Consider the following 120,114-nt stretch of genomic DNA (forward strand, 5'->3'; position numbering starts at 1 on the left):
ACATGGTGAAACCTCATCTCTACTAAAAATACAAAAAAAAATTAGCCGGGCATGGTGGCAGGTGCCTGTAGTTCCAGCTACTCGGGAGACTGAGGCAGGAGAATGGCGTAAACCCAGGAGGCGGAGGTTGCAGTGAGCCAAGATCACGCCACTGCACTCCAGCCTGGGTGACAGAGCGAGACTCCACGTCAAAAAAAAAAAAAAAAAAGAGATTCTGCCACATGCAACAACATGAACAACATGGATGAACCCTAAGGACATTATGCTAAGTGAAATAAGCCAGTCATAGAAGGCCTGCATGATTCCACTTACATGAGATATCTAAAATAGTCAAACTAATAGAAGTGGAGAGTAGAATGGTGGTTACCATTCTTGGGGCTGGGGGAAGAAGTGGGAGGATGTTGATGAAGGGGTACAAAGTTTCCATTAGATAAGATGAAGAATTACTAGAGATCTGCTACACAACATTGGACTAATAGTTAACTGAGTTGTACACTTAAAAAAATTGTTAAAATAGACATCATGTGAAGTGTTCTTGGCCTGTAAAATTTGAACATAATCAAAATAAAGGGCCATAAAATGCACAATGGAAGGACAAATCTGTAAGAAAAACTACAAACAAAAATGAAATGAAGACGAAAGTAAAACTGGAAGAGGTGGCACACTAAGAAGTAACTAAAGAATGTCAGTAGCCAAAGAAACCATAAGCAAGAACCTGAGTCTTTGGTGCAAGAGAAGAAGCCAACTCTAAACAGCTTTGATTATAAACCCTCTACCCTCTTTTAGCTCAATTCATAGGAATATTTTTAAACTACTTTAAAGGCATGTTTTATAATAAGGGAAGAATATGACTTCATCTCATTTTAAAAGAGGAGATTTAGGCTATTATAAATATTTTTAAGAAGCAAGATAATTCACTTCATAATTTTTGTCATCAAAAATTATGAAAAGTAGAATTAAGGAAGACTTAATTTCTGTCTGTGTGAACATTTTATAATACTTTGAGAGGCATTTTTAAATTCTACCATGTGATCAAACTACAAATAAAAATTTGGAGTAATAATCATGTACATAAAATATCTTAGACATGTTGGTTTTTTGATATAATTATTTCAGAGTAAATAATAGTGTACCCTGGTCTTGGAGACACCCATTAGAATTAATATATGCTCTGATAATGTAACTGGAAATTTTTGTTGTGTAATTTTGTAAAATAAATCTGTGTAATCTCTTAAAATGAAGTGCCTCAGAGTTTTAAAGTAGTTTTTAAAGTAGTTGAATCTAGTGTATTTGATATCTTTATATTGGTTACATTTTTATCACACAGATTTGGAACTTGAAAATCACTGGAATAGCTGTTTTAAAAATGATCACAACTTGATGGCTTAGTTTTTCAATATTGTATTAAGATTCATGTTTAATTTCCTGCTTTGCATAATGCTTACAAGATTAAAAATCTTGATATTATGTCTAATTTACTTTAAACATGTCAATACCACACAGTGGGATACTATGTATGTGCTGGAAGTTAAGCTTCAAATCTAGGTTGAGAATCTGCAGTACACTGATTGAGAATCTGTGCTGCATGGGTTGCCCTAATTGAGAATCCATCCTGCACAGCTTTTAGCTAACATTCTAATCAGATTATTACATCAGTTATTCACAAGTTAACTCCTGAGGCAATACTAATCATGATGAATGCTAGAAATAATTTTTTATAAAAATGTTGTTGCCTTTTATTTAGGAGCTCTGACACCTTAGGATGTACTTTCTTCAGAGTGTGGAGGAGGTCCCACTGAAGAAATTCATCAGTAAACCTCCATGTGGGACAAAGCGTATCTGAATGTGGCACGACATTGACATTGGAGCAATTATTCAGGAGACAAACCCTACCAAGGGCTCAGCCTACCCTGCCCTATGTGCCTTCAAAAGGGGCACAGAAAAAAAGAGACCTTCTTGAAAGCTCCACAGGTTGAGTTCTTGAGTCACAGAAAGTCTCAGCATCTCAGGAGGTTTGTGTTCAGCTCCTCTGCAGTCTCAAGCACTGTGTCACTCACAGCACAGAAGTACTCAGCCGTGTCGCTTATATGGGCTGAGGGTTTCCTCAAATGGAAGGAAGTTTCACTCTTCTTAAATTCAGCCTTAAAACCGTTGATGCCTTTAACCAGGGTGGGTCCTGATAAATACTTCAGGAGAAGCTGGAGTCCTTGGTTGGGGTATTGCACATACCAGAAGAGATACACTGAAACAGACGATGATGAGTAGTTGCACCTCAGCAGCACAGGGGCTTCTTCAAAGACAGGGACTTGGCTGTCAAGCTGGGTCACAGACTGGGCTCTGATTCCTCCTGCAACATCAATGCTGTGTGAGTAAAAAATGTGTCTCAATTTACGTTCAATTACAACACAGTCACTTTTGTGGAAGGAAAAAGAATGGAATGTTACTCACCCAGGGTAAAAATCACCTCGAGCACTGGGACGAGCAGCAGGAGCATGGCTGAGCAGTGGCAACGCTGCAGGACCTTGAGCAGGTCGGACAGAAGCCAAGGGCGCTGAGCCTCAGGACCTAGGAGCAGTGGGGAGGTTGGACTGGACAAGTCCCTGGCTTTGAAAAGTGTCAGAAACAGAAAGAGGACTTCCCTTAAGGAGTCTGGATGTGTTCTGACCTCTTGCTCTTGTCACAGCTCCCTGTCTACACAGACATCAGTGAGCTACATCAGCCAGCTGCAGGAAGGAGGCTCAGTTGATGAGGATGGTCTGTGATGAAAACAGGTGCCTTCGTTGCGCAACATCGCCCTCTGGAGGCCACAGGCGGAACCACGGATCCAAGGGAGCAAGCTGTTTCCTTCTCATTTCAGACATGATATCAAAACTGCAAGTGTTTCTTTCTTCCTAAATCTGTGATGATGTCACCTTCTGTATAGTACATGCTGTTACTCTCAAAATACATGAGAAATTGCAGCCATAAAGCAAATCTCAATAAATTCAAAAATAACAAAACCTTGGACCACAGTGTAATAAAAACAGAAATCATTACCAAGAAGATCTCTCAAAACCACACAATTATGCGCAAGTTAAACAACTTGCTCCTGAATGACTTTTGGGTAAACAACAAAGCAGAGCAGAAATTAAGGAAAACAGACAGACAAAATTCCAGAATCTTCGGTTTGCATCTAAAGCTGTTAATAGGAAAGCTTAGAGTGCTAAATACCTACATCAAGAAATTAGAAAGATCCCAAGTGAACATTGCAGCATCACAAGTAGAGGGACTAGAAAAAGAAGAACAACCAAAGCTCAAAGCTAGCAGAAGAAAATAAATAAACAAAATCAGAAAGGAACTGAACAAAATTGAGACTTGAAAACCCATACAAAGGATCAATAAAACCAAAAGTTGTTTTTCTGGAAGAATAAACAAGATTGATACACCACTAAGTAAGTTAATGAAGAAAATGAAAGAGAAGATCCAAATAAGCACAATCAGAAATTACAAAGGAGACGTTACGATTGATCCTATAGAAATACAAAAGACCCTAAGAGAATAGTAGGAACACCAGCATTCATAAAAATTAGAAAACCTGGAGAAAATTAATAAATTCCTGGAAACAAATAACCTCTAAATATTCAACCAAGAAGAAATTGAAAACCTGAACAGACTAATAATGAGTTCTGGAAATGAGTCAGTAATAATAATTTTTTAAAACCTGCCAACCAAATACAACCCCTGGACCGGATGGATTCACACCAGAATTCAGCCAGTTGTACAAAGAAGAACTGGTACCAATCCTACTGAAGCTATTCCCAAAACATTGAGGAGGAGGGTTCCTTCCTAACTGATTCTATGAAGTCAACATCATTCTGATACCAAAATCCAGCAGAAACACAATGAAAAAAGAAAGCATCAGTCAATATCCATGACAAACTTAAATGTAAAAATCCTCCACAAAAATACTAGCAAACTGAATCGAGCAGTACATCAAAAAGTTAATTCAAGGCCAAGTAGTCTTCATTCCTGGGATGCAAGTTTGGTTCAACATAGACAAATCAATAAATGTGATTCACTACAGAAACAGAATTAAAAGCAAAATCATGTGATCATGTCAATAGATGCAGATTCAGCTTTCAATAAAGTCCAATATCGCTTTATGATAAAAATCCTCAACAAACTAAGCATTGAAGGAATATACCACAAAATAATAAGAGCCACCTATGACAAACAGCCAACATCATACTCAATGGGAAAAAGCTGGAACCATCCTCCTTGGGAACTGGAACAAGAAAAGAATGCCTACTCTCAGTACTCCTATTCAGTGTAGTATTGGAAGTCCTAGCCAGAACACTCAAGAAAGAGAAAAAAATAAAATATACCCAAATAGAGAAAGAAGCAGTCAAATTATCTGTCTTTGCTGACAGTATGATTTGATATCTAGAAAAACCCTAAAGGTTCTGCCAAAAGGCTCCTAGACTTGATAAAAGATTTCAGTCAAGTTTCAGGATGTAAAACCAATTTGCAAAAATCAGTAGCATTTCTATACACCAATAATGTTCAAGCTGACAGCCAACTAAAGAACAAAATTACATGTGCAATAAACACAAAAAGAATAGATACTTAGGAATACAGCTAACCAAGGATGTGAAAGATCTCTACAAAGAGAACTATAAAACACTACTGAGAGAAATTAGAGACGGCACCAAAAAAAATGGAAAAACATTGCATACCCTGGATTAGGAGAATCAATATCATTAAAATGTCCATACTGCTCAAAGCAATTTACATATTCAATGATATTCCTATCAAACTACTAATGCCATTTTTCACAGAATCAGGAAAAAACTATTCTAAAATTCATATGGAACCAGAAAGAGCCTAAATAGTGAAAGCAATCTAAGCACCAAGCACAAAGCCAGAGGCATCACACTACCCAATTTCAAATTACACTACAAGGCTACAGTAACCAAAACAGCATAGTACAAAAATGGACACATAAACCATGGAACAGAATAGCAAACTCTGAAATAAAGTAACACACCTACAACCATCTGATCTTTGACAAAGTCAATAAAAATAAGAAATTGCCAAAAACCCTCTAGTCAATAAATGATGCCGGGGATAACTGGCTAGCCACATGCAGAAGAATGAAGCTAGACCACAACCAGTCACTATACACAAAAATTAATTTTAGATGGATTAAAGACTTAACTGAAATACCCAAAACTATAAAAATCTTAGGAAAAAAACAGATAAATACCCTTTTGCCATCAGCATTGGCAAAGAATTTATGGTTAAGTCCTGGAAAGCAATTGCAACCAAAACAACACTTGAAAAGTGTGACCTACGTAGAGTTTGTGCACAGGAAAATAAACTATCAATATAGTAAACAGGCAACCTACAGAATGGAAGAAATTATTTGCAAGCTATGTATCTGACAAAAGTCTTATATCCAGAATCCATAAGTAACAGGCTGGATGCAGTGGCTCATACCTGTAATCCCCACACTTTGTGTGGCTGAAGCTGGAAGATTGCTTGAAGCCAGGGGTTCAAGACCAGCCTGGGCAACACAGCAAGAATCTGACTCCAAAAAATAGAGAGAGAAAGAAGGAAAGAAAGGAGGAAGGAAGGAAAGAAGGAGGGAGGGAAGGAAGGAAGGAAGGAAGGAAGGAAGGAAGGAAGGAAGGAAGGCAGGAAGGAAGGAAGGAAGGAAGGAAGGAAGGAGAAAGAAATAAAGGAAGAAAGAAAGAAAAAAGAAAGAAAGGAAGGAAGGAAAGAAAGAAAGAAAGAGAAAGAAAGAAAGAAAAGAGGGAAGAAGGGAGGGAAGGAAGGAAGAAGGAAGGAAAGAAAAGAAGGAAAAGAAAAAATCAGCTGGGCATAGTGGCATGTGCCTGTAGTCCCAGCTACTCAGTAGGCTAAAGCAGGAGGATCCCTTGAGCCCAGGAGTTTGAGGATAGAGTGAGCTAGGATCATGCTACTGGACTCCAGTCTGGGCAACAGAGGGAGACCCTGTCTTTCCAAAAAATAAAGAAAGAAAAGTAACTTCAACAAATCAACAAGCAAAAAACAACCCCATTAAAATGTAGGCAAAGAACATGAACAGAGACTTCTTAAAAAAAGACATACATACAGCCAACAAACATGAAAAAATGCTCATCATCACTTAACATCAGAGAAATGTAAATCAAAACCATAATAAGATACCATCTCACACCAATCAAAATGGCTTTTGTTAAAAAGCCAAAGAATGATAGATATTGGCTAGGCTGTGGAGAAAAGGGAACACTTACATACTGTTGGTGGAAATATAAATTAGTCCAGCCACTGTGGAGATTAGTTTTGAGATTTCTCAAAGAACTTAAAACAGAGCTAACATTCAACCCAGCAATCTCATTACTGGGTATATACCCAAAGGCAAAAAAAATTTTCTACCAAAAAGACACATTTACCCATATATTCATCACAGCATTATTCACAATAGCAAAGAAATTGAATCAAATCAGGTGCCAATCAGTGGTGGATTGGATGAAGAAAATGCGGCACATATACACCATGGACTTCTATGCAACCATAGAAAAATGAAATCCTGTCCTTTGCAGCAGCAAGTATGCAGCTAGACGCCATTATCTGAAAGGAATTAATGCAGAAGCAGAAAATGAAATACTGCATGTTCTCACTTATAGGTGGGAGCTAAACACTAGCTACACATGAACATAAAGATAGTAACAATAGACACTGGGTACTACTAGAGTGGGGAGAGAGGGAGGGGGAAAAGGACTGAAAAACTATGAGGGGGGAAAAGGACTGAAAAACTATTAGGTATTATGCTCACAACCTGAGTGAAAAGGCATTCCTAGTCCAAACCTCAGCATCATGCAGTATGCCTTTGTTACAAACCTGCACATGTACTCCTGATTCTAAAATAAAAGTTGAAAGAAATAAAATTTAAAAATTAGAAAATAAAAATGTTTTTCTCCTCAAAAAATACACAAGAAATTGGTGTTATGTAAAAATAGAAGAGTAATTTACTTCACTGAGAAGTTAGTCACAGAAGACAATATTTTAGACTTTGGAATGCCATTAAGATGCTCTATGTTATTTTTTAGAGCCACTCATCAAGGAGAGGGGAGAAGATCAGTTGCCTCAAGCTTAGCTAGGCTTCATGTGGCCCTGTGCTAGTGGATTCACATGAGCATTAGAGTGGATGAAAGAGACTTCTCGTTTATTAGGTGCTAAAGGAAAAAAAAATGACTACAGACTCATACTTAAGATCAGCCTGGATCACGTGTCATTAGCTAATCAATCAATGCAAACTAATAGGCAATAATTTTCTTCGTGAAGCAGAAAGTGTGAAAAAGATTTCTTGGTTTCAAATCAAGTTTGACGTTTGTAAGGCTAGGAGAAAAAAACTTACAGAAAAGTCCCATTTGAATTATCAACGCTCAGAATAGACTGATACATTATGCCAAATTATGGTATCTCACCTTAAAAAGAACATTAACAGAAGCCCATTTATGGAGAAATTTGAGCAGAATAATGAAGGTAATAGAATATAACATATAAATAAGTAATTCTGGGAAGAATTAAAGAGATCAAAAGAAAAGTAAGCCTACATGAACTTAGTAAACCTGGGAGGAGTGCAGCCAGCAGAGAAGAAATGAGAAGACCTTGTGGGAGGTATAGAAGACTTAGGATAGGTTGACAATGACACTCAACAGAGCTAAGCAAGCAGCAGTCCCCGTGGGTGGGAGATAGAGTGTATTGAACCAGAGCGGTCAACTCTATGGCCTAAGACGATGAGATTCTTGAATGATAAGCCTTTCTCACCCAACTTATTTTAGCATAGAGATCATTGGATCCTAAAATTGAAAAAATCAAATAAAGAGAAAAATCTCAGGTGAAATAAGAATCTGGCCAACAAGAATTCTTTTCAAAGGTCAAAACAAACTCCCTCCTTTCTGTGTACTCTGTTTCACTCGTGCCAGCCTGAAATCAGTTCTCCCTTGCACTTCTGATCTATTCCTTGATTCTGCCTGTAGATTTTCTTTTCAAATGTAAGACAACAAAATATATTTCATTTGAAATATAAACTTTACTAGGGTAGGCTATTGCTATTATAAATAGTGCTTCAATAAACACACGTGTGCATGTGTCTTCATAGTAGAATGATTTATAATCCTTTGAGTATATACCCAGTAATGGGATCGCTAGATCAAATGGTATTTCTGGTTCTAGATCTCAAGGATCAAGGAATCACCACACTGTCTTCCACAACGGTTGAACTAATTTACACTCCCACCAACAGTATAAAAGTGTTCTTATTTCTCTGCATCCTCACTGGCATCTGTTGTTTCCTGACTTTTTAAAATCGCCATTCTAACTGGTGTAAGATGGTATCTCATTGTGGTTTTGATTTGCATTTCTCTAATGACCAGTGATGATGAGCTTTTTCCATATGTTTTTGGTCGCATAAGTGTCTTCTTTTGAGAAGTGTCCATATCCTTATCCCACTTTTTGATGGGGTTGTTTGTTTCTTTGTTTGTTTTTTCTTGTAAATTTGTTTAAGTTCCTTGTAGATTCTGGATATTAAACCTTTGACAGATGGATAGATTGCAGAAATTTTCTCCCATTCTGTAGGTTGCCTATTCATTCTGATGATAGTTTCTTTTGCTGTGCAGAAGCTCTTTAGTTTTATTAGATCCCATTTGTCAATTTTGCCTTTTGTTGCAATTGCTTTTAGTGTTTTAGTCATGAAGACTTTGCCAATGCCTATGTCCTGAATGGTATTGCCTAAGTATTCTGCTAGAGGTTTTATGGTTTTGGGTTTTACATTTTAGTCTTTAATCCATCTTGAGTTAATTTTATATAAGGTATAAGGAAGGGTTCCAGTTTCTGTTTTCTGCATATGGCTAGCTAGTTTTCCCAGCATGATTTATTAAGTAAGGAATTATTGCCCCTTTTCCTATTGCTTGCTTTTGTCAGCTTTGTCAAAAACCAGATGGTTGTAGATGTGTGGTGTTATTTCGGAGGTTTCTATTCTGTTCTATTGGTCTATATATCTGTTTTGGTACCAGTACCATGCTGTTTTGGTTACTGTAGGCTTGTAGTATAGTTTGAAGTCAGGTAGCATGATGCCTCCAGCTTCGTTCTTTTTGCTTAGGATTGTCTTGGTTATATGGACTCTTTTTTTGGTTCCGTATGAAATTTAAAGTAGTTTTTTCTAATTCAGCGAAGAAAGTCACTGGTAACTTGATAGGAATAGCATTGAATCTATAAATTACTTTGGGCACTATGGCCATTTTCATGATATTGATTCTTCCTGTGCATGGAAGCATGGAATTATTTTCTTTTTTTTATTGTGCCCTCTCTTATTTCCTTGAGCAGTAGTTTGTAGTTCTCCTTGAAGAGATCCTTCACATCCCTCGTAAGTTGTATTCCTATATATTTTATTTCCTTTCTAGCAATGGTGACTGGGAGTTCACTCATGCTTTGGCTCTCTGCTTCTCTATTGTTAGTGTATAGGAATGCTTGTGATTTTTGCACATTGATTTTGTATCCTGAGACTTTGCTGAAGTTGCTTATCAGCTTAAGGAGTTCTGGGACTGAGACTATGGGGTTTTCTAAATATACAATTATGTCATCTGTAAACAGAGACAATTTGACTTCCTCTCTTCCTATTTGAATATTCTCTATTTCTTTCTCTTGCCTGATTGCCCTGGCTAGAACTTCCAGTACTATATTGAATAGGAGTGGTAAGAGAGGGCATCCTTTTCTTGTGCCAGTTTTCGAAGGGAAAGCTTCCAGGTTTCACCCATTCAGTATGATATTGGCTATGGGTTTGGCATAAATAGTTCCTATTATTTTGAGATATGTTCCATTAATACCTAGTTTATTGAGAGTTTTTAGCATAAGGGGATGTTGAATTTTATCAAAGGCCTTTTCTGCATCTATTGAAATAATCGTGTGGTTTTTGTCATTGGTTCTGTTTATGTGATGGATTGTGTTTATTGATTTGTATTTGTTGAACCAGCCTTGCATCCCAGGGATAAAGCCAACTTGGTAGTAGTGGATAAGCTTTTTGATGTGCTACTGGATTCAGTTTGCCAATATTTTACTGAGGATTTTTGCATGGATGTTCATCAGGGATATTGGCCTGAAATTTTCTTTTTGTTGTTGTTGTTGTTGTGTCTCTGTCAGGTTTTCATATCAGAATGATGCTGGTCTCATAAAATGAGTTAGGGAGTATTCCCTCTTTTTCTATTGTTTGGAATAGTTTCAGAAGGAATGGTACCAGCTTTGTACCTCTGGTAGAATTTGGCTGTGAATCCATCTGGTCCTGGGCTTTTTTGGTTGATAGGCTATTAATTACTGCCTCAATTTCAGAACGTGTTATTGGTCTACTTCTTCCTGGTTTAGTCTTCGGAGGGTATATGCGTCCAGGAATTTATTCATTTCTTCTAGATTTTCTAGTTTGTGTGTAGAAGTGTTCATAGTACTCTCTGATGGTAGTTTGTATTTCTGTGGGCTCAGGGGTGATATCCCCTTTATAATTTTGTATTATGTCTATTTGATTCTTCTGTCTTCTTTATTAGTCTGACTAGTGATCCATCTATTTTGTTGATCTTTACAAAGAAAACAGCTCCTGGATTCATTGATTTTTTGAAGGGTTTTTTGTCTCTATCTCATTCAGTTCTGCTCTGATCTTAGTTATTTCTTGTCCTCTGCTAGCTTTTGAATTTTGTTTGCTCTTGCTTCTCTAGTTATTTTAATTGCCTTGTTAGAGTGTTGATTTTAGATCTTTCCCACTTTCTGATGTGGGCATTTACTGCTATAAATTTCCCTCTCACCCCTGTTTTAGCTGTGTCCCAGAGATTCTGGTATGTTGTGTCCTTGTTCTCATTGGTTTCAAAGAACTTATTTATTTTTGCCTTAATTTTGTTATTTACCCAGTAGTCATTCAGGAGCAGGTTGTTCAATTTCCATGTAGTTGTGTGGTTTTGAGTGTGTTTCTTAATCCTGAGTGCTAATTTGATTGCACTGTGGCCTGAAAGACTGTTTGCTATGATTTCTGTTCTTTTGCATTTGCTGAGGAGTGGTTTATTTCCAATTATGTGGTTTATTTTAGAATACATGCTATGTGGTGCTGAGAAGAATGTATATTCTGTTGATGTGGGGCAGAGAGTTCTGTAAATGTCTGTTAGGTCCACTTGGTCCAGAGCTAAGTTCAAGTCCTTAATATGTTTGTTAATTTTCTGTCTCCTTGGTCTGTCTAATATTGACAGTGGGGAGTTAAAGTCTGCCACTATTATTGTATGGGAGTCTAAGTTTCTTCATAGGTCTCTAAGAACTTGCTTTATGAATCTGGGTGCTCCTGTATTGGCTGCATATATGTTTAGGATAGTTAGCTCTTCTTGTTGTATTGATCCCTTTACCATTATGTAATGTCCTTCTTTGTCTTTTTTTGTTCTCTGTTGGTTTAAAGTCTGTTTTATCAGAAACTAGGATTGCAACCACTGCTTTTTTTTTTTTTTTTAATCTTTCCATTTACTTGGTAAATATTCCTTCATCCCTTTATTTTGAGCCTATGTGTGTCTTTGCACGTGAGATGGGTCTGCTGAATACAGCACACTGATGGGTCTTGACTCTATCCAATTTGCCAGTCTGTGACTCTTACTTGGGGCATTTAGTCTATTTACATTTAAGGTTAATATTGTTATGTGTGAATCTGATCCTGTCATCATGATGTTAAGTGGTTATTTTGCACATTAGTTGATGCAGTTTCTTCATAGTGTCATTGGTCTTTATATTTTGGTGTGTTTTTGCAGTGGTTGGTACCAGTTTTTCCTTTCCATATTTAGTGCTTCCTTCAGGAGCTCTTGTAAGGCAGGCCTGGTGGTGACAAAATCCCTCAGCATTTACTTCTGTGTAAAGGATTTTATTTCTCCTTCACTTATGAAGCTTAGTTTGGCTGGATATGAAATTCTGTGTCAAAAATTCTTTTCTTTATGAATGTTGGCCCTTGCTATCTTCTGGCTTGTAGGATTTCCACGCAGAGATTCACTGTTAGTCTGATGGGCTTCCCTTTGTAGGTAACCTGACCTTTCTGTCTCACTGCCCTTGACATTTTTTCCGTCATTTCAATCTTGGAGAATCTGACAATTATGTGTCTTGGGGTTGCTCTTCTCGAGGAGTATCTTAATGGTGTTCTCTGTATTTCCTAAATTTGAATATTGGCCTGTCTTGCTAGGTTGGGGACGTTCTCCTGAATAATATTCTAAAGTGTGTTTTCCATCTTGGTTCCATTTTCCCTGTCATGTTCAGGTACACCAATCAAACGTAGATTTAATCTTTTCACATAGTCCCATATATCTTGGAGACATTGTTCATTTCTTTTCATTTTTTTTTCTCTAATCTTGTCTTCACATCTTATATCAGTAAGTTGATCTTCAATCTCTGATATCATTTATTCTGATCAAAGTCTATTATTTCTTAAATGCTGCCCACATACCAGGCAAGTTCCATGTTCACAATGAACACTGCTGGTCCCCAAGCTAGACCTTCTTTCCCAGGACAGTGTAGCCATCCCCAGCTACTGTGAATGTTGGCTACTCTTGGCTCACAGTTGCCTCTTTCCCTAGAAAATCGACCTTAGGCAATGAGAGTTACCATTGTCCAGTAGAATACAACTCTACCCCAAGAAACACCACAACCAATGACAACTTTAGTCTTACCCACAATAGGTCTAAGCAGTCTGGTCCCCTTGCCTCAGGGAGGGAGGGATCAACCCTGTGATACAGTTCAAGCTTCAGAGGTCCCCATGAGGTCAGGCTTGATCAAGACCTCTGCTGGACCATATCCATGCTTAGCCTTTGCCCCATCTCAACCTGGTTTCCCAAATAAATTATAGAGAGAGAATTCCAAATGCAGTCTCTGCTTTTAAGGAACTCATCCCACGACAATATTTTATCTCACTGAATCCTAAAACCAATCCTGAAATATATGTAATAGTATAACTTAATATGAAAAAGGCCATAAGTAACATAATCGATGTTCAAACCAGTACCACAGCCTGAGTTCTTTCCAGAATACCATGATGCCAGAAGGCAAATCATAAAAATGGGACAAAAATTTAAGTTCCTTGATTTCAGCACAACTGTTTGCTCTTCCTCATTGCTTTTTAAATCTTTCTTCCATGACTGGGAAATATTTGTTCAGAGTCTTCACTTCTGCAGGGTAAGAAGTTGTAGCAAATTCTGACTTGGCTTCATCATTTTCATCAGTGACTGTCAATAAAATGGACAGAAATCTTTATTCTTCATTTCCAAGCTTTTCCCACCTTCTGGGCCACATAAATAATGTCATGCCTCTCAGACCACAACTTCATTTTTACAGTAAATGTGATTCTCAAATGTTTTGCCTGTAATTCAAGGTAATATCGACTAAAAGGCCTTATTTGATCAGGTTACAAATACTTTCCCCGTACTTGACATACACTGCAGGGCAAATCTGTGGTGCCTCGTAATCAGGGGATGGAGATATTCATATGATGTTTAGTGTTTCCAAATCTCCAGACAAACATTTCCTGAAGCATTCTCAATTCCACATGGTCTTTTGTATCTTATTCATACAGGTCTTTACTCATCATAACAAAGGCCCTTGGTGTCTGGATCTCTTTTAGGTACTTAGAGACCCTTCTCAAAAAAATGTTAAGTCCTTCTGTGCTGTCATGCCCTGCTGGGGAGATAAGGCACTCTATAACTGAAGCCAGTGCTCCCTCCCATCTCCAGGCCACACTCAAGTACATAGGAATCAATAAACTGTCCCATCAGGCTCAAGCTGGGAGTTTTGAATTTGATTAAAACTTTACCCCAAAATGACAACATAGACCCTCTCTAATCTTTAGTCTGTGCAACTAATTAGACTTTTTTAAACCAGTTCTCACCATCTGACTCTAGATCTTCTAGCTATCCATCAGATGTACCCTTACATAACTCAAGAGTGATGTTGCTGTTGAGGCTGGAGATGGAGTTAGGGTTCTATAACTAAAAAAATTTATGACTTATGGGATTTTCAAAGTAGTCTGCTTATGATTTTTCTTCTCTTTGCACTTCTACTTTGCTGTTTCATTCCGAAAGCAATGTCTGCCAAACGCCTTTGGGAAAGAGCATTTGTCTTAGGAACCATGAGAGCATATCTGTTATTGTATGGAAATATCTTCTTGTCCTTGATAAAAAGAATCATAAAACCAATCTCATAAAGTAAAGATGTGGCATAAAAGTACACTGGGCATAGATTAAATAAATGTACCTTTTTGTGTAGCAATAATAATTTAATAAAAAGAAAAAAGGGAGGAAGTAAATTTTTAGAAATGATATATATGTTTATGGCATGATTATATTGTCTGTATAAAGTGAGTATGTGCACGTTTTTGTATGTCAATAATACCTCAATTAAAATATTTTGGATTTCTTTTGTTGTTGTTTGTGTTTTGTTTTTGTTTGGTTTTTTGAGACAGGGTCTCACTGCATTGTCCAGGCTGGAGTGCAGTTCTGTGATCACAGCTCACTGCAGCCTCCACCTCTCTGACTAAAGAAATCCTCCCACCTCTTCCCTCCCAAGTTGCTGGGACTACAGGCACATGTCACCACTCTTAGGGATTTTTTTTTTTTTAGACAAGGTCTCCCTATGTTGCCCAGGCTAGTCTCAAACTCTTGGGCTTAAGTGATCCTCTTTCCTATGCCTCCAAAAGTGTTGGGATTACAGACATGAGCCACCAAGCCCAGCCAAAAAAAATATTTAAAAACTAAAGTGGAAAGAGAAGACTAGAAAATATTTCAAATAGACCAAATGGTGTCTTTTATTTTCCTTTGGGGTCTCAATTATTTTCGGAATTATGAAAATATTTCCCAAATTAATCAAACCTTCAATACTATTGCTCTTGGTTTTCATTTGCATCCAGAGAGCAAACAGAACTTCATTGCCTTGCAATCTAAGCTCTACATCAGGCATTCCTGGGGTCCAGCAGGTTTGGGTACAGACTGCAGGTGTCTGGGGAGCACTGTGCGCTCATTGCACAGAAGTAGGTGGCTGAATCACTGGGCTGTGAGTCTCTGATGAACAAGGAAATATACTTGCTGGATTTATCGACCTGTGCTGTAAACCTTCCCTCTTCTTTGTTACCACTGGAGTATGTATAAATCAGCAACTGAGGGCCTTTTCTGGAATACTGTCTGTACCACATGAAGTATTGAAAAGCACTGTTGCTGTAAGTGCAGTTGAGAGAGGCAGTGGCTCCCTCTGGAACACTGAGGGGTCCAGGATTCTGCTCCACCTCCTTCTGTTGGCTCCAAACCCCTGTGAAAAAAGACAGTGGTCAGACAGAGAAGACAGATTGGGTAGTGGACACTTAGTCCCCAGAATTTAAATCATCTTTTCATGGACCCCCCCCACTCTCCATAGTCTCCCTTTGTTAGAGGAAAAAACCACTCATGTTTCTACCCACAGGCCTGGAATACACAATAATTGCAAACAATATACATTATGTTCCTATAGAGATGCCCAAAACTCACAGCTTAACTGAAGCCACAGGATCACCAGTAAAACTCTCAAGGATTTCATCATTCTTTTCTGCCCTGGTTCACCGAGGATTCAACCCTTAAACAACACACACACACACACACACACACACACACACACACACACAAGAAGTAATTCAAATGTTTCTCATTTTTCTGCTGTAGGAATCATAAAAGAAATCTGTCCTACCAATTAGAGAAAAGATGTTCTTTTTAACACCTCCGCTCCATCAGTAAGCTCCTCCCTCATCTCTCCCTCTGTCTCGCTCCTATTCGTGTGTGTGTGCACTTGCAAGTGCACGTGCATCCCCCTCCCCTCCCCCCACCCACAGAAGCACATGAGAGCTTTCCTCAAGGTCCCTGAGAAGACACTGCCATCTTGAGGACTCACAAAAGCGATCAAAGATGTATTCCAACTACAGACCTGTGTTATATGAACTGTTAAAAGTGAAAATAAGACACTTTCATTAAATTCAAAATATACAAGGAACTCAAACAACTCAACAGCAAAAAATAAAAAGTCAAACAATCCCGTTTAAAAATGGGCAGTGGATCTAAACTGACATTTCTCAAAAGAAGACAAATGGCCAGTAGGTATTTAAAACATGCTCAACATCACTAATCATTATGGAAATGCGAATCAAAACCACAATGAGATATTATCCTATCCTAGTTAGAATCACTATTATTAAAAATACAGAAAATGATATATGTGATCAGGATGCATAGAAAAGGGATCTCTCAAACATTGTTGGTAGGCATGTAAATTAGTACAGCCACTCTGGAAAACAGTAGGGAAATTTCTCAAAAATCTAGTAATAAAACTACCATACAATCCAGCAATCCAACTATTGAGTATTTATCCAAAGGAAAGGAAATAAGTGTATTGAAGGCATATCTGCCTCCCCATGTTTATTGCAGCACTATTCACAACAGCAAAGATATTAAATCAACAAAGTATCTATCTACCGGTGAACGGATGAAGAAAATGTTGTATAGTTACACGGTGGAATACTATTCACGTATAAAAATGAGTGCAATCATGTCCTTTGCAGCAACATGGATGGAACTGGAAGTCATTATGTTAAATGAAATAAGCCAGGCACAGAAAGATAAATATTGCATGAATTCACTCAGAAGTGGGAGCTTAAAAAAAGAGTTGATCTCAGGAGATAGAGACTAGAATGTTGGCTATCAGAGACTGGGAAGGATGTGAATGTGGTTGAGGGGAATAAAAAGAGGTTGGTTAATGGGTAGAAACAGAAGGAATACGTTCTAATATTCAATAGCAGAGTAGAGTGACTAAAGTTAACAGCAACACATTGTACTTTCAAAATAGCTAGAAATGAGGACTTGAAATATTCTCAATACACAGAAATAATAAATGATGCTCTTGGTAATAGATATCCTAAACACCCTGACTTGATTATTGTATATTCTATGCACATAACAAAATATCACATGAACCACATAAATACGTACAAATATTATGTATCAATTAAAAATAAAAAGTTTTAATAAAGCTTTTAAGCTATATTAAGAGTCAAAGTCAACGTATGTGTGAGAGAAGCAGAGGGATGTATATGTGTGTATGAGTGTCCATCAAATGGCAATTCTTATCTAAGTAAGACCACTTATATCTAATAGCCACTTTCCTGAACTAAAAAATCAGACATAACAGATTCTATTATAGAAATCTGAGTGAGATTCTTGCAATTCAAGGAGAATTTCACACCGTATAGCTCTTCTTAATGTCAGGCCACATATTCCTATACTACTTTGTTATATACAAGTTTTAAAGAAATTTCTTGTAACTCAAAATAAGTCTTCCAAGATGAAATGGCCTAAAATCTAGCTGAACAAACATGGTTACAGCCCACAGCCTAAGCAATATTTTTTTAGCAAGGCCAGGAACTGGAGGAGCTTGAACTTTGTCATTCCATTTTGTACCAATGATGCATCTGTGCCTAAACAGCACTTGCTTGGGTTGGTGCAATTGAGATGAATCTGCCTTTAGTACCTAAAAACTGTCAATAAACCCAATGTGCCTGTTCATTTGTCCTGTCCCTCTTATTGCCTTTCTTGTATAAAGCTGATATCTAGGAATCAATCTCTAATAGGTTTTGTTCATCCTGACATAGCCAACAAACCAAATCTATCAAGGAGCTATCTATGCAAGAAACTCAATTGAGTCTATAAATAAACACGGACAGACAACTACTGTTCTCTTCTGTTCCACAATGTGCTTTGTGTCCTTTAAGAGGCCAAAAATGAAGCAGGCTCTTTTCCACTCACGAGCCACGTAATCGGTATTCACCAAAGATGGCTGAGGCTAACCTTTCCCATTCCCACCAACAACTGCCTAGGAAATAGAATGAGGGAGAAGATGCTAATATTGAAATTTGTTTCTCCAAGGGTACATTGCACTTGACAGAAACCGTGACCATTTCTTGGTAAATACAAAAACCAGAGGAAAAGTGAAAGCAATACAAGCTGGCAGCCACTAGTCTTGGATAATGTTCTAAAACAAATATAACGTCTGAAGCAAAGTCTGTAAGAAGCACCCTTCTTTGTAAGATTTGTAACAAAACATGATACAAATGGGTCAACAGATCTAATGCTGTGGTGGACCCAAGAGCCATATCAGTACTAGCAAAATGACAGACTTTATGCAGCATCAAACCTGTCCTAAGGACCCTTGTTTGCCTAATTATGTCTAAAGAATATATAAAACTCTTTCATATCCCCAAAGGACAGTGTTATGATAATCAACAAATAAGAAAAACCACTGACCTCTCCCCCATTGATTTTACACCGTCTTCACCTTCCACAACAGTAAATTTTCTAGATATGCCTTGTGAACCTCAGAGTATTGCAAAACAAGACTTCATTTAAAAGCAATTTATCTTAAAATAAATGCTTCTGAAATGGTACTAATTTTGCATCTATTTTTAAACATTTTAGCTTATATTTTAGGTACAAGGGGTACATGTGCAGGTTTGTTACATGTGTATATTACACTCAGATGGTGAGCATAGTACTCGATAGGTACTATTTAATACACCCCCCAGTCCCTGCTCCCTTTGGTAATCCACAGTTGTTGCCATGTTTACGTAGGTTCGTGTTTGGCTCCCACTTATAAGTAAGAACATGTGATATTTGGTTTAACATTTCTGCATTAGTTCACTTAGGATAATGGCCTCCAGATCCATTCATGTTGCTGCAAAGAACATTATTTCATTCCTTTTTAAGGCAACATAGTATTCCATGATATATATGTACCACATTTTCTTTATCCAATCCACCATCGATGGGCACAGCATTTTATTTCACATGCTGGCTATTGTGCATAGCATGGCAATAATAATAAGAAGCCATGTGTCTTTTTGGTACAACAGCCTATTTTCCTTTGCATATATATCCAACAATGAGATTGCTGGGTAAAATGATCGCTCCATTTTATGTTCTTTGGGATATTTGCAAACTGCTATCCACAGGGACTGAACTAATTTACATTCCCATCAACAGCATATAAGTGTTCCCTTTTCTCTGCAGCCTCATCAGTATCTGTTGTTTTATATTTTAATAATAGCCATTCTGACTGGTGTGAGATGATATCTCATTGTGGTTTTGATGGATATTTCTCTGATGATTAGTGATGATGAGCACATAGCAAGAGAAACTCTTAGACCCTGGCCAGTGGGAACAGGTGAGGGTCTAATACTCTCTTTGTATGCTAAAAGAAGTATAGAAAAACAATCATTGTCTTCTGAAACCAAGCAGCAACTCTCTGACATGCTATTCATTTGTTATCTCTTTCCACATTCCATGAACACAGGAAAACTCCTGTGAATATGGCTCCCAGACTATTCTGTTGTATCAGTGGCAGCTTTCCAATATAGATTCCCCATCTTCACAAGTATACTCACACAAGAATCAACACAACCTTGTCTCAAACTGACAGATACAAATGTATACGCTTCCCCTGATATCTTGACAGTTGGGTTATGTCATGAATGGCTACAGACATTGGAAATATTGCAAATACTCACTGACACTGCTCATGTAGTTTAACCAAAGTGATGCCATGCTTATCCAAATCAAGTTTAATAATAAATCCCAAATTTTATTAACCTGTGCATTTAGGGTTATGCCTGGGGAAAAGGGGCCATATAACTTCTCTGTATTGGGAATGGTAGGGTTTTTTTCTTTGTGGCAATTCAAACAGAGATCAAAATTTCAGTCTAAAGTTTCATGTATGAGTTATAACAGATAAAATACTACATGCTAGCTGTCTGTACTTTGGAACTTACTCACATTTGGCTGTATCAAGCACAATTAACGTTAATACTACAGGTAGGTCTCATTCTGCTTCTTAGAGTTCTGCTGATAGTAGCCTTAATTAAGTGCTATTTGAGACAAATGTAATGTGTTTCGTCATGACATTTCTCAGTTACATAAATCAGAATGACTGACAAAGTGGCATACTCATAAAATAAATTTCAAGCAACTAACCCAGTGTAGGACCATGGAGTGGATATTATTGAAAGACAGTCCACCATGAGTCTCTTGTACTCTTCATGACCTGATGAATGTGCCAACAGTGTAAAAACATGAGCATTCTAACTGGGTCACTTCTCAGGGTTATGCCAGCAAGCAACCTTGGGAGATGAGGTAATGTTTCCCTCCGAGACAAAGAGCAAGCTGGCTAAGTGCTTGTTATAAAAGCAATGAACTTCCTAAACTCAGAGTTCCTCAGCTGTGACACAATACCACTTGATGCATAGCATCCCTTACTACATATTACATCATCTTTTGAGGACTTAAAGGAAGGAGAAACTGATGGAAATACATCAATGTTCATGCTGTTTGTTGTGCCATAAATAATAAAAATCCTTTGTCTCTTACTAAGGAGCCCTGTGTTTTTATTGACAGACTCAATGAAATAAGCTTATTAACTTGTAAGAAGGGACAAAATCCAAGACCTAACAACTCCTCACTAAAGGAGTTATAAAGATTTGTAAAATAAAGACTTAAATTACATGTGAGAAAGGTAAGTTTCTCCAAACTGGTATGAAACAGGCCTTTTATGGAGGATATAATACACATAGTTGACAAAGGTAAGTTTCTCCAATCTGGTATGAAGTAGGCATTTTTTGAAAGATATAATATACATAGCCCTATATGGTAATTAACCATCACTTCCAATAAAATGCTTGAGCAATTTTCTAATATCCTTTAATGAAATAAAGATTCCTTCTGGGAAATTAGTGTTACAAACTCAAATGACCATTAATCTTGTGAGAAGCTTAATAGCCACTACACAGGCAGTCAAAAGCAGGGTAATTATGTAACTGTCATTTGAATGTAATAATGATCTTTAGCCAGATTTTTAAAAATCTGGCTTCCCGTAACAATATACCAAGGCTACTTATTTGAATTTGTTTCTTGAGAAGCTTTTTCTCTTGCAGTAATTTGAAATAAAACTTTGATATGTGTTCATAATTATTAGGTTTGAGAAGTTACTTTTATACTTGCCAAACATCTTTTAGGTATGTCTTTTTTCTTTTAGATATTTCGCCATGGGTTAGTAGTCTTAAGAGTTGACTCAGTCCTTCACATCACATCTGATAAGGTGAGGTCAATTAAGCGAGGAAAGGCTAAGGCCCTGAGTGAATCTATTTGATAGAAGCCACTAAGTACAAAAAGACTGGGTTCTGAGTCTTGGGGTGAGGGCCAGAGAAAACTGAGCTGCTCCACATAATGAAGTAGAGACAATATACATAAAGGTCAAAGTTGCTAGAGTGGGAATGAAAGAGGAAGGGAAAAGGGAGAAAGAGAGGAGGGCCAAACAAATTTCATTCTTTCATTCATTCAGTAGATTTTTTGACTGACTACTATGGACTAGTCATTATTCTAGGCACTAAGAATAAAGCCAGGAAGAGAAACTCCAAGATGATCGATTAGACGCAGCCAGAGCTTCTCCGACCAAAAAATCAGACTGTCAGGAAGAATGGCATTCTCTGAGCGTATCTTCAGAAAGAATGCATTGAGAATGGGTGGAGAGAAGACTCAGACCCTGGACCAAAGTAAGAGGAACCTGGGAACCCTGCACAGGGTTGCCAAGCACTGGGACTCATTCATGATGCCCAATGTCTCCCGAGGAAAGGCTGAATTAGATAGGTGAGCATTTATTAACTCCTCCCATGGACCTCTCGAATCCTGACTGCAGGAGACCCCATGAAGCCCATGAAATTTGCGTTGGCAGGGAGAGCTACTTGGAATGCCAGAAGTGACAGGACTCTAGCCTGTGTGAAGCCCAGAGTGTTTAGCATGGGAATAGCAGCAGTGAGCACAGCGAGGGACACCCATTCCCCAAGGTGCACCATGCTCCTCTAGATGGCTCTGGCCTTTGTTGACTGTTAGACCTGGACAGAGTAGAGTTGTCTTGCCCATGGGTCAGGACTAGTCTGATCTGAGCACCCTCTTGTCTGCCAACCTCTCCTGGGGTCCTTACCTGACCATGCCTGCTTGCAGCTCTGCCTTGGGTGTCAAACCAGGGCACTTCCTGGCTACTGGTGCCATAGCTACTTCACCAGCAAACTCTGCCTAACCATCAAAGAGCTTATGCAGACAGGCCACTCCTGACACACATCCTTCCACACCCTCACCCCATTGCCACTGGCACATGTGTACATGAGTGCTAATACTGCTGCCATGAGTTCAGTGAAGTGCTTTTGCCGGCACCCCCAAGTGGAGTGTTGATGTCAGCAAACCAGTAATACCTCAGGCCCTCTGGCTCAGCAGCTACTTAACCTAAAGGGGCCAGAGAACAAAGCAGTGGGCCTGGTCCCAGCCCCATAGGATTAGAGCATGCAGCCCAGGAATGCTCATCTGAATCCGGGACTCCTGAAATCATCCAGAAATGAAGTCAGTTGACTGAACCCAACTTATTCCACAGTCAAATCCCTCAAGGGCATAAAGTAATATAAAAGTTAAAAAACCCATTCAAAGGACAGAAGCTTCAAATATTAAAGCTATTTCAGCCTACACAGATGATAAATAACCAACACAACAACTTTGACACTTCAAGAAGCTAGAGTGTCTTCTTACTTCCAAACAACCACACTAGCTCCCAGGCAATGATTATTAACCAGGCTGAAATAGCTGAAATGACACACAGAGAAGTCACAATTTGGATGTAAGAACATCGAGATTCACAAGAAAATTGAAACCCAATCCAAAGAATCTAAACAATCTAAAGAAATAAAATGATATGAGAGCTGAAAAGCAAAATAGCCATTTTAAGAAAGAACCAAACTGTTCTGATAGAGTGGGAAAGAAAAACTATTAAAGGCCACTAGAGAGCCCCCACTAAGGAAATCCCATCAATCTCTCAATGAACTTTTCAGTAGAAACCCCATAAACCAGAGGAGATTAGGGGCTTACATTCAGCATCCTTAAAGAAAATAAATTCCAAACAAGAATTTCATAGCCAACCACACTAAGCTTCATCAGCAAAGGAAATATAAAATTCTTTTCAGACAAGCAAATGCTAAAGAAATTTGTAACCTCCAGACCTGCCTTATAGGAGGTCCCTAAAGGAGCACTTAAACATGGAAATAAAAGACTGCTACAAGTCACCGCAAAAACACAATTAGGACAGACCATTGACACTATGAAACAGCTCCACCATCTATTTTCTTCCTTCCTTCCTTCCTTCCTTCCTTCCTTCCTTCCTTCCTTCCTTTCTCTTTCTTTCTTTCTTTCTTTCTTTCTTTCTTTCTTTCTTTCTTTCTTTCTTCCTTCCTTCCTTCCTTCCTTCCTTCCTTCCTTCCTTCCTGAGTCAGGGTCTCATTCTATCACCCAGGCTGGAGTGCAATGGTACAATCATGGCTCACGGCAGCATTGACCAGTCACGCTCAATCAACCCTCCTGCCTCAGCCTGCTGGGACTACAAACACACATCATCACACTTAGCTAATTTTTGTATTTTTATACAGGGACTGGATTTTGCCATGTTACCCAGGTTGGTCTCATACTACTGGGCTCAAGCAATTTGCCCACCTTGTCCTGCCAAAGCGTTGGAATTACAGGCATCAGCCACCACACTGGCACAATTGTGCAATCAGGTCTACATAATGACCAGCTAACAACACGAAGACAGGATCAAATCCACACGTATCAATATTAAACTTAAACATGAACAGAGTAAATGCCTCACTTAAAAGGCAGTGGGTGGCAATTTGGATAAAGAGGCAAGACAACTGTATGCTGTCTTCAAGAGACCCATTTCACAAGCAGGGACACACATAGGCTCAAAGTAAAGAGACAGTGAAAGATCTACAAAGTAAATAGAAAACCAAAAAGAGCAGACGTTGCTTTTTCTAATTTCAGTTAGAACAGACTTTCTAAAAACAATAATGAAAAAGCCCAAAGAAGGGCATTAAATAATGAATAATGATAAGTGTTCAATTTAACAAGAAGACCTAACTATCCTAAATAAGTATGCACCCAAAACTGGAGCAGCCAGATTAATAAAGCAAATTCTTACAGACCTATGAAGAGACCTAGATAACCATGCAATAATACTGGTAGACTTCAACTCCCCACTGACAGTATTTGACAGATTATTGAAGTACAAACATAAGAAAGATATTTGGGATGTAAACTCGACAGATGACAAAATGGACCTAACAGACATCTACAGGATACTCCACCCAACAACCTCAGAATACACACTCTTCTTACCTGCACATGCTTGACTATAAAATCAACCACATGCTTGACTATAAAGCAATTCTCAAAAAATTCAAAAAAACTCCAAATTACACCAACCACACTCTTGGACTATAGTGCAATAAAAATAGAAATCAATAACAAGAAGATCTCTCGAGACCATACAATTATATGGAAATTAAACAACCTGCCCCTGAATGACTTTTGAGTAAACAATGAAACTAAGGAAAAAACAAGAGATTCATTGGAACTAATGAAAACAAAGATACAATATATCAGAATCACTGAGACACAGCTAAAATAGTGTTGAAAAGAAAGCTCATAGTGCTCAACATCCACATCAAAAAGTTAGAAAGATCCCAAATTACCAACCTAACATCACACCTAGAGTAACTAAAAAAACCCAAGAGCAAACCCACCCCAAAGCTAGCAGAAGAAGAGAAATGACAAAACTCAGAGCTGAACTGAATGAAATGGAGATGAAAAAACCATACAAAAGATGAATAAAACCAAATGGCTTTTTTGAGAGAATAAAAATGATTGATAGACTGCTAGCTAGACTAATAAAGAAAAAAACAGAGAAGAGCCAAATAAATACAATCAGAAATGACAGTGGCAGTACAAAAAACCCTCAGAGACTATTATGAGCACCTCTGTGCAGACAAACCAGAAAACCTAGAAGAAATGGATAAATTCCTGGAAAAATACAATCTCCCAAGATTCAATCAGGAAGAAATAAATTTTCTGAATTGACCAATAAGGAGTTCTGAAATTGAATTAGTAATAAAAACCTACAACGAGAAAAAGCCCTGGACTAGAAAGATTCATAGCCAAAATCTACCAGACATATAAAGAAGAGCTGGTACTTTTTGAAACTATTCCAGAATATTGAAGAATAGGAGCTCCTCCCTACCTCATTCTATGAGACCAGCATTATTCTGATACCAAAGCCTAGAAGAAACACAACCAAGAAAGAAAACTTCAGGCCACTATCCTTGATAAATATACATGCAAAAATCCTAAACAAAATACTACCAAACCAAATCTCGCAGCTAATCCAGCAGAATCAAGTAGTCTTTATTTCTGAAATACAAGGTTGCATATACAAATCAATAAATGTGATTCATCACATAAACAGAACTAAAAAAACTACATACCTCAATAGACATAAAAATATTTAATCATTTTATTTGATTTATGAAAATCATTTAATGAAATTTAAAATCTCTTCAGGTTGAAACTCCTCAACAAAGTAGGCACTGAAGAAACATACCTCAAAATAATAAGAGCCATCTATGACAAATCCACAGCCAATATAATAGTGAACAAGCAAAAGCTGGAAGCATTCCTTTTGAGAACCAAAACATGACAAAGATGCTCACTCTCACCACTCCTATTCAACATAGTACTGGATGTCCTAGCCAGAACATTCAGTCAAGAGAAAGAAATAAATGGCATCCAAACAGGAAGTGAGGAAGTCAAACTCTCTTTCCTTACAGACTATATGACATTTTACCTAGAAAACCCCATGGCTTCTGCTAAAAGGTTCCTAGATTTAATAAACAACTTCACCAAAGTTTTAGGATATAAAATCAATGTACAAGAATAAGTAGCATTTCTATAAACTGAAAACATCCAAGCTGAGAGCAAAATCAAGAACACAATCCCATTCACTATAGCCACACAGAAAAAGTTATCTAGGAATGCAGCGAACCAGGGGTGTGAAAGATACCTAAAATAAGAATTACAAAACACAGCTGAAAGAAATCATAGACCACACAAACAAATAAAAACACATTTCAGGCTCACAGATTGGAAGAATCTATGTCATCAAAATGTCCACACTGCCCAAAGCAATCTACAGATTCAGCACTACTCCTTTCAAATTATCAGTGTCATTTTTCACAGAATGAGTAGAAACCATTCTAAAATTCATATGGAACCAAAAAAGGAGCCTGAATAGCCAAAGCAATACTTAGCAAAAGAAAGAACAAAACTGGAGGCATCATATTATCTAACCTTAAATTGTAGTACAAGGCTAAGTAACCAAAACTTAGCCTTAGTAATAATAGAAAACTGGACACATAAACAAATGGAGCGGAATAGAGAACCAATAAACAAAGCCACACACCTAGGATCACCTGATCTTTGACACAGCCAACAAAAACGACCAATGGGGAAAGGACTCCCTATTCAATAAATGGTACTGGAGTAACTGTCTAGCCATGTGCAGAAGATTGAAACTGGATCTCTTTGTTTTACCATATACAAAAATAAACTCATGATGGACTAAAGATTTAAATGTAAAACTTAAAACTAAAAAAACCCTAGAAGAAAACTTATGAAATTCTATTCTGGACATAGGCCTGGCAAAGATTTCATGACCAAGACTCCAAAAGCAATTGCAAAAAAAAACCCAAACATTGACAAATGGGACCTAATTATGCCATGGGATAATTAAGGAATCAGACCAAGAGGTTGAGGAGGAATTATCAAATTATTTAGATGCACCGACCAAGTTGGATTAACATCCAAAGGTCTGAGCTCTGAACAAAGAGTTGAGCTACCTTTTAAGCATTTCGTGGGGTTGGGGGAGATCTGTGCAGGGAGAAGCATATTACAGAAGTGAAAAACGAAGACAGTTATTCAATTAAGACATGCATATTTCTTACTTTTCAAGGAACAACATGTTTTACAACTTGAGATTATCTGTCTAGTGACCTTGCAGCTGTACAGTTAGAGAAACAGAGTTTTCACAATGCCTAGGAAAGGGAGAGATAAGGCTCACTAGCCACAGAGAGAGAAACAGGGAGTTAATTTTAAAGGACTCCAGCCCTTTCTCTTCCTCAGAGGGAATTGGGTTTTCTTACATATAACTGAGTTTTTGCTTACACAGTCTTTAATTTCTTTTAATTCCTGTTCCAATTACACTAAAGAACTTTTACACAGCAAAGGAAACTATCAACAGAGTAAACAGGCAACCTACAGAATGTGAGAAAATATTTGCAAACTATGTATCAGACAAAGGTATAATATCCAGAATCTATAAGAAACTTAAGCAAATTAACAAGTAAAAAACAAACAACATGGACAGACAAAATGGGAAAACAACACGAACAGATACTTCTCAAAAGAAGACATCAATGCAACCATCACACATATAAAAAATGCTCAAAATCATTAATCATTAGAGAAATGCAAATCAAAACCACAATGAGATACCATCTCATACCAATCAAAAAGGCTACTACTAAAAAGTAAAAAAATAACAGATGCTGGCAAAGTTGCGGAGAAAAGGGAATGCTTTTACACCACTGGTGGCAATGTAACTTAGTTCAGCCACTGTGGAAAGCCATTTGGAGATTTATCAAATAACATAAAACAAATACTATCAGACCCATCAATCCTATTACTGGGCATATACTCAAAGAAATAGAAATCACTCTACCGTAAAGACACTCGCACACACATGTTCATTGCAGCACTATTCACAATAGCAAAGATATGGAAACAATCCAGATGCATATCAATGGTGTACTGGAAAAAGAAAATGTGGTACATATATACCATGGAATACTATGCAGTCATAAAAATGAATGAAATCATGTCCTATGCACCAACATTGATACAGTTAAAGGCCATTATCCTAAGCAAATTAATACAGGACAGAAAATCAAACACTACATGTTCTCACTTATAAGTGGGAGCTAAACATTGATTATACATGAAGACAAAGAAGAAAATAACAGACACTGGGGCCTACTTGAAGGTGGAGAGTAAGAAGAGGGTGAAGATCCAAACACTACCTACCAAGTACTATGCTCATTACCTGGGTGATGGAATAATCTTTACACCAAGTTCCCGTGACATGCAATTTACCCATATAACAAACCTGTACATGTACCCTCAGAACCTAAAATAAAAGTTGGAAAAAAAAAAAAAGGAAAAGCAAACATAAAGAATCAAGCCATGAACTAAACCAACAATACCCCTGACATCATAAAGATTGTATTCTAGTAGAAATTATGGGCAATGAACATATTGGCAAATAAACCAAGAATGTAACTGCATGTTGTGATAATTAACATAAGAGAAATAACTAGAGTGTTCTGATAGAGTTAGGGGGAGGATTAGGGATGGCTACATTAGTCAGGAAGAGCAGCGAAGGTCAGTAGGTTTTTTTCTACAGTAGTAACACTTGAGCTGAGACCTGAAGGATGACTCTTGTTGAGTCAGGCTCAACAAGATTTAGGGGAAGAACATTTCAAATGGACGAAAGAGAGCCTACGTGTGGGAAAGGACATGGCAAGTCCAGAAAATTAAAAGAGAATCAGAAGTTTTGCTGCACAGAGAGCCAGGAAAAGGGACAAGGGAGGTTCGAATTATATAGATCCTTTTCTATCACAGCCTGAAAGCCACCACACTATTCCAGTGTGTGGAATAGAAAGCCACTGAAGCATGTTTGACAGATGGAGAATGCTCTTTACTTATACTTTAAAAAATCATTCTGACAACTCATCAGATGGGTGCTTCTTAAACTTTGATGTGATAGAATGGCCTGGAAATCTTTCTTTTGAAAGGGAGTCTCGCTGTGTCGCCCAGGCTGGAGTGCAATGGCCCGATCTCAGCTCACTGCAAGCTCTGCCTCCCGGGTTTACGTCATTCTCCAGCCTCAGCCTCCCGAGTAGCTGGGACTACAGGCACCCGCCACCTCGCCCGGCTAGTTTTTTGTATTTTTTAGTAGAGACGGGGTTTCACCGTGTTAGCCAGGATGGTCTCGATCTCCTGACCTCGTGATCCACCCGTCTTGGCCTCCCAAAGTGCTGGCTTGAGCCACCGCGCCCGGCCTTGCCTGGAAATCTTGATAAAATTCAGATTCAAATTCAATCAGCCTAGGGTGGAGCCTGAGAATCAGCATAAGTTCAGACAATGGTGGTTCACACTTCGATGCTGGTTCACACTTCGAGAGCAAGATCATAGAGAATTGATTGCCTTGAGAAAAGAGAGACCAGTTAGAAGGTAGCTTGGATCAGAACAGTATTTTTCACACTTTCGAAAAATACATGTTACTGCATAAAAGGATACTTATTCTGTGTGGTGGAATCTGATGTTTTCTCATCTCATTTTATTTATTTATTTTAATAATAAAAGGTATAAAATCACAAATTAAAAGAAAAGAATAATTAAAAAGTGAATATTTTACTTAACAAAATGGAAGCTAATTATATTGGAAAATTAGCATCATCATGTGCTACTGCTGAAATTACAGTTTGGTGAGAAACAGCTTCATGGAAATTAGGGATTCAGTATCATGTGTTTTTCTTTATTCAAGCAACTCCACTTCCATTAAAGCTACAACTGTAATGATGTTAATAAAAATATTGTCTATAATACCGTATAAGTGGAAACAATACCAAAAAAAGATTTTTTATAAAAGCATATTTATATAATGGAAACTAGGCAATAATTTAAAATTATTTCAAAATATATACTTCCTGAGTTGAAAATACCTAAATATAAAGTTGAAAGAAAAGTGTGTTAATAAATACTTGATATATTATAAACCACATTTATACAAAAATATAGCCTTATATGTGCACCAAACATTTTTTTACATGCAAATAGCTATCATTTCTAGGTTATGAAATTATATGAGTGTTCTATCTTTTCTACGTGTTTATATCTCCTAATTTATTCTAATGAACATATAATTAAGTAATAAAAGTATAATTTAGTTTAAAATTACAACATACCACTCCTTTTTTCAAACACTGAAACCTACTTTACACACTTCATGGAAAAAGCAAGTGACAAGGGGCCAGAATGTCTGCGTTCCACTCCTAGCTTCCATTTTGCTATAATTCACGCTTTGAGTAAGTAATGCTGTCCCTGTTGATTGTACCTTTTTCATCTATTAAATGAGGATCAGCATCTTCTAAATTGTGGTTAACATAGGAGGTCATGTTAGGCAGTACACAGATGGTCTTTTTAATTGTTATACATGTAATGTTATTTTAATTTGTATCAAGAACAAATATAGCCTGCATATCAGATGTATAGTTTATATACGAATATGGTTTCACTGATAGTATTCATTAAAATAAGAACAATGGAGGGCGGAGCAAGATGGCCGAATAGGAACAGCTCCAGTCTCCAACTCCCAGCGCCAGCGACACAGAAGACCGGTGATTTCTGCATTTTCAACTGAGGTACTGGGTTCATCTCACTGGGGAGTGCCGGACGATCGGTGCTGGTCAGCTGCTGCAGCCCGACCAGCGAGGGCTGAAGCAGGGCGAGGCATCGCCTCACCTGGGAAGCGCAAGGGGGAAGGGAATCCCTTTTCCTAGCCAGGGGAACTGAGACACACAACACCTGGAAAATCGGGTAACTCCCACCCCAATATTGCGCTTTAAGCAAACAGGCACACCAGGAGATCATATCCCACACCTGGCCGGGAGGGTCCCACGCCCACGGAGCCTCCCTCATTGCTAGCACAGCAGTCTGTGATCTACCGGCAAGGCAGCAGCGAGGCTGGGGGAGGGGCGCCCGCCATTGCTGAGGCTTAAGTAGATAAACAAAGCTGCTGGGAAGCTCCAACTGGGTGGAGCTCACAGCAGCTCAAGGAAACCTGCCTGTCTCTGTAGACTCCACCTCTGGGGACAGGGCACAGCTACACAACAACAACAACAACAACAACAAAGCAGCAGAAACCTCTGCAGACGCAAACGACTCTGTCTGACAGCTTTGAAGAGAGCAGTGGATCTCCCAACACGGAGGCTGAGATCTGAGAACGGACAGACTGCCTGCTCAAGTGGGTCCCTGACCCCTGAGTAGCCTAACTGGGAGACATCCCCCACTAGGGGCAGTCTGACACCCCACACCTCACAGGGTGGAGTATACCCCTGAGAGGAAGCTTCCAAAGCAAGAATCAGACAGGTACACTCGCTGTTCAGAAATATTCTATCTTCTGCAGCCTCTGCTGCTGATACCCAGACAAACAGGGTCTGGAGTGGACCTCAAGCAATCTCCAACAGACCTACAGCTGAGGGTCCTGACTGTTAGAAGGAAAACTATCAAACAGGAAGGACACCTACACCAAAACCCCATCAGTACATCACCATCATCAAAGACCAGAGGCAGATAAAACCACAAAGATGGGGAAAAAGCAGGGCAGAAAAGCTGGAAATTCAAAAAATAAGAGCACATCTCCCCCGGCAAAGGAGCGCAGCTCATCGCCAGCAACGGATCAAAGCTGGACGGAGAATGACTTTGACGAGATGAGAGAAGAAGGCTTCAGTCCATCAAATTTCTCAGAGCTAAAGGAGGAATTACGTACCCAGCGCAAAGAAACTAAAAATCTTGAAAAAAAAGTGGAAGAATTGACGGCTAGACTAATTAATGCAGAGAAGGTCATAAACGAAATGAAAGAGATGAAAAGCATGACACGAGAAATACGTGACAAATGCACAAGCTTCAGTAACCGACTCGATCAACTGGAAGAAAGAGTATCAGCGATTGAGGATCAAATGAATGAAATGAAGCGAGAAGAGAAACCAAAAGAAAAAAGAAGAAAAAGAAATGAACAAAGCCTGCAAGAAGTATGGGATTATGTAAAAAGACCAAATCCACGTCTGATTGGGGTGCCTGAAAGTGAGGGGGAAAATGGAACCAAGTTGGAAAACACTCTTCAGGATATCATCCAGGAGAACTTCCCCAACCTAGTAGGGCAGGCCAACATTCAAATCCAGGAAATACAGAGAACGCCACAAAGATACTCCTCGAGAAGAGCAACTCCAAGACACATAATTGCCAGATTCACCAAAGTTGAAATGAAGGAAAAAATCTTAAGGGCAGCCAGAGAGAAAGGTCGGGTTACCCACAAAGGGAAGCCCATCAGACTCACAGCAGATCTCTCGGCAGAAACTCTCCAAGCCAGAAGAGAGTGGGGGCCAATATTCAACATTCTTAAAGAAAAGAATTTTCAACCCAGAATTTCATATCCAGCCAAACTAAGTTTCATAAGTGAAGGAGAAATAAAATCCTTTACAGATAAGCAAATGCTTAGAGATTTTGTCACCACTAGGCCTGCCTTACAAGAGACCCTGAAGGAAGTACTAAACATGGAAAGGAACAACCGGTACCAGCCATTGCAAAAACATGCCAAAATGTAAAGACCATCGAGGCTAGGAAGAAACTGCATCAACTAACGAGCAAAATAACCAGTTAATATCATAATGGCAGGATCAAGTTCACACATAACAATCTTAACCTTAAATGTAAATGGACTAAATGCTCCAATGAAAAGACACAGACTGGCAAACTGGATAAAGAGTCAAGACCCATCAGTCTGCTGTATTCAGGAGACCCATCTCACACGCAGAGACATACATAGGCTCAAAATAAAGGGATGGAGGAAGATTTACCAAGCAAATGGAGAACAAAAAAAAGCAGGGGTTGCAATCCTAGTCTCTGATAAAACAGACTTTAAACCATCAAACATCAAAAGAGACAAAGAAGGCCATTACATAATGGTCAAGGGATCAATTCAACAGGAAGAGCTAACTATCCTAAATATATATGCACCCAATACAGGAGCACCCAGATTCATAAAGCAAGTCCTTAGAGACTTACAAAGAGACTTAGACTCCCATACAATAATAATGCGAGACTTCAACACTCCACTGTCAACATTAGACAGATCAACAAGACAGAAAGTTAACAAGGATATCCAGGAATTGAACTCATGTCTGCAGCAAGCAGACCTAATAGACATCTATAGAACTCTCCACCCCAAATCAACAGAATATACATTCTTCTCAGCACCACATCGTACTTACTCCAAAATTGACCATATAATTGGAAGTAAAGCACTCCTCAGCAAATGTACAAGAACAGAAATTATAACAAACTGTCTCTCAGACCACAGTGCAATCAAACTAGAACTCAGGACTAAGAAACTCAATCAAAACCGCTCAACTACATGGAAACTGAACAACCTGCTCCTGAATGACTACTGGGTACATAACGAAATGAAGGCAGAAATAAAGATGTTCTTTGAAACCAATGAGAACAAAGATACAACATACCAGAATCTCTGGGACACATTTAAAGCAGTGTGCAGAGGGAAATTTATAGCACTAAATGCCCACAAGAGAAAGCAGGAAAGATCAAAAATTGACACTCTAACATCGCAATTAAAAGAACTAGAGAAGCAAGAGCAAACACATTCCAAAGCTAGCAGAAGGCAAGAAATAACTAAGATCAGAGCAGAACTGAAGGAGATAGAGACACAAAAAACCCTCCAAAAAATCAATGAATCCAGGAGTTGGTTTTTTGAAAAGATCAACAAAATTGACAGACCACTAGCAAGACTAATAAAGAAGAAAAGAGAGAAGAATCAAATCGACGCAATTAAAAATGATAAAGGGGATATCACCACCGACCCCACAGAAATACAAACTACCATCAGAGAATACTATAAACACCTCTACGCAAATAAACTGGAAAACCTAGAAGAAATGGATAATTTCCTGGACACTTACACTCTTCCAAGACTAAACCAGGAAGAAGTTGAATCCCTGAATAGACCAATAGTAGGCTCTGAAATTGAGGCAATAATTAATAGCCTACCAACCAAAAAAAGTCCAGGACCAGATGGATTCACAGCTGAATTCTACCAGAGGTATAAGGAGGAGTTGGTACCATTCCTTCTGAAACTATTCCAATCAATAGAAAAAGAGGGAATCCTCCCTAACTCATTTTATGAGGCCAACATCATCCTGATACCAAAGCCTGGCAGAGACACAACAAAAAAAGAGAATTTTAGACCAATATCCCTGATGAACATCGATGCAAAAATCCTCAATAAAATACTGGCAAACCGGATTCAACAACACATCAAAAAGCTTATCCACCATGATCAAGTGGGCTTCATCCCTGGGATGCAAGGCTGGTTCAACATTCGCAAATCAATAAACATAATCCAGCATATAAACAGAACCAAAGACAAGAACCACATGATTATCTCAATAGATGCAGAAAAGGCTTTTGACAAAATTCAACAGCCCTTCATGCTAAAAACACTCAATAAATTCGGTATTGATGGAACGTACCTCAAAATAATAAGAGCTATTTATGACAAACCCACAGCCAATATCATACTGAATGGGCAAAAACTGGAAAAATTCCCTTTGAAAACTGGCACAAGACAGGGATGCCCTCTCTCACCACTCCTATTCAACATAATGTTGGAAGTTCTGGCTAGGGCAATTAGGCAAGAGAAAGAAATCAGGGGTATTCAGTTAGGAAAAGAAGAAGTCAAATTGTCCCTGTTTGCAGATGACATGATTGTATATTTAGAAAACCCCATTGTCTCAGCCCAAAATCTCCTTAAGCTGATAAGCAACTTCAGCAAAGTCTCAGGATACAAAATTAATGTGCAAAAATCACAAGCATTCTTATACACCAATAACAGACAAACACAGAGCCAAATCATGAATGAACTTCCATTCACAATTGCTTCAAAGAGAATAAAATACCTAGGAATCCAACTGACAAGGGATGTAAAGGACCTCTTCAAGGAGAACTACAAACCACTGCTCAGTGAAATAAAAGAGGACACAAACAAATGGAAGAACATACCATGCTCATGGATAGGAAGAATCAATATCGTGAAAATGGCCATACTGCCCAAGGTAATTTATAGATTCAATGCCATCCCCATCAAGCTACCAATGAGTTTCTTCACAGAATTGGAAAACACTGCTTTAAAGTTCATATGGAACCAAAAAAGAGCCCGCATCTCCAAGACAATCCTAAGTCAAAAGAACAAAGCTGGAGGCATCACGCTACCTGACTTCAAACTATACTACAAGGCTACAGTAACCAAAACAGCATGGTACTGGTACCAAAACAGAGATATAGACCAATGGAACAGAACAGAGTCCTCAGAAATAATACCACACATCTACAGCCATCTGATCTTTGACAAACCTGAGAGAAACAAGAAATGGGGAAAGGATTCCCTATTTAATAAATGGTGCTGGGAAAATTGGCTAGCCATAAGTAGAAAGCTGAAACTGGATCCTTTCCTTACTCCTTATACGAAAATTAATTCAAGATGGATTAGAGACTTAAATGTTAGACCTAATACCATAAAAATCCTAGAGGAAAACCTAGGTAGTACCATTCAGGACATAGGCATGGGCAAAGACTTCATGTCTAAAACACCAAAAGCAACGGCAGCAAAAGCTAAAATTGACAAATGGGATCTAATTAAACTAAAGAGCTTCTGCACAGCAAAAGAAACTACCATCAGAGTGAACAGGCAACCTACAGAATGGGAGAAAATTTTTGCAATCTACTCATCTGACAAAGGGCTAATATCCAGAACCTACAAAGAACTCCAACAAATTTACAAGAAAAAAACAAACAACCCCATCAAAAAGTGGGCAAAGGATATGAACAGACATTTCTCAAAAGAGGACATTCATACAGCCAACAGACATATGAAAAAATGCTCATCATCACTGGCCATCAGAGAAATGCAAATCAAGACCACAATGAGATACCATCTCACACCAGTTAGAATGGCGATCATTAAAAAGTCAGGAAACAACAGGTGCTGCAGAGGATGTGGAGAAATAGGAACACTTTTACACTGTTGGTGGGATTGTAAACTAGTTCAACCATTATGGAAAACAGTATGGCGATTCCTCAAGGATCTAGAACTAGATGTACCATATGACCCAGCCATCCCATTACTGGGGATATACCCAAAGGATTATAAATTATGCTGCTATAAAGACACATGCACACGTATGTTTATTGCAGCACTATTCACAATAGCAAAGACTTGGAATCAACCCAAATGTCCATCAGTGACAGATTGGATTAAGAAAATGTGGCACATATACACCATGGAATACTATGCAGCCATAAAAAAGGATGAGTTTGCGTCCTTTGTAGGGACATGGATGCAGCTGGAAACCATCATTCTTAGCAAACTATCACAAGAACAGAAAACCAAACACCGCATGTTCTCACTCATAGGTGGGAACTGAACAATGAGATCACTTGGACTCAGGAAGGGGAACATCACACACCGGGGCCTATCATGGGGAGGGGGGAGGGGGGAGGGATTGCATTGGGAGTTATACCTGATGTAAATGACGAGTTGATGGGTGCAGCAGACTAACATGGCACAAGTATACATATGTAACAAACCTGCATGTTATGCACATGTACCCTACAACTTAAAGTATAATAATAATAAATAAATTTAAAAAATAAAATAAAATAAAATAAAATAAAATAAGAACAATGTTTTACAGAGTTTTGAAGTCTACTCAACATTAAAGTTCATTTAATATTAAATTAAGTAAAGAATAGTATAGATGATACAAATACAAGAAACATCATGAATTTACAAGCAAATGGGTAAAATACTGTTGGTGAGAGTACAGCATGGAGAAAACTTGCCTCTTGGCCTCAGAGCCTGTGCCATAGAGGTCTGCCCCTTTAGAGTAAAGGACAGAGCAGTGGAAGGGATCTGTGGGCAAACAGGCCCAGAACCAGCACAGCACAATCTACATTGAAGAATGAAATTTCAATAATAACAAAATGAAATTTAATTTAATATAAATTCAGCTTCATCAAATAAGAAAGATTCTGCATTATCCTTCACTTCTGTTTGGAGACAGAGGTTATAAAGAATTTCCCTCTACATATAAAGATGATACCTCACTCCCACCTGCAAGGCAAGACCTGTGTCCAGGGTCCCAGCTGCAGGTTGTAGTACACGTTGCAGGTGCTTGGGGACCCTGTGCTGCAAAGCACAGAAGTAGGTGCCTGAATCTCCATCATGAGAGACCAGCATATTCAAAACACTATAAAACTTCTCTTTTCCAAGCGCTTCTTTAAAATGTTTGTCTCCCTGCTCCATATGGCTTCATTGAATTAAGGTCAAAGACACAAGTCCTTTTCCAGACCCTGCCAGAACCAGTAGAAGTTAGAGAACATTCTCTCCTCATAAGTACAATTAAGAATGGTGTGCATTCCCTCCTGGATACTCAGGAATGAAGGACTCTGCTCCAAAATATGGAGGCTGTTTGCCCCTATTTAAACAGAGAAGCACAGACAGAGGGCATTCATTCATGGCTAACTACTTTTGGAAGCTATACTCTCTTTTCAAGTCCCCATAGGTGAGCATAGAGGCCCTAACCACCCTTCTGTAATTTCCAGACTTTTAAAGAAGATACTACAAACTGCTCTTTTCAATGATATTTCCAGAGCCCCAAAATTCACAGCACAGCTGCCAAGAGAAAATCAAGAACAAAACTCCCAAGGGCTTCTCCACTTTATCCATGAGACTTACTGCGGGCTCTGGTTGGGGTCTGGGAGCCCTCAAACACTACCAAGCCAATACCTTGTTTCTCTGAGTGAATATTCGTAGTTCTGTTATTACAGGAAGCTGAGAGTCCCCCCAGCCAACCAGAAACAAGATCCATTCCCCCATGCACAGATCACACGGCTCCTCCTGATCTCTGCAGAGGTAACATGGAAAAGGACCTTGGTAGGACCAGGTGCTGATTTGTTGGAGAATGACACTTGTTTATCTGCTAGATTGTTGTCCTTCCTTTTTTTCTTCTGTAATACTTCCTGAGCATCTGCCATGTATATACAAGTTATAAATTGAATACCCAAAAAGCATTCCTCCCCAAGGAAAGCCTAGAAAGGTTATTTTCTCTCCTTTCCAATGCAGAAAGCTGTTAAATGATCCCCCAAATACAGATCTAATTGTTGGCACCATAGCTCAATGTAATAGTATTATATCTGAGACCCGCTCCATAAGGCTCATGCGAATTCATCTTAGAATTTACAATTTACACTAAGTTACATCAGGAGCAAAAATGTTTCATTCTGTGCATCATACCTGTGAACTAAAGAAACCAAACAAGAAAGCCATTACAGTCAGTTCAAATAATTGAATGGAATAAGGTCAATGTGAAATAAAGGGTGACTCAGCCTTAACCATAGTAAAATAACATAATCAATAGCAGGAGAGTGGAAAGCTAAACTTTAATCTATACTTAAATTTTCTAGTTATTTTATCTTATGTTCTGTTTTATCCACATTTCATCTGCATTCCAGAATAACTATCATCAGTTGAAAAATTATTTTTGGTTAAATTCAATCATGTAGTTAAATTCATTTAATTTAATTCAATCTTTACAGTGGTGTGGTAAGTTGTATGTTATTAAAATTGACGATGTGTAGATGCTTTAAATTAAGTAATGTGTCCATGGCCACATAATTTAGTAAGTGACAGATACAGCAGTTAAATACCTAGACTTTGGCCAGGTGTGGTAGTGTGGGCTTATAGTCCCAGCTACTCGGTTGGTTGAGACAGGTGGATCACTTGAGCCCAGGAGTTTGTGACCAGCCTGGGCAACATAGTGATACCTGTTTCCAAAAACAAAACAAAACAAAAACAAACTTTACCTTTTAATCATCACATAAAACAGGCCAATTGTTATAGGAAGCAAGAGAAAGATCTATGTTAAAACAAAAACTTCATAGGCTATTTCTCTAAGAGAAAGTTGAACACTGTAGACAAAGCCAGATGCAAGCCCCATGAGCGAAGCTCTTTTGGTCTCTGAATTTGTCTATTTTGTTTATTAATCTATTCATCAAACCTACAAAAACACCGGTTGCTTATTTAAGAAATAATTATATAATCAACAAATTTAATGTGTGTCTGCCTTTTAAAGCTTAATTAAATTTTCTATTTCCCCATGATGTCTCCCCTTGTCTTTTCTGTAACACAGTGATCTCCTCCTGAAAATACCTTTAAAACTTAATTGTCTACATACTTATAATTTTAACTATTGATTAAGTTTTTATGTATTTTATCTTGTCCCTCACTTAATTTATAAGCTTTTTTCTGATAAGTTCATTCCAGGTAAAAGCAATATTTTATACTGCTATCAGTAGACGAATGTCCTGATACAGCACATTGTACATATAAGGGCTTCATTATTATTTTAGGTCAACATGTATTCTTCTTTTCTTGCTTATTTACTAAATGATTAACCACCAAAATGGTAATTTTTCTCTCCCTGAACGCAAGTGACTTCTTAGTTTCTCAGTATTATAGAAGATTTTATAGTAGCTTTTATAATCAGCTAACAATTACTGAGCACTTATCATGGACCATAATTTCAAATATATATATTCATTTAATCCCTGCTGCAAATGGTAGTTCGAAAGTTAAGCAACTTAGCCAAGGTTGTACAGTTGTAAGCATCCAAGATCAGATTCAAACCCAGGCAAACGGGCTTCTAAATTCTTACTCTTAACTGCTCACTTCACTACCTCTCCTTTTTGTTCCCTAATCAACAAATCACATGGTAAATGGTGGCATTCACAATGTGTGAATTGAAATGCTTCACTTGTTTACCGGTTTCTGAAAAGATGAACTATTTCTCATGGATTCAGCTGAGAAGGACTCAGTCCCATGACATTATCTGATTTCAAAGACATGAAAGTGACTGAGCTGAGAGAACACAGGCAGGCCACACTTTGTCCTTGCTAACCTCTTTTAAAAAGGAAAGGATGAAATGTGGAGGGGAGGATACGAAAAAGCTACTGCTAAAAATTTTATTCAGCTTTGATCATTTGATGCTGTGACTTCTACTCTCATATGAAACATAAATTATTCACTTATATGCTAGAACAAATACCATCTGTTTTTATCATAATAGTTTTCTTCTGTGACTAATTACTAGGAAACTGAAGGATTTTTTGTGGTAATTGAGAAATGTTCTAATAATTTATATGAGTTTAGAGCAGAAGTGTTGTGCCTAGATGGAAAAAGAAATGCTTTGGTAAAGGCTAAATTTTCAAGACTTTGATATTACTAAGGGAAAACTAAGACAGAGTATCATTTTCAGCACACTTACAAGAGAAGAATAAAATTTTATCTGTTTCATTTACCTTTTATTTTCATAGACTATTTTTACCATGTTTTGCTGAGTTCAGACAGAGCAACCATGAGGCTCTCAGAGCCTTTACTTGCCCCCTCATTGGAATCCAATAAGCATAAAAAATCCAGAGTTCTCAGTGACCCCTTTTCATCAAGCAGTAGCAGAATTCTTGTCACAGATGCAGGAGAGAGATCATGGTCTACACAAGCTCACTTCTTCTCTGCAAAAGCAGGAATCAAATCCCTGGTCTCCAGCATCTGTTGCATATTCCTTACAATGACAGGCACCGAGTTTGGATTACTGATGGGGAACCTTCTTACACCTGCTGTCATGTTCTCACAAGCTGATAAATGTAAGAATAAGCAGAAGCTAATTAGGTTTTCAGATTTGCAAGTGGGTTCTCTGGTTATGGAACAGTCTCCACTAGTGTGCAAAAGGACGAACGGGAATTGCACTTTTAGCTAAATATCTCATAAAAGCACTTCCTTATTTTTCTATAGTTGAACTGAGACTTACTCAAGGTTTCTTTTTATTTATATATTTATATTTTGAAAGAATTCATATTTATACAAGTCTGCCATAGAAGAAACCTGAACTTTTAATTTATCTTTAAAGAACTTTTAACATTTCTTGTAAGGCAGGGCTACTTGGCAACACATATCCCCAGTTTTGTCTGAAAATGTCTTTATTTCTCTTGCACTTTTGAGAGATAATTTCTCTGGGTACAGAATTCTAGGTTGGTGGTTTTTTCTGTTAACACTTTAAATATTTCACTATACTCTCTCCTCCTTGCATGATTTCTGAAGAGAAGTTGGATGTAATTCTTATGTTTGTTCCTGTACAGGTAAGGCATTTCCCCCACTCCACCCCTTGCCAGCTTCTTTCAAGATATTTTCTCTATCTATGGTTTTCTAGTTTGAAAATGATATGCTTAGGGTTTGGGGGAGTTTTGGCATTTATGCTACCAAGTGTTCTCTGTACTTCTTAGATCTGTGGTTTGGTATCTGGCATTATTTTGGGAGAAATTCTCCATCATTATTTTAAATATTTTTTCTGTTAATTTCCCTCTCTTCTCCATGTGACATTCCCATTACATGTATAGTACACTTTTATAGCTGTTCCACAGGTTTTGAATATTTTTAGATATTCTTTTCTGGGTTTTTTTAGTGTTTGTTTTCTCTGCTTTTCCAGTTTTGGATGTTTCTACTGATATATATTTAAGTTAAGAAATTCTTTCCTCAGCTACGTCCAGTCTACTAACAAGTCAGCCAACGACATTCTTCATTTCTGTTGCAGTATTTTGATCTCTAGCATTTTTTTTCTTGGTTCTTTCTTACGATGTCTGTCTCTCTGTTACATTGCCCATCTGTTCTGGCATGCTCTCTACTTCATTATTAGAGCTGTTGGCATATTTGTTTCAAATTCCTGGGTCTGATAATTCCAACAACCCTGATGTGTTTTTCTGATGATTTTTCTGTCTCTTCAAATTGTATTTTCCCTTTTAATATGCCCTGTAATCTTGACAGTGAGACATGACATACTTGGTAAAAGGAACTGCTGTAAATAGGCTGTTAGTGCTATGGTGGTAAGGTGTGAGGGGAGAGGAAGGGTTCTATAGGCCCACAATTTGTTCTCAGTCTTTTAGTGAGCCTGTGTCTATGGGCTATAAACTTCTCAACTTTTCAAGTCTCTAGAAAAATCATGATTTTATCAATAAATGCATAAAAAGCATTTAACAAATTTCAGCACCCATTCATGATAAAAACTTTTGGTGAACTGGAAATAGAGTGGAATTCTTTCAACTTCGTAAATAATATGTTCAAAAATCTACAGCTAACATCATAATGATGAAAAACTGATGCTTTCCTACTAACATCAGGAACAAGGCAAAGATGGGCCTCTCTCCACTCCTTTTCAGCATCATACTGCCAGTCCTAGCTAATGCAATAAGACAAGTTAAAAAAAAAAAAAAAAAAAAAGGTATACAGATTGGGGAAAAAAGAAGCATAACTTTGTTCCCAGATGACATGTTCATGAGTAGGAAGACTCAATATCGTCAAAATGTTCATTCCTCACAATTTAATCTGTAGGTTCAATGCAATCACAATGAAAATCCCAGCAATTTTTTGTGAATATTGATAAACTCATTCTAAAGGTTATATGGAGTGGCAAAGGACCCAGAATTATGGAAAAAAAAGGTTTTATAGGAGAATAAAGTCAGATGAATGACAATACCTGATTTTCAGACTTACTGTGAAGCTACAATAATCAAGACACCATGACACTGGCAAAAGAATAAATAAATAGATCAGTAGAACAAAATAGAGAACCCAGAAATAGACCCACATAAAAGTAGTCAACTAATCTTTGACAAAGGAGCACAAGCAATACAATGGAGTAAAGACAGTTTTGTCAATAAATGGTGCCGGAATAACTGGACATTCACAGGCAAAAAAAGAAAAAGGAAACAAAATTAATCTAGACTCTAGACACAGACCTTATACTATTCACAAAAATTAACTCAAAAAGCAACCATAGATGTAAGTGTAAAATGCAAAACAAAACTCCAAGAAGGCAATGTAGGATAAAATCTAGATGACCTTGGGTTTGGCAATGATTTATACAAAGACAGGTATGTTCTCTGGAAAAAAATTATTGATAAGCTGCACTTCACTAAAATTTAACAGTTACGCTCTTATGAAATGCAATGTCAAGAAAATGGGAGACAAAACACAGACTGGGCGAAAATATTTGCAAAACACATATTTGATCAAGAACTGTTATGCAAAACATCTTAAAATTCAACAATAAGAAAACAGTCTGACCAAGAAAAATGGATAAAAGACTTTAACACATATTTCAGCAAAGAAAATACGTAAATGGCAAATAAGCATATGAAAATTTGTTCTTTATCATATGGCATCAGGGAAATGAAAATTAAAACAACAATGAGATACCACGATACACCTATTTGAATGGCCAACATCCAGACCTCTGACAAAACAAATGCTAACAAGGATATAAACAAAAAAGAACTCTCATTCATTGTTGGTGGGAATGCAAAATGGTACAGCCACTTTGAGCATAGTTTGGTAACTTTAAAAAATATATATTCTTTCCATATGATCCAGCAGTTTTCCTCACTGGTATTTATCCAAGTAGTGGAAAACACATGTCTACACCAAAACCTCCAAAGGGATACTTATGACAGCTTTATTCATAATTACCAAAACTTTGAAGCAACCAAAATGCCCTTCAGAAGATGAATGGATAAATAAACTATGGTGTATCCAGAAAAGAGAATATTATTCAATACTAAAAAAATAAGCTGTCAAGACATAAAAGAAACAGAGAAACCTTAAATGCATGTTACTAAGTGAAAGAAGTCAGTGTGAAAAGTCTACATACTTTATGATGCCAAGTATATGACATTCTGGAAAAGGCAAAATCATGGAAACACTAAAAGATCAGAGGTGGCCAGGGGTTACATAGGGAAATGAATGAATACCAGAGCACAAAGGACTTTTAGGACAGCGAAATTACTCTGTCTGATACTACAATGATAGATGTATGGCATTACACATTTGTCCAAATCTATATATTATGCTACACTAAGCATGAACCCTAATGTAAACTATGAACTTTGAGTGACTATGATGTGTCAGTGTAAGTGCATCAGTTGTAACAAATGCACCACTGTGGTGGTGGATGTTGATAATGGGAGAGGACATATACCCGGGAAGGGATAGAGGGCATGTGGTAAATCTCTGTACCCTTCTCTAGATCTTGCTGTAAACTAAAACTGCTCTTAAAAAATAAATAATTTTTCAAAGGGTGAGGGTTTGCCAATATATAATAGTTGGAACAATGGTAGATGTGGGAAATAATGACAATAAATGGTAAAAAAAAAAAAAGGGGGGGTCAATATGAATATGAATGGCAATATATCAAAAAATGTAAATAGCTTTTAAATATATTAAATGAAGCTCCATCTCATTCATAAGTAAATGAAATATTCTTTAAATGAAATTCTAACTGATTAGTCAATGTCAAAAAGTTTAGTAATACGTAAGGTTTAAGGAAAATAGGTATTCTGCCAAATCACCACTACGGATAGTATAAATTAGTGAAACTTATCTAGAAGACAATTGGGTTGAAACACATAGACTACTACGAGAACATTTCATAAACAATATTTTATATTTCTTATATTAAATAATTGACTATGATATTTTAACATTGTAATTTTATTCTGCTTTCTTGTGTTATTATGTTCTGCACTTCAATTAATGAAATATTAAATTCCAATTTTCTTCTGGGTTTGGGAAGTGATCATCGCTTGTTAAACAGATAGTGGTGGAGAGCATAGGTGGTCTATTAATTATACATTTTCTCACTTTCTTCTCCTCTTTTCATACCCACTTTTCAAATACCCTCAAAGTAGAAACACATACACAAAGCATTGTCTTCACCAATTATTCAAAGGTCATTGGTACTTTTGATTTCTAAACCTTTTAACCAAGGCTTAACACACACTGGGTATTCCTTGTAGTCTTCTTTCACTAGGCCCATGATTCTTCTTTATCTGGTCTTCTATGCAAGTTTTCACTTCTCCATACGCTCTTGCCTTCTAAAATTTTATTGATATCACTGTCTGCTGTCACCTCCTTTTCTATTCTTTTTGTAGTCTTATGCCCTTTTCAATTTCTTTACTGTGTCTTTAATAGGATTTCACAGGGATACAAATATAAATCTGTATGCTTAATCTTCCATCGGCACTGCAAAACTAACTCACTTAAGGACTCGTTGTTAGAAAGCCTATTGATCAATGTAACAAGTAAAGAATACTTATGATTTACAAATGAGTCATTTCTTCAATAATGCTTTTGATCCTTCCCTTTCTTTTTGGAACATGAGACTTTGTCTACCATCTGGTTTACCAGAAAAGAAACCTTCCTCTTTCTGACAATTGTTGCTTTCCTCTCTGCATTGTTTTGTTACATGTGGCATTCTGTCCCTCCTCCTTTCTTCTCTTCCCTTCTTTCTCTATTAGGAATCCTGCATAGACATTTGAACTGAACTGAGGAGCTGTAGCTCTCCCATCATCTGTCCTGCTGTACTCTGTTAGGGAGACATTATAGAGATGCCACCTTCTCTGGCACATTTGGCTGTGTAAAAATGTAATAGAACACATCTACCTCCAATATCTGCCAGAGTGACCTGGAACAAGAGGTGGAGGTTGAACTTTGTCTGCAAGGATGAGCACAGGGACCACTTCATTGTTTCTGTGGTTTAACCTTGAAATTACTTTGGCACTGGATGAGGAACTACTTGGTGTCAATGTCTGTTTCTAATTTCACTAACCAAAAGCTGGGTTTGGGGATGTCCATTTCTTGTTTTTCTCCTCTAGCCATGCGTATGATTACTGCATTAATCAGAGAAACTGAGGCACAAACAACCACAGACTGTGCTGGAACCAGAGTGGATCACAGTGGCTGACACTCAGCACCCGGGCCCCTCGTGCTGCTCAGAGTTTGTGCTCAGCTCCCCTTGCAGTCCCTGTCACTGTGTCACTCAGAGCACAGAAGTACACAGCTGAATCTGACTCTTGAACTGAGTCTTTCTTCAAGTGGAAAGAAGTGGTTTCTTTACGGTATGTGGCTTCAAAACCTTTGTTGCTTCCCTTCTCATCAGTCTTCGTGGCTTTCAGGAGGAGCTGTGGACCTTCTCCAGGATATTGGACATACCAGAAAAGGGAAGGATATCCTGTGGCTGTGTACGTGCAGTTTATAGTCAGGAAGGCCCTTTCTGAGAGAGTCACTGGCCCTTCCATCTGGGTCACTGAATCTCCACGCGTTCTTCCTAGGGAAAAAAAAAGAGAGAGAGACATAGAGAGATATGTTTAGTCTTGAGCATAATGCTCTTAGGTCAAATTGTGGTTAAAGATTTTTTTTGGCTTGATAGAAGACAGTCCAAATTTTAAAAGGCATCTTACTTACCAAGCAGTAAGAGTATCACAGATACTAAGCCTGGAGAACAGTTCATCTTTAGTGTGTTACCCAAATAATGATCTTGATCCTTAACATGAAGAAATCACAGTGAAACCTACAGCAACGGCAGGAAATGAGCTTGTGTTAGGCAGCCACTCCCTCTGGTGGACAGGCGCTGAACTGGGATGAATGTTTTCCTGGACTCCTTCCAAAAGTCCGAAATAGGTCCTCAACCCTGACCTCATTTATAAGGCCCATGCCAGTCTCAGGTGGTCCTTGTAAATATGAAGGGCAGATGTTATCATCTCTATGGTCTATTTTATCAATTTTGTTCTTTGGACACTATCTGACATAAAAGATCTTTAGTAGAGCATCCTAGGGTATTTCTGTAGGTGAGATTTCCATTTTCTTGGATATTTTAATACAGGCCAATACTTTCATGTATCCATTGCAGGCCAGTGGTATAACTCAATGGGATGTCAGACAAGGGTTTTGAGTTGAAATCAGACAGAGTGTTAAGAAGTCTTGCTGTTACTGAGTCTACGTTTTTCAGCGCTGTATCCTAACATGTAGAGCAGTGACTGACATTTACTGATAAGATATGACCTCAGATTAATAGCTTATTCCCTCACAATTTCAATGACTCCAAGATAAATTGCTTGCTTATAACAGGCAGGCAACAAGTGTTAACACTATACTCATGGAGATCTGGCCTCAAGGACGCTTTCTACTGTGGTCATATGCAACATTTTGTTGCCAAAGTTTAATCAAATAATTTCCTCTGGTGATGTACGGAACCCACGTGTAGATTTGCATCAATAGACTGAAGCATGAGTTAGAACTTTCCTCTTCTCTTGCTTTACAAATTGATAAAGACACATCAGCTAATAATCGAGGTTCTAAAATCTGGTTGTGTGAGAAATGAATTAACTTGTGAGTCATTTAAAATTACAGATGTTGGAACAAAACCACTAACTTTAGGAATCACAATTTCCAAGATTTCAAACCACAATTTCCAAGATTCAAAGGGTTTCATTTTTTAAAAACTTCCCTGGTGGTTTCGTTGTTGCCTGCCTGATAGTTGTTTACAAGATTTTGTTTGTGAACACTGTCCTATACCAAGATGGCTATCAACTATCAGAGATAACACTCTGAGGTCGTCACAAAAGAAGTCCCCATGATTACACAGATTGTTAAAGCTGGTCTTTTCCTATGAAGTATCTGCAGCAAAAACAAACACTTCATTATGCTTCCTTCCTATGAGTTTTCATTTTATAACGTAACAAAAGAAAACAAAAACCTTTTCTGGTAAGATGGCAGATTAACGCAGCTGAAATATGCCTCTTACATGAGAGAAACTAAAATATCAAGAAAGATTTGTTCAAGTGCAATGGATTACTCAGTTTGTGTTTTGTCTCCCATTTTCTTGACATCGCATTTCATAAGAGTGTAACTTTTAAATTTTAGTGAAGTGCAGCTTATCAGTAATAAAAAAGGTACCAATTAAAAAGCCCCATACCTGATGGATTCACAGCCAAATTCTACCAGACGTACAAAGAACTGATGCCAATCATGCTGAAACTTTTCCAAAAAATCAAGGAGAAATTCTTCCCTAAATGGTTCTACAAATTCAGTATTATCCTGATACCAAAATCTGGTAAAGACACAATGATAAAAGAAAACCAAAGGTCAAATCGCTGATGCACATAGACACAAAAATTATCAACAAGAACTAGCATCCTGAATCCAGCAGCACATCAAAAAGCTCATCTTCATTCCTGGGATCAAGTAGGCTTCATTCCTGGGATCCAAGGTTGTTTCAACATACACAAATCAATAAATGTGATTCACCACACAAGCAGAATTAAAACCAAAACTCATGTGATCATCTTAATAGATACAGAAAAAGCGTTCTATAAAATCCAATAATTCTTCATGATAAAAACCCTCAACAAACTAAGTATTGAAGGAATATACCTCAAAATAATAAGAGTGACCTATGACAAACCCATAGCCAACATCATGCTTAATGGGCAAAAGCTGGAAGCATTCACGTTGAGAACGGGAACAAGACAAGAATGCCTACTCTCAGTAATCCCATTCAACATAGTACTAGAAGTCCTACCCAGAGCAAGCAGGCAAAAGAAAGAAGTGAAAGGCCTCCAAATAGGAAAAGAAGTTACATTATCTCTTTTCACTAACAATATAATTCTATACCTAGAAAACACCGAAGACTCCACCAAAAGTCTCCAGAACTAATAAATGACTTCAGGGAAGTTTCAAGATACAAAGTCAACATTAAAAAACTGGGAGCATTTCTATAAACCAATAGTGATCATACTGAGAGCTACTTCAAGAATGCAATCCAATTTACAATAGCCACATGCCCCAAAATACCTCAGAATACAGCTAACCAATGAGGTGAAAGATTTATACAAGAAGAACTATAAAACGCAGCTGAAAGAAATCATAGAGCACACAAACAAATGGATAAACATTCCGTGCTTATGGATTGAAAGAATCAATGTCATCAAAATGTCCAAATTGCCCAAAGCAATCTACAAATTCAACACTATTCCTATCAAATTGTCAATGTCATTTTTCACAGAATTAGCAGAAACATTCTAAAATTCATCTGGAACAAAAAAAGAGCCTGAATAGCCAAAGCAATCCTTAACAAAAAGAAATAACAAAACTAGAGACATCACAGTACCCAACTTCAAATTGTAGTACAAGGCTAGGTAACTAAAACTTGGCCTTAGTAATGGTACAGAAACGAACACAAAGACCCATGGAACAGAATAGAGAACCGAGAAATAAAGCCATACACCTATGATCATCTGATCTTTGACAAAGCCAACAGAAATAGGCAATGGCGAAAGGACTTATTCAACAAATGGTGCTGGGATAACTGCCTAGACATATGCAGATGAATAAAACTGGACCTCTATCTGTCACCACATACAAAAATTAATTCAAGAGAGATTGAAGGCTTAAATGTAACACCTCATAGAAATCCTAGAAGAAAACCTAAGAAACACATTTCTGGATATCAGCCTAGGCAAACAATTTTTGGCTAAATTCTCAAAAGCAATTGCAACAAAAACAAAAATTGGCAAGCGGGACTTATTTAATCTAAAAGTCTTCCGCACAGCAAAAGAAACTATCAACATAGTTAGAAGACAACTTATAAAATGGGAGAAATTATTTGCAAACTATATATCCTACAGAGGACTAGTATCCAGAATCTATAGTGAACTTTAACAAATCAACAGGAAATGAACAAATAACTCCATTAAACAGTGGGCAAAGAATTTGAACAGACACCTCTCAGCAGAAGACATACAAGTGGCCGACAAACATGTTAAAAATTCTTTCATATCACTAATCATCAAAAAAATGCAAATCGAAATCACAATGTGATACCATCTCATACCAGTCAGAATAGCTATTATTAAAATTCAAAAAATAACAGGTGCTGGCGAGTTTGCAGGAAAAATGGAATACTTATACACTGTTGGTGAGAATGCAAATTAGTTGAGCCCCTGTGGAAAGCAGTGTGGAGATTTCTCAGAAAACAAATAAAAACATTTATGGTTCAAGTCAGCGATCCCATACCTGGCTATATATCCAAAGGAATATAAATCATTCTACCAAAAAGACACATGCACTCATACGTTTATCACAGCACTATTTACAATAGCAAAGACATGGAAACAACCTAGGTGCCCATCAATTGTGGATAGACTATGGAAAATGTGGTACATATACACCATGGGATACTATGCAGCCATAAAATGAATGAAATTATATCCTTTGCAGAAACGTGTATGCAGCTAGAGGTCATTATCTTAAGCAAATTAGTGCAGAAACAAAAAACAAAATATCATATGTTCTCATTATAAGTGGAAGCCAGACTGTGGGTACACACAGACATAAACATGGGAATAACAGACATTGTGGACTCCAAAAGGAGGGAGAGAAGGAGAGGGAAGGGCTGAAAAACGTCCTATTGGGTACTATGTTCACTATCTAGGTGACTTCCTGTTGTGTACTATGTTCACTATCTGGGTGACCGACTAGAAGCCCAAACCCAGCATTACTCAATATACCCTTGTTACAAACCTCCACCTGTAAATCTAAAAATAAAATGAAAAAGGAAAGAAAAAACCTTCAGAAGTGTTAACAGAATAAAATTTAGGAGAAGGACCTAACTTTCTGCAAGGACCTGTAAACATTTATACGTAGACACATAGCTAAGAACAGACACTTAGTTCATTCTGTTTCCTGGAGTTCTCTCTCCCCAGATTCAGATAAAGAATGCATCCAGAGTCAGCATATGAATAGTTTCTCAGATACAGACTTGAATAAGAAATTCAGGCCCAGATATTGTTTGGGTTTGCAAATCTCTTCTCCTTCTTCTTCTCCTCCAGCTTCCCAATCACTTTGTCAGAAACAAGCCTAGAACTATGTTGAAAATGAATTCTGAAAAATCAGCTACAAATTTCTATTCTGATATACAAAGGGGAATGCAAAATAAGCTGGAATGATGCTGGGTTGAAAATAAACAGTAGAGCACATGGGTGAAAACTGTTATCTAGACTTAAGAAAAATAGTTTAAACCCAGTGAGAACAGTTTGCATTTTGGACCATATCAGAAGACTTCTGTGATGTTGAAGACATGTACTTTTAAATTTGGATTTTTTAATGGTTTTATTGATGTATAATTTACATAAAAATTAACTGCACCAAAGTAAAGTGAACATTTTTATAAGATTTGACATACATATGGACTTATGATGCTATTATCACAATCAACATGATGAATATTTACATCACCCCAAAAGTTTCTCATGTTTCTTTGTACTTTTTCTCTTAACCTTCCTATCTCCCATGCCCATTTCCAAGCAATTCTCTGTCACTATATATTAGTTTGTGTATTTTATAATTTATAAAAATTAAATTATATGCACTTTTTTTGGTTTATCTTCTTTCACTTAGCATAATTATTTTGAGATTCTTCCATGGTGTCATTTGAATCAATGGTTTATTTCTTTTTATTGCTGAGTAGTACTATTACATTATATAGATATAAAACAATGTGTTTGTTATTTATCTGTTGATGTACATTTCAGTTAGGCCCAGTTTGAGGCTGTTACAAATAAAGTTGTTACAAATATGTGTATTCAAAATTTTGTATAGGCATATTCTGTCTTTTCTCCAAATAACTTGGAGTAGAATGGCTGCATCAGATATCAGGTGTATATTTGACTTATTTAAAACCTGCCTGATTATTTTCCAAAGTAATTATATTACTTTGTATTTCCACCAGTAGTACCTGAGAGTTCCAGTTGCTCCACATCCTTGTCAACCCCACTGTAATAGGTATGTAGTAGTACTTAACTGTGACTTTAATTTGCATATCCCTAATGACTAATGATGCTAAGCATGTTTTCATATGCCTATTTGCCGTTCATGTAGTTTCTTTGCTGAAGTGTTTGTTCAAGTCTTTTGCCCATTTTATTCACTTTTCTATTTTTTTGTTGTTGTTGTTAATGGATTCTGTGGGCTCTTTGCATAACTCAAATAAATGACTTTATCAGATACCCAATTTGCAAGTATTTTTCCAGTCTATAGCTCATCTATTAATTCTATTGACAGAGTTGTTTCCAGAGGCAGTTTTAAATTTTTATGAAAACCAATTTATCAGTTTATCAACTTTTTGTTTTTTATGGGTCATGTTTTGCTATCATATCTAAGAAATGTTTGCATAGGCCAAGGTCACAAAAATTTCCTCCTATTTTCTTCTAGAAGTGTTATGATTTGGGGTTTTACATGTATGTTTATGATCACTTTAAGTAACTTTTTGTATATGGTATGAGAGTGTCAAAGTTTATTATTTTGCATACAGATATTCAATTATTTAAGCACTATTTGTTGAAAAGACTATCCTTTCCAAATTGAATTGCCTTTGTACCTTTGTCAAAAAGTAGTTGTTCATGTATATATGGGTCTATTCCTGGGCTCTATTCTCTTCTATTAATCTGTTAGTCTATCTGTACACAAATGCCACATTGTCTTGATTACTGTGGAAAACGGCTTGCAGTAAGATAGTATTATCCCTCCAAATTTTTTCTTTTCCAATGTTGTTTTGGCTATTCTAGGTGCCTTATATTTCTGAATAAATTTTATAATGAGGTTGCTAATTTTAAACAAAAAAATGACAAACTTTTATTGTGGTTATATTGAATCTATAGAATAATTGAAACAGAACTGACATTTTAACAATATTGAGTCTATCAATCTATGAACATAGTTTATCTCTCCATTCTTTAGGTCTTAATTTCTCTCCTGAGGTTTTGTGGATTTAAGTTACCAGGTCTTCTAAACTTTATAAGATTAATCTGTAAGCATTTAATATTTTTGATGCTATTGTAAATGGTATTGTGTTTTTAATTTTAATTTCTGATTGTCCCATGTGAAAATATATAAATACAATTAATTTTTGCAAATTGATCATTTATCCTGCAACCTTTAAAATCTTACTTATTTGTTCTGGTAGATTTTCTGTAGATTCTCTGGATTTTCTACTTAGACAATTATGTTATCTGCAAATAAAGCTTGATTTATTTCTTCCTTGCCAAACTGTATGCCTGTTGTTTCCGTCTCTTGCCTTATTGCACTGGATAGACATTCTAGTACAATATTAAAGAAAAACAGTGAGAGCAATAACTTTTCTCTTATGTCTGATCTTAGGGAGAAAGAAGCCTTTAGTTTTTCACCAAGTATGACACTTGACATAGGTTTTTGTAAGGTTCCTTTATAAAGTTGAGAAAGTTCCTTTTAATTTCGCATTTAGAGAGAGTTTTTAATCAGGAGTGGATGCTGGATTTTGTCACATGCCTTTTCTGGGTCTATTGAGAATATCCTCATTATTAGATCATCTGCTACTTGTTAATCTTCTTTGATACATTATTGATGAATTCTCACAACAAATACTAAAGAAGCTATCACTATCACATTTTACAAAAAATGAAGCACAGCACACAAGGATTCAGCAAGTACATGGCAAAGTTAATAGTTTTGAACATAAACCTCATTAATAGCAAAACATGTGTTCCCTATTTTTTCCAGTATAAATTGCTTTCAGAGAAATTTGAGAGGGAAGGTAGAAGACACCAAATGACTTTTTCCCAAGCCCTTGAAATATTTTAAGACAGCAAGTTAATAGGTGCTCCATTTATCCAAATGAATTTTTTTTAATAACTAAATAATTTCAGGTCTGATTATTTGACTAAAAGAGGAAAGAAAACATATTTTAGGCCGGGAGCGGTGGCTCAAGCCTGTAATCCCAGCACTTTGGGAGGCCGAGACGGGCGTATCACGAGGTCAGGAGATCGAGACCATCCTGGCTAAGACAGTGAAACCCCGTCTCTACTAAAAAAAACTAGCCGGGCGAGGTGGCAGGCGCCTGTAGTCCCAGCTACTCGGGAGGCTGAGGCAGGAAAATGGCGTGAGCCCGGGAGACGGAACTTGCAGTGAGCCGAGATCCGGTCACTGCACTCCAGCCTGGGCAACAGAGCGAGACTCCGTTCCAAAAAAAAAAAAAGAAAAGAAAATATATTTTAAAGGATGAACAAACTGCAGTTTAGGAGCTGACCACCAGGTAGTGGCATAAGCATTCTTTTCAGACCAATTATTAAACACCTGATGAGCAACGCATGGTAGCAAGGCTGAAAAGGTTTCTAAACTTCTGTGAACCACCAGAGTACTGGAACTTTATTCATGGCCGGTGATCACTCTCTTTCTCTTCCTGGAAACTTGCTTGTGATAAAGGAGTCTAAAGCATAGTTGTTCAAATTAACCAGTATGAAAATTTCTCACATACAGGATCATAGCTTAATTCTTTCTAATGACTAACATTATTAAAAGCATGGGTTAGTCTGTGCACAGTCAGTCATCATTATGAAGCATTATTTCACAAGATTATGCAAGGTTTAAGGACATAAATGAGAATAATTTTCAAGAATATTCCAAAAATCTGAACTCTATACAATCCATCAACTTGAACAATACTTACTGGTCCAGCAATTTCTAGAATAAAACTTGGTACAGTTCACAATAAAAGAAAAATACAAAAACAATAATATGGAAGTCAAAACTTTGTCATAAATATGGTTGAATAAATTCATCATTTTCCCCTTGTCTTCATAGAAATAATCTAAATGCAAGCAGAAATTTAAGAACAATAACACTATATCTATAATTAGGGTCAAATTAAGAGAGAGAACCCAAATATTTTTAAAAGCCAACAAAATTAAATGAGCCTGCACAAATGCACATATACATACAGGTACAGTGAATCATCCTAGATCCAAATGAAACAATCCACTAAACCAGGTATTAGAACATCTTTGGCCTTCTTAAAGTTTGTTAAGATCAAGCATTATATTAACAGATTTTCAAGTATTAAATAACCTTTACATTCCCAAAATAAATTCAACTTAATTATGTTGTATTTTTTGTGCATGTATTTGTCCCTTCTCACTTTCTTTTTCTGGATCATGTTAGTATTCTAATTGTTTTCAAAATATCATGTTGTGGTTTTATCATTGATTTTATTATTTTCCTTTGAGCCATTAATTTCTTGCTTTTATTTTTAATTCCTTCAATCTACTCTCAACCATTTTGTTTTACTGTTTATTTTATAACTCCTGGAGTTGTATATTGAATTGGCTTACTTTTATTTTTCATTGTTTACTGAAAATTCATCAATTGGAGTCAAATGACTTAAGTTTAAGCGTTGAATCTTTACTTACTAGATCTATGGACTGAGGTAAAACTTTCTGCTTCTGTATCTCTCTACTATGGAGAGTGCACATTATTTTCTCCTGGTTTAGTATTTTCAATTACTAACTAAACATTGCTTTAAAAACATGTATCCAACTACAAATTCTTCATCTCGTTCATCACATCATCATGTGTTAGAATATTTATTCTTAGAAGGACATCATTCTTTGACTTCTCAACATTTAAACTAAATTTTGAAGGGCCTGATGTATTAAAGATTAAAATGATTATGTTATGAAGTTCATACTTCTATGTATGCTTGAAGTTTTGCAGCCTACATGAGTTATCCTGAGAGACACGAGACTAATGTCCCATTCTCCACTTTACTGTCACAATATCTGAAATTCCACCATTAAAGATGCTTGTAGTTCGAACTAACAAATGAATTTAGCAAACTTGAAGGATACAGAACAGCACACAAAACTCAATTGCATTTCTATACACTAACAATGAACACTTTCGAAATTAAGAAAATAATTCCATTTGCAATAGCATCAAAAAGAATAAAATATTTAGGAATAAACTTCAATAACGATGCTAAGACTTGTACAATGAAAACTAAAATGCTCCTGAAATAAATTAAATAAGGCACACATAAGTTGAAAGACATTTCATATTTATGGATTGGAGAATTTAATATCATTAAAATGTTGATGCTACCCAAAGCAATCTACAGATTCAATTCAGTCCCTATCAAAAGCCCAATAGTGTTTTGCAGTAATAGAAAAATCCATTCAAAAGTTCATATGACATCTTGAGAAACCCCAAATAGCGAAAATAATCTTGAAAAAGAAGAACAAGTTTGGAAGGTCTCACACTTCCTGATTTCAAAGCTGACTACAATGCTACAGTAATATAGCAAAAGCTGTGTGGTGCTTGCATAATGACAGTCATATAGACCAATGAAATACAACTGACAGCCCAAAATTAACCTTTGCATTTATGACCAAATTATTTTAGAAAAGGGTCCTAAGACTGTTGAAGGATGAAAGGAAAGCCTTTTCAACAGTGTTGGGAAAAACTGGATATCCACATGCAAAAGAGTGAAACTACATCTTATCTTACAGGGAAAAGCTTCATGATTTAGATTTGGCAATAATTTCTTTTTCTTTTTTTCTTTTATTTTTTTTCAGCCTTCAGAAAGCATGAAGTTGGCAATAATTTATTGGCTCTGATACCAAAAGTGTAGGATGCAAAAGAAAACTTAGATAAATTTGACTACATCAAAATTAAAAACTACTGTGCATCAAAGTGCACAGTTAATGGAGTGACAGAGTGAATAAACAACCATGGAATGGAAAAAAAAAATATCAGATCATATATCTGACAAAAGGTCAATATCCAGAATACATAAAGAACTCTTACAAATCAGTAGAAAAAAAGACAACCCAGGCCAGGCACGGTGGCTTACACCTGTAATCCCAGGAATTTGGAGGCTGAGGTAGGTGAATTGCTTTTTCTCAGGAGTTCGAAACCAGCCTGGGCAACATGGCAAAACACTCTCTCGAAAGAAAGAAAGAGAGAAAGAAAGAGGAAAGGAAGAAAGGAAAGAAAGAGAGAGAGAGAGAAAGAAAAGAAAGAAAGAAAAAAAGAAGAAAGAAAGAAAGCCCAATTAAAAATGGATAAAGGAGTTATACAGGAATTTTTCCAAGGAAGATATACAATTGACCAATAAGCACAGGAAAAGATACTCATCATCACGAATTATTAGGGAAATGCAAATAAAAACCATAATGACATACTACTTCATGCCCATTAGTATGGCTACTATTAATATCAAAAATAATGATAACAAAAGAAGTGTTGATGAAATGTGGAGAAATCAAAACACGTTTGTCTTGGTAAAAACGTAAAATGGTACAGCAGCCACTGTGGAAACCAGTTTGGCAGTTCTTTAAAAAATTAAAAATAGAATTATTATGTGATTCAGCAATTGCACTTCTCGGTATATCCCCTCCAAAATTGGAAGAAATGGGGGATATACCCCAAATATTGAGATATTTGCATACTCATGTTGACAGCAGCTTATTCATAATAGCCAAAAGATAGAAACAGCTCAAATTTCCATTGACAGATAAATAGATTAACAAAATAGGGTATGTACACACAATTGAATAATATGCAGCCTTACAAAGGAAGGAAATTCTGAAAACCTGCTTCATGCTATCACATGAATAAACTTTGAGGACATTATGCTAAATGAAATAAGTCAGTTACAAAAAAACATTGTATGATTCCAGTTATACAAAGTACCTAGAGTAGTCAAACTTATAAAGACAGAAAGTAGGGATGGTTCCTAGGGATTAGGTGGAGAAGAGAATAGAGAGCTATTGTTTAGTAGGCACAGAGTTTCAGGTTTCCAAGATGAGAAGAGTTCTCAAGATGGATGGTAGTGATGGTTGCACAACAAAGGAATGTCCTTAACACTACTGAAGTGTCCGTTTATAAATGGTTAACAAGGCAAAATTTATGTTATATATATTTTTCCACAATTAAAAATAATTTAAAATTTTTTAAACATGTTTCTCTTTAAGATTTATACTATACACATCTACTTTTCAAACGCAAATGTAAGAGGATGTTGCAATACGAGATCACTTACCAACCAACCATTACCATTCAAAACTTAGGGAAGGAGAAAATGGTGTTGGAGGTAGAAGGAGAAGATTGAAAAGAACGAGGATTTTGCATGGTGGAACAAGTCTGCGGGTGTGCAAAGTGATCCACACGATGGCATAAATGCTTTTGAAAGAGTAGTAAAATGAAGGACAAAAGCAGAGAAAAGAGAGACTTCAAATTCTGTCTCTCTACAATGTCCCTCTAAGAGCCAGTAATTTATTAATCATTTTATGGATAAATCTGGTATGGGGCAGGTAAACCCTACAGTATAGAAATTGAGCTATTATATGCTAGAGATCACAATAAGATTGTTATATGGACTGAGTTCTCTGCACAAAGTTTGTCACTCTGTAGGTGCTGAATGATCTTTTAAAAATAAATGGATATATAAGTGAATAAATAAGTTTTTAAAAATCAAGCTGTATTATTTTGTTAATACACTGCCTTCCAGGTTTTAATTACTTAATTTAAATATTTGCATCTCTATTCAAGAGTAAATTTTTTGTCATTAAAAAAACTGAATACATTTATTAAACTAAGGTAGAGTGATCATTTCCATATTATGTTTTACCTGTGGTTACAAAGGTTTTCCCAGAAGTAGGTGCCAAGAAATACAATGATAATGACTGAAGAGTTAGTGAAAGACAATATTTCTCAACTAAAAAACTGATCTTTGGTGCATTCCAAAGTTCTCTTTTAGTAGAGTCTTGTTTCTAAGATTCCAATTTTAGATGTCATTTCTATTGAATTTGAACTAATTACTGATTAGGCTGAAAGTGTGTGACTTCTTTATTGGTTCTCTCTAACTACCTAAAAGGTAAACTGCTATTTGTAAACTCGAACTTGGAGTGAGATGTGAGTGTGTGTGTGTGTGTGTGTGTGTATGCCTGCAATATCCTTCACATCATCCCTTAGATATTATGTTAGTTAGAGTGAACATATCTTGCCTGTCTAGACTGTGTGTTGTAACAAGGGTGAGGATTATGAAACTCTTTCATAAAATGTCTATGAAAGACTCCATCTAATAGATGTGAAAGTAGCTGTAAAACTACATTTGGTTTATTTTAATTTGTTCTCTACTATTTATTTGGTAGAAATATCTAGAGGTTCTATTATAGTAAATGGTTCAAGAAATCCACTCACCTTGCTCATTCTATATTGAAAACAGTAGCAGCTACATTAGAGGCAGCAGCATAAGCTACACAAGCTCATGGTACTCGAAGAGACATATTCAACTAAATAAGATTCCAGATCTCAGAAATAAAATGAGGTACTTTAAAAATTTTTAATTTCAAATTTAAATTTAAATTTGAAATTTAAAATTTAAATTAAAATTTTAAAATTATAAATTTTAAAAGTAGAATTTTAAAATTAATACTATGTATCCAACTGCTATTTTATATCAAATTATATGAATATGAATATATGGATATTCATTCTAACTGATTTAATAAGATGTATAAATGCTTATTACAATGTGTTTTATATTGGCATGGGACACTTGCAAATATATATTCAGTTTCTTCAGTGAATTTTTAAATATGTTCTTTTAAGTTCTTGGATATATGTTCAGAATATGCAGCTTTGTTACATAGGTAAACGTGTACCATGGTGATTTGCTGCACCTATCAACCCATTATCTAGGTATTAAGCCTCGCATGCATTAGCTCTTTATCCTGACGCTTTCCCTCTCCCTGCCTCCCCAACAGGCCCCACTGTGTGTTGTTCCCCTTCTTGCGTCCATGTGTTCTCACTGTTCGGTTCCCACTTATAAGTGAGAACTTGTGGTGTTTGATTTTCTGTTCCTGTGTTAGTTGGCTGAGGATAAGGGCTTTTACCCCCATCCATGTCCCTGCAAAGGACATGATCGCATTTATTTTTATTGCTGCATAGTATCCAAGGTGTATATGAACCACATTTTCTTCATCCAGTCTATCATTGATGGGCATTTGGGTTGATGGTACTTCTATGCTATTGTGAATAGTGCTCCAATTAGCATATATGTACAGGTATCTTTATAATAGAATGATTTCTATTCCTTTGGGTGTATACCTGGTAATGAGATTGCTGGGTCAAATGGTATTTCTGGCTGTAGGTCTTTGAGGAATCACCACATTGTCTTCCACAATGGTTAAACTAATTTGCGTTCCAACCAAGAGTGCAAAAGCATTTCTATTTCTCCACACCCTTGCCAGCATCTGTTGTTTCTTGACTTTTACATAGGAGAGTAGGCTGGGTGTGGTAGTGGCTCACGCCTGTAATCCCAGCACTTTGGGAGGCCGAGATGGGCAGATCACGAGGTCAGGAGTTCGAAACCAGCCTGAACAACAGGTTGAAACCTCATCTCTACTAAAAATACAAAAATTAACTGGGTATGGTGGTGGCGTGCGCATGTAATCCCAGCTACTCAGGAGGCTGAGGCAGGAGAATCGCTTGAACCTGGGAGGCAGAGGTTGCAGTAAGCCGAGATTGTACCACTGCACTCCAGTCTGAGCAACAGAGCGAGACTCCATCTTAAAAAAAAAAAAAAATCGGGGAGTAAATATTTTTATCGTCCTATTTTTTTAGGTGTTGGGTTAAGATTAGGCTAGGTTCATAAAATAAAATTTAATGGTTCAAGCAGTATGAATATATTGCAAATTATCTACACTTTAAAGTTAGAAACTCTTAGCTATATAACCAAGATGATTTTTAAATAGCATTTCTTTGTACTGGGAATATCAGTAAAAATGAATATATAAAAGATAATTTCATTTAAAATGCATATATATAGATGAATGTGTGGGAACAGTTTTATACAAATCCATATGAAGATAAAATTAAGAAACTTCACAATGTAATAGAGAACATAAAAGATCCTATACAAATGAAAAAATATCATTTTTCTGAATAAAAACATACAAAAGCAAGTTGATATTTGTTAACATATTCATTAAATGCCATTTCAACTTTCTGGCTTTTAGACATTTTTGTTTTGTCAGTTTAACAGAAGGGTATTGAACATAAGGAAAATGTGACAGAACTTTTAACATACTGAAAAGTAAATGTGCAAGAATTATTTTTTAAAACCTTGAAAAAGATTTTTGGTGAAAAGTGATTTACCCTAAGAGATAATAAAATTTACTGTGAAATGACATTTTGAGATTGTCATAGAATGAAACAAATAGATCAGTAGAACTAAATAAACCGTGTGGAAACATAGTGAAAGGGAAATTTCTTATATTTCAAAAATGGTGATTCATTTTAGAAGAAAAGATGTCTTATTTATATACAAATGAAAAGGTTTGTGCCTCTTTGAGGAAGATTCACCACATGTCCCTCTGGAAGTCACTAATAAATTATCACTTCATGGATAAGAATGTTGAGAGGCAGGTAAATCTGTAGTATGGAAACTGATTTCTTCCACATTCGAGGTGTTAATAAGATGAAATGAGCTCTTAGCACAAAGTTTGTCACATAGTAGATATCTTTAGAAAATAAATGTGAGTACCATTTACTCACAGCAAACAAACCTAAATCAAACTAATCCACTAAACAATATAAACAACATAACATATTTAGAAGGGAAATATAAAAGGTTTCAATGCCTTTCTTATTTAAAACAATGCCAATAACACAATAAATACAAGGAGATTTCTAAAGGTTCATGTAAAGTAAAATTAAAATATAAAAATTAAGCAATGGTAACAAAAGCCAAAATTGACAAGTGGGATCTAATTAAACTAAAGATCTTCTGCACAGCAAAAGAAACTACCATCAGAGTGAATAGGCAACCTACAGAGTGCGAGAAAATTTTTGCAATCTACTCATCTGACAAACGGCTAATATCCAGAACCTATGAAGAACTCAAACAAATTTACAAGAGAAAAATAACCCCATCAAAAAGTGGGCAAAGGATATGAACAGACATTTCTCAAAAGAAGACATACATACAGCCAACAGACACATGAAAAAATGCTTATCATCACTGGCCATCAGAGAAATGCAAATCAAAGCCACAATGAGATATCATCTCACACCAGTTAGAATGGCAATCATTAAAAAGTCAGGAAGCAACAGGTGCTGGAGAGGATGTGGAGAAATAGGAACACTTTTACACTGTTGGTGGGATTGTAAACTAGTTCAACCATTGTGGAAAACAGTATGGCGATTCCTCAAGGATCTAGAACTAGAAATACCATTTGACCCAGCCATCCCCTTACTGGATATATACCCAAAGGATTATAAATCATGCTGCTATAAAGACACACGCACACATATGTTTATTGCGGCACTATTCACAATAGCAAAGACTTGGAATCAACCCAAATGTCCATCAGTGACAGACTGGATTAAGAAAGCATGGCACATATACACCATGGAATACTACGCAGCCATAAAAAAGGATGAATTCGTGTCCTTAGTAGGGACATGGATGCAGCTGGAAACCATCATTCTCAGCAAACTATCACAAGAACAGAAAACCAAACACCACATGTTCTCACTCATAGGAGGGAATTGAACAATGAGATCACTTGGACATGGGAAGGGGAACATCACACACCGGGGCCTATTATGGAGAGAGGGGAGGGGGGAGGGATGGCATTGGGAGTCATACCTGATGTAAATGATGAGTTGATGGGTGCTGACGAGTTGATGGGTGCAGCACACCAACATGGCACATGTATACATATGTAACAAACCTGCACGTTGTGCACATGTACCCTAGAACTTAAAGTATAGTAAAAAATAAAAATAAAAAAAGAACTGACCTTCCAACATAAAAAAATAAATAAATAAAATATAAAAATTTAAAAAGCCTTTATTCCTGAAATAAGCTCCATCGAGCTCAAAACACTTTTGTAAGCAACGATACTAGCCATTTAGTTCATTGCTGCATAACTGAGGGTCCCGGGAATTTAATCATGTCAATGAGTTCTTTTTTACATTACTAACTAAAGAAAATGGGTGCCTTTTAAAGATTTTTTTAAGATTAAGAAACAAAAAGAGGTTCAAGGAGCCAAATCAAGGCTATGTAGATGCCTAATGATTTTCCATCAATACTCTTACAAAATTGCCCTTGTTTGATGAGAGGAATGAGCAGGATCATTGTCATGGTGAAGAATAAATCTCTGGTGGAGCTTTCCTAGGCACTTATCTCCTAAAGCTTTGGCTACATATCTCAAAACATGCCTATGATAAGCAAATGGTTTTGCTCTTTGGCCCTTGAGAAAGCCAACAAGCAAAATTCCTTGAGCATCCCAAAAAACTGTTGCCATAATTTTTGCACTTTACTGGTCCACCTTTGCTTTGACTGGACCACTTCCACCTCTTGGTAGCCATTGTTTTGATTGTGCATTGCCTTCAGAATTATACTGGTAAAGCCATGCTTTATCTCTTGTTACAGTTCTTCAAAGAAACGCATCAGGAGCTTGATCCCACTTACTTAAAATTTCTGTTGAAAGCTCTGATCTTGTCTGCAACTGATCTAGGTGCAATGGTTTTGGCACCCATCGAATGGAAAGTTTGCTCAACTTTAATTTTCAGTCATAATTGTGTAAGCTGAGCCAATTGAGGTGTCTGTGGTGTTGGTTATTGTTTCTACCGTTAATCGTCAGTCCATTTAAATCAGGGCACAAATAAGATTAACATTTTCCAAACCAATTGGTGTGGATGGTCTGCCACTGCAGGCTTTACCTTCAACATTGTCTCATCCCTTCTTAAAATGAGTTATCCACTTACAAACTGCTGATTTATTTGGAGCATTGACCTCATAAACTTTCATAGAGAACTGATGATTTCACAATTCTACTACCCAACCTTCACCATAAATGTGAAACTTTTTTTTTGCTTCACTTTAGCAGAATCTGTTGCTCAAATAGGGGTTCTTTTCAGATTGTTGTCTTATTTTTCTTAGTGCCTCAAAGTAGATCCTGTCTACATATAACAATTTAAGTGTAAGTTCATTTTGGTGCAAAAAAAAATTGAAATCCAAAAATAGTTTTTATAATACACATTTTTCATGAACTTTTTGCAGATCCCCAGTATTTACTGAACAAATTGTTGTGAAAATTCACAGAGACTTTTAATGATTTTTCAGTCATATATTTTTGAATCCAGTTCAATTTAGTGGCCAAATGGCAAATTGTTTATTGTGGCTGTTTTTTATCTTCAACTTTCAGTCACAAATTTGATATGTCTAACTTTAAACCAAAGATTCAGAGATAAGAAAGTTTTTAATTAATGATAATTTTGATCATGGTCTGTGAACTTAAAAAGGTGTTTTCTTAGAGTGAGTGTATTTCCTACAACACTGCCTCTGTGCTGCCACAGCTGTAGCCACTTCCTGTCTGTGATGTTGATTTCCCGCCTTGGTTCTCCAGCAGATGGAGGTCTCAAGCAGGTCCTCGGGGCTTTTGTACACCTCCCTCCGACGGTTCTCTCACTGTGCCTTCTCATTGCACAGAAATACGTTGCTGAGTCCCCCACTTGTGAAGCAGAGATGACAAGGTTGACGGATTTTCTTGCCTTCTGGAAGTTCAATGAGTAGTGACCTTCTGTTGCATTTTGCTTGTCATAAGACATCTGAAGAATAAGAAAAATCATCTCTCCACTGCTAGGTTGCTTGTACCAGAATAGACCGTAATTTTGATCACTGGTGTCATATGTGCAGTCCAGAGTCACAGCCTCCTTTTCCTGCACGAACATTGCTGGTTGGGTTTGAGTTATCTTCTGGGCAATGCCAGATCCTGAAGGAAAAAAAAGAGAATTTGAAGGTTTAAGGATAAAGTGGGTTGGAACAAAGAAGTGCGATTTTTGTACCCCATTACCCCTCCTTCCCAACGTTTCCATAAAGATACTTCCAAGGTCCTTAGTTGAAACAGAAAGTCCATTTCCACTAGGCCATCCCTACCTAGCCAGAGTGAAGCTGTGACCACCTTCAGCAGGCTAGAAAGTAACATGTTTGATTCTTTTTCTAGACAAAAAAAAAAATCTTCTTCTTTATTTTCAGGACTCTGCACTGTGAGGTGAACCTGGCATGGTGGGAGAAGAATTACTGGGCCATGTGCTGCTGCTACTGCTGCCCTAGAACAGGAAACAGAGGTTTCCTGGTAGAGCAAACTAGTGTGTGTTATCTCGCACTTCTCTATGAGAACCTCACCCAATGCAAACTTTCTTTTGGATCAACCAACTCTTAATTTGTTAACAAATCTGAAAATAAACATGGTCACATTGAGAGGAAAAATGATCATTCGACCAACTACTGTATTTTGTCATTGCACCTGTGATGGAACTGGGAGATTGACACGTATTTATGCCTGTAATGAATTATAGAGCCAATGTAAGATACCGTAATCCTCTAGCCTCACATCTATGTATGTTGTTGTTTCTCCTAAAGTACAAATACATCACATTGTGATAAGAAGGTTTGGACAAATCTCTGCAGATCTTTTGCATTATCTATTGATATAACAATATTCCTCCTCAATTCCAATGCCTATCCAGTTGCCGATCTTGGCGCCAAACTCAGAAAAACAATCTCTCTTTGATGAAGAGTTTAGAATTAACCCCTCAGATATCAAGTTGTATTTTAAAGGTCCCGTTCTCTTTTCTATTCAGTTTCAACAGCCAGCTCTGTTCATACGGATCATATTAGATATCAGAGTTTGATTATAAGGTTATTAAGCCTTTGAATTTATATTTTTTCCATGACTTCAATTCAGACCCCAAATAAGCCCCAGCAAGCCACTCCGTTTTGTACGCCCAGCTCTGAAGAGAATGTATTCTAGGCAATCCCATATACAGGACAACTGATTATAGGATCACTGATTGCAACAAACTTTTCTTTCTGTGTGAATATTAAAGGCCATGCCCTAGTGATACCACTCAACAACATTGCAAACAACAAAGGTCATTGCCTTGCTACTGTAATTTATTTCTTAATATAGTAGCCATAGCTTATGGTACTTGTCTTAAAATAGCTTATCTTAGCCTTGTCAAAACTGATTGAAGTATCTTCAGATCTTTCACAGGAATCACCATTAAATCTTATGATACCACATACAGTACAAGTTATCTGTTTTGTAAAAGCATCCATTATTTTTTCTTCCAGTTGGTGGACTAATTATGAAATATTACAAATTTATCTTCATAGTGTTCAACTCCATTATACTTCTCAATCAATAAATCTTTTAATTGCATTTTTGTTATTTAAGAAGTGTCCATACCCAAACAGATATTTTGAACAGTCTTATATCAACTTCTGATTAACTAATTGAACAATTAATTAAACACTTAGTTAATTGTTTTAATGTCTTATACTCAAAGTTGAAAGGGAATAACATGAAACTTATTATGTAATAACTACCCAAGACTCTATTATAAAATTCAATCTCTTAGAAGAAGTAAAATTAATGCAAGTAGCTGAACTTGTGACTCTCATTTTTGCATGTCAAATTATGATAAATATAAACAGTGATAGTCAATGTTTTAACGTAGTTCACAACTTCCAAATATAATGGAGCTGATGAGGTTTCTTGACCTTCTTTACTTCTTCTTAACTTTCTCGTATATTTCATGTATCTTTATAAAAATGGACACCAAATACTTAAATTATTTGATGCCTTGATGCTATTCAAATAAATTTCCTAATGAAGACAAAGTCCCATGTATGAAAGGCACTTTAGAAGCTAGAAAAAAAGTACATGAGCAGAGGATCATGCTAAACATGGTCTTCTGACTAAAGTCCTTATGCAAGCACCTCTTATGGAACTTAGTGGCACATCCATGGAAAATGTCAATAACTCCATCTTAGATAAATTATTGATTTGTTTGATCAGTGATGATAAGATATATCAAGGCCAGAAAGGCTGTTTGGTGGAACCAAATGATTGTCAATGAACACTTGTTAATACCCCTCAGGGACCACTCATCACAGTAGGGACATGTTGACTGCAATATTAAACATCTGTGGGGAGACTTTTCTAGAATAGTAGGGAATGTAGACAGTTCATGTCCTTTTTGGAACCTCAAAAATTCCACGAAAACTGTAAAAATTGAATATGAACTGGAATACTGTCCTAAGGGAACAGTTGAGTATGTTTTAGACAGTTCTACTACCTAAGGGGTTGTGAGTATGCACTAGTAAGAGTTGTTTTATTTTCTACATGAGTTGAAGCACTCACCTGTCATAAAGACACAGCACCTGCAATAGCTAAATCAATTGATTTCCATGTCTTATCTGTGCCAATTCAAATTATCTATATGTAGAGGAACATATTTTTCTAGGACAGTTATGTAAGGTTTTGCTCTCACTCAGGAACTTTGCTTTTCTTATCACCTCCTGGTCCTCTGAACATGTTGAAACAACATAGGACTATTAAGAATAAAATTAATTACCCTATCAGACGTCTGTGAACTCCCATGGCCTAAAGCATTGTTACTTTTAGCTCTAACAGCCTTGCATTATTCCGCCTCCCAAAGTCATGTGTCATCTCACTATGAACTGGTCACTAGTAGGCCCATATTACTCAGAATGTTCTGAACCACACATATTCCATTCTTACACACTTAACTATTAATAGACAAATAAACCCATTATATTCAGTCCTTTAACCAACAGGTACAGGTTCTTTCCTGGCCTTTCATTTAATCAGCTTTTACTTTACTTAAGTATTCAAAAAATTTTTCAAAGAAATATTGCCTTTGAACTTGTGGAAATGTGTTCTTGACAACACAAGAAGAGAAGCCAACGTGACTATAGCAACAGGGATTGCAGTGATGGCACCACAAGCCAAGAAATGCTGACAGAGCTAGAAGAGGTAAGGAACAGATTCGTCTCTGCAGCCTCTGGAGGGGGCCCTACTGATGCCTTGATTTCAGCCCAGTGAAACTGATTGAAAAAAATAGGTATCCATTGTTTTAAGATAGCAAGTTTGTACAGAGGCAACAAAAAATACATCAAACTTGGTGTATTTGTTCAATGTGTTTTATTTAGCTCCATTGATCTGTTTCATTCTATGCCAACCTCAGAAGGTAATTTTATAGTAAATTTTATTACCTACTAGTGTCTCTCCTCATCAGTACCATTTTCCATTTAAAGTTTAATGCTTAAATGTGTCTGAATCTAAGCTGTGTACTGACTTTGCACACTCTAGCTAGAGAATTTTTCTTCTTACATTGGAAAAATTGACAACTAAGATACAGTAAATAAACCAATTGTAATTACACTCTTTTAAGCAATAAATAAATAGACTATAAGCCATGATGCCCACTCACTCCATTTCAGTCTGGGAGGAAATGGACTGATCAAGAGTCAGCTTTCTTCTCTGGAGAGAAGCTAGTGGTATAGACAGGAAAATAACAAAAGTCAGTTGAGTTGTTGGGCTACAATACTGACCTTGCTTGTTCAGTTGTTTTTAACCCTAATTTAATCTAATGACTTTTCCTATAAGACCAACCTAATAACTAACAGCCATAATTCAGCCAGAAGGGATCATTCTCACCCTACCAATTGCCAGTTATATCCATCCTTAGGAATAATATGAGGAATAATATGAGGAATAATATTAGCCTACTCTTGACCACAGGTGGGAGAATTAGGGAATTAATTATTTGTGCAACTTCTTTATTTTCATTATTTTTATCGACATACTAAAAGATAAGACTTTTGAAAAGGAAACTGTGCTAGTATTGTTTAAAGCAGTCAAAACACGAAAATGAGGTGGGGTATTTGGAACAAGCTACTACAAATTAACTATGCAAATGCCTCCTGCAATTTACTAATAAGAATTGAATAAAGTAGCTGAAAAACATTTATTAAAAACATTCCTACATACCTCAGAAAGAAAAAGGTAGCAATAAAAATTAAATGTCTAGAAAAAATTTAATTATCTTAAAACAACGAAGTTTTATGGAGAAGAATGACATAGATAGATGGAAAGAAATATTAAGCTCTCAAATATTCAAGTAAACTAAATATATATTTTATGAGTTTAATTATTCACAAATAAAATTATACATTTAATTCAACCACAAAGCCTAAATTAAAATTTTGAATATACAAGTTTAATCCATTTTTTTCTCTCTTTAACAAACATCTACTGATTATGAATAATGTGAAAAAGCTTACACTAGGTTCTGCAGAAATAGCAGTGATTAAAAAACATAACTCATCTTAATTCTGTGAGAGGGTAAATAAGAAGAGATACCAATAAGATTTTGAAGAAGAATATACTGATGAGTCTAATCTGAAGTTCACATTTTAAAGTCACTTCCTGTTTTAATTTCCCTCACACACACAGGGTATATATCCAAACTTGACTCTAAAGGAAAACGCATCACATTTTCCCTACAAGAAACAGCAGGTAGAAAGGGCTGTCAAATTTTACCACAGATACAGAGAGTGAGAAAATGAAAATAATTGTGACTTATGAAAATTTCTCACGGAGCTATTAAAAAGCATGTGTTTGAGGAGAGGACTTGACGAAGTGAGAAAACCTCAATGTGAGACATAAGAAAAGGTGAAAAAATCATGATCCTAATTATAATAGGACTCTATGAAGAAACAAAGCTACATATTAGGCTGGTGCAAAAGTAATGGCTGTTTTTGCCATTAAAAACCATGGCAAAAACAGCCATTACTTTTGCACCAATCTAATATTAGCAAAAAACTATCTGGATACAGAATTATCAATTTTGTGTTTTTTTGTATTTTACACATTATCTGGTGTTGGCATGCAATGTTTTACAATAAGAAAAAGATAACAAAAGCAATTTTGAAAACTAAGTTATAATTTATCCATAATAGGGATTACAATATTGATACTAAGGGGTTATATATAGGAGAGGAGTCTGAATAGCAAATGTAAAGCCATATTTAAAGACTAGATTACAAAATCAAACATCACTAAATCTCTGTAAGGATCCCTTGAGCAGGGCTTCCTGATTGCTGAACACATGGTGGGTGGCATAGCCAGAGAAGGCATGGAAGCTCAGTGCCATTTTTCCCATACCTTGCCCTATGCATTTCTTTAGCTGACTCTTTACTATGTACATGTATATCAAAACTTCATGTTGCTAACTTAAATGTGTACCATACTTTTTTTGAAAAACGGAATCCATTAAGCATCAACTGTCCAACAAAATGCTCTAAACCTTTCTGGGTCTCCTTCAATCTAACCTTCTTATTATATGGTTTTAATATCTATATGTTAGTTTCCACTTGTGAACAAACAAAATGTTAAGTGTTATAATTAAAATTTATTCTAAAGGAAAGGAGATGCTGCTTCACCTCCCATCTCAGGTTTGGGTGATGGTTACAGGTGCCTGGGAAGCAATGTGTATTCTCTGCACAGAAGTAGACAGCTGAGTCTCCAGGTTCAGTAGCTGCAATTTGCAGAGAGAGATGTTTCATTGTCTTATTCAATAAAACGGTGAGTCTTTGGCCTTGCCTCTTAGCCATATTTGAACGGATGTCTATAATGGATTGAGGACCTTTTCCAGATTCTTGCTTGTACCAAAGGAAGTAGTCTGAGGCACTGTCTGAATAAGTACAGTTGATAACAGAGTTGTCACCCTCCTGAACACTCACGGTAGGAAGATGCAGCCCCACACTCTCTCCTCTGCTCACCCCTGTGCAGAAAGAAAAAGAAAAAGAAGAAGGTTTATCAAGTTATTATTCTCCAGAATTTTCTTTTTCTACAGTAACTAGAGGAAACCTAAATAAAGCAACTCTTCCCCTGGACATCTCAAAAACATCACCTAATATACTGTGTTACCCAAAACTCTAAACTCACAGTCCAGCTGCAGCCACAAATACATAAATGAAGCTCGAATGCATGCCATCATTGTTCTTCCCAAATAGGATCAGTCATAAACCTACAATCTCCAGCCATAAGAGCTACTTCTATCATCGGGTTTTCCTTGCTTTCCTCTAAAAATCATAGCGGTTTCTCACATTGTCTACTCAGCCAATAGAAAAAGGCTCTGCTTCTACCATAAACCTGTTTATTCAGTATCCACTAAAACGAACCCTCCATGTGTTCCGCATCAGCAGAGAAGCACTGCCATCTTGTGGTCACATTCGTAGCTACTAAACTTGCTGTTTGAATGTTTTTCTATAACCCTGTGAGGAACTCAGATAAACAAAAGGAGCAATAGGTCAAACAAATAAAGTCCTCACACTGAGATTAAGTTCACAGTAAGAATGTAGACATCAAGATTGATATTATGCAAACTAATGAGTCATTGTTAAAAAGTTGGAAAGAGGTAGATGTTGCAGGTGTTTATACAATGATGCACCAAGTTTACATGTTTGAAATCAGGAAAGCACCATGATTCACTCTCCTGGACAAAGAAAAGTAATACATTCCCTTGCAGTCAAATCTATCATCAGGATTTGTTTGTTATGGAGAAAAACTCTTTCTTAAAGGAATATGTAAGCCAAAGATAAGAGTAAGAGAGAGGACCGCTCAATATTTCAAGTGCATATTATCTCAGGTTCTGCTTCTCCAAGACTGGTCTTCCCCATGACCTTCTATTCCCAGAGACTTAACAGTACCAACAGTCAAAATGTGGAATCTTTCTTTGGTAAGGATGGCCTTAATAAAAGGTAAAGAATTAAAGTACAATGATAAAGGAGAAGGGGGACAAGTTCCATTAGTTATTAATACTCCAACAATAGGAACAATTTGACCCATAGATTGGGCTGGTTTGCAAGGAGAAATCTGGCATGTTTTAATAAGTCTTTTCCTATTGCTATGTGGCTTGTATTCTGCAAAGCACAGAAAGAACAAGGAGAAATTCTCGGAAAACATCAGGCTGCAGGCTCCAAAAATGAAGCCACATGTAAATTCCTTATTGAGTATTGAGGTGCTTTTATTTTCTGATATCAAAATGAATGATATCAATATGGCATGTCCTTAAATACAATGACTGACTCATATCTTCAGTGGAACTTGTCTCTAAAATATGAGCCAAATCATCTGGCATGGACTGCTCTTGCCTTAGCCATTGCTAGCTCTGATTCCATATCTGCCATTTTCTCCCAAACTCCACTACAACATTCTTGCCTAAGATATTGATGAAGTCCTTCAGTCTTGTACGTTTCTGGGTTTATCTCTCCTTGCCCAAAAAACATTTCTCATCTACTTTAATTTTTGATACGCTCTGATTACTTCTGTAAAAATAAATCTATGGAAGCCAAAATATTGCCTGTGTCCACTAGGAGGGATAGTGCAAAACTAAATAAGTGACCATGGGGAAAGTTTCCTCAGAAACCAATACTATCTCCTTTCCAGAAGGAAAGCACCTTTCCTGTGACTTGTACTCACTAGGGCCCTGGAATTATAGAGACTCAATATAATTTCTTATTCACATCTTGCACCCTTAAGTATGTAAGGACAGTTATGATGAAAAATATCAACTAAAAGATACAAATATAGATATGTATACATAAAATGTGTGGTTTTACATATGTAAAACTTCTCTGTTCTAAGGATTTTCCCTTTTCTCATTCATTCCTTATACAATATAATTCTCAAATCCTTTATTGGATGAATTTCTCTCCTTTTGCTAATGGAAAATTTAGGTCAATATTTGGCCTTTTGAGTATAGCATTAAGAACTGAATATAATAGTCTAAATATGACCACTCATATGGATTCGGCATATTAACTATGCCTTAGGTATAGCCATCCCCTGGACAAAATTCCCAACCCTATGATTATTTCACTGAATATTACCTAACTCATTGTCAATGTGTTGGCCCAGAAAAGATTTTCTAACACCTTCATGAACTGTCAGCTACATGAGGACATGTTATCCTTAGCTTCTCTATTCTAATTATTATTTTTTGACAATGTAGAGTAATGCTCCCTATGTCCACATCCTTCCTTTGAGAAATATCCACCCAGCATAATGAATATATCTTACTATTTTTAGGAAAGTCCTTAGAAACGCCTCTGGGGGTTGAGGGTGGCACCATCATGTTTGGCTCACTCCTACAGCAGCCAGTGAGTCATGGATTGATTTCCTCGTAGAATAACAGTGGCTCAGCCTGAGTATCTTTCTTGCCCAAAGTGGTAAATGTTTACACAAACTGGAACTCTCCGCTCTCATGGTCAAAGTGATTGAACCAAGGCTTTCTGGGAACCAAAATGCACAGGTCAGCCTGGTAGGGCTGCCGTTAGATAGTTTCTCTTTGTTCAACAATATGTGCCTGCAGGAATAGGCAAGAGTAAGAATGCTAAGGAGGAAGTGAGGAAATCCAGTTTCTTTCTACTCCTAGATCATTTACTATCTATTGGTTTCATACTGGCATTTTGGATATAGTTTTCGTGTTTGTAAAATGAAGTTGAACTAAAAGGTTTCTAAGTGCTTTTATAAGTCTAAAATTCTTTTTTACTATTTAGCAGAGCAAATATTTACTGAGGACTGATTGTGTACAATGTAGAGCACGGGAGTAGTCAGAAATTATCCTGCATCAAGGAACTCCAAGACCATCGTCACGCCCACATGCAATCTAGTGGGTCTGAGGTTACCCTAACCAATCCTTGGGCTCCGTCAGAAGCAGAGACAGGGTCTTCTGTGATCTCAGCACTTTGGGAGACCTAGACAGGAGGATCACTGGAGCCCAGGAGTTCAGGGCTAAAGCAAACTATAATTTTGTCACTGCACTTGAGTTTGGGCAATGGAGCAAGACTCCTTCTGTTAAAAAATAAATATTTTTTTAAAAAGTAACAAAGTGGCTTCCTGATATGTATATGATTCACTATGTTTGTTTGTGCATTCTATCATTGTATCTTCAATTATAAGAAAAATTAATTTGAAAATTAGCCTCTAAGTCGATAACTGGATCATTCAAAACTTCGCAGGAAAATAATATTCCTTTCCATCAAGCTGCTAGCCTTGCATTTAATTTCTGTTTTGAAACCTGCAGCTATTCAAATTGTAATGTATTAATTTTCAAAACTAGAGTTTCTAAACTTTTGTTTGTTTGTTTGTTTGTTTTGAGACGGAGTCTTGTTGTCCCCCAGGCTGGAGTGCAGTGGCCAGATCTCGGCTCACTGCAAGCCCTGCCTCCCGGGTTCACGCCATTCTCCTGCCTCAGCCTCCTGAGTAGCTGGGACTACAGGCACTCGCCACCATGCCCGGCTAATTTTTTATAATTTTCGTAGAGACGGAGTTTCACCGTGTTAGCCAGGATGGTCTCGATCTCCTGACCTCGTGATCTGCTCGCCTCGGCCTCCCAAAGTTCTGGGATTACAGGTGTGAGCCACCGCGCCTGGCTGAGTTTCTAAACTTTTTGAAGGATTCAGATAACTCTTCAACATGCCTTATTGCAATGTTCATGATCAGTCTTTTATTTAAAAGTTTTTAAGTTTAAAAACATAAGTTTTAAAAATTCATCTGAACAGGAAACCACCCGCAGTGGCCCAGTGAGACTGCACAGCAATCTCTCACGAGAGGAAGAGGCACTATTTCTAATGTATGAAGATATAGGGTTTTTTTAAAGCACTTTATGTAAGAGTAGTTTACAGATAATATGTGAGGAAGGGAGATGGTACCTCTCAGAAGAATCTGTGTCTCAGCTGGGTTAAGTAGAGCTTTAAAGAGTCATGGGAAGAGAAACCCCATTTCCCAAATTACACAGTTTGACAGAAAATTAGAGAATTCAAATATATGAAAATTCTGATAAATGAAAACTATTTGATAACATGCATTGCGAATTTAGAAATAAATAGTTTCTTGAAATTAGGAGATTAGAAAATGTTTCCAACTAGAGGTTGGTTGGTTGGAGGAAAAATAGGATGTGTGTATGATATCCACTCTGATTTAATTTCTACCTCTCCCCTTCCTCTGTCCAGACCTTTCCCCACACACCCTGCAGGCTCTCACAACTGCTCTGACCAGGCCACACATTGCTGGTCAAATTAAATATTGTCCTCTCCCTATTCTCTTTCTGTTCTTGATCCTTATTTTATTCCTATTTTCTTCTCTTCTGTTTATTCTTCTTCCTTCTAGTCTCAGAGAAGATATAAGAAAAGATCAGATATCAGGGGTATTTAGAATAATTTCCAGGTCAATGAATTTCATGAATTTTAATCATAAGAATTTAGAAACTGAAAACATGTAATGGAGATTTTTTCTAATGAGCGTCCATGCTCCCAATGCCCATTAAAACTCCAATTCCCTTACCTCTGCTTACAGAAGCATCTTCACAACGGATTCATAGACCTATGAACTCCAGCTTTCTGAGGTTTTACGTAGAATGTCAGAGCTGAAAACCTAAGATGAACTTTACACACACATCACCCACCACCCCGCACCAGCTCCCTGTTATCTGTGATTTGACTGACTCGCATGTCCTCTTGTACCCTGTTCCGTCCTCTGAGAACATCAGAAAAAGTCTGTATTTCTGGAACTCCTCGAGTGCCCCCTAGTGGACTGAAACTATCAACAACGACCACTTTGCACCAACGTAGCTCCTTAGTAGTCACACAACACAGCCCCATTCACTTCACGTTTCCTATGAAGGAAACGGAGGTGGTCAGAAAACAATGTAACTGCCTAGATTGAATGGGGGTTAACAGTGAACCAATTACCACTTTTAAAATGCCATTTCATGGAAATTTATGTCTTAAAATAATTTGGCAATTCCCATCTTGTGCAATTTATTTGAATTCTCTGATTTTGTTTTAGAAAATCCAAAAAGATTTTTTGAAGTATTACCATAAGTGATTAATTTATTAGGTTTTAAGAGCATATAAAAAGTGATGAGACATTAGTTTATAATCTACTGAAGAGTACAAAACTACACATGTCTATAATAAAATCAGTAAAATCTATAATAAAATCACACTGCGATCCTAAGCGGAGTGTGAACTAAAAGCTAATGATCCCAGAGGTGGGGGAAATACTTAGGAAGGTTGGACAAGACCTTATAAAGAGGGTGGTCATTTTCCCCTTTCTCTCCTTTTTCATGAGGATAATAGAATAGGATATGGATAAATCTTTATGATGGCTTTTATGACTTTTTATTGGTTTAATATTAGAAAGAATTGATGAACATTTGAAATTATTAAAAGTGATACAACATACTAGGTAGACAAAAATCTACTTTTACTACCACTCCCAATTCTGATTCTTTCATCACTCATTACCCTAATTCTCCCTTCATCTTATCAATTTAGAGTTGATACTTCCAAATGTTTTACTATAGCATTATATACATGTACTAAATACAAAAAAAAAACTGAAAATAAATAGTATTTTGGTTATTATTTTTAAATTTAATACAAAATGATACACCTCATGCATACCTTTTTGTAACTCACATTATAAATTCAATAATGTATCTTGTAGAGCTTATTATATTAACACATATGGGAACTTCTGCTACATTGCATCCTATTAGAGATATACTTCAGTTTATATAGTCCTCTCCTATTGATGAAGACTTAAGATGATATGTGATATAGTTTGGATCTGTGTCCCCGCCCAAATCTCATGTTGAAATGTAATCCTCAAAGTCACAGGTGAGCGATGACTACCTGGGCTCATGGTGTTGGGATAAAATAATTTGCCATGACTGTTGTAGATAAAGAAAGGCAGATCTATTAAAGAAAGTGTGAAAGTAGTTGCCAGGGAGCAATCAGCAGAAGAGGAGCTGACGGTAAGGAAACAAAGGCTTGCTGGAGATTTTACAGGATGTTTTTGGGTTGCAGAGTGCTACATGCAGTACTGATAATGCCAAGGTAGCATTATCTAACTAAGGTAGCAAGGAACTAACTTGCATTCTTCTGTCAACTGAGGTTTTGGATGATAGATAGAGGTGTTTGATGATAAGCAGGAAGTCTGTGAGTTATGTATGTTATTTGCTCAGGAGAGCTATAGGTTCCAAGCCATAAAGAAATACCTATAACTTATCTGCTTCCTCTTTCTGTTTATATGTCCTGGACCATGAAAAAAAGGCAGACCTATACCTTATTTGCTTTATCCCTTTGCTTTCCCCTGGTCCTGCCAGCCTGACTCCTTTTCCCTAATCAGGATTCCACACCCAATGCTGGAGGTCAGGCGTGGTAGGAGGTGACTGGGTCATGGGGGTGGATTTCCCCCTTGCTACTGTCCAGAGTGCTCCTGAGATCTGTTTGTTTAAAAGTGTGTAGCACCTTCCTTTCTCTCTGGGTTCTGCTTTTGCCATGTAAGATGGCCTCTCCCTCTTTACCTTCCACCTTGAGTAAAAGCTCCCCGAGACCTCCCCAGAAGCAGATGCCACTGTGCTTCCTGTACAGTCTATGGAACAGTGAGCTACTTAAATCTCTTTTCTTTATAAATTATCATGTCTCAGCATTTTTTATAACAGTGTGAGAACAGACTAATACAACAGTTTTTTTTAACTATGAAATACAATGCTGCAATAAATTTTTTGAGCATTCTACTTTATTCACATGTTCCCATGTTTCTCCAGGAGCAAAGACTATGAGCCAGTGAAGGCATCTATGTGGCCAATGGTGAAAAACACTCCAGGCAGAGGGAAGATCAGGGACAACGGCTCTGAGGAGGAAGGGAGCAAATTCATGTTGCAATTATTGTGTCGGATGGTTTTCTTTTCTATTACTTTTCTTAATGTACATTGGAGCTATAGTTTATTGTTCATTTCATAATATCTTGCTGAAATTATTGTCCTGATGTATATAGCTATGTGTAGTTTCTTCCAATCAGCCACCAAGGTAATTCTAAAAATCATAAGTCAGCAGGAGGTAAAGGAGAAGGACTGGGACATACAAGGAAAAAATGTTACAGAACAACACTGAGGGAAAAAAAAAGAATACCATTGGGCATAAAAATTAGATTTATGTATGCATACACATATATACATACATTTATATGCATATTTCTATACATACATTTGTATAACAGGGGTACTTATCATAACAGAAATATACATTACATTTTCAAAGCAGTTTGAAGAAACATCAAACTATCAATGCAAGAGAAGACAGGCTAAAAAGAAACAAGAAAAAAATCAAGAAAACACTACGTAAAACAAATAAATTTAAAATGGATCCAAGCATGTCAGCAATCAAAACATATATTTTTAAAAAAGATTCTCTGATTGAATCAAAATTTAAAATATTGATACATACTACTTGAAAAAAAACAGAAAACAATCCTCAAGAAAGCTGAGCATATATGATGGGATTCTTCCTGCTGCTCCTGTGTTTAAGGACTGTAGCCACCTTCCTCATCTGCTTAACCCACTGCATTTGTCCTAAACAACTTCAAAAGAATTTCAATTCTTTTTCTTTTATAATGTCAGTTCTGCTGATGAGGTGGTAAAGGAGGAGTGCAAGAGAAAAATAGCAAGTTAGCTAAATTGGCTTCTGCACAGGTAGACTCTAATATTAGAGAAACAATAAGACAGAGGTAAAAAAAAAAATAACATTCAGACAGAAAACAGAATGGGGAAAGAAAGGAAAACTGTCAGAGATAAAATACCAAGCAGAAATTAAGATTTATCTTCAGGAAAGAACAAATCTAAACGTGAGAGAATTCTGCACCCCAAAGGAACAAAGGTAAAAGAAGCCACCTCTGAAAAAGAGCTTTCAATTTTTATCACTGGTTTTTTGCAGTTTAGAATATTTTATAAGCTATCTGTATTTGTAATTGCACATTTCTCATTCCTCTAGAAAGAAACTCAATACAGGAAAATCTCATCATCAAAATTATACATGATCATTGTGTGCAGGAGAAATTAGTAAAGCAGTGCATAAAGATTTCAACTGTTTTGTTTGCGAATGTAATATTTACTTGGAGAGTTGTTATGGACTGAGTTCTATCTGACTCAAAATTTACATATTGAAGCCCTTACCCCCAGCACCTCAGAATGTAACGGTGCTTGAAAATAGAGTCTTTAAAGAAATAATTAAGGTAAAATGATGTCACATAGGTGGACTCTAATTCAGTATGACTGCTGTTCTTATAAGAAAAGGAAATTTGGACACAGACATGCGTACCCTCAAGGGCAAGACCCTGTAAGGACACAGTGAAAAGGCAACATGATCTGCAAACTTCAGAAGACATTGACCCTGCTGACAACTTGATCTTGAGCTTCTAGCCTGTGGAACTCTGAGATAATAAATTATGTTGTTTAGGTCACCTAGTCTGTGGTATTTTGTTATGCCAGCCTTAGAATATTAATATAAAGGTCAATTTTATTGTCCTATTATATAAGACATATCACAAAAACAATTTGACTGTTGAGCAAGGATTATAATTACATGACTTACAGATCTTTAGGACCTGCAGGAACAATGACCTAAATTTTGTTCATAATATCTGACTATCAGTTACCAAGTAAGAATAAAAATATCACAGTGTTAGGATGTATAATTTACATTAAATCTTTTCGACAAAAGCCAGAGGATATTGGGTATGTACTAGTTAAGTCTCAACTCTAAGGAGAGTCAATTGACTTAGTCAAGAAAGCAAACTTCAGGGTGGTCAGCCACTGTTGTTATTAATACATAAGGCCACAACAGAGGAAACTACAGTTCAGCTACCCACAGTTTGAATAATACCCAAAGCTTTGCTAAATAGCATAGGCAATATCAGATGTTGACTTTTTCTTTGCAAAACTAATGACATATTAGGTAGCATAATAAATGATAGAAAATGGTTTTTAAACAAAGGTATTTAAGATACATGTTTCAACTAAAGTATTTTAGAGGCACACCCTACCCTTGAAATACAGGATATAAACATCTAGAACAACTGTACCTTGCACTCTTAAGAATGATACCAAAGATTTAATCCCTAAAAGATTCTATGTCCAGTCAGTGGTGTGCACAGCTGAATGGATAAACAAATTGTGCTTTATCCATATAATAAGATACTACTCAGCAATAGCAATAATGAAAGACTGATACACATGAGAACATGGGGGAATCTAAAAAACGCGATGAATGAAAGAAACCAGGCACAAAAGAGTATGTATGATTCCATTGATTTGAAGTCTATAATGGGTAAAGTAAATCTAAGGTGATAGAAATAAGAACATCTATTGTCTCCAGAAGGTGAGTTGACTAGAAAGGCACACATAAAACTTTCTAGGGTGACAGAAATATTCTGTCTACAGATGGTTTTGCAATTATCATTGTCTTCTCCCTCCATCTGAAGGAAATAGAAAATCAAAAAATAATGATGTATTAAGAGAGTTACATGCAAGAAAAATGACTTAGAATTATAATCTCCAGACACATCCTCATAGGTGAATGAATGCCTGTTTGTGTGGTATGCTAAAACCTTTTAAAATTGATTTCAATTTGCGCCAATGGTATAATAATATTCTGTGTATAATGTGCACAAAATGTTAATAGTAAAATTAATTTTATTAATATAGTAACAATATTTCCAAATTCTTAATAAAATTATTGTAAAGTTTTCTCATAATTATATAACAATAATGTAAATAAAACAATAAGTAAGTAAAACAATAAATTAATAGAGAAATAAAACAAGAAAACTACTTTGATATCTCAGGCAGGAGTGGGAGGGGAGATGGAGGATGCTTTCCACTTACTTGAAGTCCTTGGTGCATGTCTCAGTCTAGTACAATCAGGAAAGAGAAACCATATAATTTCAACAGAAAAATTTTAAGGATTAATAAACAGAGTGTTAGAGTAACAAGAGAATGAATAATATGAAGAACAGAAAACTCTGCTATTCCTATTCCTGTAGGAATAGCAGACATAAGGTGCAGCCTCTACTCCTAGGGCAGGGTAGGATAACCAGGGAAGAGGCCTCTAGCCCCACCCTCAGGGCTGAGACCCAGATGTTATTGAAAAGACACAGCTGTGGCTCACTGGATGAAAGGGAAGTCGCTGTGGTGCTGTACCAGCAGAACTTGCTAGAAATCCACCCTCTAGAACATGGCAGAAAATCATCCTCTAGGACACTGGGGAAAGCTGTTCACGGGGAGGTGTCTCACTGCAGGCTCTCTTCCACAGAATCATCCCAAAACAGGGGGGTTCTGAAGGAAACTCCTGGGCACTGTGCACTGCAGGAAACTGGTGCAAGTGCTCTGCATGAACTGGACACTGGAGAAGACTCCCATGGTGCAGGATCCTGATGAGTGAGCACACGGAGAGCAGAAAGCAAAACCTTTTCTTCCTGACTCTCTACTACAAAGCTTAACGTTGTGTCAACTGGCAAAGGAAAATGGTCGAAGGTTCCAGATCCACCTCCACAGAAGAAGCAAGGGTGAATTTAGAGCTGTGAGTCAATAAATTGATTCCTTCAACTACTTCAAGCTTCTCTATGCAACACACACATTCTTCTACATACATTTGAAACATGTACAACAACAAAATAATTCTATACTTCTATCTCCTTCGAGATATAGAAATCCGTCTTGCAACTGAAGAACTTTTCATTCTTTCTCCAAAATGAAGAGATGCACAACCCCAAAAGTCATTGACTTTATCACTGATTACATTAATAGTTCTTCAAATTCAGGGACAGTCCTTCCTAAATTTTTTTTAAAAGCAGGATCTTGTTCTGTCATCCAGGCTAGAGAACGGTGTCATGATCACAGCTCAGTGTAACTTTGAACTCCTGGGCCCATGCAATCCTCCTGAGTAGCTAGGACTACAGGTGGGCACCACCATGCCTGGCTAATTTTTTTAATTGTTTGTAGAGATGTTGTCTTGCTGTGTTGCCCAGGCTGGTCTTGAAATCCTTGCCTCAAGTGAGCCTCCTGCCTAAGCCTCCCACAGTGCTGAAACTACAGGTGTGAGCCACTTCACTCAGCCTGAAAATTCTGTTACCTTTACACTAAATTATAAAGTTTATTTCCAACAGCTTGTACACAAGATAAAAACACAATGTAGGAAGAGAAGAAAATGTTTAGCATATGTGCTGTTGTCTCCCAATCAGGGCTCTAGCTTGGTCTTCAGTAAAATGTTCTGCCTTTCAATTAGGGTACCTGCTTCTGGGTGATGGAATATGTAGTAAGATCAGTTAATTACAAGAAAATTCAGAATTCTTTCTGAACAGTCGGAATGATTGATATCATTGATAAAATAACTCAGAATTTCCACTTTCTTAACATAATTCTTTATTTTGGAAGTTTCTCCTATAAATCATGTACTTATATAAAAGCAACAAATTATTAGTAGAAGGAAGCAAGACTACTTTGATTTTTCTGGCAGAAGTGAGGTAGGAGAGATGGGGAATGCTCTCCCAGCTGCTTAGGGTCCTTGGTATGAAATTTATTTTTCTTTAATATTCAGTTTGAGATCAGAATCAAAAGAAATGGGCAGTTCTTTCTCAAATCGATCTGCATAAAGTGCTCATGATACTATGATGAGTCCTTTTGGGCAGTGTGGCTGAGCTGATGACAATGAGTCACTTGAAATTATTTGTCTTATCAGTGGTAGATGAGAGTGTGGTCCAAAACCAGCAAAGAAGGAAGGGACTGAGGCAGGAACATTAAATGAACATACATTTCTTTTTCATAATTTTATATATCTGACACATCATTCACCTTCCTCACGGCATTCCAGAAATCACTTAAACATATTTATCACATGTAGTCATATCACCACATCCTAAAACATACTGTTGACATCTTGGTTCACCATTTGGCTAAGGAGTGCCATTGCCCACAATTTACTAATTTGATCCATATTTTCAGGGTTCCTATGTACCTACCCTAGTAGACATTATAGTATGAGCTAAATGGCAACTAACGAGCTCTCTCCTCCTCCTTCTCCTTTTCCTCCAAAGCACTGGTTATCTTCCGAGGCAGCAAGCAGACAAGGAGTACAAAAGTTTCTTATACAGTTCTTTCCACTCTAGACATAAGAAAGTCACACATTTATGCTTTCCAGCAGTTGCCTGGAATCCAGTACCACTGTAACTCTTATCAGTATTTCTAACAGAGCTTGACATCGCAAAACTTACCACATGACAGATTATCAAAATGTTACTATAAAAGAATCAATCTTTGGCCAGGTTCAGTGGCTCATTCCTATAATACTAGTACTTTGGGGGGCAAAGGTTGGAGGATTGCTTGAGCTCAGGAGTTTGAAACCAGCCTGGGCAACATAGTGAGACCTTTTCTCCACTAAAAATAAAATTTAAAAAAAAAAAAATCAGCCAGGCATGGTGGTGCGCACCTGTAGTCTCAGCTACTCAGGAAGCTGACTGAGGTGGGAGAATTGCTTGAGGCTGGGGGTGTGGGTCAAGGCTGCAGTGAGCTATGATCATGCCACTGCACTCCAGCGTAGGTGAATGAGTAAAACCCTATCTCCAAAACAAGAATCAATCTTTAATATTTCAATAGTGAAACCATGTAACAACAGAGTGAAAGCAACAAGTAAAAGTGTCAGTAGCTAGAAGAGATGAACGGAATTTCATAGAAAAACTTACAATGTAGATTTGCATAATTAATATATCAATAGAATAGAAGCTATTTTTATAACTGTGAAAAAGTCTTTGGAGAAACACTGATGAATTCTAAATCTTCATTCTCCTTGTGCACTATTCCTAGTTGCCAGAACTCACATCGCTGTGACAATTTTCTGAGTCCTTCATGATTCTAATGAAACTTTCACTGTTGGCTAATAATTTCTCATAATTCTTCCTAAATAGAGTTACTGAGACAAGATATCCTGAAACCTGAATAGCACAGTTAGAGCCAGAAAAAATAAATTCTAAGAAAATATCCTATGAATGACCAGCTCAAGAATGCAAACTTGCAAGGTAAGGACATGAGAAGCTTATCTTTCGTTTTGTGGGTTACTTGAGAGATTAAATGATAAATGAAAACCAAGGTTATCCTAGACCATATCAACATTCCCATAGTCAACCACTTAATGCAGTCACGGTCAAGGAAAGGTCCTTGAGAACCTGATTGTTAGGTGGTAAGAAGTATGTCTCCTCCATCATTCTAGAATACTATTTCCTATTACGCAGTTTCTTCAATTAACAAAAAGCTTCTAAAACAAAGTTTACCTGACATGGGACATAGCAGGAATTGCAGAATTATATAGAAATGCCTGGATGTGCTCAGCTTTCTTTGCCTCACTCACTATCCTAAAAGCAAGAGATCTTTGAAAATGCCACAGGAAGATACACTGAGTCTCTGAAAACTTCTCTAGCATAGGCAGTTTGTGTTCAGCTCCCCCTGCAGACCCAGGCACTGTGGCACCCACAGCACAGAAGTACTCAGCAGCATCACTCCAATGCACAGAGTGTTTCCTCAGGTTGAAGGAATATTGACTCCTCTTAAATTCAGCCTCAAAGCCTTTAATGCCTTGAACCACAGTGTCTCCTGAAAAGTACTTCAGGAGCAGCTGGAGACCTTGGCCGGGGGACTGGACATACCAGAAGAGAGAAGGTGTTGCCCCATAGGAATAGTTACATCTCAACTCCAGTGAGGCTCCTTCAGAGACAGTGATGTGGATATCAGGCTGGGTCACTGACTGGGCTCTGGCAGTTCCTGGAAAAACAATGTGCTATCAGTGAAAGCAGTGCAGACTCAGTATAAAAAGTAAGCATTTCTAGTCAGAACCTGTGAAACTAAAGACCATAAAGAAATTTTACTCACTCAGGACAAAATGTATCCCCAGCAGTGGGATGAACACCAGGAGCATGGCTGAGCAAGGGAAACACTATAGGCTCTTTTCTGCAAGATCTCCAGAAAACAAGAAGGAAAGTGGCTGAAGAGACCAAGAACAAGAAGTGTGCGGAAGGTTTGCTGGACGAGCTCCTTGCTTATATAAAACTACAAAACCTGCAGAGATGAATGTGGTTGCTTTTAAACCTCTGATTCTTGTCACTTGTCTCTGTCTAGAAAGAACTCAACCAGCTGCAGGAAGAAGAAACTGAGCAGTGAATTGATCTTCAACAGAAACAAAAGCTCCAGTTTGTGCAGTCTCGCCCTCTGGAGGTCAAGTGCAGAATGGGAGTTTAGCAGAGACCGCTCATTAGTGTGTTCTTCCTGTTTTCTGAGATGTATCAAAACTTCCACAGGACGTGTTTCTTCCTGACCAAATCTATGATGGTGTTTTAGTGCTAGAGTCCATTAGCAATAAGATTTCACGTAAAAATGGAGTAATACGTCACCTCACAGAGGAATCGTTATTGAAAGTATATCAGAATTTAGATAAGAGTCCATGAGAGTCTGGGCTCAGACCAATTGCCCTGGACTGAGTTTTGGATGGTTCAGTGTTGCCACAGTGGTGATGGAGGATGGTAGAGACATTTCCCTCGGATGGTGCGTGTGCAGCCATAGAGGAAAAGATTTCATATAAGGAGAGTAGTGCCTCCATGCAACTAATGACAAGGCATAACTCATGATGGGAAGGCTTTGCCTCTAGGGGTAAAGAAAATAACACTACAGAAACCTCTGGAGCTGAAGGAAATACAACCACAACAAGCAAGAAATAAAAGTTGAAATTTAAAAATAAAAACAAATAATAATAAATGTAGATGGGAACAAAAATAAAACTCTGAAAACATGAGAATGGAGAAAGTCACTGCTTTTTTTGTGGTTAATGGGACCCTTGACAAAGTCAGAATACTTCTTTCCTTTGATTTGAAAGTATAAGTCCAGTTCTCTCCTTGGGTTCTTGATTCACTTGTTCCTGTCGGAAAAGATTGTCTTGAATGAAGAAAATTAAGTAATGCTATCATTTTGTAAAAGTGTAGCCTTTGAGTGTAAACTTCTAATTCTTAATGCCATATGCTCATTTCCCTTCTCTTGAATATTTCTTCCTAAATTAGAGAATAGAAATAAAATGGAAATAGACTAAAATTCACAAGAGTAGAAAAAAATGAAGGTCATCTGGTGAAGGTCATCTGGTGACACATATTTCTAGGAGACAGAAGGTAGGTGGGATTATATTGAAGATTAAAGCAGAGCAGAAAAAAAAATATTCGAAAATAAGCTATGAGGCACAACTTCTTCTGAATTTCAGAATGGTGGTCATTTTAACTTTTCTCAAAGTTGCTGAGCATTTGCAAAGCCCAGTGTGTTCAAAGTCAAAGGCCGTAGGATTGTGTGATGTCTCGGAACATTGCCTTTTGCTCTGCACTGGAAGAATGTAAAGGAATTATTCAATCCCCTATAGTAGTAGAAGCAACACCTCATAGTTAAATAAGATCATAAATAGAATATTCTCACTGAAGGGTGTTGGCAGCATTCTAAGAAACACATGATTACCTGGAAGATTTAAGGGTCTCCAAACACAGCCCCAAATACCAAAATGCATGGTTCATTTAAAGGAAGCAAAAAATCAGAAATGAAAAAAATAGGCAGTGAAAGAGAAAATTAAAAACTAATCAGCTCTGTTTTAGGTACTAAAAAAAAACGTAGTATTTGAATAGTCCTACTATGCACTAACATACTCTTAAATCCAGATATAATTCAGAATACAAAAATTTTTAGACTTCAGGAAAAAATATAGTATTTGAATTATTTATAAAAACAAGTATGCATTCTCAATTTTTTTGCACCAAAGAAAGACCTTCTTAAATTCGAAAAATAAGAAATGAAATATCAAAAAAAATTAAGACCTTAATTAAATCGTCTTACAATCTTGATGAGAAAAATTTGCAAATATAAAAAATGAATTAGATTAACTAAAAAGGGTAATACAACTAAAGAGGGTGGAAAAAGAAAACATCAAACAACCATTCTTGATGAATATTATGGACAACCACAAATTAATGCAGGACCATAGTAGAATAGGAGATAACTTTAAGATACCTACAAACAATCTCTGCCATGGATTGCAAGTAAAAACTGAACAAAATACAAAAAAAAAGAAAAAAAAGAAAAAAAAACTAACTGTGGACTCTGAAATTACCCAAGAACTAGCAGATTGTGTAGGGAAGTCAAAAATTGGAGAAGCAACCTGCACAAGGGTGAATTTCATATTTTTTCTGTTTCTTTCTCTCGACTTTGCCCTGGGGGAGGCCCCAATGCATACCACAATATGGTAATGATGTAGGAAGTCAAAACTCTGCAAGAAACACAATTTTCTGCCTCTGTGGGTCAGGCTAGAAAAGAGAGACCCTAGGGAAGAGATGGAAAATAGTTTTAAGTCTCAGGCTGATCCCAAGACTCTACATACGTGAACCTGACTCAGACCAGAACAGCAAATCTTAGGTTATTTAACTAATATTTGAACCACCATTCCAGTCTCAGACTACCCCCAAGCGGCACCCATGCAGGAGAAACTAAAACCAATGTAGCAGAGAGTTCAGGAACTGACCTGAGATTTGAGCCACGCAAACTGGTTTCACTAATCCCTGAGCTACACATGACAGGTATAAACCCAAACCAACATTGCAAATAATTAGAGAACTGAACTGTGATTTTGAGCTACCAAATTCCACAAAAGGGGAGAAACAACTAACAGTGTGAACCAAACTAGGCTGACTTTCTGCTCAAACAAAAACATTAATATTTTTTAGATGATTGTTTTTTAAAGAAGAAGGAAGAGGAGGAGAAAACAGAGTGTACACACATAATATTTGAAATGTACAAGAAGTACGTCAAAATTATTTGACAAAGAGCCAGAAAAATGAACTAATAATGAAGCAAAAGATCAACAAATTCAAATATCAAGATGACTAAGATACTAAAACTCATAGACAAAGATGTCAAAGTAGCTCTTTTGATTATGTTCCACAAAGTAAAGAAAAAAATAGAAATTGAACTGAAAAATACAGTATCAAAAATAAAAATCTTACAGTAAGGGCTCAACAGCAAAATGATGATAGAAAAAAGAATATGCAAAATTGGAAATAGATCAATGTAGATTATTTAATCCAACTAATTTTCACTTCGTCTTTACCCAGGAGACATTTGGCAAATCTGGACACAATTTTGGATGTCACAACTTGGGGTGTGTAGTGCTATAGGCATCTAATGTAGAGATGTTAAAAATTCTGCAACACACAGGGCAGCCCCACACCCCAATAAAAAAAAATTATAAGGCCCAAAATATCAGTAGTGCCAAGGTCAGGAAACACTGACAAACCTTAACATCAATTTGAAAATTGAAAGAAAAAAACACAGAGCCCTAGAGACCTGTGGGAAAATATTCTAAAGTCTAAATTATATCTAACTGGAGTACTAGAGAGAGAGAAGATATTGGGTCAGAAAACATATTTGAAGAAAGAATGGCCAAAAGCTTGCCAAATTCATTGAAAGACATGCATTTATCAATTCAAGCCCCAAACAAGGTAAAACCAAAGAGAACCACATCTAAACACATTATAATTATATCACTGACAACAAAAGATTGTATAATTTTTCGTGTGTGTGTGTGTGTGTGTACACAGCTTATATATGAAGCAGCTAGAGAAAAACAATATATTACATCATTGGAGGACAATTACTTGATGGCCATGGATTTCTATTCAGACAGCGTGGAGGCCAAAAGACAATGAAATGGCATCTTTAAAGTGAGGGGGGGGAAATGTTGACACAGAATTACAGACCCGGTAAAAACTATCTTCCAGAAATAAGGGGCAAGTTAAAAATACATTTTCAGATAATTAACAAAAATGAAAAATATGTTTCCGAGCAAATCTGCTCTAGAAAAAATACTAAAGGGAGTTTTTAAGTTTGAAGGAAATTTCAGTTATATATCCTGGTATCAGAGAAAACCCAAATCTTCAGAAACAAAGGAAGATACCAGCAATGATAAATAGCTGTTAAGTATAAAATAGTTCTTATTCTTCTCCTTAAGTTTTATAAAGTGCATATAATTGTTGAAAGCAAAAATTATAACATTGTATGGTAAAGTTTTCTACATATTGTGATTTTTAAACAAATTGAGACAAGGATCTCGCTCTATTGCTTAGGCTGGAATACAGAGGCATCATCGTAGCTAGCTGCAGCCTTGAACTCTTGGGCTCAAACTATCATACTGCTTCAACTTGCCGAGTAGTTGAGGCTACAGGTGAGTGCCACCATAACTGGCTAATTTCTTTTATATTTCATAGACATGGAGTCTCACTTTGTTGCCCAGGCTGGTCTCAAACCCCTGAGTTCAAGCAATCCTCCCACCTCTACCTCCCAAAGTGTTGGGATTACAACATGAGCCACTGTGCCAGGCCTGGTGAAGTTTTCAATGTATGTGACTAATACCTATGAACAACAATAACAAACTTTAGTGTTGGTAGATAAAGAGACATTGTGTAAAATTTCGACATTTCACATAAGGAGGTACAGTATTTGCTCACATAAGACCCGGGATATTTAGGCATGTACATTGCCATCTCCAGAGCAACTACTCAAAAAGTACAGAGTTATAGCCAAAAAGTTCATAGATAAATTAAAATGTAAATTGAAAAGTATTTAAATAATCCAAAAGAGTCAGAAAAAAAGAACAAAAAAAGGAACATGGGTGAAACACAATAATGAAATATACTTAAATCCAACCTGATTGATATTTATATTCAATTTTAATTATCTAAACTTCACAATGCAAAAACAGAGATTAACAAAGTAGATAAAAAGAAAAGATGCTCTTTTATGCTACCTACAGGAAATAGATTTTAAAGTCATAGGTAGTTTAAAAATAAACAGATGAAAAAGATACAGCATACATCAATAAGCATCAGAAACTTGGAGTTGCTATTTAATATCATAAAACAGACTTCAAGGTTGAGTTCTCGAGTCATAGAAAGTCTCAGTATCTCAGGAGGTTTGTGTTCAGCTGCCCTGCAGTCTCAGGCACTGTGTCATTCACAGCACAGAAGTACTCAGCCGCGTCGCTCACATGGGCTGAGGCTTTCGTCAGGTGGAAGGAGGTTTCACTCTTCTTAAATTCAGCCTCAAAACCATTGATGCCTTTAACCAGCGTGGTCCCTGATATGTACTTCAGGAGAAGTTGGAGTCCTTGGTTGGGGTATTGCACATACCAGAAGAGAGTTGGTGAAAAAGACGATGAGTAGTTGCACCTCAGCAGCACAGGGACTCCTTCAGAGACAGAGACCTGGCTGTCAAGCTGGGTCACAGACTGGGCTCTAGTTCCTCCTGCAACACCAATGCTGTGTAAGTAAAAGCAGCACAGACTTTGCTATGAAGAAAAGATGTCTCTATTCAGAGAAAATTACAACACAGTCACATTTACAAAAGGAAGAAAGGTAATGGAATGTTACTCACCCAGGGTAAAAATCACCTCGAGCACTGGCACGAGCAGCAGGACCATGGCTGAGGAGTGGCAACGCTGGAGGGCCCTGAGCAGGGCGGACAGAAGCCAAGGGCCCTGAGCCTCAGGAGATAGGGGCAGCGGGGAGGTTAGGCTGGACAAGTCTCTGCCTTTGAAGCGTTTCAGAAACAGTTAAAGAAAGGCTTTCTCTTAAGGAGCCTAGATGTGTTCTGACCTCTTGTTCTCATCACAGCTCCCTATCTACACAGACATCAGTGAGCTACATCAGCCAGCTGCAGGGAGGAGGCTCATTGGATGAGGATGGTCTGCAATGAACACAGATGCCTCCTTAGTGCAACGCTGCCCCCTGAAGGCCACAGGCGAAACCACGGATCCAAGGAAGCACACTGTTTGCTTCTCATTTGAGAAATGTGGTATCAAAACCAACAGAAAGTGTTTCTTTCTTCCCAAATCGGTGATGATGTCACCTTCTGTAGAGTACATGGTTTCAATCCTAAATACATGAGAAATGAGAGTAATGTAAAAATAGAAGACTACTTTACTTTACTGAGCGATTAGTCACAGAAGACAACATTCTAGACTTTGGAATACCATTGAGACATTCTATATTATTTTGTAAAATCATTCATCAAGGAGAGGGGAGGTGATCAGTTGCCTCAGTCTGGCCTCAGCTTCATATGGCCCTGTGTTTCTGAATGTGAGCATTACAGTGGGTGAAAGAGATTATTCCTTTATTTGATTCTTAAAAGAATAAACAAATTAGACCAGAGTCTCATACTTAAAATCAGCATGGATCACATGTCATTAATTAATTAATCAAAGCAAACAAATAAAGCAAGATTTTTTTTTTGTTAAACGAAAATGTGAAAGAGGCCCCTTGGTTTCAGGTCAACAACTTTGATATTTGTAACTCTAGGAAAAAACAACTTAGGTATTTCATGTTTAAAAGGAGTCCTGTTTCAATTGTCAAAGCTCCTATAGACTGATATATTGTGCCAAACTATATCTCACACTAAAAAGAACATTAACAGAGGCCCATCTAAGGAGAAACTTGAGTGGAATGATGAGTGTAAGAAAATGTAACAAATAAATAATCCTGGGAAGAGTCAGGACAAGAAAAGTAAAATAAACCTGTGTTAACTCAGAAAGTTGGGAGAAGTGCAACCAGCAGACAAGACATGAGAGGACCTTGTGGGAGGTATAGTAGATTTGGGAAAGACTGACAGTGACACTCAACAGAGCTAGGTGAGCAGCAGTCCCCTGTGGGTGGGAGACAGACTGTATTGAACTGGAGCGGTCAACTCTATGGCCTAAAAAGATGAAACTCTTGAATGAGAAGCCATCTTCATCCAACTTATTTTAGCATAGAGATCATTGCATCCTAAAAAATAAAAAAACCAAATGAGGAGAGAAATCTCAGGTGAAATGAGAATCTGGCCAACAAGGATTCTTTTCACAAGGTCAGAACAAGGTCCCTCCTTTCTTTGTACTCTGTTCACTTGTGCCAGCCTGAAATCAGTTCTCCCTTGCACTTCTGATCTATTCCTTGATTCTGCCTCTAGATTTATGTGAAAGACAAAATCATATAGCCAGTTTGAAAATTTAAATGTTACTAGGATGTGCTCCTGATTCAGAATTCCTAACTAATCATATGTATTCTCATCTTTCCAATATTCCCACTGAAATAAAATTTAGAAGTATAAAAAGAATGACTTGAATCCATAATGGTAAAAGTAATAATGAAAAGATGAAAACTATCACAATTCCCATGAAATGAAAAGTAGATGTGAGCACACTGATGGATGAAACAGAGAGCCGGGAGAAGTCAGCCCAGACTGAACTATGAGAAGATTGCAGTGGAAATGCAAGTGAAGGGAACCTACTGGGTGAGACCCTGGAGAGGTTCCGGGTTGAGAAAGAGAGTAGGTGATGGACAGTGGGAAGAACAGAACACAAGAGAACATAGTGAAGGTCTACACATGGAATAGCTGCACTAGCCTCCCTCCGTTCTCACCATCCTGCTTCTGTATTTGTGTGTGATAGGCATAGTAAACCAACTTTTACTTGGGTATTTAACTTTCACAAGAGTTTAAATGCACCACTGAGATTACTGCAGTTTTGTTATCAGTGGTTGACAGAATTAGGCCATCTTCAACGATATTAGGTGCAAGGAACAAAGAGAAGCAACTTAATTACCACTTTCCTGTTCATTCATCCTAAAAAGAAGCCTGCCAAATCACATGGTATACCCACATACCCACCCCACACTACTGGCCAGGCACCCCATTCAAGAAGAAACATTGTGGGGAACATGGGCACAGTGATATGAGAACTCCATCCTGCTACCCAGTCCTCCATTCTTAAATACAAATTAATAACAAAATAGCATTAATCATGTATAAGTATAGATGGGATCTCTTTCTGTTGTTCTTTCTACACATGGAAGCCCAGAGTCATGAACTGTGAACCATCAGAGTCATTTCTACCTCAATACAAAGGGATGAACAGAATGTCATGTTATCATTCCCAAAAGGAAGTAAGATAATATACTGTTGCCTTAGTCATTATTCTTAAAATACGTTGAGTTTTAGCTTTGAGTAATATTTCCTTACCTTTATTTAGATGCTTTCTGTTAAGAAGTGCTTTAACCTGAGGGAACCTAGAGGACCGGTCAATAGGTGCAGGAAACCACCATGGCACATGTATACCTACGTAATAAACTGCATGTTCTTCACATGTATCCTGTTTTTGTAGAAGAAATAAGGAAAAAAATAAAAAGATATAAAAAATAAAATCACTACATGTGATAAGTGCAAAAAAAAAAAAAAAGAAGTGCTTTAACCTAACATTATTTCAACTCTTCAAGATCGGTAAAGCCAGCTATATAAACTCCTTCAAATAGAGAATGAAATTAAAATTCAGAATATAATTACAAAGTCTATTATTTCTTGAATGCTGCCCACATGCCAGGCGAGTTGCAAGTTAATAGTGAACACTGCCTGTGCCCAGCCAAGACCCCCTTTCCCAGGACAGTGTCGCCATCCCCAGCTACTGTCATGGCTTTTTTCGTCCTGTAGTTCGGAGAGCGGGAGGAAATGGCATCCAGAGGCTTTTCCGCTCCCGTAGTTCAGCGAGTGGGAGAGGGTGTTACAGCTCTTTTCACTCCCACAGTTCGGTGGGTTCCAGATTCTTATCCCACTGGCCAAAAGGAATGAGGTAAGCAGACACCAAGAGAGTGAGCAAGGCAGAGGAGAATTTTACTGAGTGACAGGAAACCTCTGGAAAGCAAAACGGAACCCAAAGTGTGTAGCCCTCTGGGAGGCTAAGGCCGAGTGTTTTTATGGGCTTAGAATGGGGGAGTGTATGCTGATTGGTCCATAGGTGGTCTTGGAAAAGCACCATTTGATTGGTTAAAAGGCATCATCCAGAAGGAACCAATCATGAGAGAGTGGGTAAGAGAGGGGATTCAAGTTGTGTACTGTATCCGGAACTGGCAGTTATGTACTCTGTCCGGAACTGGCAGCACGGTTTTAAGGCTTTGAACTGTCCTTGGCAGGAAGGCTGGGTTTCACCAGTTATCTGTCCATGTCTGCCTAGGAATTTGTCTGTCTCCTGTGCTATCACTATTGGGAATGTTAGCTACTCTCAGCTCACAGTTGCCCCTTTCCCTAGAAAATCGACCTCTGCCAATGAGAGTCATCATTGTCCAGTAGAGTATACCTCTACCCCAAGAAACACCACAGCCAATGACGACCTTATTCTTACATACAACAGGTCAGCATTCTGGCCCCCTTGCCTCAGTGTGGAAAGGATCAATCCTGTGATGCAATTCATGCTCCAGAGCTCCCATGAGGTCAGGCTGGATAAAGACTCCACTAGCTGGCACGGTTATGCTTAGCCTTTTCCCATCTCAACCTGGTTTCCTCAATCAATTATGGATAAACAATTTCCAATTCAGGCTCTGCTTCTAATAAACTTATCCGAAGACAATATTTCATCTCATTTAATCCTGAGTCCAATCCTGAAATATATATAACAGTGCAGCTTAATACAAATGGCCTGTTAGGAACATAATTGATATTCAAACGAGCATGGCAGCCCAGGTTCTTTCCAGAGTGCCAGGGTGCCTGAAGGCATATGATAAAAGTGGCACTAAAATCTAAGTATTTTGATTTCAGTACAACTTTCTGATCATCCTCATTGCTTTACAAATCTTACCTGACTTGGAAAAATTTCTTAAGTCTTCAGTTCTGCAAATTAACAATTTGAAGCAAATGTTGATTGGCTTGCATCTTTCATCAGTAACTGCATGAACTAACTGAACAGAAATCTTGATTCTTCATCTCCAAAATTTTTCCAATGTACTACCTAAATAATGTCATGACTAACAGTCCACAAATTCGTTTTACAATCAATGTGACTTTTCAAGCTTTTTCCTGTAACTCAATGTACTAAATATTAAACGGCATTATTTTCATTAGGAAGCAAATATTTTCCCTCGACTTGGCATACATTGCAGGACAAATTTACAATGCCAGGGAGTCAGAGGAGGGAGGCATTTATACGTTGTTCAGCATTTCCAACTCTCCTGACAAAAATTTGCTGAAACATGCTTGATATCATATAGTCTTTGGTAATTGATTCACACAGGTCTTTGCTCATCATACTAAAGCTCCTTAGTGTCTGGACCTCTTTTAGATACTTACTCAGAGATCCTTCTCAATAAATTTTAGATTGTTCCATGCTCCTATGCCCTGCCTGGGGATACGGCATGCTATGGCTAGGGCTAATGCTCCCTATCATCTCCAAGCCACACTTAAGTACATAGGTATAAATATATTCTTTTACAAGGCTCAAGCCAGGAGTTTTAAGTTCAGTTCAGACTTTACCCCAAAATGGCAAGATAGACCCTCTCTAATATTTACTCACTGCAACTGTCTAGACTTCTAGTTTTAACCAGGTCCTACCCTCTGAATCTAGTTCTTCCATCTATCCACTAAATATACCCTTACATAAATCAGGAGTGGTGCTGTGGCTGAGGCTGGAGATGAAGGTTCTATAACTAAAAAAATTTTTGGTTGGGCGTGGTGGCTCACACCTGTAATCCCAGCACTTTAGGAGGCTGAGGCAGGGGTATCAAGAGGTCAGGAGATCGAGACCATCCTGGCTAACACAGTGAAATCCCGTCTCTACTAAAAAAAAAATGCAAAACAGTAGCTGGGTGTGGTGGCGGGCGCCTGTAGTCTCAGCTACTCAGGAGGCTGGGGCAGAAGAATGGCGTGAACCTGGAAGGCAGAGCTTGCAGTGAGCCGAGATCGCGCCACTGCACTCCAGCCTGGGAGACAGAGCAAGACTCCGTCTCAAAAAAAAAAAAAAGAATTTTTGACTGATAGAATTTTTGAAGTCATTCATTTATGACTTCTTCTCTGCTTTGCATTTCTGTTTTGCTGTTGCATTTCCAAATCAATAACTGTCAAACGCTTTGAGTAACTAAAGAAGGAAAGAGGAAGGTGTCCTGGGAACTATGAGAGAATATCTGTGATTGTGTGAAAATATTTTCTTGTTATATAATTTAAAAACCATAAAACCAATCTCATAAAGAAGTGGCATAACACTAGACTGAGCACCGGGATATATACATTAAATATGTGTGCCTTTTTGTATAGCAATCATACCTTAATTTTTAAAAAAGGAGGGAGGAAGTAAACTTTTAGAAATTATGGGTATGTTATGGCACAGATTGTGCTGTATGTGTAAAGTAAATATGCGCACCTTTTTGTTTATCAATCAGACCTCAATTAAAAAAATATTTAAAACTAGAGTGGAAAAACAGGACTAAAAAATATTTCAACCAGACCAAGATTTTTGTTTTTATTTTTTTCAGGGTTTCAATTATTTTCAGAATTATGAAAATACTTCCCTAATTAATTAATCCTCCATACTAGTTCTTATCATTTCCACTTGAACCTAGAGAGCAAAGAGAACTTCACTACCCTGCAGTCTAAGCTCTACATCAGGTATTCCTGGGGCATAGCAGGTTTGGGTACAGACTGTCAGTGTCTAGAGAGCACTGTGTGTTCACGGCACAGAGGTAGGTGGCTGAATCACTGAGCTGGGAGTCTCTGATGAGCAGAGAAACATACTGGCTGGCTCTATTGAGCTGTGCTGTAAATCTTCCATCTTCTTTGTCACCACTTGAGTATGTGGACATTAGCAACTCAGGGCTTTGCCCAGAATATTGTCTGTACCAGAAGAAGGACTGAGAACCACTGTCACTATAAGTGCAGTTGAGAGAGGCAATGGCTCCCTCTGGAACACTGAGGGGTCCAGAACTCTGCTCCACCTTCTGTTGGCTCCAAACCCCTGTGAAAAAATGCAGTGGTCAGACAGAGAAGACTGGCTGGGTAATAGATGCTTACTCCCCAGAATTTAAATCCTCTTTTCACTGGTGCCCCCACTCTCCCTTAGTTAGAAAAAAAAAATTCATGCTTCTACCTATAGACCTATAATAGACAATAACTCCAGATACTATACATTATTTTCCTATATAGAGATGCCCCAAACTCACAGCTCAACTGAAGCCACAGGATCACTAGTAAAACTCTCAAGGATTTCATCATTCTTCTCTGCCCTGGTTCACTGAGGATTCAAATTTTAAACCCTTAGAAAAATGAACCTAGAATGGATATTTCTACTTTTTCTACCTTAAAAATCATAAAAAAAGAATCTGTTTACCAACTAGAAAAAATGATGCTCTTTTTAACACCCCTAATTCACCACTACGCCCCTCCCCTCATCCTTCCTCCTCCTCTTCCTCCTCCTGTCTCTCTCTCTCTCTCTCTCTCACACACACACACACACACACACCAGCACTTGAGAGCGTTCCTCAAGGTCCCTAAGAACACACTGCCATCTTGTGGAATCATGACAGTGATCAAACATGTACTCAAAATGTAGAGCCTTATTATGTGAACAAGTCATTTAAAAAATCTGACACATTCGTTAAATTAAAAATTTGAGAAGCAAATGCTCCAAGTTACTGTCTGTGGGGATGTTTATGTTTGTATGTGTATGATATCAAATGTCAATCGTTGTATGAGTAAGAGCAGTTGTTTCTAATAGCCACTTTCCTACACTGAAATAACAGTCATGAAGTATTCTATTATAAAAATTTGGGTGGGATTCTTGCAATTCAAGGAGCATTTCTCATTGCATGGCTCTTCTCCATGTCAGGCCACACATCCCTATACCACTCTGCTATCTCCAATTTTTAGAGAAGTTTCTTGTAACTCAAAATAATTCTTTCAAAACAGAATGACCTAAAATCTAGCTGAACAAACATGATTCTAGCTCATAGCCTTAGCAACATTTTTTTAACAAGACCCAGGAATAGAGGGGCTTGGAAAAAGCCATTGCATTTTTGCATCAATGACACATGCATGTCAAAACAGTACTTACACGGGTTGGTGTAATAGAGATAAACCTGCCAGTACATAGCCTTTCTCTCTTTTCTTTTTTTTTTTTTTTTTTTTTTTTTCAGAGCAAGGGTGGAAGTTTATTTTAAAAGGCTTTAGAATAGGAAAGAAAGGAAGGTACACTTGGAAGAGAGCCAAGCATTTTACTGAGGTAAAATGCAGTGTTTAACCTTGACCCTAGGACTTTATAGGCTTCCTCCTTTCCCATGATTCTTCCCTTAGGGTGGGCTGCCTGCAAGTGCAGTACTAGTCTTACCCTTGGGAAGTGAGCACGTGCAGTATGTTTAGGAAGTAGTACATAGACTTTCAATGGCATCTTGTGTGACCGTTTATTTTTCTAGTTTCTCTCATGGCTGTTCTTGTAAAAAGCTCGTATCTTCAAATTAATTTCCAAAAGTTATGAATTTGGTGTCTCTTTCTGCCTTCCCATCTCAACCTAAACAGAAAATCAGAACTATGAAGGGTTATCTATGCAAGAAACTTAATTGTGTCTACAGAGAAAGAAGCACAAACAACTACTGTTCTTCCTCTTGTTCGTAACATGCTTTGTTTCCTTGCAGAAGTTGGTGGCTGGAGGTCATGAAGGATGCAGGCTCTTTTCTACTCAAGGGCCATGTGATCAGTATCCATCAATGATGGCTTGGACGGGCCTTTTCTATTCCCACTAACAACTTCATAGGAAATAGAATGAAAGAGAATATACCAATATCGAAATCCCTTTCTCTAAGAGTACATTGCAAGAGGCAGAAATCAAAAAAGCCATTTCTCAGTAAGTGTAGAAACCAAAGAAGGAGCAACCCAAGATGGCAGCCACCAAAGTCTTGGAAAATTAATTTTAAAAACAAATATAACTTTTTGGTTTTTTGAGGAGCAGTCTCACAATGTGGCCCAGGCCAGAGTGCAGTGGCTGATCTCGGCTCACTGCAAGCTCTGCCTCCCAGATTCACGCCATTCTCCTGCCTCAGCCTCCCAAGTAGCTGGGACTACAGGTGCCCACCACCATGCCTGGCTAATTTTTTTGTATTTTTTAGTAGAGACAGGGTTTCACTGTGTTAGCCAGGATGGTCTTGATCTCCTGACCTCGAGATCCGCCCACCTCGGCCTCCGAAAGTGCTGGGATTACAGGCATGAGCCACCATGCCTGGCCAACAAATATAACTTTTAAAATTGAATGTGGAGTTGAAGCACAGTCCTTATAGAAAGAAATCACCTTTGAATATTTGTAACAAAAATAGTATGGGTCAATAGTCTAATGTTGTACCCAAGAGTGATTTCAGTGCCAGCAAAATGACAGAATTTATACAACATCAAAGTTGTACTGCAAAAGCTTCTGTGCCTAATAATGTCTAGATAACATATAAAACTCTCCTTAGTATGCCTTAAGGACAGTGTTGTGGCAATCAATCAAAGAGAAATCACAGTCCCCTTCTCCACTGGATTAAGTGGTCTTCATTTTCCACAGCATGAAATTTTCCAGAAATGTCTTGTGGACCTCAAAGTATTGAAAGCAAGATCTTATTCAAAGGCAATTTATTTTCAGATACTACTGCAAATGCTACTAATTTGGTGTCCATTTGAAATACGTAAGTTGTACTATGAAAAACAACAAAGAAGATTTTTATACACATGCAAAAACACAAGCATCTTTACCCATTGTGTTCCTATTAATATGTATCTATAATTATTATTTACCTATTAGTTTGCTAAATAATTTTAGGGGAAAATGGGAGTTACAAACAAAAACTACAAAAATATTGGCATTATTCTTATCTATGTAACTACCTTAATCATTGTTCGTTATTTTGTATGGCTCCAAGTGTCTAGCGTCATTTCTTTTCTGTCTGAAAGATTCCCTTTAGATTTTCTCGTACAGCAGGTCTGCAAGTGATGAATACTCTCAGTTTTTGTTTATCTGGGGCTATCTTAATTTCTCCTTTGTTTTAGAACAACAGTTTTACTAGATAAAAATTGGTGGTTGACAACTTTTTTCATTAAACACTTTATGCCATCCTACTGCCTTCTGGTTTCCATGGTTTCTGATGAGCAATTGACTGCTAATCTTATTAAGGATCTCTTGCATGTGGCTACTTGCTTCTCTCTTGAAGCTTTCAAGTTCTCAATTTGCCTTTTTCTTTAAACAGTTTGATCATAAAGCATCTCACTGTGAATTTTTTTGCCTTTATTCTACTTAGTTCTTGTTGAACTTCTTGGATGTGTAGATCCATGTCTTCTGTCAAATTTGAGGAGTTTAGGGTCATCATGTCACAAATATTTTTCCTGAATCTTTCTGCCTCTCCTCCCATTCTGGTAATTCTGTTATGCTTATTGTCCCACAGGTCATCTGAGCTCTTGTGTATATATTTTTTCATTCTTTTTTCCTTCTGCTTCTTAGACTGAATAATTTTATTTGACTTATCTTCACATTTGTAGATTCTTTCTCCTACCTGCTGTTAAGTCCCTTTAGCAAATTGTTTTTTAGAAAAAAACTTTTCTCTGTTGCCAATTCTCCATCCTGGGGAGATTTTGAGTTGTTTGAAACATAGTCTAGCCCTTTGAATTAGCCCTTCAATGAGCCACCTGAGAGGTCAAAGTAATCAAGCACTACTTTGATATATCAAGGTCCACTCTGCTTCTTCCAGCACCAGGAACCCACACTTGGAATGGAGGATGTAATTTAAAGACTGTCTTAAAGCCAGTGATGACAAGATGGAGCAAAGGTAAGTTTAAAATAACACAAATTCTCCTACCAGGTTGCAATTCCTTTTTTATTGACTAAATATGTGCTTGGTAGCTGTAAATCTTTCTGTGGTATTTGGCTGGAGGAAACTGGTTATGGTCTTAGTTTTGTGTCTTGACAGTCTGTTATTTTCCTGATCTTTTGGCTAAAGAAAGTAAAAGGCTGGTCTTTGGGCTTTTTTGTACATATGCACTAACATTTCCAGGTCGGTGGCTACTCCTGATTGTATGAGGCAAAAGGAAACTCATGGAACTCACTGCTTTAGCATTGCTCAGGTCTTAAATTTCTTAACCAGTTGGGCTTTTTCTCCTCACTTTTTAGAATCTTTTAATTTTTTAATTTTATGTAGAGATTATAATGCTTTGAATTATACTTTTTCACTGGTATGAAAGCAGCACACAATCAGTCAAAGCTGGACTTTATGTACATATCCAACTATTCTGTTTTTCCCTTTTGGTACAATATTCAATAAATTACGTAAGATATTCAACACTTCATTATAGAATAGGCTTTGTTAGGGATGGTTTTGCCCAACCATAGGCTAATGTAAGTGTTCTGAGCACATCTAAGATAGGCTAGGCTAAGTTATGTTGTTCAGCATACTGCATATATTAAATGTACTTTTTACTTACAGTATTTTCAACTTATAATGCAGTCCCATTATAAGTCAAGGAACATCTGTAATATCCAGAATCATTAGCTGTATGTAACAAGATGAATGGAAAAAAGTACACCTTCTCTAACTTTCTAGAAGTGGAAGGCATGATGCTTCTTTTTTTCTCCTAACAGCAACCTTAGAACAGCTTGGTAGGTATACTCTCCTGGTAGCAACATGGTCAGAATGGTGTTAAAACTGAATTCTGGTTCAGCCACCTGGATTATTTTGTTGGATAAACATGGTCATATATTATGAGGTTAACTATCATTAATTTGAGTGTTCTGCTCTATGAATTATTGTACAATGGTCCACAAGGACCCAGGTGATAAATAAAATGGGTATATATAAAAGTCATAAAATACCTTTTTCCTCTAATTATTGTTCTAGACAAAAGGTTTGAGTATGACTAGGAATTGACCACAAAAAAAGGCAAACTTAACTACTAGAATGGGATGAACAAATTTTGTGATTGTGGATAAAAAGAGCAACTGCACTGGCACCTAGGAATGGACAATCTTGGACCATTGGAGGTGAAGAGGGTGAGGATTTATGTTCTCTTTGTATGCTAGATGAAGCACACAGCCTGGCAAGGCAACGATATAGTTTGGTTGTCTGTTGGTTTGTCATCTTCTTCCACATTCCATGAAAACAGAAAAACTCCTGTGAATATAGCCTCTCCTGAACATTTCTGCAACATGAATGGCAGCTTCCCAATGCAGATTCCCTATCCTCTTAAGTGTGAAAATACAGGAATCAGCACAACATTTTCTCAATCTGACTCATACAAATGTGTATTTTTCCCCTGGTGTGTCTGGACAGTCTTGGGTTATACCATGAATGGCTACAGAACTTGCAAATACACACTGACCCTGCTCATATAGCCTAACCAAAGTGAACTAATGCTGACCCAAATAAAATATAGCTATAAATTTCAAACTGGATTAATCTTGGCACCTTTGGTTATGTTCATGTCTGGGAAATAGGGACCATACGAGATCTCTATATTGGGAATAATAGTTAACTTCTCGGCAATTAAAACAAAGATCAGCATGTCAGTCTAAATTTCCATGTGTAGGTCATATTAAATAATACACTATATCCTAGCTGTCTGTACTTTGGGACTTATTCATAGCTGGGAGAATCTAGGATCCTATGAGGCATGATTAAGGTTGCTACTGCAGGATGGTCTCCTCCTCATGCTTAGAGTTCTACTGACAGTAGCCTTAATTAAATCTAGTGTAAGACAAATTCTATGCATTTAGTCTCTACCTCTCTAGTCAAATTAATTAGAATGACTGATGGAGTGGACTACTCATAAGAAAAATTTCCAGCAGCTAACATGACATAGGACCATGGAATGGATAGTGTTGAAAGACAGTCCACCGTGAGTCATACCCCTACATGACCTGCTGGGTATGCCAATAGTGTAAAGCCATGACCACTCTACAAAGACCACTTTTCAGAGTTAGGCTTGTAGCAAGCAACCTTAAGGGATGAGGTAATGCCTCCCTGTATGACAAAGAGCAAGCTGGCTTACTGTTTACTGTTGCTATAAATTTCCCAAGCTCAGAGTTCCTCAGCTATGATACAGCACCACTGCATGCAAACTATTCATCAGCACTCACTATATCATCTTTTGGGGACTTTAGGGAAGTGTAACTGAAGTGAACATATTGATGTTTAGGCTGTTTGCTGTGCCATAAGTGACAAAATCCTTTGTCTCTGACTAAGGAGTCTCATGTCTTTACTGACAACCTCAATGAAACAACACACTTATTAGCTTGCAGGAAGAGGAAAAAAATCCAAGAACTGATAACACTCTTCTCTACTATAGTAAAGGCTTGAACTACATGTTAGAAAGATAAGTTTCCCCAAACTAGTCTGGAAGGATGTAATGTATATAGCCCCATGGGTAATTAACCATCACTTCCAATAAAATGCTTGAGCAATTTTATAATATACTTTAATGAAGTAAAGACTCCTTCTGGGAAATTAGTGTTACCAACTCAAATGACTATTAATCTTGTGAGAAGCCTAATAACCACTACACAGACAGTCAAAAGCAGGGTAATTATGAACCAGTCCTTTGAACATAAATATCTTTAAACCAGATCTTTTAAAAATCTAATCTATAACATGTCTACCAAGGCTATTTATTTGAATTTGTTTCCGGAGGGGCTTTTACTCTTACAGTAATTTGAATTATAACTTTGACTTCAGCTCATAATTATTGGACTTGAGAAGTTACTTTTATACTTTCTAACATGTTTTAAGTATTTTTTTTCCATTTAGATATTTCATCATGTGTTACTAGCCTTTAGATTTGACTAAGTGCTTCAGATCACATCTGATAAAGTGAGGTCACTTTAGTGAGGAAAGGCTGAGACCCTGAATGGATCTAACTATTTGACTAGAGTTCACTGAGCACAGAAAGGCTGGTTTTGAGTCTGGGAACAAGGGTGAGAAAGAACTGAGCTGCCCGACATAATGAAGCAGAGAGAACACACAAAAAGGTCAAAGTTGCTAGGGTGAGACTGAGAGGAAGGAAAAAAGGAAAGAGGAGGGCCAAATAACATCCATCCATTTATCATTCAGTGAATATTTTTTGACTGGCTATTACAGGCCAGTCATTATTGTATGCACTAAGAATAAAGCTGTCAACTAAACAAACTATACCGCCGACCTCATAAAGCCTGTATCCTGGGTGGAGATATAGACAATAAACACATTGACAGTAAACACGTAGACCGACAATATAACTGCACACTGTGATTATTACAGTAATGAAAATAACAAGGGTGTTGTAATAGAGTTAGGGCAAAGGCCATGATGGCTGCATTAGTCAGGATGATCCGCAGAAGTCAGCAGGTTTTCTCTATGGTAGTGGTATTTGAGCTAAGACCTGAGGAATGAAAATGAGACTCACCAAGATTTGGGGGAAGAGCATTGCAGGTGATTGAGAGAGTTAGACTAAATGTGGAAAAGGACACAGCAAGTTCAGAAAATTGAAAGGAGGTCGGTGTTTTTGCTGCATAGAAAGCCAGGAAAAGAGAGTTTAGAGCTGAAGGGAGAGGGGAGGGTTGAATGATACAGATCTTTGTATGCCACAGCCTAAATTTGCATTTTATTCCAGTAGCAATATAAAGCCATTGAAGCATGTTTGCCAATTAGAGACATCTCTTTATTTATACTTTAAAAAATTGTTCTGGCAACCCATCAGATGGGTGCTTCTCAAACTCTGAAGAGATAGAATCACCTGGGAATGTTAGCAAAATGCAGATTCAAATTAATTTAGCCTTGGGTGGAGCCTGAGAATCGGCACAAGTCCAGACAGCACTGGCCCATACTTTGAGTAGCAAAAACATGGAGAATAGATTGCCTTGAGAAGAAAGAGACCAGCTATAAGGTTGGTGCAAAAATAATCGCGGTTTTTGCCATTGAAAGTAAACGGCAAAACCGCAATTACACTGGCACCAGCCTAACTGCACCAGCCTAACAGAAGGTAATGTGGGCCAGAACAGTATTTTTCAAAACTTTAAAAAATATATCTTACTGTATAAAAGAATATTTATTCTACGTGATGGATTGTTTTTAATCACATTTTTAATAATAAAATATATAAACACACACATTAAAAGAAAAGAAAATTAAAACATTATGAAAGTGTTTATTTAATAAAATGGAAGCTACTTTAAGATAATAACGCTCATAACTGATAAAGTATTGAAAAATCAGCATCATCATGTGCTGCTGCTGAAATTATACTGTGGTGAAATAAATCTTCAGGAATATTAGGCATTTAGTGTTATATGTTCTCCTTTATTCAAGCAACTCCATTTCCATTAAACTTACAAATTTAATTATGTTTTTAAGAAGCATTATCTATAACACTGTATAAGAGGAAATAATACCAAAAGTGATTAATTTTTTCAAATATATCTCTATAATGGAAATCGGGCAATCACTTAAAATTATGCCCTCTGGGTGCACATCAAAAGTGAATTGGATAAAGAAAATGTGATACATAAATACCACAGAATACTCTGCAGCCATAAAAAAGAATGAAATCATGTCCTTTGCAGCAACATGGATGCAGCTAGAGGTCATTTTCCTAAGCAAATCATTGCAGAAACAGAAAGCCATATACCATATGTTCTCACTGATGGGTGGGAGCTAAACATTGAGTACACATGGACATAAAGACTACATATAGATACTGAGCACTACTAGAGAGGGAAGGAGAGAAGGGGCAAGGCTGAGAAAATAACTGTTGGTATTATGCTCAGTACCTGGCTGATGGGATCATTTATACCCCAAACCTCAGCATCATGCAATATGCTCAGGTAACAAACCTGCACATGTACTACCCCCTGAATCTAAAATAAAGGTTGAAAATAAAATAAAATAAAATAGGCCAGGCATGGTGGTTCACGCCTGTAATCTCAGCACTTTGGGAGGCCGAGGAGGGTGGATCACGAGGTCAGGAGATCCTGGCTAACACGGTGAAACCCTGTCTCTACTAAAAATACAAAAAATTAGCCAGGCGTGGTGGCGGGCGCCTATAGTCCCAGCTACTCAGGAGGCTGAGGCAGGAGAATGGCATGAACTCGGAAGGTGGAGCTTGCAGTGAGCCAAGATCACGCCACTGCACTCCAGTCTGGGAGACACAGCGTGACTCTGTCTCAAAAAAAATAAAAAATAAAAAATAAAATAAAATAAAATTATGCCTTCAATATATGCTTCCTGGGATGAAGACACCTAAACATAATGTTGAGAAAAACAAGCATGGTAATAAATACTGGATATATTATGAACCACTTTTATAGAAAAATATAGCTGCATATGTATACCAAAAAATTTTTACAGAATAATAGCTATAATTTCTTGGTTATGAAATTATAGGTGTGTTCTATTTTTCTGGGTGTTTTATGTCTTTATATATCTTCTTATATCTTTATATATACATATAAGTAATAAAAATGTAATTTAGTTTAAAGTTACAACACACAACTCCTTTTTTCAAACACCAAATCCCGCTTTACATCTTTCATGGAAAAAGCAGTTGACAAGGGGCCAGAATGCCTGGCTTCTACTCCAGGCTTCCATTTCACTGCAACACATGCTTTGAGTAAAGTGATGCCATGCCTGTGGAGTCTGCTTTTTTTCATCTATCAAATGAGGGGCATGAGTTGGAAATATATTTTCTAAAGTGTGATTGACACAGGAGGTCACATTAGGCAGAACACAGATGGTCTTTTTGATTGTTATATACGTAACATTATTTTAATTTGTATTAGGAAAAAATATCTTGCACATCCAATACACATTTTATAACATATAAATGGTTCCACTGATAGTAACTATTAAAGTAAGGAAAACATTTTACATATTTTTGGCATCTATTTAATAGAAAAGTCAATTTAATGTTAAATTAAGTAAATTATGGGGTAGATGGTACACAGACACAGCACACATCATTTGAAGATTATGAAAAAATAAGTTAAATGCTGTATGTGTACAACCAGGGGAAAATTTGTTCCATGGACTCAGAGCATGTGACCTCTCAGAGCAAACAATAAAGGAGTGGAAGGACTCTGGGCAAGCAGGCCCAGGATCTGTATAGTCTACATTGAGGAATGAAATTTCAATAATGACAAAAGGAAACATAATTCCATATAAATTCAGCTTCTTCACATAAGAGAGATGGTGTATTATTCTTCACTTCTGTTTGGAGACACAGGTTGTAAAGAAAGTTCCCCCTACACATAAAAAAAAACAAAACTTCACTCCCACCTGCAAGGCTAGGCCTGTGTCAAGGGTCCCGGCTGCAGGTTGTGGCACAGGCTGCAGGTGCTGGGGAGACGCCGTGCTGCAAAGCACAGAAGTAGGTGGCTGAATCTCCAGGATGAGAGGTCGGGATATTCCAAACACTATAAAACTTCTCTTTTCCAAGCAGTTCTATAAAGTTTGTTTCTCTGCTCTTTCTGGCTTCATTGAATTGTGGTCAAAGACACAGGTCCTTTCCCAGGATCCTGCTGGAACCAGTGGAAGTTGACGAGCATTCTCTCATGGTAAGTACAATTAAGAATGGCATGCATTCCTTCCTGGATTCTCAGGAATGAAGGACTCTGCTCCGGCGTATGTAGTCTGTTCACCCCTGTTTAAACAGAGAAGCACAGACAGATGACATTCATTCATGGCTGACTTCTTTTGGAAGATATACTCTCTTTTCACAACTCCCACAGGTGAGCACTAAGGCCCTAACTACCCTTCTATAACTTCCAGATTTTTAAATAAGATACTACACTCTGTTCTTTTTCATATTTCCAGAGCCCAGCAACTCACAGCAGAGCTCCCAAGAGAAAATCAAGAATGAAACTCCCAAAGCCGTCTTCATTTTTATCCCTCAGACTCACGAAGGACTCTGGCTGGGGTCTGGGAGCCCTCAAGCCAAATCTCTTGTTTCTCTGAGTGCATATTCATAGTTATTTGTTGCAGGAAGCTGGGAGTCTCCCCATCTAGCCAGAAACAAGATTGACTCTCCCATGCACAGATCGCACAGCCCTCTCTGATCTCTGAAGAGGTAACACGGGAGAGGACCTTGGCAGGACCAGGTGCTGATTCTTAGTCAGCTGCATCTAGCATTTGTCCCTTAGATTTTTCTCTTTCCTTTTTTCTTCTCTAATACTTCCTGGGCATCTACCATGTATGTGCAAGTTGTAAATTGAATAACTAACAAGGATTCCTCCCCCAATATAACCTAGAAAAGTTATTTTCTCCCCTTTCCAATGCAGAGCTCTGTTAAGCTCCCAGGTATGGATCTCGTTATTGGCACTGAAGCTCAGTATAAAATGGTGTTATATCTGAACCCTGCTCCATAAAGCTCATGTGGATCCATCATAGAATTTACACTAAGTTATACCTGAAACAAGAAAGCTTCATTTTCTACCCGTAAGACCTATGAGATAAAGAAATAGTTCAAATAATTGAATGGAATCAGGCCAATGTGAAATAAAGAGTGACTCTGAGCCCTAAATATAGTAAAATATAATCATATAACCAATAGCAGGAGAGTAGAGGGTTAAGCTTTATCTATCCTTAAATTTTCTTGTTATTTTATTTCAAATTATCCTTGTTGCAATATCTCATTTATATCCAAATATATCTACCATTGGTGAAAAATTGTTCCCTACTTCTATAATTCAATCATTTAATTAAATTCACGTAATTTAATTCAACCCTTACAACTATGTAGAGAGGTGATTGTTATTGTTATTATAATTGATGATGTCTAGGCAGCCTGAGTTTAAGTAATTTTGTCAACGGTCAAATAATTTAGTAAATGACAGATATACTAATAGTACTTCAATGACAATGCCTTGTAATCATCACGTGGAACCTGCCAATCGCTAGAGTAGGCAAGACAAATGCCTGTATTGGAACAGATATATTTTAAATGCCTATATTGGATATTCCTGTAAAAGAAAGTGAACACTATAGATAACTGTAGATCTAAACCTCATGAGGGAAGGTCTTTTGGTGTCTGCATGTGTCTGTTTTATTCATTATTCTACTCTTCATACCTACAAAAACAACTGTTGCTGATTGTGAGTTTGATAAGTAAGTGTATAATGAATGAATTTGATGTGTGTCTGTCATTTAATGCCTAAGTTTTCTATCTCTCTATGATGCTTACTTTTGTCTTTTCTGTGCCACATTATTCTCCTAAAAATACCCCTAAAACTTAATTGCCTACATACTTGGAATTTTATCTATTGGTTAAGTTTTCATGCATTTCATCTTATTCCTGGATTACTTTGTAAGATTTTTCAGGTAAGTTCATTCCGCTTAAGAGTAACATTTTATACTACTATCAGTATAGTCAAAGGTCCTAATACAGTACATTGTACACATAGGGGATACATATTTATTCTCGGTGAATATGTATTCTTCTTGCTTACTTACTAGATGATTAGCCACCAGTTGAACCAAGTCAATGCAGTCTTTTTTACATTATTACTGAAGAAAAGTGGTGCCCTTTAAAGATGTTCTTAAGATTAAGAAACAAAAAGAAGTCAGAAGGAGCCAAATCAGCACTGTGAGGTGGATGCCTCATGATTTCCCACAGAAACTTGTATAAAATTGTCCTTGCTTGATGAGAGGAATAAGTTGGAGCATTGTCATGGTGGAAAGGGATTCTCTGGTGAAGATTTCCAGGCATTTTTCTGCTAAAACTCCAGCTAACTTTCTCAAAACATTCTTATAATAAGCAGATGCTATCATTCTTTGACCCTCCAGAAATTCAATAAACAAAATGCCATGAGCATTGCAAAAAAAACTGTTGCCATGACTTTTGCTCTTGACTGGGCCACTTTTACTTTGACTGGACCTCCACCTCTTGGTAATCATTGCTTTAATTGTGCTTTATCTTCGGAATCACAAGGATAAAGCCATGTTTCATCTCCTGTTCCAATTATTTGAAGAAATTGTTCAGGATCATTATCCCACTTGTTCAAAATTTCCATTGAAAGCTCTGCTCTTATCTAGAGCTGATCTGAGCATACTGGTTTTGATACCCATCAAGTACAAAGTTTGCTCAACTTGAATTTTTCAGTCAGAATTGTGTGAGCTAAACCAATTGAGACATTTATAGTGTTGGCTATTGTTTCCACTGTTAATCATTGGTCCTTTTCAATTAGGGCACATATGGTTAATTTTTTCTTCACAAATTGTTGTGTAATGTCTGCCACTGTGGGCTTCATCAGCATCCTCTTGTCTATTCTTTTTTTTTTTTTTTTTGAGACGGAGTCTCGCTCTGTCACTCAGACTGGAGTGCAGTGGCACTATCTCGGCTCACTGCAACCTCTGCCTCCTGGGTTCAAGCGATTCTCCTGCCTCAGCCTCCTGAGTAGCTGGGATTACAGGCATGCGCCACCACCACACCCAGCTAATTTTTGTATTTTTAGTAGAGACGAGGTTTCACCCTGTTGGTCAGGCTGGTCTCAAACTCCTAACCTCGTGATCCACCCATCTCGGTCTCCCAAAGTGTTGGGATTACAGGCCTGAGCCACCACGCCCAGCCCCTCTTGTCTATTCTTAAACAAATTATCCATTTTGTTTAAGAACGGACAGACGAGAGGATGGCTGATTTTATTGGGGTGTTGAGCCTATAAATTTTTCATAATGCATCAGTGATTTCACCATTCTTCCACCGAAGTTTCACCATAAAGTTGATGTTTGTTCTTGCTTCAAGCTTAACAGAATTCATGTTGCTCTGATAGGGGTGCCTTTCAAACTGATGTCTTATCCTTCTTAGTGTCTCAAACTAAATTCTGTTCAGATATGTTATAACAACTTAGTATAAGTTTACTTTGGTGCAAAAAAGTTTGAAATCCATGCATAGTTTTTCATAATATGCAATTTCCTTTCTCCATAAACTTTTTGAAGACGCCTAGCATTTATTGAATAAAGTGATCTGAAAATTCAACAATTCACAAAGAGTGTTGAATTTATTTTTATTCATCTTTCAGTCATATGTTTCTGAATTACCTTAGCCAATTCTTCCAGCTCAATCTAGTGGCCAAATGGCAAATTGCTTATTGTGGCAGTTCTTTCTCTTCAATCGTTGGTCAAAAATTTCGTATATCTAACTTCAAAACAAAGACTCAGGGATTAGGATGTTTTTGATGAATGATAACTCTGAAAATGGTCTATGAGCCTAGCAAGGTATTTTCTTAGAGTGTTTTCCTCCCATGCTACACCTGTGCTGTCACAACCATAGCCACTTCCTGTCTGTGATGGTGAATCCTTTCTTTCTTTGGTCTCTCCAGCAGGTGGATGTCTCAAGCAGACCCTTGGGGTTTTGTGCACCTCCCTCCAACAGTTCTCTCAGTGCACAAAAACACATCACTGAGTTCTCCAGTTGTGAAGTGGAGATGACAAGTTGATGGATTTGCTTGTCTTCTGAAAATTCAATGAGTAGTGACCTATTGCATATTGCAGATCATGAGTCCTGATGAATAAGGAAAATCATCTCCCCACTCCTGGGCTACTTGTACCAGAACAGACTATAACTTCCAGCACTAGTGTCATAATTGCATTCCAGAGTCACAGCCTCCTTCTCATGCACCAATACTGATGGTTTAACTTGAGTTGCTTGTCAGCAAAACCAGATTCTGAGGGAGAAAACAAAGAACCAAAAGGTTTAGGGATGAGTAACATGGAACAAAGAAATTCTACTTTTACACCCTGTTACTTCTTCTGTACCAAAGTTTTGATAAGACATTTCCCAGTCCTTAGGTCTTAGAGGAAGACCATTCCCACCAGGGGCATCCCTACTTAGCCACATTGAAGCTGTGACCACCCTCAGGCAGCTGGAGAGCAACATGTTTGGTTCTTTCTCTAGACAGAATATATTTTGTTCTTCTTAAAATTCAGGGCTCTGCATTGTGAGGTGAGTCTGACGAAGTAAGAGAAGAGTTACTGGACTATGTGCTGCTGCTGCTGCCCCGGAATAGGAAACAGAGGTTTTCCGGTGTAGCAAGCTAGTGTGTGTTCTCTAACACTTCTCTATGTACTGGCTAAGAACCTCACCCAATGCAAGCTTCCTTTGGCACTTACCCACCCTTAATTTGATACTAAATAACTTAAATATGAAAATAAACACGGTCGGGTTGGAAGGGAAATTGATAATTCGACTGATTGCTATATTCAGTCATTGCATCTGTGATGGAATTGAGCAATGAGGTTAAGAGGTTGGCACTTATTTTAAAATACTACATGTAATGAATTATGAAGACAACAGAAGATGTAATAATTATGTATACTCACATCTATGTATGTTGTTGTTTCTCCTAAGGTAGAAATTCATCACATTATGCTAAGAAAGTAAAGCTGTTTGCACTAATCACTGCAAATCATCAGCTCTACCTGTTAATATAGCAGTATTTCTCCTATTCCCAAAGTCGGTCCAGTTGCTTATGTTGGGAACAAATGGCAGGAAAAAACTAATCTCTCTTTCTCTTTTCTACGCAGAAAAAAACTAATCTCTCTTTTCTAAGAGTTTAGAATGAAGCCCTCGGACATTGAGTCCTATCTTAAAAGTTTTCTTCTTTTTTCATGTTAGTTTAGACAGCCCAGCTCTGTTTTTACAGGCCGTGTTAGACACCGGACTCTGATCATTAAGTTATCAGACCTTTGAATTTAAGTATTTTTATTATGTCATCTGAGACCCCAAATGAGCCACAGCAAGCCACTAGATTCTGTACATCCACTTCTGAAAGGTATGAATCCTAGGTGTCTCCGTATGTCTCCCCAGGAAAAACTATTATAGGAAAATTGATTGTGATAAGCCTTTCCTTTGTGTGAACATTAGTAGTAAGGCCATGTCCTAGGGATATTACTCAATTAGTTTAAAACAACAAAGACCCATTGCCTATTATAGCCTATTTCTTAATATAATGATTATAGCTTATCCTCTTTGTCTTAAAATGATTTCAGCTTTGTCTAAATTTGTTGAAGCATCTCCAGATCTTTCACTGAAATCACCATTAAATCTTATGATGCCACATAGAGCACAAATGATTTACTCTGTAAAAACATCCATTTTTTTACCAGTTGGTGGACTAATTATATAGTATTATTAATTTCTCTTCATAGTGTTTAACTCCATTACACTTCTCAATCAATGAATCTTATGATTGTATTTCTGTCACTCAAGAAGTGTCCATCCCAGAACAAATATTTTGGACAGTCTCATACCTAATTCTGAATTAATTTTGTTTTTAATGTCTTATCTTCAAAATTGAAAAGAAATAACAAGAGGCTTATAATGCATTTACTGCTCCAGACTCCATTATAAAATCTAATTCCTTAGAAGAAGCAAAATAAATTAAAGTAACTGAATTTGTGGCTTTCTCTTTGCTATATATAATTATGAAAAATATATACAGTGATAGTCTGTATGTTTTAACATAGTTCACAACTCTCAAATACTATGGAGATGATGAGATTTCTTAACCTTCTTAATCTTTTCATACATCTCATGTATCGCTATAAAAATGGAAACCAAATACAAAACTTATTTGATGTCTTGATACTACTCGAAGAAAGACAAAGTTCCAAAGTATGAAAGACACTATAGAAGCTAGGTAAAAGAAATACATAAGCAGAGAATCATGCTAAACATGCCTTTCTGACTAACGTCCTCATGCAAGTACCTCTTATAGAACATGAAGAAAAATCCATGGAAAAATTTCGTGACTACATCTTAGATCAATTATTGATTTGTTTGATCAGTGAGAATAAGATATATCAAGGCCAGAAAGGCTGCCTGGTAGAACCAAATGATCTCCAATGAATACTCGTTTTAGCAACCTTCCAGAGACAACCCATCACAGTAGGGATGTATTGGCTACGATATTATACAAGTAGTTGGGGGAAAACTTTTCTAGGATAACACAGGAGGTGGCCAGTTCATGCCTTTTTTGAAACCTCTAAGATTCCATGAAAAGTGTAAAAATAGAATATGAACTGGAATACTGTCGTAAGGAAACAATTTAATATCTCCAAAGGGGTTTTAGACAATTATATTCCCTAGGGAGTTATGAGTATGCACTAGTAAGAGTTGTTTTATTTTCTACATGGGTTGAAGCACTCTCTTGTGAGAAATACACAGAGCTCACAATGGCTGAACATCAATTTAATTTTGTGTTCCTACCTGTGACATTTCAAATTATCTATATCTAGAGGAAAATATTTTTCTGGGACAATTATATAATGTTTTGCCCTCACTCAGAACTTCTCTTTTCTTATCCCCTCTTTATCCTCTATAAATGGAGACACAACTCATGAGAAATATTAAAACTAAAATTAATTACGGTAGCAGACATCCTTAAACTTCCATGACCTAATACATTATTACCCTTCGCTCTCATGGCCCTGAGTTGTTCACCCTGACATCACAGGTTGTCTTACTATCAACTGGTGACTTGCAGGTCCATATTACTCCTAGTATCTGGAATCATATATAGTTCATTCTTTCACAAACTTATCTAGATAAATAAACTCATTATACTCAGTCCTTATACCAACAGGTATAATTTTCTTTCCTGGCCTTTCATTTAATCAGCCTTTATATGACCTAAGCCCAGATGAGTTGGTATTTGGAAAAAAATTCCAGAGAAAGACTGCCTTTCAACCTTGTGAAAATGACCTTATTAGGTACTATTTATTACCAATTCAACAAAGTACGAGGAATTGATCTGTGGTTACTTTTTACCAATTAGCTTGACATTATCCATCCTTGAATGACGAGAATTGAGAAGTCATTCACATCACAGATATTAAACTGAGTTTCTTCAGAGACTCTTTAGGGGTTTTTCAGAAAATGAGTGCAGACCCAGGTCCTTGAAACACACGTGTAGGTGGATAAAGTAGACAGCTCCATCCATGTATAATCGAACAGTATTATCTAGATGATGGAACCACTGGTTTTTATACTATCCTTGCATTCTTTTGTTTTACATCCTTTTAGTGGTATTTTTCAACTTTAATGGTGCAACGTTGCATATATCTGTAATTTTTTTCTACTTTGTTCTTTCATTAATAACATAATTTGCTTAGGTACAGTCTTTACTTGAGGTGATAACCATCCTAACACTTTTCACCTCTACAAAGCCACAGCTAGTGCAAAAAATTTAAATAATTGTGAGATATGTCATTCTATGCCAACTCCTGGGAAAATCCAAGTATTAACCATACCCAATTAAGATGACTAAAATAAATTTTGATCAATAAACTTAGCCTTAAAATGTTAGGAAAATATCTATTGATAAAAATTTAGGGTAGAGTTGGTACAACTAAACTTGATGTGTTTAACTCTGATTATAGGAGTTGGTTCAATTCTCAACTGAACCTCTCCATTATCAATTGCCATACTGTTTCCTTAAACACTGTACTTGCCATAGTGTTTCTTTAAACTGTAAATCAAGCCTCCAAAGAAATTGAAACATTTGAAATGCTGAGTTATTCCTATAACATGACAAAAGTTTAAGACATTCAGGTACAGAAATAACAGAGTGGTAGCAGAAATGATGATCATGTATGTGCCCAATGGTGTGTGCTTTCTCTAACCAAGATTCAGACTTTTCAAAAGATATATAATGTACAATTCCGTCCATGTGACATCCAGAAAAAGATAAAAATATAAAAGAACAGACCATGGTTTGCAAGGAGTTTGAGATGGAGAAGGTGTGACTTCACACAGACAGTGCAAGGGAATTTTTGGGGTGAGCAATCTGTTTTGTATCATAATTATGTAATGGTTATATCAAACTATACAATATATCAAAATTCAAATTTCACACATTGAACTGCATATCAAAACGTGTTCTTTTTTATGTGGTAATTTAAAAACTGAAAATTGTAAAAGTTGAGAAAATAAAATGAGGCAATTGATGCAATTTCTATTTTTCTATCTGGAATTCTGATTTTCTTTCTCAACTTGTGAAAAACATAGCACCAGGCATGCCAACCGTGGTAGGCAAAATAAGGGCTCCAAAAAGTTAGGCCCCAGTCCCTGGAATCCATGAAAGTTATCTTACATAGCCAAGGGAAAAAAGACATTGCAGATATGATTAAGTTAAAGATCCTGGGATGAGAAGTTATCCTATATTATATGGGCCTTAAATGTAATCACGTGTATACTTATAATAGGGAGGCAGACGGAGATGACAGAAGAAGAGAAGCAGTGCAACCACAGAGGCAGAGATCAGAGTGATGGAGCCACAAGCCAAGACATGCAGACAGCCATCAGAGCTGGAAGAGACAAGGAACAGCTGACCTTTCTTGTCCAGCTATTTTAATCCTAATTTAATCCAATTACTTTCCCTATAAGAACAAGCCATAACAGCCATAACTCAGCCAGGAGGAATTATTCTCTTTATGCCAATTGCTGATTAGATCCATCCTTAGGAAGAATATAAGAAATCTTGAAATTAGCCTACCCTTGACCACAGGTAGAAGAAATAGGGAATTAATTATTTATGCACCTTCTTTATTTCCACTGATTTATCTACAACACTAAAAGATATAACTCTTTTAAAAGAAATTGTGGTAGTAAAGTTTAATTCAGTCAAAACATGAAAATGAGGTAGGGAAATTTGTAGCAAGCTGTCTGTAAATTAGCCATTGGTCCAAAGACCTGTTGTAATCCACTAATAAGAACTGAGTAAGATAGGGCCAGTCACGGTGGCTCATGCCTGTAATCCCAGCACTTTGGGAGGCAGAGGCAGGTTGATCACTTGAGGTCAGGAGCTCGAGACCAGCCTGGCTAACATAGTGAAACCCCGTCTCTACTAAAAATACAAAAATTAGGCTGGGCACAGTGGCTCACGCCTGTAATCCCAGCACTTTGGGAGGCCAAGGCGGGCAGATCACGAGGTCAGGAGATCAAGACCATCCTAGCCAAAAGGTGAAGCCCTATCTCTACTGAAAATACAAAAAAATAGCTGGGCATGTGAAACCCTGTCTCTACTAAAAACACAAAAAATTAGTTGGGCATGGTGGTGAAAACCTGTAGTCCCAGCTACTCGGGAGGCTGAGGCAGGAGAATCACTTGAACCCAGGAGGCAGAGGTTGCAGTGAGCATTAGATTTCTTGAACACGGGAGGCCGGGAGGCAGAGATTGCAGTGAGCCAAGATCGCTCCACTGCACTCCAGCCTGGGCTATAGAGCTAGACTACATCTCAAAAAAAAAAAAAGGAATTGAGTAAGATAGCTGAAAAATGTATGTAAAAAAATTCCCATTTACCACGGAAAGAAGGATAAAGGTGGCAATAAAAATTAAATGTGTAGGAATAAGTTTATCTGAAAACAATAAAGCTTCAGGGAGAAAGACATAGAAAAATGAAAACAAACGTTATGTTCTTGAATAATCAGGTGATCAAACATACATTTCTAAGAAGTTTTATACTTCAAAAATCAATTTTTAAGTTTAATGTAACCACAAAGCCTAAATTAAAATTTTGACTACTGTAGCATAATTAATTTTTTTCTTCTTCTTTTTTTTTTTTAACAAACATCTACTGACTATTAACTGTGTGAAAAAGATTGTGCTGGGTTCTGCAGATACAGCAGTTATTAAAACACACACCTATCCTTTCTAAATTCTATGAGAGAGTAAATACTAGCATATTAATAAGAGTTGAAAATAATAGATTGGCAAGTCTATTCTGAAGCTCACATTCTCAAATTACATCCTATCTTAATTTCCCTCAAACACACAAGCAATATATATATTCACTGGCCTCTAAAGGAAAACCCCAGTCATATTTTCTTAACAAAAAACAACAGGTGGAAAGGGATGTCATATTTTACCACAAGTATAGAGAAGAAAAAAAAATAAAAATTAATGTGACTTATAAAAATTTATTAAACATAAATAATAAATTAAACATAAATGTTTGAGGAGAGGACATGATAAAATGAAGAATGCTCAATTCACAATATTATAATAGTAAGTGAAAAAAATCATGATTCTAATTATAATAAAAATCTATGAAGCGACTAAACCAAATATTAGCAAAACAATATCTGAGTATAGGATTATGAATTTCATATTTTATGTTTTTTACATTTTTTTCTTTTTTTTTTTTTTTGAGATAGAGTCTCGCTCTGTTGCCCCAGCTGGAGTGCAGTGGCGCGATCTCGACTCACTGCAACCTCCGCCTACTAGGTTCAAGCCATTCTCCTGCCTCAGCCTCCCAAGTAACTGGGATTACAGGCGCATAGCACTATGCCCAGCTAATTTTTTGTATTTTTGGTAAAGGTGGGGTTTCACCATGCTGGCCAGGCTGATCTCGAACTCCCAAGATCCTCCTGCCTCAAACTCCCAAAGTGCTGGGATTACAGGTATGAGCCACCGCGTCCAGCCTAATTTTTGTATTTTTAGTAGAAACTAGTTTTCAACATCTTGACCAGGCTGGTCTTGAACTCCTGACCTTGTGATCCACCCTCCTCAGCCTCCCAAAGTGCTGAGATTACCAGCGTGAGCCCCCTTGCCTGGCCTTTTACATATTTTCTATATTTGTCATGTAATGCTTTACAATCAGAACAAATAAGTAAAATGATTTTCGAAAGACAAGAGTGAAAAGCTCATTCATAATAGGGATTGTGATATTGATATTAAGGGGTTATTTATAGCAGAGGAGTCTGAATTGATAGGAAAATGTAAAGTCATCTTTAAGGCCTAGATTTTTAAATGATTCCCTTTAAGAATCTACTGAGCAGAGCCTTCTGATTGCTGAATGAACACATGGAGGTGCCCGGAGGGAGGTACAGCCAGAGAAGGCATGGAATCTCGGCATCCCCTCCCCTACACCTTGCCCTAGACATCTCTTCATCTGACTCTTCATTTTTTATTATGTATGTCAAAACATCATGTTGCATACCTTAAACATATACAATAATATAAATGTTAGAAAAAATTAATTAGGCAACAATCAGCTAACAAAATGCCCTAAACCTTTCCATGTCACCTTGAACCTAACCTTTTCATTATATGCTCTTAATGTCAATATGTTAGTTTCAACTTGCAAACAAACAATATGACAAATGCTATACTTGAAGGTCTATGACAAAAGAAAGGGGTTGCAGCTTCAGCTCCAGTCTCAGGTTTGTGTACGGGTAGCAGGTGCCTGGGAAGCAATGTGTACTCGCTGCGCAGAAGTAGACAGCTGAGTCTCCAGGTTGGGTCTCTGTGATGTGCAGAGAGAAATGTTTGGCTGTCTTGTTCAATAAAACAATAATTCTTTGGTCTTTCTTTTCATGCGCATTTGAACGAATGTCTATAATGAACTGAGGTCCTTTTCCAAGTTCTTGCTTATACCAAGGGAAGTAGTTTGAGGCACTGTCTGAATAAGTACACTTGATAACAGAGCTGTCTCCCTCCTGGACACTCAGGGTTGAAGGATGCTGCTCCACATTCTCTCCATTCACCACTATGCAGAAAGAAGAAATCAGAGAAAAAAGAGGGATTGTTAGGTCATTACTCTCTAGAATTATTTTTCGTACTAAAGAGAGGAAACCTGAATAAAACAAGTCTCCACTTTGAGCTTCTAAAGAATATTCACTAATATACTCTGTTACCCAAATACCCTCAACTCACAGTCCAGCTGCAGCCACAAGAATATAAATACAGCTCGAATGGATGTCATCACTATTCTTCCCAATTAAGATCAGTCATTGACCTGCAACCTCCAGTTGTAAGAGTTACTTCTATCATCAGGTTGTCCCTTCTCTCCTCTAACAACCACAGGGGTTTCTCACGTTGTGTACCCAACCAATAAGAAAAAGGCTCTGCTTCTACCATAAACCTAGTCATTCAGGACACACTAAATGAACCCTCTATTCTGCCTCAGCAGAGGAGTACTACCATCTTGTGGTCACATCCCTAACTACTGAACTTGCTGGTTGAATGTTTTTCTCTAATCCTATGAGGCACTCAGGTGCACAAAAGCAGCAACGAGTCAAACAAACTGGGTGTTCAATCAGAGATTAAATGCACAGTAAGAATGTAGACATCTAACTCTATAATTATGCACACTACTGATTCATTATTCATAAATTATAAAGAAGTAGATGCTGTTGATGTTTATTCAATGATGGGCTGAGTTTATATGTTTGAAATTGAGAAAATACATAAACAAAGAAAAAATAATGCCTGCCTTTTAGGTTAAGTCTACCATCATGACTTGTTTGTTATGGAGAAAAACTCTTTCTTTAAGCAATATGTAAGCCAAAGATCAGAGCAAAAGAGAGAGGACCACTCAATATTTCAAGTGCATATTATCTCAGGTTCTGCTTCTCCAAGCCTGGTCTTGGCCATGACCTTGCTATTTCCAGAGAACTGATAGTACCAACAATCAAAGTGTTGAATATTTCTTCAGTAAAGATGGCTTTAATAAAAAGTAAAAAATTAAAGTACAATGATAAAGGAGGAGGGGGACAAGTTCCATGAGTTACTAATACTCCAACAGTAGGAATAGTTTGACCCACCGACTGGGCTGGTTTGCGAGGAGAAATCTGGCATGTTTTAAGAAGTCTTTTCCTATTGCTATGTGTCTTGCTTTCTGCAAAGTGTTGGAAAAAACACGAAGAAATTCTCAGAAAACATCAGGCTGCAGATTCAAAAAATGTAACCATATGTAACTTTATTGTTGAAATAATTTTATTTTTTGATATCAAAGTGGATGATATCAATATGATATGTCCTTAAATACAGTGACTGACTCATATCTTTAGTGGAATTTCCTCTAAAGTA

At 37.2% G+C, this 120,114-nt stretch overlaps 1 long non-coding RNA gene and 6 gene segments (V, D, J or C); 1 reads left to right on the forward strand and 6 right to left on the reverse strand.

Moving 5' to 3' along the window:
- Window positions 1-14,840: 14,840 nt before the first annotated feature.
- On the reverse strand, window positions 14,841-15,758 carry LOC110743863. The segment is given in 2 exon segments: window positions 14,841-15,339; window positions 15,555-15,758. Coding segments are annotated over 2 exon segments (405 nt in total).
- A 28,458-nt stretch (window positions 15,759-44,216) lies between these two features.
- Window positions 44,217-48,074, reverse strand: LOC101009096. The segment is given in 3 exon segments: window positions 44,217-46,147; window positions 46,285-46,390; window positions 47,795-48,074. Coding segments are annotated over 2 exon segments (381 nt in total).
- Window positions 48,075-62,474: 14,400 nt separating this feature from the next.
- Window positions 62,475-87,516, reverse strand: LOC101006981. The segment is given in 3 exon segments: window positions 62,475-64,472; window positions 70,316-70,356; window positions 70,521-73,695. Coding segments are annotated over 3 exon segments (594 nt in total).
- Window positions 87,517-87,943: 427 nt separating this feature from the next.
- LOC116268545 lies at window positions 87,944-90,400 on the reverse strand. The segment is given in 2 exon segments: window positions 87,944-89,787; window positions 89,917-90,400. Coding segments are annotated over 2 exon segments (393 nt in total).
- A 3,211-nt stretch (window positions 90,401-93,611) lies between these two features.
- Window positions 93,612-104,891, forward strand: LOC110743869. Of its 2 annotated transcripts, none has more exons than XR_002523640.2 (3): window positions 93,612-93,697; window positions 100,038-100,115; window positions 100,770-104,891. It is a non-coding gene; the product is annotated as an uncharacterized LOC110743869 (long non-coding RNA). The 2 variants fall into 2 exon arrangements; XR_002523639.2 differs by having other exon boundaries at window positions 101,181-104,891.
- On the reverse strand, window positions 95,738-96,831 carry LOC101007676. The segment is given in 2 exon segments: window positions 95,738-96,286; window positions 96,492-96,831. Coding segments are annotated over 2 exon segments (402 nt in total).
- Window positions 104,892-117,820: 12,929 nt separating the features above from the next.
- On the reverse strand, window positions 117,821-119,020 carry LOC116272679. The segment is given in 2 exon segments: window positions 117,821-118,792; window positions 118,960-119,020. Coding segments are annotated over 2 exon segments (432 nt in total).
- Window positions 119,021-120,114: the final 1,094 nt, after the last annotated feature.

The sequence above is a fragment of the Papio anubis genome, unplaced genomic scaffold, assembly GCF_008728515.1.
Source record: "Papio anubis isolate 15944 unplaced genomic scaffold, Panubis1.0 scaffold157, whole genome shotgun sequence".
Classification (NCBI taxonomy): Eukaryota; Metazoa; Chordata; class Mammalia; order Primates; family Cercopithecidae; genus Papio; species Papio anubis.